The sequence below is a fragment of the Solanum lycopersicum genome, chromosome 8 (assembly GCF_036512215.1).
Source record: "Solanum lycopersicum chromosome 8, SLM_r2.1".
In the NCBI taxonomy this organism is placed as follows: domain Eukaryota; kingdom Viridiplantae; phylum Streptophyta; class Magnoliopsida; order Solanales; family Solanaceae; genus Solanum; species Solanum lycopersicum.
In genome coordinates, this window is record NC_090807.1 from 2,237,305 (window position 1) to 2,353,174 (window position 115,870).

The 115,870-nt window shown below is 31.7% G+C and overlaps 10 protein-coding genes across 21 annotated transcripts; 5 read left to right on the forward strand and 5 right to left on the reverse strand.

The window, feature by feature from the left end:
• The first annotated feature begins 918 nt into the window (after nt 1-918).
• On the forward strand, nt 919-3,961 carry LOC101254013 (tubulin alpha-3 chain). The gene is made up of 4 exons (XM_004244485.5): nt 919-1,211; nt 2,348-2,582; nt 2,662-3,032; nt 3,110-3,961. Exons 1-4 carry the CDS (start codon nt 1,119-1,121, stop codon nt 3,764-3,766), a joined length of 1,356 nt encoding a protein of 451 aa, XP_004244533.1. The 5' UTR covers nt 919-1,118; the 3' UTR covers nt 3,767-3,961.
• Nucleotides 3,962-5,244: 1,283 nt separating this feature from the next.
• On the reverse strand, nt 5,245-7,741 carry LOC101254318 (large ribosomal subunit protein eL32z). The gene is made up of 4 exons (XM_004244486.4): nt 7,497-7,741; nt 7,300-7,409; nt 5,650-5,831; nt 5,245-5,545 (listed from the first exon to the last, which is right to left on the reverse strand). The coding sequence occupies exons 2-4, from the start codon at nt 7,387-7,389 to the stop codon at nt 5,416-5,418; spliced, it is 402 nt and encodes a 133-aa protein (XP_004244534.1). The 5' UTR covers nt 7,390-7,409; nt 7,497-7,741; the 3' UTR covers nt 5,245-5,415.
• A 1,926-nt stretch (nt 7,742-9,667) lies between these two features.
• On the forward strand, nt 9,668-35,450 carry LOC101254616 (transcriptional corepressor LEUNIG_HOMOLOG). Of its 12 annotated transcripts, XM_069287704.1 has the most exons (18): nt 9,785-10,082; nt 16,792-16,896; nt 17,793-17,902; nt 18,585-18,640; nt 23,585-23,621; nt 23,790-23,880; nt 24,280-24,310; nt 24,396-24,498; nt 31,402-31,451; nt 32,205-32,293; nt 32,438-32,479; nt 32,706-32,841; nt 33,067-33,176; nt 33,254-33,400; nt 33,954-34,109; nt 34,468-34,584; nt 34,689-34,886; nt 35,036-35,450. In XM_069287704.1, the coding sequence occupies exons 9-18, from the start codon at nt 31,439-31,441 to the stop codon at nt 35,183-35,185; spliced, it is 1,158 nt and encodes a 385-aa protein (XP_069143805.1). In that variant the 5' UTR covers nt 9,785-10,082; nt 16,792-16,896; nt 17,793-17,902; nt 18,585-18,640; nt 23,585-23,621; nt 23,790-23,880; nt 24,280-24,310; nt 24,396-24,498; nt 31,402-31,438; the 3' UTR covers nt 35,186-35,450. The 12 variants fall into 12 exon arrangements, with proteins under 12 accessions (XP_069143807.1, XP_069143806.1, XP_069143805.1 ...); XM_069287699.1 differs by lacking the exon at nt 23,585-23,621 and having other exon boundaries at nt 32,160-32,293; XM_069287698.1 differs by lacking the exons at nt 23,585-23,621; nt 23,790-23,880 and having other exon boundaries at nt 32,160-32,293.
• A 5,050-nt stretch (nt 35,451-40,500) lies between these two features.
• On the reverse strand, nt 40,501-42,935 carry LOC101255222 (photosystem I reaction center subunit psaK, chloroplastic). The gene is made up of 3 exons (XM_004244489.5): nt 42,612-42,935; nt 41,467-41,547; nt 40,501-40,815 (listed from the first exon to the last, which is right to left on the reverse strand). Exons 1-3 carry the CDS (start codon nt 42,693-42,695, stop codon nt 40,588-40,590), a joined length of 393 nt encoding a protein of 130 aa, XP_004244537.1. The 5' UTR covers nt 42,696-42,935; the 3' UTR covers nt 40,501-40,587.
• Nucleotides 42,936-44,048: 1,113 nt separating this feature from the next.
• On the reverse strand, nt 44,049-47,220 carry LOC101254923 (F-box protein SKIP19-like). The gene is made up of 2 exons (XM_004244488.5): nt 46,847-47,220; nt 44,049-44,923 (listed from the first exon to the last, which is right to left on the reverse strand). Exons 1-2 carry the CDS (start codon nt 47,170-47,172, stop codon nt 44,314-44,316), a joined length of 936 nt encoding a protein of 311 aa, XP_004244536.1. The 5' UTR covers nt 47,173-47,220; the 3' UTR covers nt 44,049-44,313.
• An 8,152-nt stretch (nt 47,221-55,372) lies between these two features.
• Nucleotides 55,373-58,945, reverse strand: LOC101254508 (AT-hook motif nuclear-localized protein 10-like). Its single transcript, XM_004244652.5, has 5 exons — nt 58,189-58,945; nt 57,767-57,819; nt 56,501-56,632; nt 56,188-56,349; nt 55,373-55,896 (listed from the first exon to the last, which is right to left on the reverse strand). The coding sequence occupies exons 1-5, from the start codon at nt 58,727-58,729 to the stop codon at nt 55,609-55,611; spliced, it is 1,176 nt and encodes a 391-aa protein (XP_004244700.2). The 5' UTR covers nt 58,730-58,945; the 3' UTR covers nt 55,373-55,608.
• Nucleotides 58,946-81,184: 22,239 nt separating this feature from the next.
• CAC (AP-2 complex subunit mu) lies at nt 81,185-88,907 on the reverse strand. The gene is made up of 13 exons (NM_001324017.1): nt 88,524-88,907; nt 86,544-86,721; nt 86,022-86,112; nt 85,110-85,204; nt 84,861-84,950; nt 84,725-84,773; nt 84,510-84,648; nt 83,974-84,090; nt 83,036-83,126; nt 82,811-82,953; nt 82,000-82,114; nt 81,721-81,765; nt 81,185-81,640 (listed from the first exon to the last, which is right to left on the reverse strand). The coding sequence occupies exons 1-13, from the start codon at nt 88,604-88,606 to the stop codon at nt 81,560-81,562; spliced, it is 1,317 nt and encodes a 438-aa protein (NP_001310946.1). The 5' UTR covers nt 88,607-88,907; the 3' UTR covers nt 81,185-81,559.
• Nucleotides 88,908-91,464: 2,557 nt separating this feature from the next.
• On the forward strand, nt 91,465-94,970 carry LOC101256018 (plant intracellular Ras-group-related LRR protein 5). The gene is made up of 3 exons (XM_004244492.5): nt 91,465-92,113; nt 93,425-94,341; nt 94,553-94,970. Exons 1-3 carry the CDS (start codon nt 91,630-91,632, stop codon nt 94,676-94,678), a joined length of 1,527 nt encoding a protein of 508 aa, XP_004244540.1. The 5' UTR covers nt 91,465-91,629; the 3' UTR covers nt 94,679-94,970.
• Nucleotides 94,971-97,591: 2,621 nt separating this feature from the next.
• On the forward strand, nt 97,592-102,214 carry LOC101256309 (MND1-interacting protein 1-like). Its single transcript, XM_004244493.5, has 3 exons — nt 97,592-97,731; nt 97,858-99,563; nt 101,370-102,214. The coding sequence occupies exons 2-3, from the start codon at nt 97,896-97,898 to the stop codon at nt 101,874-101,876; spliced, it is 2,175 nt and encodes a 724-aa protein (XP_004244541.1). The 5' UTR covers nt 97,592-97,731; nt 97,858-97,895; the 3' UTR covers nt 101,877-102,214.
• A 943-nt stretch (nt 102,215-103,157) lies between these two features.
• LOC101254816 (aluminum-activated malate transporter 12) lies at nt 103,158-109,945 on the forward strand. Its single transcript, XM_004244653.5, has 6 exons — nt 103,158-105,800; nt 106,029-106,169; nt 107,064-107,336; nt 108,130-108,257; nt 108,485-108,628; nt 109,203-109,945. Exons 1-6 carry the CDS (start codon nt 105,512-105,514, stop codon nt 109,836-109,838), a joined length of 1,611 nt encoding a protein of 536 aa, XP_004244701.2. The 5' UTR covers nt 103,158-105,511; the 3' UTR covers nt 109,839-109,945.
• Nucleotides 109,946-115,870: the final 5,925 nt, after the last annotated feature.

Sequence of the window (115,870 nt, forward strand, 5' to 3'; positions counted from 1 at the left end):
AAATACGTAAGTTTGATACTTTTTTAATCAATTGTGTATGATAGCTCAATGGTCAAGTAGGCGCATTTGCTATATATCTAGCAATTTTGATGCTATATATAAGACCTTCAAATTCAAAAATTAAAATTGAAGTAATAAAATAACGCTTTTAATTGAAATCAATCTATGCCAGTTTCACTATATATATATATATATTTATGTTTTTTCTCGATGTCAACAGATACACATGCCCCCACCTACGCAATATAGATCCACCTTTGTGGGTCACTACTTAAGAATATCCTGTGCTAAGTCAGATTGTGTATCGATTATGTTGATTTATGGGATAGAGTTAGGGCCTGTTTGAATTGACTTATGACTTATGATTTATAAGCTAAAAGCCATAAGTTAGGATTTATAACTTACGACTTATTTTTGTTATTTTGTCACTTTTTAACTTTACCCAAAACACTTTAAAACTATTTAAAAACTATTTTGGCTTAAAAGCACATAAATAACAAGTCAATCCAAACGAATACGTAGTGTTACATTCGCTGACTCAAAAGTCAGAGTATGTACGAATTATGTCGAGTTATGAGATAGAGTTAACGTTACATTCATTGACTAGAATATCAAAAATCATACACGCAAGATAAATAGAGTAAATACAAAGAAATACACGAATTAAACGTAGAATATAAATAAAATAAACTCGATAACTTCTACCGATCAAATAATAGTAATTAATTATGTAATTACGTTTCTTCCGTAAAAAGTGTATTACTCCACAATTTTAATGAAAGGAAAAAACTTTTAATTCAAAATAATTCAAAAAAAAAACAAACAGCGCGGGCTACACCATTTAACTTAACCACGGTTAACATTAAACTCGTAATTTTCGGAGACAATATTAACCATAGTTAATGGCCCGAATTAATTAACCCGATATCCATTTTCCCATTTTTTTCCTATAAAAAAGGAGCTCTTCAGTTAATCAAAATCTCACAATTCGAAATTTCGAAACTTTCAATTTCTCCTTTTATTGTTTATAGAAACGGCGTCTTGATAAACGCCGTTCTTCTCTTCTTCTTCTTCGTTTGAATTTTAGGGTTTCGAATTTTTCAGTTTCTGTATCGAAAATGAGGGAGTGCATTTCAATCCACATTGGTCAGGCCGGTATTCAGGTCGGAAATGCTTGCTGGGAACTTTACTGCCTCGAGCACGGCATTCAGGTATAATTTTCTATTTTTTTTTGAATTTTTATCGGATTTCGTTGGAAATGTGAAGTATATTCCGGATCTGGTTGATTAATTTGTTTTTAGGTTATGTGTGTTTAGATTGAAGGAACATGTGCATTTTAGGTAGATCTGATTGATTATTTACGATTATGTGAGTGTTTTTCAGTAGATCTGATAGAATGTAGACTGTCCGATTGATATCAAATGTGAGAAAAATGCTACAGTTCTGGTTGATGATTTATGACTGGTAATGTATGTGTTTTCAGTAGATCTGGTAGATTATTTGGGATATAGATTGGATAGCTGTCCGGCTGAATTCAAATGTGAAAAAATGCTGTAGATCTGGTGAAGTACTGTAGATCTAGGTTTGGTAACTGTCCGGTTGATTAAAAATGTGATAGATCTGATTGACATATAGTATCTAAAGGTTGCCTGGTGTAGAAATGAACTTTTTTAAAATAGATCTGTAGGGATATACGGTGGTTAGATCTGTAGTGTGATTTAAAATTTGGAACTATTTTGGTAGATCTGATTGAATTATTTAATGGTTGAAATCATATGAATCCGATTGTTAAATAATTTGTTTGGAACTTGTTGATGTTTAGGTTAGATCTGTAGTGTGATTTAAAATGTGGAACTATTTTGGTAGATCTGATTGAATTATTCAATGGTTGAAATCATATGAATCAGATTATTAAATAATTTGTTTGGTCCTGGAATGTTCTAATGAGATATGTTATTGTATCAATTCAGTTTATATGCCTGTGTTGTACTTTAGATTGAGTGGGTTCTGATGTTGGATATATTATATCCTTGGTTAAATCTGTAGATGTATGATTGTGAATGTTCACATGATTAATTTTGAAGTAGGTGTATATTTGTATTATATTTTATTTGGCGTCTCTTGTGTTTGAGCTGATGTATGATGCTCCATTGGTGTTCCTTGGTTATATTTCTATGTGTTGATGGCTTATCCTGGGAACTTTCTTTTTCCAACTTGTCATCCTTGGAAACTAGTTTGGTTTATTGTGTTCTGTAACGAGCTTTAATTGTTTCCTCGTGGTTTAAATTTTATGGATCTGCAGCAGCTTGTTGTGATTTGCTAATATTCTTTCTTCTGTTTTCCAAAGCCTGATGGCCAGATGCCAGGTGACAAAACTGTTGGAGGGGGTGATGATGCATTCAACACCTTCTTCAGTGAAACTGGAGCTGGAAAGCATGTTCCTAGAGCTGTCTTTGTAGATCTTGAGCCCACTGTCATTGATGAAGTGAGGACAGGAACTTACCGTCAGCTCTTTCACCCTGAACAACTCATAAGTGGCAAAGAAGATGCAGCCAACAACTTTGCTCGTGGCCACTATACCAGTAAGCTAACCTCCTCACCAACTCTTACTCAAATCATTTGGTTTTAAAAGCTGATAGTTTTCTTTTTGTCTCCTTGTAGTTGGGAAAGAGATAGTTGATCTCTGCTTGGATCGCATCCGAAAGCTTGCAGACAACTGTACTGGTCTTCAGGGGTTCCTTGTCTTTAATGCTGTTGGTGGTGGTACCGGTTCAGGTCTTGGGTCACTTCTGCTGGAGCGTCTCTCAGTTGACTATGGAAAGAAATCCAAACTTGGTTTCACAATTTATCCCTCACCACAGGTCTCAACTTCTGTTGTTGAGCCTTACAACAGTGTCCTGTCAACTCATTCTCTACTTGAGCACACTGATGTGTCAATCCTTTTGGACAATGAAGCCATCTATGACATTTGCAGGCGCTCATTGGACATTGAGCGCCCTACCTACACCAATCTCAATCGCCTTATCTCACAGGTAATGTAGAAATCTATATTGGTTTTTGGAATCAATTAGCTCCAATTAGCTGGTACTAATGTTTTGCACCTGTGCAGGTTATATCTTCTCTGACAGCTTCTTTGAGGTTTGATGGAGCTCTGAATGTTGATGTGAATGAATTCCAGACCAATCTTGTCCCCTATCCCAGGATCCATTTTATGCTTTCCTCATATGCCCCCGTCATTTCTGCTGAGAAGGCCTACCATGAGCAGCTTTCAGTTGCAGAAATCACTAACAGTGCCTTTGAGCCATCTTCTATGATGGTTAAGTGTGACCCTCGTCATGGCAAGTACATGGCTTGCTGTCTCATGTTCCGTGGTGATGTGGTGCCAAAGGATGTTAATGCTGCTGTGGCCACCATCAAGACTAAGCGCACCATCCAATTCGTTGACTGGTGTCCCACAGGATTCAAGTGTGGTATCAACTATCAGCCACCAACTGTTGTTCCTGGTGGTGACCTTGCTAAGGTACAGAGGGCTGTGTGCATGATCTCCAACTCAACAAGTGTTGCTGAGGTCTTCTCACGCATTGACCACAAGTTTGATCTGATGTACGCCAAGCGTGCTTTTGTGCATTGGTATGTCGGTGAGGGTATGGAGGAAGGTGAATTCAGTGAAGCACGTGAAGATCTTGCTGCCCTCGAGAAGGATTATGAGGAGGTTGGTGCTGAAGGTGATGATGAAGCAGATGGTGAAGATGATGAGGAGTACTAAGCCATGATGTAGGCTGTAAAATGCCGGTCTGTTTTTATTTTCTTCAGTGTCTTTATGTTGCACTAGTAAAAACTTTTATGTGGGTTGAATTCTGTTGGTGTTAAAACATGTGTTTGCACTTCGTGCTATCTTCTTGGTTATGCTGTACTTTTCTTTGTACGACTTCTCATGGTATTTTTTCTACATTTCGTTGAATTACTCTATCATTTGTAGAACTAGCTGTTACCAATTTGTTTCGTCTGTCTGCTTAACCCCAGGTGTGACAACATCTGTTTTCTTACCACGCTTAAGTTATGCACCTAAGCCATTAAGTAATATATATATACACCTTTCTATCAGGTTAAAAACACACCCGGTTCCATTAATATACACAATATCTATGTTGCTCTATATTAACAGCTCAACAAAATACCATAGCCAGTAGAACAACTACTTATTAGAAGATTTAGACGCACTTATCTTCCCAAGTGATATGAAAATCCTTTTTTCAGCCAATTCTAACTGTTATAGTATTAACACAATCCTCCCCCGAAGAATTTTGACTATGAGAAACTCCTATTCTGTCTCTCTCACTCATTCTTTTGTTGCATTTTGTTCATTCACACATGGTATGGCTCTTTCCAACTTGTACCAATCCTTTAATTTTGGCTATCCATATCTTAGAAGTTTTTGAACACAATATCTCTCTTTTCGAAGGCGTGATTAGTAAATGATAAGCTAGCATGTTCCTTTCCCTGTAAATATGAGTTACCGTCACTGTTTTCCCCTCCAAGATTCTCCATCAAAAGTATAGTGATAGTCTGTGCTTGTGTGTTAGTGATTAGGGGATTCTTCATTGCTTTAGCTTCTGGTTGTAGTTTATCACCCTTTTCATCTCTCACACACAAACTCCAACAACTTATATCAGGATTCCACCGTGAAGCTCCATCTATGTTCACACTGTACACCTTCTTTGCTCAGTATGATAGTTGGACTACAGATAAAGTCTGTTGGAGTAATGTGGTATTAGGCCCTCAATTGTGTCCAGTTATTCAACGATAAGTAAGAGTTGCCTTGTTGAGCTTTGCACCAAATGTCTTGTTCTATTTTCTCTCTACATTTAATCATCTACTGATAAGAACTCTTTCCTACGTATCTGAGCAGCACTGAAAACTAGATTATTGATGTCCTGAGTAACTTGTTGATGCAATCCATTATGTCCGCTAAACATTTTTAACTTGTCAAAGAATCAAAAACCAACCTTATAGACTGTCCATTTTTGGCATCTCATAAACAACGTTTAAGCATTTGATCCTTAATTGGAGTAAAATATACATGCAATTTGGATATTTTCTCTTACCTATACAGGATGAGAGAAATATCAATCACTAACAAAAGGGATACAGATATCAAAAAAATGAACTTGTATAGCACAATATAAGATAATCTGTCGTAATCTGCAGATCAGCAGTAATGCAGCAAGTCATAAAAAAAAGATGTAGGAAAACCAATATCTGATGATTTAAATAATTGAAACCAATTGGGTTGTTCAAAACCGACATCTAAGAAAATAGAAAACTGGTTTGCAGTCAAACACAGGGAAAAAGTTCAAACACTGAATATATAGATCTCTTCTCAAGGGCAAAAATCTCTTCGCAAGCTCAAAATACTCATTCATCCTCCTGGCTGCGCAGCCTGGCGAGCTTGTTCGTTATAACCACATCAAGTTGGGCTGCTCGCTCCACAATTTCTTTCCTCTTCTTTGTGGACACATTGTGTGCAATCTCCGCACAGTAAGTTCTGTGACACAAGAAAATGTGATCACTTGACAGCAAAGATAAAAGACGAGAGAAATCTCTGTGTTCAAATGATTAGGAAGGAAAACACTTTACTTGTTGCATTACCTGTTGTGCATCATCAGAATCTCAAGCTCGCTTGCATTGTGCACAACAAACTTCTTGAATCCATTGGGAAGATAGTGACGGGTCTTCTTGTCGGACCCGTATCCAATGTTGGGCATCAAGACACATCCCTTGAACTTTCTTCTAACTCTAGAATCAATACCTTTTGGTCGGCGCCAGCTTGGCTGTATTGATAAATTCAATAGTTAGTTTCATTTGGTGAGCCATGTGGAGTTCAAATAGAGTAGATGAAAGGGAAATGCCTAACAGAGATTGCAAGCTACAAACCAAACCAATTAAACAGCATGATGCTATGAACAGCAAACTAATGACACAAAATATGCTATACATAAAGTTCAATGGTTCTCATTTCTCTAACAAAGTTCAGAGAGGATCAGAGAACGGAGTAATAGAAGTCATATTAACAGGAACTAAAACTGTTGCCGTACCTGTTCAATATTATAAATCTTCCTTGAGATGAAATGCATAGCAATGAGGTAGTTATGTTTCTTGGATACCAAAGGAAAAATAATAATCTTTCCCTGATCATCTTTTAGAATAAACTTCAAGACTCAATTCTAGAATTCCAAAGGCGCATTTTCATCTTTCAACGGGAAAGAGCAGAATTAATGGAAAAGTAAGTTTGAATTCTGAAGAGTAACATAAGAGTTGTTCTCATTTCTTCATCTGTTAAAGATCAGATTTACGCCCTCTAATCCCTGTTACTCCATTTAAATAGAATAGTCATTCCATCACCTAGAACAACTGTTTTCACTAGCCTGTTATTAGTCTTTATTCAGTTTTCTCCACGGCCACCCAGGAATTTAATGATTCTCAATCACATAATACACGATGAAGGAAGAGCAAATTCACAAATTATCACAAAAGTAGCCATAAAGATGCAATAGAAATCAGATGGTAGTGCATGTTCCGATACATCATTGAATACTACCAGTACAGGTGGATAAACATGATCACACCATTTTACATAAACAAATCACACAGATAAAACTACAGTACTTATAGTGTTACTGTTTGCATAAACAGAACGCCAGTAAGGAACAAAAATATAAACCATACCAAACTCACTCTACTCCTCACGTACATTATTTGAATCAGCTTACGAGCACCTCAACTAATCATTAGACAAACCTATCAACCAAAGTCTGGCAGATGAACTCAAATTGAACTTCATTGAGGTAAACTCCAAGCTACATCTCAGTAACTCACTTACTTCCCAATATTAAACTCATATGAACACTCATTTTACTAAATAAAACAAATCTAACAATCTTTTTCATATCACTCTTCACATAAACTGAATACCAGTACAAACAATAGAACATAAACATATCCAAATTCGATTCCTCCGTATTAATTTCAATTCTAAACACAACCGCAATTCAGATCAGCTTGATCACAAGTCAACTAGTAATTCAATAACCTACTAATTCGGTGAACCAAAACCTACAAAATAGATCAGATGAACTCACAATGAGCTTCATATAGACAAATTTCTCCAACATCTCAACAATTCAAACTAGTAACACTAAGGCGCAGAGCAATGTCATACAAACACGTGCGTTTCTCACTCAATAAAACGAAATATAAGCATGATTGAAAAAATCAGGAATACTGAAACAGAAAAAGTACCTTGACAGTGATTCTGCGGTCACATTGAGGCCTTTTGAACTGTTTAACCCTCTTCTTCACTACCTTTTTGGTCAACAGAGGTACCGCCATTGCTGATTTGCACCTAACTTCTGCACACAGTTATCGATGTATAGTATTATTATACACAAAATTCATTCATAGAGAGAAATATGCAGAAGCAGAGAGAGATTACTCACATGGAAGAGAAAACTAGGGTTTTCTGGTAAGCAGCTGCGGCCTTCGTTGTAGAGATGATGAATTTTAGTCTTATATACAGATGGAAATGTTGTTATTTAGGGTTTAGAGAAATGAAATTTCAAAATATAATTTTTTCTAAAAAAAAATAAGAATTACTTAATTATTATTTTTATTTTTTATATAGAAATAAACTACAATTACATATATGACGCAAAATCATTTTGCTCTAATGGTAAGCATCCATGAATAGTTACATAAACTAATACTTCTTCCTTTGTCATATATATATATATATATATATGATTCACGTGGTATAAATGTGATTCACTTCTAATAAACAATACACTAAAACAATTCTAAATACTGACAGAAATTTATTTTAGATATTGAGACTGCTTATGTGAAATTCCAATTAGTTGAGATTGAAAAGAAATCGATTTGTAATATATATTTTATTATATTAACGAACTCTATGCGTGTGTAATATATAGGTTTACATCATCTATATATAATTATACACGTTTTATACAATATCGTTTTTACATATACTTGTTGTTATTTTGGTGAAAATAACGGTTGTGGCTTGTACATATTGACAAAGTAAGCCTTGCATGTATGTATGGATTGTCCTTGACCCTACATCATAAAGAAAGAGAGTCGACTTCTTATAGAGCATTTGTTTGAAGTAAAAATTTACGATCAATTACCACGACACACATGCCTAATGAAAAACCACAAATGGGAACTAATGAGGCTATAATGTACACACACCTCATCACTATCTCGTGGAGTTAGAAAAGTTGTTTCGAAAAGACAGTTGGCTCGATTATAACAAATCATAGTAACTGTGAAAAATATCTCAGTTTTGAACTTGCATATATGTGCAACAATAGTTATCAGATGACTTCTTCATCCCAATTTCAAACTTACTTGTTAAGTTGCAACCATCAACCTCCACGATTAGTTCGAGCGAAGGCTCACACTATAAATAAAAATACAATTCATCAGTCCCAATGTCACATAACATACATTCTAGGTACCATGATTACTCCAATTCTCAAGTCCTTCAAATGTTGCTATCTTTGTTGAAGAGTTAGCCACATAATGAACTAATTAATCTCGAGGTAAAAAAAATCATGCCCTTAAGTTAGTTTCTTTCACTGAACTTCAGGATAAATAGATAAGAAAGTTATGAATTGCATCGCAAAAATACATGAATGTATTTATTATATTAAAATTTAATCATCTCCAAACTAAGTGTGTGCTTTAAGAATAAAGTTATCACCTCATATTTTAAACTTTGCACCTAACATATACATGACCAAAGAATATCTATTACCTACTAATCACAAAAGAAATTATAAAACGAAATAACAAAAAGATAATGTTTGGATTAATTATGTTAAGAATAAATATATAGAAAAATAATTATAATTTTTTAAGATATCAGAATGATAACTAAAACAAAAATATATCTTAAAAATTGTAGACAAGTCATTCGAACACATAATATTAGAATTGTCAAAATGGACTTGGCTCGCTAGGCCGGTCCATCTCAAACATTGAATTAAATGAAATTGAGTTTAATTTTTTCAATCCATTTAGAAACGAGATTTTTTAGCCCAACCTCATTTGGTGTGCTGTCTTCGTAGGCCCAACGCGCAAGCCTCATAGGACACCTAGCGGATTTTGAATTTTAAAAATATTTTTATAAGTAGTGTTTTACTTGTTAATATTTCATCAATAAATATTTTTAAAATATCAATATAAAATCAAAACTATATTTTTTAAACATCTATTACATTTTAGGATCATAAGCCTACTAAAAATTCTTGTTAACCCAAGTCCATTACAACTATGAATCTTTGATCTCTTTTACTTTTGTTTTTATGCCCGATTTTTCACTTAGCCTTTATTATCTTGTTTATGAAAAATAATAATCATGTAACCTTTTTTGCTTGAATGAAACTTAAGAATATTGTATCTTTGATATTATGTATTTGTTTTGTAAATATTAATTGAAATATATGTAATTGATTAATGTTCTTATTTTTTTAAATAAAAAAATGTTGTCCCTTTTTTTATTAGAGGGCCAATCCATCCCAATTTGTGGCCCACTTAGGGATGGATTAGACTACTATTTGTAGCCCATTTAGATAATCAAATCAATACATTTCAACCCATTTAACTCTTTAACCCATTAGGGCTCCGTTGAATTGAGTAGAGTCAATACATTTTGACAGCTCTACATAATATATATATATATATATATATAGAATAAATGTTAAAAATTTGCCCAAAAAGTACTTCTTATTCCCTCAGTTTCCATAATTACCCATCAAACAACTGAAACCCTAGAAGTTAACAATGAAAATGAAGGACAAAGGAAAAAGCAAGAAGCATTCCGCCATGGATGGAACTGCCAGAAATGTGTATGGGAATACATGTTGCAGATGCCACGATATGCCAATTGATATACCAGAGTCTACACAGAGAGTTTTGCCCTGGCGAATTTGCAGGGATACGTCATTGATATAGGGGATACTTGGATGGTTGTAGATATGCCTTTCGACTCAGAGAAAGAGGTAATTTTTGGCTCTTGTTTGTTTATCTTTGAATTTTTTTAATTTTCCATAAGAAAGCATGTTTTTTTTTGATAAAGCTAAAATATTTACTGCTAATGCAATAATGGAAGCGCAATAATATTTCTAGTGGTAGCTGATTGGTAGGCCTATAGTAAACATGCTAATGGGGGTTCGACTAGGAAATATCCATATAATGATCAGGTCCTGTGTAAGTAGAATCTACAAAGCGGGACAAGATAGATAGAGAGTAGAGAAGTGGCTGCTGCAGATAGGAGGAACAAGTTTGTGATAATTCTCAATTTCCAAGTAAAAAAGGAAATATGTATCTATTTCAATTAGTTATGAATGCATTCAGAGAACACAAGAGAGCAAGGAGGGAGTTGGATACTTTGAATATCAACAAGTTTCCTATATCAGTTTGTATAAATAAATGTGAGATTTTGATAGGCCATAGGGATTAAGAAAATTGTTTGTTCTGATGGTGCAGCAGGTGGAGGAGCATCCATATGAAGGTGTTTTACGGACGCCGATACGTGGTTTGTGCTACCTCTCACCCCTTCATCATCTACCTTCTCCCTACGGAAGTATCCACCACTATCTTTGCGCTTCCTGCATACTGAAATCCCATTCAAGTTCCTTCTGTTCCATTTGCTTTGCTGCCTTCCTCCACGATGCCTCCTCCCTTTCGGCAGCATCTCCTTTTGTTTAAAATTCCCCTCTATCTCACAACTCTCTTGCGTTGCTGATGCTGCTTCCTCCTCCCTTGGTTACTTGTGCCCTCTTTGTTGTAATCTTAATTTCACTTTCTTTTATGTTACTCCCAATGATGCTAAACAAATTACTTTGATTCAATCAAACATCTTGGAATCAACTATAACACCATTGAAATCAACCTCCATTTGGCTAAACAATTGTTTGTCGCTGTTACCATTGCTTTTAAGTCTTTCCAAAATGTTGCCATTATGGCCAGGATTAGCGCTGACATAAGGGTCAAGGAGGCTTTGTCAGCTAAGGCCTAAGGCCTAAGCTGCCCAAGTTTTGGACAGACTAAAGAATCTGCTGTTAAATCAAGATCATCAGCTTGCTTTCCAAAATCATGCCCACACTTGCTTATGATACTTCAACAGGAGCAAAAAGGATACATGAAGTGAAGGTTGCTCTTCTCAATCTTCAGACGCAGATGATTGTGATACCCTTGGCGTCTGATGATTAATTCAAGTAGTTGCGATTCTAATCATTCTATATAAATTTTTTCTTTTTCTGTTTTTTTTTGTGAATAGAGGAATCGAAATTATTCATTCAAACGTATCTATCTCATTGTTATATGTTAATTTCTCTCACAAAAAAATAAATTTTACAAATGAAACTATGATTGGTGTTGAAAGAATCCATCAGGAGTGAAATAGAAAGTGAAACCTTGAGCTCCCAAGCAGTGGAGGAACCAGGGTGAAGAATGTGTATTCATAGGAGAGTGATTGATATAGGCTGATAACAGCTTAATTTTACTGGTCGTACATGAGCAATTACAAATGATAAATGACCATTTTTTGTTAATTACTTGTATGCGTTCTTTTCTTTTGAAATAGATAAGTTTGTATCCATTCTTGCTATATTAAATTATGTTTTTTAAAGTTAACTGGTAGAAAATCTCATCAGTTAAAGTAAAGTGTGGTGCCACAATTTGTGGAAATTAACTAAATATTATACTTATATAAGTTTAGTACTATATAATCAAATTTCAACATTCAATATGCAATAATATCAGTATTACTCCAAATCCTCAATGTTAAAATTTAAAGAAGCAACCCGTGTCTCGTTGGGATCATTTGAGTGTCGCTATTTGAAGCACATATTTATTTGAAGTACATACTTTATCCACTAAGCCATGTTCCCTCATTTTACATCCATTTAAGCAACGAAGCAATGACATTTAATAACACTAACTAAACTCAAAGGAAGAATAATTGGAAGGACTGAGGACTTCCTAATTATTCTGTTTGTCATGTTTTGTACAAGACATTTGACTAAATTTTTTTTTTGAAGTATAGGCAAATATATTTCACAAAAGGCTTAATACATAGTTTACCCCGCGTGCTTTTATCCAAATCCCTGTTACATACCTCTCTTCAGGGAAAACCTTTTACAAGCAAACATTTTAGACAAACCATTGCTGGCATGTTGCACCTGCATAGTTTTACACTCAAAATAGGCGAGTGGAGAGCCAAAGAAGTTTCTAAACCTTCATCAGAATGCCGCCTGTCTACTTTTTAGTATCACCGTCTTTATTGTCAAGAGCATACGCGCAACAAAAACTATGAAAACTGACTTTTGACATCGACAAGAAATAAACTACAGCAACAACATTAAAATATTAATATTCTTAGTATGGTAGTAATATTCGTAATAGATGTTCCACTAACTCTATATGTGGGACTAATATAGACAGAGTTAATACTCATAATTATTTTGGAATTTATACCTTAAGCATCATAAGGAAAGATGGGGAGAGGAAGAAATAAAGGTTGTGTCTGCACAGTCTCTCAATTGTATATTATTCTTTCTCTTTTGTCTTTAAATACCCATCGAAATCGGAAGAACTTTTACTAGTAGGGTGAAGAAAAGATTTTTGGCGGATGGGAGATGGCCTATGGAGATTGGGGGATTTTGTTTATGTTGGAAGGAGGGATGGAGAAATGAAGATGATGGAGAGGTGGCAACCGGTGGATCTGTTTATTTTTTCTTCAAAAAAGATGAACTATTTTTTAATTTTTCCAATTTAATGACACATTTCATAGCGTGATATACACATGTTTTTGAAAACTGGTCAATCACAAAAATGGCATATCTTAGACACACTTGGAGAAATTTTTGGTGTGTAAGATTCCCCTGAAGGAAGGGTGTGTAGTATGAATAATGCCATAAGCTGAGGGCAACTGTGTTAATGGGTTTGCCTAGTGCGGGTTACCCCTCCTATGTGGTTTGTGAGCTATGCCATATGAGCGGAGGTTTCACCTTGGGTAGCGGCTGCGGGTTTCCTTTGTCATAAATAAAAACATCCCTATTATAGTCCCTCAAGTGGGGTTAAACAAATTTTACCCCTACCCTTGGAGGATAGAGAGGCTGTTTTAGATTCTTAATTCGAGAACATGTTTGAACACGGAGCAAGAGTACAAAGCAATGATGAAAATTATGAAAAAAAGGTACTGATAGTAAAATAATGTAATGTAGATAACAATGTAAATTAGACAACAGTGGTACTAAAAGAGTTAAATCAAGGGATAAGATCTAGCATAAAAATAATAACTGATAAGGAAACATACAGATGCTTCGGACTAGGACCCCGCTATATCACATGCAAGGGGGGAAACGCTCGACTACCCACTGGCCGTCTACCTTAATCCTTGCTATCCTCAAAACACCTAGGACTTTTTTCAACCCATTGTCCTCTTAGGGAAATGATCATCCAATTCTTCTTTTGCCTCCTCACTAGCTAACCCTTCAATATCCACAAGTCTTGGTTCACATTTGCAAGAATGTCCCAGTGTATACCATAAAAATTCAAAAATGTACACCATATTGCCAATAATACTTACAAAGATGGCACCAACACATACGCTAAGTCGTGCTTTTCAATTTTGTCCTGCATCAGCCATGCTTTGTGGGCTGCTATCCAACCAAAACATGCAATTTTGCTTGGAGCCCCAGTCTTTCGAATCATTTTCCAAGGCCTGTTACTATTATTACTAGTCAACTTCCTCAACAGTTGGTGCTAACATGATTTCACTGTGATTTATTTTTCCTTACTGCCTTCCCATCAAACAGAGTCTTTCGGTACGCTATTCAATGCAATTCCGTTAGTAATCTCTAGCACATTTAAACTCTTGTCATTTTCTAGTCAAGAAAATTCCTTCTAAACTCTTTCCATTTAGAAAATTCCTTCTAAACTGAAAATTGTAGCAATTACCATCCCAAGCATCAACAACCTCACAACTGTCGTTGATTACGCTGTACAAATCAGGAAAGGCATCAACTTGGAAAGTTGTTATCAATTTTAAATATTAGGAGCAAAACTTGTGGGACTTGTTGTGGGAATAATTGAAAAATATTATTGATTCATCTATAAGACAGCTAGCAACCAACTTCTACCTTATCTGAAAAAAAGAATCATTATCCTCCATAAGCTCCCATCTTGCGGATTTCAATAAAATGAGAGGGAATATACTTTTTAGGCCGCTGTATATTATTTTTGAAATAGTTATTTTGGCAACTTTTTACAATCCCTCTTTGTGTTACCTTAAAAATTTGTTCCCTAGCTTTCCTTCGTCCATGCTCCCCCGGAAAAATTAAAGGATACTCTCAAAACTTCTTTTTTCATATAACGATTTGCGAAGATAGCATATTGCATGTCTTATCTATTCTATTGGTTGATAGAGTAAGATAACATATTGTTTTTATCCTATTGTATATTTGCACTTATCATATAGGCCAAACAATTGTTCCTAAAAACTAGACTAATGAACATTTCTTAATACACAAGTTCTGTAAGGAACTCTTGAAATTTCATATTTCAGAAGGTTATAATTAAGAGCAACACACATATAGAGCAATAACATGAGTTTGATTGATTTTCTTTTTGTTGCCTTCGCAACTTAAGACAATTATATTATACCAATTAAGGAGCACAAAGTACACATCACATCAAGCGCTTAACCTCTACTTGTTGAAGTAACTATGCATACATTGTATTAAAATGTGGCTAAAATGATTAGTTCAACAATAAACATGACATGATATTACCCAAAATTTCTTGCAAACGGAAGAATGCCACCCATTTCACCCCCATCTCAAGAAACTTTAAGCCTGATGTCATGTCTCTTTGAGAAGACAAATCTAGTGATGCAAAATGGGTATCATAAGTTGACAACAAATTTAGAATTTGAGCATCCATAGCGTCAGGACCAATAGATTCCGTCACAATAGAGGATGTCATCGAAAGAGGCAACGATATCATATTAGAGATGTTTGCTTTTGTATAATCGATGACATAACATTGATGCAAACCGTTATCAGCCACAATGTTTCCACCATCTGTGATACCTTAAAATTTAGAAATCAGGTATTTAGTTAAGCAATTATTTCATATCAGTTAAACATGAACAAGGTACATGAAAGGTCCATAGTTTCACCTTATCAAAGGAATCAATAATCAATACAACATTGTTAGGAAACCTAGATTTGTATGCTTCATAAATTTACCCCACCAAACTTGCAGAAATGCTTTATGGGGAGAATTAATGGCTGAAATGAACCACAAAATAAAAAATCATTACTTTAAAACTCGATATCACATCACATTAGCTTAATCAAATATAACTCTCTAATATAGTAAAGGACAATTAATACAGTAAAAACATCCAACACTAGGTAACTAAGATGTATCACATTATTGAAAGAGAATGATCCTAATCTTCGTCTTTCGTAACTAAGATACATCTTTCATTGATGTGATACATCGTAGTTACCTAATATTGGATGCTTTTACTATATTAATTGTCCTTTACTATATTAGAGAGATATATTTGATTGAGTTAATGTGATGTGATATCAAGTTTTGAAGTAATGATTTTTGATTTTGTGGGTCGTTTTAGCCATTAATTCTCCCCATGAAGCATTTCTGCAAGTTCGGTGGGGTAAATTTTATGTAGTATACAAATCTAGGTTTTTTGACGATGCTGTATTGACTACTGATTCATTTGATAAGGTGTTACCTATGAACCTTTCCTGTGCCTTGTTCATGTTCAATTGATATAAAATAATTGCTCATCTAAATGCTTGATTTCTAAGATTTAAGGATCACAGGCGGTGGAAAATATTTTGGCTGATAGCGGTTTGCATCAATGTTATACCTCTGATCATACAAAAAACATCTCTAATATTATGTCATCACCTCTTTTGACGACATTCTCTCATGTGATGGAATCCATTGATTCTAATGTTATGAATGTTCAAATTCTAAATTTGTTGTCAGCTGATGATACCCATTTTGCGTCATTAGATTTATCTTCTGAAAGAGACATGACATCAACTTATTTCCTGAGATAGGTGAAATGGGCGGTATACTTCCTGGTTTGCAAGAAATTCTAGGTAATACCATGTTATGTTTGTTGTTAAACTGATCATTTTTGCCACATTTTAATACAATGTATGCGTAGTTACTTCAACAAGTAAACGTTGCGTGCTTGATGTGATGTGTACTTTGTTCTCCTTGATTGATATAATATAATTGTCTTAAGTCTTAAGCTGTTAAGACAACAACAAAAAAAATCGATCAAAGTCATGTGTTTATTCTATATGTGTGTATCTCTTTATTATGACCTTCTGAGATATGAAATTTCAGAAGTTCCTTGCAAAACTTATCTATTAAGAAATGTTCATTAGTTTAGTAATTAGAACCAATTGCCTGACTGCGATAAATTTTCCACGTTATCTAGATAGTTCAAACATGTTTTGTATATGAAACCACCATTACTTTGATCGTGGAGTTGTCGTATCAGAATCTTCTAATGTGTTTGTTGTATGTTCATGTCCATGAGTTATCAAATGTCTCCAAAGTGGAATGCAAAAGTATGTTTACATTTCCTCACACATTTGCAAACTCTTTTAATGAATAATTAGTTGAAAAGATTTAACAAGTTTTTATTTTTTCCAGATGACAGACCTGACATAGACTTGGGAGGACCTACTATGCTAATGGAACCAAGTATTCATGCCCCTGCAAACGCTTTGCCTGCTTCAGTGGAACTTTATGATTCAGGTCTGTTTGTAATTGAACATTAAATATTCCACCATTAGTTTTTAAATTTTTGTCTTTTGCTTGGGTCTGTTGGCTGTTTGAACATTAATATAGTCTGCCAATACTTAATATATATATTGAAGAGCGCTTATAATGTGTAGCACATTATAATTTTTTTTATAAAAGATTATTGTGTATCTCGACCATAAACATCAAAATAGTATTTCTGCTATGCATTTGATTCTCCAACTTAAAGGTATTATCTTGATATACTAAGACAGAGTCTGATCAGATACTGAATATCTTGTTTAAATGCCTTAGTTCTTAGCCTTGGTTGAGTTCTGGTTTTTTTATAAAGTATTTTCAGTCAAGGTAACTTATTTCATAGTTTATTCATATGTGAGTGGTCAATAATCATTTAATCTAGGTCCTTCTAATTTCACCAATGTCCACTTAAAAGCTCAAATTATGTCTATGAGTTAACTAGTTGTCAGTTTGGACGTCCAGTTAGGAATTCTTTCTCTTTCCCTTTCAACCATCTTAAAAAGTGTGAAGTTTTTCTTTGTGGGTAATTGCGTCTGTATCTGAATTAAACCAAAGGAGTGCATCGCTTGCACTGGAACTATATATAAAAGAGTATTCTATGATCTACTGTCTGTGACTAGAGAATCTAAAACATCCATGATAGAGACAATATCATTGGAATACAACTTGTTACCGCAAAAATACAACGGCAGAACACAATTCAGTTTGACTTTCTCCATATTATTCTCTATACTCTCATAGTATCTATGGTTCCTCTCCTTCCAAATTCTTTATCCTATTGTATATTTGCACTTATCTTCTGTATTAGAAATTTCATTTGGAAATCTTGCTCTAATGCTGCTATTAATTCAATTTCTGCTTTTATTCACCAGATCGATAAATCTGAAATGACTTAGTATTGCATTTTGCTGCTGTATGATATGTGACGGCTTGGCTGAAGCAGTTCAAAAGCTCCCATTGTTAGAAGAGTCGAGGCTGTCAGGTTGTAAATTTTTGTTTCTGTCTTTTAGGGAATGCAGTTGACGAATATAAAATGTCTTCTCATGACAACATGTTTGCTGGTTATTACTTTGGTTGTTGAAGAGATCTACTAGTGGTCATGTTTTCAGCATTAGCCTTATTTTTGAAATTGTTGGTTTTCTTCCGTTATCAAATTATGATCTGTTCTTCATGTGTTCACTGAATCAGTATTATCAAGTGTATCATATTGCCTTATCAGTATTAGTATTTCCCATCTAGAAAGAGCATAATGTGTTTTACTTATTCTTCATAACAAAAGTTTGATGAGCAAGATGCTCTATTATAATAGTACTTCATAGATCCTTAAGTCAAAGTAATTCCACGATTATGTGTCAATGAAAATGCACTAAAAGATACTCTTATTTTACGCCCAATTTTTGATATATAAGGTATAGGTGAAGAATAACATTATAAAAATAATATTTGTTATAGGAACTTGTAAAATTATTGTTATTGAACATTTCAATGATTTATTTTGCATCAATTGTGTTGAATATTATAAAAACGACTGAATTAATAGGATATTTAAATGAAAAGAATGTATTACACCATTTTTTCCTGAAACTCTAGCTCATTTGTTGTTTTCCCCCTTGTTGAGCTCTCTTTGGACTGAAGTCTTGTAACTTTGACTTTTTTTTACATAGGTAAAGGACAAAGGAAAATAGAACAAGAAGGGAAAATTTGGATGAAATCTTTTCAGGTGAGGATTTATTCAATCCATTACCTAGCAACCTTCAATTTACTGGCAGTTTATGATTTTGAACATCTCCTTCAAGCATGTGGTTTATTATCTGGAGTCGTCCATCTTTATTCATTTGTGAATTTAATTCTGATTTGGTTCTGGATCTCAAGATGCTTCCTGTTTCTTTTTTGTTCTTTTTTTCACCATCACTCCAGCAAGAGTGACATCAGGAAGGTTGATGGATATGTATGTATACAAAAACTCTGATTCCCTTGAAAATGTAGGGATCTGAGGAATTCTAGCAGGGTAGCTAGTCCTATACATTTAGCATGTTACACCAATAGGCCAAAAAGCACAAACACTTGTTTCTAAGTTCGCAAATAGGCTTAGCATTTCCCTCAAAAGATCTATGTTCTCTTTCAAGCCAAAGTACCAAAATTACATGCTGGAATAGTTGTTTCTTCTTTGTGCACCCAAGGGTATGGTTTAATGGTCATGATGTGATTTAAGAACCATGAGGTCTCAGGTTCAGTCTCTAGTAGAGAGGTAAAACACACTAGGTAATTTTTTTGTCATGAAGTGAGTTAAGAACCATGAGGTCTCTCGTTTAGTTCCCAACAGAGGCAAAAAACACTAGGTAATTTTTTTCCATGTGTCCAAACCTTGGTAGATTGTGGACAAAGTTAATTCGATTCCTATGCAGGTGGGAGATAGCCATGTCGAATTACTCGAGGTGTAAGCAAGCTAGCCTGGTTAAGAAAAAGCAAAAATAGTTGTCTTCACTGATTTAGGGGTGCGCACATGACATTATATCTGTCTTAAGTTGATAAACTATTGACTATGTTCTTTTTTGAGAATGGTGAACTTTACTTCTACATATCCACATGTATACTACATCAAAGTGTAGTCCCTCTTCATAAAATTTGTCACTTTACAAAAACCTAGTATCTTTTTTACAAATATATATTTACATACATTATTAATACATCAAAGTGTAGTCCCCTTTAACAAAAGTTGTCACTTTACAAAAACCTACTATTCACAAAAGGTTACGACATCGCATGCATCACAGTAGAGATGTTTGCTTTTGTATGATCAAAGGCATAAGATTGATGCAAACCGCTATTAATCACAATATTTTCTACAATATGTGATACTTGGTTAGAAATCAAGTATTTAGTTAGCAATTATTCCTTATTAGTTAAACATGAAGAAGACATAGAAAAGGTCCATAGGTGACACTTATCAAAGGAATCAATGATCAATACAACATTGTCAGGAACCTAGGTGTGTATGCTCCATAAAATTTACCCCACCAAACTTGCAGAAATGCTTTATGGGAGAATTAATGGCTGAAACGAGCCACAAAATAAAAAATCATTACTTCAAAGCTTGATACAACATCACTTTAACTCAATCAACCATATCTCTCTAATATAGTAAATGACAATTAATATAGTAAAAACATCGAACACTAGATAATTACGATGCATTGCATCAATGAAAGAGAATGATCTCGATTTATCAACCAAATTTCAACATGATCAACAGTGTACCATATGGTCATGTATAAGAATTACTAAACAGATTAAATATAAATTTTTTATAGAACTAAATCATCCAGTGAAGCAGACAAAGTGTTTGCAGGGGCATATGAATACTTGGTTCCATTAGCATAGGTCCTTCCAAGTCTATGACAGGTCTGTCAATCATGGAAGAATAAAAACTTGTCAAATCTTTTCAACTTTTTATTCATTAAAAAAGTTTGCAAATGTGTGATGACATGTAAATATATTCTTGCATTCCACTTCGGATGTGCAGTTGACATTTGATACTTGATGGACATGAACATACAACAAACAAAATTAGAAGATTTTGATACGTCAACTACACAGTCAAAGTAATGGTGGTTTCATATACATAATATGTTTGGACCATCTAGTTAATGTGAAAAATTTATCGCATCGTATAGGCCAACGTGTTGGTTCTAATTACTAGACTAATGAACATTTCTTAATAGACAAGTTTTGCAAGGAACTCTTGAAATTTCATATCTCAGAAGGTCATAATTAAGAGCAACATAGATATAGAATAAGAAAATCAGTTGGGTTTGATTTTCTTTAGCTTAAGACAATTATATTATACCAATTAAGGAGTACAAAGTACACATCACATCAAGCGCTCAACCTGTACGTGTTGAATTAACTACGCATATATTATATTAAAATGTGTCAAAAATGATCAGTTTAACAATAAACATAACATGATATTAACCAAAATTTCTGGCAAACGGAAGCATGACACCCATTTAACCCATCTCAAGAAACTTTAAGCCTGATGTCATGTCTCTTTGAGAAGACAAATCTAGTGACGCAAAATGGGTATCATAAGTTGACAACAAATTTAGAATTTGAGCATCCATAGAGTCAGGACCAATAGATTCCGTCACAATAGAGGATGTTATCGAAAGAGGCAACGATATCATATTAGAGATGTTTGCTTTTGTATGATCGATGACATAACATTGATGCAAACTGTTATCAGCCACGATGTTTCCACCATCTGTGATACCTTAAAATTTAGAAATTAGGCATTTAGTTAAGCAATTATTTCATATCAGTTAAACATGAACAAGGTACATGAAAGGTCCATAGTTTCACCTTATCAAAGGAATCAATAGTTAATACATCGTTAGGAAACCTAGATTTGTATGCTTCATAAAATTTACCCCACCAAACTTGTAGAAATGCTTCATGGGGAAATTTAATGGTTGAAATGAACCACAAAATAAAAAATCATTACTTTAAAGTTTGATATCACATCACATTAGCTCAATCAAATATAACTTTCTAATATAGTAAAAGACAATTAATGTAGTAAAAACATCCAACACTAGGTAACTACGATGTATCAAATTAATGAAAGAGAATGACCTGAATTTATCAATCAATTTTCTAACATGATCAATAGTCTTACCATATGGTCATATGACCTGAATTTACCAAACTAATTAAACATAAGAATTTTACGATGCTTTTGAGTAACAAGCACTACTAAAATCCCTCCTAATTTATTAAGTGATAATTTGTAGCAATTGATTAAAATAGGAGATTTATTAAAAAAGTTGTTTATCTTTACGATTTTAATTAGCCTGAATTGTATTGGAGAATGCCTTACCACCCCGATGAAAACCTCTATTAGACATGTAATCGAGAATTACACGGTCGAGTCTAAAAAAAACAAGAAACATGATTTAAAAAAATCAAACGAAAGAAAAAGTTACATACAACAAAAATCAAAAGAAAAATAGGCAAGCAGAGATTTTAAAAGCATATTTATCATTAAAAATGTAAACTAAAATAACACTGAGGGATAGTAGCTGTTGCTATAACATAAATGAAGTTCTATCATGTAAAAAATGTGCAATAGTTGAGTTGCCGAACTTATCATGATTACTAGAAGGCAAAAGCAAACCCTTAATTAACTACGAAAAAGAGAAAAAGAGATTTTGCCAAGAACAATTGGAAAAGACGAAGAATCTCAAGATCAAAATTCCACTTAGATTTCACATAAATAGTGCATATATATATATATATATATATATATATATATATATATTTAAAGCATGAAAGCTATTAACAAAATATCGTTCTTTTTTTTTACCCTTTTAAAATAGTGTTAACACTAGACAATAGTTAATTAATTATTTTATGATATTTATGCTTAATAATTTCCCTACTATCAAGAAATAGTCATTTAATAAAGGGTAACCTACTAGTTGTTCTACCTCATAACTAAAGAGTTAATTAAATGACAACTAGTAGATTACCCTTTATTAAATGACTATTTCTTGATAGTAGGGAAATTATTAAGCATAAATATCATAAAATAATTAATTAACTATTGTCTAGTGTTAACACTATTTTAAAAGGGTAAATAAGACAAATGACATTTTGTTAAGGGCTGTCATGCTATATATATTTGGTGTAATCTAAGTGAGTTTTTGGTTCTTGAGAATCTTCGTTTTTCCCAATTTGTTCTTGGCCAAAATCTTCTTACCTCCTTTTTCCCGTGTTTAACAAGGGTTTGCTTTTAGTAATTATGACAAGCTTAGCGACTCAACTTTCATAAGTTTTTTATATGATAGATCTTCATTTATTTTATAGCAAAAGCTATTAACCCTAAGTTTTATTTTTACTTACATTTTTAATGATTAATATTCTTTATAATCTCCATTTGTCTACTTTTCTTTTGATTTTTGTTGTATATGATTTTTCCCTTTGTTTGATTGTTTTTAATCATGTCTTTTGATTTCTTTGCTTGTGTTTTTTTAGACTTGACCGTGTAATTCTCGATTACATGTCTAGTAGAGGTTTCCATCAGGTTGGAGAGGCATTCTCCAATGCAATTAAGGCTAATCAAAATGGTAATGGTAAATAACTCTTTTTAATGAATTTCCTCTTTTAATCAATTGCGAGAAATTATTATTTTATGATTAAAGGGTCGTAAAATCTTATGTTTAATTTGTTTGGTAATGCTTACATACGGCCATATGGTAGAATGTTGATCATGTTGAAATTTGGTTAGTAAATTGAGGTCATTATCTTTTATTTATGTGATACATCATAGTTACCTAGTGTTGGACGCTTTTACTATGTTAATTGTCCTTTACTATATTAGAGAGATATATTTGATTGAGTTAATGTGATGTGATATCAAACTTTGATGTAATGATTTTTGATTTAATGGTACATTTCAGCAATTAGTTCTCCCCATGAAGCATTTTTGCAAGTTTGGTGGGGTAAATTTTATGAAGCATACAAATTTAGGTTTCCTAACGATGCTATATTGACCACCGATTCCTTTGATAAGGTGTTACCTATGGACCTTTCCTCTGCCTTGTTCATATTTAACTGATGTAAAATAATTGCTTATCTAAATGCTAGATTTATGAATTCTCAGGTATCACAAACGGTGGAAAACATTGTAGCTGATAACGGTTTGCATCAATCTTATACTTGTGATCATACAAAAAACATCTCTAATGTCATGTCGTCACCTCTTTTGAAGACATCCTCTCATGTGATGGAATCCATTGATCCTGATGTTATGGATGTTCATATTCAAAATTTGTTGTCAGCTTATGATACGCATTTTTTGTCACTAGATTTGTCTTCTCAGAGAGACATGTTATCAGACTTACAGTGTCCTGAGATGGGTGAAATGAGTGGCATGCTTCCTTTTGCAAGAAATTCTGGGTAATACCATGTTATGTTTATTGTTAAATTGATTATTTTTGCCACATTTTAATATAATGTATGCGTAGTTACTTCAACAAGTAAAGGCTGAGGCGCTTGATGTGATGTGTACAAAAGAAAATCAAGCGAAGTCATGTTCTTATTCTATATGTGTGTATCTCTTTATTATGACCTCTTGAGATATGAAATTTCAAGAGTTCCTTGCAAAACTTGTCTATTAAGAAATGTTCATTAGTCTAGTAATTAGAACCAACTGCCTGACCTTTACTATGCGATAAATTTTCCACGTTGTCTAGATGGTCCAAACATGTTTTGTATATGAAACCACTATTACTTTGATAGTGGAGTTGGCGTTTCAGAATTTTCTAATTTTGTTTGTTATATGTTCATGTCCATCAGCTATCAAATGACTCCGAAGGGGAATGCAAGAGTATGTTTACATTTTTCTCATACATTTGCAAACTTTTTTAACGAATAATTAGTTGAAAAGATTTAACAAGTTTTTATTCTTTCAGGGTGACAGACCTGACATAGACTTGGGAGGACCTATGCTAATGGAACCAAGTATTCATGCCCCTACAAATGCTTTGCCTGCTTCAGTAGAACTGTATGATTCAGGTGTGTTTGTAATTTAGCATTAAATATTTTGCATTTAGTTTGTAAATTGTTTTCTTTTGCTTGGGTTTGTTGGCTGTTTGAACATTAATATAGTCTGCAAATACTTAATATATATATTGAAGAGCTCTTATAATGTGTAGCACATTAAAGATTATTGTGTATCATGACCATAAACATCAAAATAGTATTTCTGCTTTGCATTTGATTCTCCAACTTAAAGGTATTATCTTTATATACCAAGACATTTGGTTGAAATCTGGATTTTTTCAAGTATTTTCAGTCAAATATGGGAGTGGTAAATAATCATTTAATCTATGTCCTTCTAATTTCACCAAATGTTCACTTAAAAGCTCAAATTATGTCTACAAGTCTACTAGTTGTCAGTTTGGACGTTCAGTTAGGAATTCTTTCTCTTTCCTTTTTAACCATCTTAAAAAGTGTGAAGTTATTTTTTAATGGTAATTGCGTCTGTATCTGAATTAAACCAAAAGATTGCATCGCTTGCACAGGAACTATATATTGAAGAGTATTCTATGATCTACTGTCTGTGACTAGAGAATCTAAAACATCCATGATAGAGACAATATCATTAGCATACAACTTGTTACCGCAAAAATATAACGGCAGAACACAGTTCAGTTTGTCTTTCTCTATATTATTCTCTGTACTCTCATAGCATATAAGGTTCCTCTCCTTCCAAATTGTCCACCAGACACTAGCCGGGACAATTATCTATCTTTTCCTATTCTTTGCCTGTTTAACTGCTTCCTTGCAGCTCAGAGGAGCTTCTGTGACTCTCCCAGGCATGGACCATGAGATTTCTGTAGCTGATCTAAAACCATTCTGTGCAGAAGAGATGGTTAACTGTCTCAGCAGTTTCACCTTAAAAAAACACTCAGGACAGCTGAATTCCCCTCTTCATTTTTTTTTGGAAATTCTCCTCTTCATTATATTATCTTGTCTAAGAACTGCTTTTGAGGCCAACAATCACACAGCACAGGCAACCTTAAGAGGTATCTGAACTTCTCAGATTTTCTTTCAGGGCTAGTTTCCTGGCATTCGAATGGGTTGATTTAGCTTTCTGTATTCAGCACCTACTTTGTAAGCTCCGTGTTTACTCTTTAGTACCTTGCCAGATTAGGATGTCTTGTCCAATGCCCAAACCTCCAACTGCTCAATTATGCTGAAAAAGTCCCACACACTCTGAATTGTCCACCAGCTACTAGCTGGGACAATTCTCCATATTTTCCTATCATTTGCCTGTGTTCCTGCTTCTTTCCAGCTCAGAGGAGCTTCTGTGACTCTCCCAGGCATGGACCAAGATATTTTCTTAAGATTAAAAGGAACAATCCCCGTAGCTTATTTATAACCATGCAGCGCAAGAAGAGATGGTTAACTTGCTCAGCAGTTTCACCTTAAAAGAAACACACTGGACAGCTGAATTCCCCTCTTCATTAAATTATCTTGTAAGAACTGCTTCTGTGTAATGAGATTAGGGAGACAAACAATCACTTCTTCCTACACTGCAAATTCACTGCCCAATTGTGGAACATGTTTTTCAGTCTCACAAAGACAGTGTGGACAATGCCGGAACATACATCTGATCTAATGAGTTATTGGATGAAAAGAGTGGAAAGTAAAAGTCAGAAAAATGGTGGAGGATAATACCCTCTTGCATATGGTGGTCAGTCTGGAGGGAGAAATGGAAGATGTTTTGAAGACAAAATCAGACCAGTCCATGATGTGAAATGGAACTACCAGGAGACTTTAATCTTTTGGTGTCAACATAACTGTATAGAGGAAATAGAGGAGTTAGTATAATTATTAGGAGCTTTGTAAAGCTAGAGTCTACTTGTTTTATAAGTTGTTTCTGATTGTGGCCAGCATTCCCAATGCTGAAGAATGCAACAGTACTAATTCTCAAAAGAACTGCTTCTGTAGCAAACAACCGCACAAAACGGGCAACCTTAAGAGGTATCTGAACTTTTCAGATGTTCTTTCAAGGCTAGTTTTTTGGATCTGAATGGGATGATTTAGCTTTCTTTATTCTGCACCTACTTTGTAAGCACCTTCTTTAGTACCTTGCCAGATTAGGATGTCTTGTCCAATCTCCATACCTCCAAGGGCTCAATTGTGCTAAAAAAGTCACATACTCTCTGAATTTTCCAGTCTTTTAGATGTCTTATAAAAGAACCTTGAGGGGATCATAACTCTGCAACTATTATGTGATTGAAGTACCAGGTTATGGATATCTGGTTATAAGAGTCCCATGATGCCAACCTCATGCCATTCATCCTTCCAAAATCTATTCGTCCACCATCTACCACTTTGATCTCAGTGTTTGGTTTCAATTCATTCCATAACACTATGGATCTCTACAAAATCACACCATAAGGTGTGGTGACCTCTTTAGTCATTCAGTTTTCTGTCTCGTCATATTTGGCTCTGATTACTTTCCTCCGTGAGTTTCTTCCAAGGTTGGTCCAAAGGGACCTGATGGTCCTCCATAGTCTTAACTCTGCAAGTGTCATTGGATTCATCAACGCATTGTCCATTTGGTCCTAACTTCTGCTGTATTATGTTCTTTCACAAGGATGATCTGTCCTCAGCATATCTCCACATCCATTTCTTGAGCAGGCTGCTATTTGTAGCTTTAGCTTTCAAAACCCCATACCTCTATGCTTCTTTCTCTGTTGCACTTTGTTCCGTTTCACCAGGTTGAAACCCTTATGCTCCTCGTTGCCATGCATAGGAAGTTTCTTCTTAATTTGTCTAGAACTTTGAGTACTTAGATGGCATAGCAAAGAGGGACATCACATAGGTTGGCAATGAATCTAGCACAAAGTTGATTAGAATTAGCCCGCCTCCTAAAGTGTACTGTAGTCACTTTTGAACTAACTGTAATTAAGTAAATAAAAATGTGTTCTCTCGCAATTTAAGCTTTTAGATGAGATAGTTACATACTTGAGCATAGTATTAGAGAGGTCCTGAGATCGAGTTTCACTGTAACCCATTATCAAAGAGAAATTTCACGTGTTTGGCTCATGAAAAAGAATTAGACCATAGGTGAGGGGTCGTGCTGAGAATGTAATTAAGCATATAAAGTGTGCTCTCATTGACAATTTAAACTTTTAAATGAGATGGTCACACTTCAACAAACTTGAATCGGCCTAAATTGCTTTTTCCTTCTCCAAGGAATTTTAACTTGGAATGCAAGCACAAGGAAGCGACTAATGTTATGAGAGCTTGGGGAATAGGGTTTTTGGAGGAGATCAAGTTTGTAGCTTTGAATTTTTGAGAACATGTAGATCTTAAAACATAGAATAAAAGGTCTTCACTCTTCATACTGACACCTTTGGTTAATTCTCTTTTCCTCGACTCATACCTATTCTAGAACTTAAACTTTCAATACGTAAGGCTAAGCAATGGACTTTGAAGTTACTATACTATTATAAGAAGAAGTATATTAAATAGACAACTTTAGGTTGATTCAATCAATGTGTCATGGTGTAGCTATTATTATATACAACTTTATGGAACATGGTGTTACTTTGTTTTTTGAGAAAATAAGGAGCACACTGTTACTCTAGAATGATAAATTGGTAAGGTGTCACTTAGAATGACTTATTGATGAGTCATGGGCTACCTTGATAGGAGTACTACAATATGTGGTAATATCTTATCATTTTCAATATATTTCTTACCAACCTGAGTTATCAAATTGAGTTTCTTAATTTTTTTTATGACAAGGAAACCCGCACCCGCACCCTTTGTGTGCATAGGGTAAAACCCCCACTCCTATGCAATAGCTCACAAACCACATAGGAGAGGTAATCCACACTAGGCAGGCCCGGTGCGACGAGGTCGATCCAGAATGCAAACCCTTTGCTTTCACTGTCAAGGGGTTTCAAACTTTGAGACCTCCAACATGGAAGTCCCAAGCTCAAACCATTGGGCCACCCCGAAGGGTAATTGAGTTCCGTAATCTTGATCACACAATTGGGCTTATTGCACACTAGCCCAATAAAATGAATCACTAGGTATGATGTTCATTGCAATTTTTTGAACAAATGCTCCTATAGCACATGTGCGCCACCTGCTTGCCCCATATGAAACATGTAAGGATGTTCAGCCTTAAAAAAATTGATGACCTTGGAACATCTTTGAATTACCATTGTTCAAGTTCACATAAAGGAAAGGAATGAAGATGATGGATTGATGAATTTTGTGCTTGATGCACTTCCAACATATATGATGTCATTATTTCCTGTCCGACCAGGAATCATCAATAGATTGGATAGCATTAGGAGAAAATTTTTGTGGCAAGGGAACAAGCAAGGGAGAGGATATCACTTAGTCAAATGGAAAACTTGATCACTGAAAAGAGAGTTGGGGGTCTGGGGATCAAGGACATGAAGAAGCAGGGCAAAGCTTTGAGGATGAAGTGGCTTTGGAAGTACTCAAATGATGATCAGAATTTGTGGGGCTCGGTTATAAAGGCAAAATATGAAGAGAGTGATAGTTGGATGACAAAGGAGGTTACCACCCCCTATGCTGTTAGCTTTTGGAAATCCATTAGAGAACTTTGGAATGAATTCAAACCTAACACCAAGATCAAAGTGGTAGATGGCAGATTTTGGAAGGATGATTGGCATGCGGAATGAAATATGGATACTCTCTTCCCTGACATCTACAGTTTAGTTCTTCAGCAGCAAAGTACTATAGCTGACTTATGGACTCCTCAAGGGTGGAATATTTTATTTAGAAGACACCTCAATGACAGGAAAATTCCAAGAGTAACAATTTTTTAGAAGCATTGATCGATTTAGTGGTCTGGAAATAGGGCGGGGCAGATTGCAATTGTTGGGAAACAGTAAAGGGATTTTCAAAGTAGGTGCAGTGTACAAGAAGTTGATCCATAAAAATTTGCAGTTACTCAAGTGGCCCTGTAGACATATATGGAAAGCCAAGATCCCCTACAAGGTGTCTTGCTTTGTGTGTGTATTGGCTAAAGAAGCAGTATTGGCACAGGAGAATTTAATGAAGAGTGGAATTACACTTCGCTCTAGATGTTTTTTCTGTGGAAAACTGCCGAAACAATCATTTGTTCATCCAATGCAAAGTCACTGGCCAGTTGTGGAATCTGTTCCTCAGACTCAAAAACATCTCCTGGTCAATGCCTGGGAGAATTTCAGAGGCTCTACATAGCTGGGAGAAGCAGGGACCCAAGTAAAAAACAGAAGTAACTGGAGAATTGTCCTTTCCACTATTTGGTGTACAATATGGTAAGAGAGAATCCTTAGAGTTTTTTAGAATAGGGGTAGTAGTATGTAACAAGATAAACTGAATTGCATTTTGACTGTGTTTTTGGTGTAATCAAAATTTACTCTAATGATACCGTCTCTATCATTGATGTCTTCGACTCATTATAGGGATAAGTCGGTATTATTAATGTTATGTAAATACAGGTTTCAGTACATAGTACTGTTCTACAGCAATAGAAACAATTACCATTTCCAAAAAATAAATAAATGTGGCTTGCATGGGTCTAAGGTTGCTCTTGTTCCTTATTTATCAGGTAATTACTTAGTTGTTCAACTAATTAGAGATATTAAGCGATCCAAATTTGTTTGTACATACAACTTGACTAATCCAACCTTAGCATGTTTATCAAATTTGGCATGTGTGACCTTAAGGGCCAACTAATGTTGTTGAAAGTATTATATTGACACAAGTATAAAGTGTATTAAGAGTTTATAGAGTATTGCGCTTATAGAAAACAAAAAAACATTATATATTTAATATAAAAATATTTAAGGTTTGTGTACACTACCCTTCCCAGAACCCACTTGTAGGATTTCACTGTGTATGTTGTTGTTTGTAATATAAATATACTTTTCGATTTGATTCTAAGATACAAATTTATTATACTAGTATATGTGTATTATACTCGATTTTAAGGTTGTAAATTTGCTTGTTACTATATTGATTTGTGTTTGATCTTGTGTACATATATTCGAATTGAGCTCTTCTCCAATTTGAAGCTAGTTTGATATATGAGCGCAACTTGATGCTATACATGTGATATCTATGTTGAACGACTCCCATTCTCTTGGTGATTATGCCAATGGCTAGTTAGAGATTACCTCTAGTTAAAAAATTACAAGTAAGATTGTATATGACACACTTTCCCATTTGGGTATAGATGCATGTTGTAGGTTGAAGTAAGAAAGGATGAACACATGACAACTTAGGAATAAGATCCACCAAAGCAAGTATGCAGCGGAGGCTTTTCTAAAATTGAACTTTGATACAATGCCTCTCCCTTCACATCTTTTTATCTTTTTAAGTTTTTGAAGATGAAACTCTGTGCAATTAATTTCCATTGAATTGCTGACCAAGATTTTATCACTGTGATTTCTTAGTTCTAGTTACAGTTTCATTTTGAAGTTCAATTCATTATCAATTGGCAATTGTCACTGCAAAATACACTAGAAAAACTAACATGGAAGGAAGTATGAAATGAAGAGACAATCTTTAAGACTTGGATTCAGCAAAATAATCAGTTTGATGAGTGCTATTCATTACATGTTCTCTTTAGAAAGAGCACCATGAGAAGTTCCTCTTGTGATCGGATAGATGAATTTCAAGTACTTTTTCCCATTAAATTTTACAATGTGCCCAAGTAGCTCGGAATTGAGGCCTATTTGTTTATTTTTATATATTGTACAATGTTCCATCAGGTTGTGTTAACATTTTATGTACTTTTGATCTCCTTACCTTTCTTTTTAAAATTTTAAATTCCTTTTGATCTTCTTATGCTTTGTACCTGTAGATCACCTTATCTTTCTTGTTAAATTTAGATTTCCTTCTGATCATCTTTTTGTGTTGTTGTTCCTGCAGGGAACAACGTATCTATCCAACAAGCATCTCATCAAGGATGGCCATCCGTTGTGAGTACCTTGAACTTTAGCGTTAAATAGAAATGCAAAGTCCATTATGGTGTTTAGGACCTCTAGGTTTATGTCAGCTTTTAATTAGTTCATTCCTTTCATATTCTACCCTGGAGTTGCTTCAATTCCCCGTCATTAGCCATCAAGTTGTACATCCCAATGTAATAGTGCCAACTAAAAAGGAACATCTTTTGAGAACTACACCCTTTCCACTATAGGATGTTCTACCAAATGTAGTTGTATGTAGTACATACATTGGATAAGCTCAAACTTCCTGCCCTTGCAAGTATTATTGATTTCTTCTGTATGTTCATTCGAGCTGACTCAAGTGGAATAGATGCAGGAGTACGTTGAATACTCAAGTAACTATTTCGCTCCTAAGGATTGTAGCATACTGCAATTATTTTAGCCATGGAAACCATGAGTTGGTTTTTAGAATTTTCTGGTTGTTGAAATCTCTTTGTAAAAACCTTGTACAACAAGTTATTAGTAGTAAAATAAGAACTGTAACTTAAGACTCAATTTTAAAAGGAGAAACCCATGTAGAAGAAAGAAAAAAAGAGAGAAATTTCAAAGTATATGCATAGTTCAGTAATCAACAGATTGAGGGACAAAATATAGGTTTACCCTACTACACTATTGTGATTGAGATTTTTTGTCCTGCCTTAACTTTTTCTTCTGGCATTTAAAAGATGTTAGTTGATACAGATCAAAGGGCCCCAGAGTTTTTACCAACTAACCAACAAAAATTAGTTCCTATAGGAGGACTTAAGGGAAGATCTGGAAAGCAACCTGCAGTGCAGGAGAATATAAACCAGCTGGGACTGCAGTTTTCAAATAAGGTATAGCTAATATCACAAAGGCTGTCGCTAGAAGCTGGTTATATTTGAATGTCGTCAAATTCCAGCAATATTTTAGCACTGCCAGAATTGAGGAAACATGTGTCCCTGTTTGGATTCTAATTTCTTATTTGTGTTTTGTATCAGAGTGGCATAAAGAGGAAAGCTCCATTGAGTTCTTTGGCATCCGTAAGATCATTTTTCTGCATCTACATTTTAAGCCCTTCATGTGCTGGTGATTCAGTTTCACTGTGTCGCTGATAAACATCATCATTTTTTTTTGGATTGGACTTCACTTTCCTAGTTTGTTCTCGTCTCTGTCACCATAATAGTCACTTGGACGAATGCATATGGAATGTCATTCTAATCTTCATCTACTTTATTCTTGCTCATTTAATATTTTCCTGAGTTGTAGGTTTGCATAAAAGCTACCATCTCTGGTGTTGCAAAGAAAAAGACTATAAGCTGCTATTCCCAAGGAGATGATGATCTGGTCAATGCAAGTAGTTCAATCGATGCATCGACGAAAAAATTTGCCACTCCGCAGGAAGGTAGGGGACAACAAGTTTAATGGTTCCTAAGAAATCTAATATTAAAAAATGATGCAATTTAAGATAATGGACTGTTGACAGAAATTGTTAATCCCCCCATAAGGACTGTACATAACTGGTGTCACCTGTTGTTTGGCTCTATAATCACCTTGTTAGGTTTGCATCTGATGTCATATTGAGAACCCAATTGGTCACAAAGGATAATTATTTTATATTGATTTGCAGAAACCTCTTTTAAAGAGATTAGTAACCTTGACACAAAAATGAGCAAGCTCCTATGTTGCCACTTCAATTCAAAAGGAGAGGTGTTGGCTACCGGTGGAGACAATGGGAAGGTTTGTCTTATTAATCTTCAACAGGAAGAGTGTCTCAACTTCTCCTGTTAACAAACTTGTACTGTGATCTATGTTAGGTTTTGATTTGGGAGTTAGGAAATAACAGAACTTGTAGTGTACAAGGTCATGCTCATCAAGTCACAGATGTCTGTTTTAGACCAAACTCAACAGCGTTTGCATCATCTTCGTTTGACAGAACTGTGAAGATGTGGGATGCAACAAAGGTACTACAACTAGTTTCCATTGCAGATCCTTTGTTGAATGAGTCTTTCAGTTACTTTTCTTTTAAGTTGTAACGACTCACAAGTAGCAGTCATTACAGATCAAATCACCAGGATATATATTCATTAGTTCTATGATTTTCTGTTCTTGGTCTACATTATTTCTTCTGATTTCTGTTCTAATATTATTCCGATTATTTTGCTTGTACTGCAATGAGAAACATTTATTATTAGCTGCTCATTGAATTTTCCATGTGACATTTATTGTCGCATTGTATTTTTCAGTAGTGAGAATACTTGGAACATTTGTCTCAATTATATCAAATATCAACACCATAATATTATGTTGTCTATAATACATTTCATTTGAGTCAATATTTGAGGAAAAACTTGCCTGTTACCAAAACATCTTTAGACCTTTAGAATCTTTTTAATTTTCTACTGATAATCAGGATTTCTAATAAGAATTACTGTATAATCACTTGAATTGCTTACTTTTGATCTGTCTATTATAACCATGATATGGTACATGTTTCACCATTTTGTCTTCGTCCAGCGAAACAATCCTTTCCAAAACCTTGTTGGCCATGATGGGCATGTGATGTCTATAGATTTTCATCCAACAAAGTTGAGTCTCCTCAGTTCTTGTGATAGCAATGGTGAGATTAGACTGTGGGATGTCAAGAGCGGTGATTGCAAGCTGAATTTTAAGGTTGGTGTCTCTATTTTCTTCTTTTTTTCTTTAGATGTTGATAAAAAGGCATCTCTATATGACATACGAAGGCTCCATACTTAGATAGTTAGCTGTTGTTTCTGTTTCTATTTCTATTTGGAGATTACTTAATTGTCCAATTCAAATCATTGTTGAATGTGTTTTTTCTTGAATCTTGCATTTGATTGTAGGAATTGTTTTTTCTTCGTAATTCCAATAAAATTTCAAGGTTTTCAAAAGAACATTTGTATCACATTCAACAATGCATTGTAAGGTGTCCTGAATAGAGTGGTTTATTGAGTATTAACTATAAAAATTCTTGAATAACTGTATTGATTAGCTCTTGGTACAAATGCAGGGAGGTATTAGTCAAGTTAGATTTCCACCTCAACTTGGGGACTTTTTGGCTAGTTCTACTGGAAATATTATAAATATTTTTGATGTAGAGACAAACAAGATCCAAAAAAAATTACAAGTAAGATGCTTATTCTTGGTCGTTTATCAAGCTTTTGTTTTATATATCTTCTTAGTTACCTAACTATATCATATCAATGTGGTTTCGTTTTCTTTGATTTATAGGGACACATCAAAGACATCCATTCAATCTGCTGGGAGACGAGTGGGAGCTACCTGGCATCTGTGAGTGAAGATAGTGCCCGGATATGGTCTGTTAGTGATGGGAAGTGTTTATATGAAGTGTACTCTAGCGGAAATAAGTTCCAGTCATGCACTTTCCGCTTTGGGCGCCCTCTAGAGTTGGTGATTGGTTCTGATAAGGTATGCTTACCACAATTTGGACATTTTCTGACAAGGGTTTGAGTTCATACACAAGTTATTTGTAGTCTTGACTCAGATCTGATGTTTATTCACGTGTAGCCCTCGATTATTTTTTCTCCTTTTACCTCACCTGTTAAATGTTGTTGCAGTTCTTGGAGGTGTGGAATCCATTCTTCCAGAGTAACATAACTAGACCATATATCGCACATTCAGGTACTATTAATTCATTAGTAGATTCACCTTCGAAAGGAATCGTAGCTTCAGTTAGTGATGATCAATGGATCAGGATATGGAAATGACACTTCTTTGAAGATCAAAAGATACAACAACCATTCTTCCTTGTTTCTTTTATCAATGAAACTACAACTGCATACGCCCTTCCGTATGCATTTTGGACCAAGAAAGGTGATGTTATTCTTGGCACATCACCAGTTGAATTAGTTTTTTGAAAGGTTGTTTCAGTTACAAACACTAACTATTGTTTCAAACTCCTCTATTTAATCTCTTTGAATTTGATTTCTTAAATTGGGAAGTTTGCAATAGTAATATTTTTGTTCTATAGTACTTGTATGTATTTCCTTGTTACCAACTTAAGTCAATATATTGTACTAGTTGTCTTCATATGATACACATTTAGAGGAAATTATAGAATAAGGATAAGTTAGAACATGATTCCCTGGATATTTAACTTACTGAAATTAGGATAACCAAAAAAGAATCAACAATGATATCCTTGGAAAACAACACTAACATAGTTGCAAGGAGATCTTCAACAAGAGGATGGGGACCTAAAAAGTCCAGAGCTTCACTAATCATCGGTCATGCTATCAGACAAATCCTCATCCCAACAAGCCTCGAATGAAAATTCAAGACCCTCGAGAGATTCATGAGGGAGCTTCCCAGAAATTCTACTACTGAAGACTTCGTTGGAGGTAACATATTTGCACAGACGCAAGTCTAGAGATACAAGAAGAGGACAACTATCAAGAATAGCTTGGAGGCCAATGAGATGAAGGTGGTGCAAGGTAGGTAGGTTTTTAGCAATAGCTAGAGCTTCTTCATTTCTTTCATCTTCGTTATCAGAGTCATCGACTGATCCCATATACAATGACTTGTTAAATTCAAATGACTTCAACCGCGGGCAACAGTGTCCAAGAGCTTCAATGCCTTGTATTGTGATAGCAGTGTGTATCAAACTCAACTCCTCCAACAATGGGAGCTTTTGAACTGCTTCAATCAAGCTTTCACATACCTTAAAATAGCAACAGGCAGTACTGAGCCTCTTCAGTTTTCCTGATCTGGTGTGAACAAAAGTAGAAATGAATCAATGAAAACAAATCACCAAACACAATCAGGCTTAGTCCAGAAGACTAGTAAAAGGTATACAGTACTCCCCCATATCAATTTAAGTGTCTACAATCCTTTCTAGTCTGTCCCAAAAAGAGTTTCTTCGTATATATATAGTAAGTTTTTCAAGTCCAACATCTTACACGGCAAGTTGATTACCTGTATAAGAGATGTACAAGACCATGGATGGCATGAAATACACTTCAGCGTAGCGGAGAAAGAAGATAAAGACAAAGCAACTTGATGCAAAAACCTAAACTTGGATACGAGCTCTGTTCAACTTCTCAGTAAATAAGATCAACATTTGAGAAGTTCATGATGAACCCTTACCTTAAACTTGTATTCTTCAAGAAAAACAAACCCTCTAATCTCTCTACATTGTTATGAAAGTGAATCATTACTAAGTTTATCAAAATGAGCACCACACAAACTGAAAAGCGCAAAAAAGCTAAGGTCCATTGGAGCTTTACACAAATATAATGTAGCCTTAAATCGAAAATAGCACAAATGGAGAAAAAAATGCAAATATAGTATATGCTTAGTATAGAACCAATAATAACAAGCATAAATAACAATATATATATATATATATATATATAGAACCCTAAGCTCGCCTACGTGGCGCCACCACAAACAAGGATTTCCCTTTAAATTTATCTATCATCAAAACTAGCCTTCCTCTTTCATGCAAAGTTGTGACTTTACGAAAAATTATGACCTTTAGGAAGAGTTATGATATAAAGAGTTGCGATTTTTATAAAAAGTTGTGACTTCTATGTAAGGTTGTGACCTTTTCGAAGAGTTGTAACTTTTCCAACGAGTTGTGACCTACACATTGTTTAATATAAATAGAGAGATTTTCTGTCACTATTATTTGTAGGTTTTTTTTTCGTTATAGGGTAGTCGAATTCAAATATATTAATTATGCTTCTTATGATGTTTGTTTCATTCCTTACCGTTTTCTTCCTCCTACTTCATGGAGATTTAATTATGCTTCTTATGATGTTTGTTTCATTCCTTACCATTTTCTTCCTCCTACTTCATGGAGATTAATCTTTACCGCAAGTCATAGTTATTCATGTAAATATAAAATTTAGTGTTTTTTTTATGAATATTTTTCATAATCTAAAACAATATTATGACCACTTTAGATTGTTTTTAAAATAATCATGACCAATTTAAACTATTTTAAAAATAAATATATAAAAAATATACTCCACAAGTAATGCAAACCTAAAGAGCTATTCAAAATCCAATGATAAAAGAAGAAAAAATATACACTACTTCAAAGGCTAAAACAAACTACTACATATATGTTTTCAAAAATCAAATCAACTATTCATCCAACATGTTACAATTAATCAAATTGTAAAACAAACCAAAGAGTCAAGAGGGTATTTCACATTCTTAATCTGTTGAGAAATTCTACCACTTAAGATTTTATCGAGACTAACACGAAAGCATCCTCTTAGATCAAGTGATTCGAGCTTAGGACATCCATCAAGAATAGCTTCAAGACCTTCATTCGTCACACTATTACAGATAAGCTTAAGGTGACGCAAAACAGACAGATTTTTAGAAATAGCTAGAGCTTCAACGTTTCTTTCTTTACCTAAACTCATATGACAAAAAATGTTGTTCAACTCAAATGACTTTAAGAGTGGACAAAAACGTCCAAGAGCTCTAATGCCTTCTTCTGTGATACCATTATATGTTAGACATAATTCTTCTAACATTGGTAGCTTTTTTACTACTTCAGTCAAGTCTTCAGGATCCAACTTTGAGTTGCACCATGCAATGCTAAGTCTTCTAAGTTTTGGTGATCTGATGAACAAAATATAAAAAAATAAATGAATTAATGACTAATATATTAAATAAAACACATATTTCTCAATAATTTGAACCCATAAAGGAGAGGAAAACTAGGATTTAGATATATTTCACTTTCATATATATTATCATTACCTATAATTTCAAAATATTATCTATCTTACGACTAATTAAGAGTTTCCAACGCGTCTTACACTTACTTATATACATGTATTTTGCTATTAGATACACAAAAGTAAAAAGAGAGCCAAGAGAGATTGGGGAGAGAGATACATACGAATCTCACTAGATATACATTAGATACAAGTATTTGTATGTATTGGAATGATTCGCACAACAAAAATAAATAAAGTGGGTTAAAGTCTTTACAAGGCATTAGTTAAGTGTCATTGTAGATTAAATATCGGATATACCAGGGCTATTGCCACTAAAAATACATATTTAGCGGCAACTGAATTATTGTCATTAATTAATTGACGTTAAAGATCATTTATGATGTAGTGACATGATACATGGAAGAGTGCGGCTAATATTGGATATCCAGAACAAATTACACTTAAACGTGACCTCATATATTATATCCGGATGTACCAAAATCTGGTAAAATAGTAATATTGCAAACTAAAGTGCATCCACGTAATTAATTAGATACTAAACTAGTGGTATTTACGTAAACGAAAAAAAAAGGCAATTGACTATAAATACAGTTTTTTTGCCAATCTTGGTTTGGAGTACTTGATCAAAATAGTTACGAAAATTAATTTAGATTATGAATTTGGGCACAAATTCTTTAAAATAATATTTAACATAATTGAAAATCTTATTAAAAAAATATTATAAATCAACACAAAAATATCAAAAAAAAAAACAGTGAACAGTGATCTATAAACACAAATAAAAATTTCGGAAGCGTCTTTTGATCATGAATTTAGCTATATATTCTTTAAAATATGTTAAATTAAAATTTAAAATAATTGAAAACCTTACGCAAAAAAAAAGTACAATCGAAATATAAACAAACATTTTAGGTGTCAAAAATTACCTTCAAGTAACTCTTTGGTGGCATAATAGGTCAATTTTATATCAACTAGTTCACCTTGACTTCGATTAACCGTGTCACAACACACGTATGGAAACACGTGTGAGTTAGTGAGGCTGCGACAATTAGACATGTCAATAACATGCCACATGAAAGATTGATCGAGAATTCGATTCCACGTAGTACACACTTTTTGTGCAATCAATAATCTCTCTGCCAACCTCATTAATATATTCTCCCATAATTCTTCTGGTAATTCTAACCACGATCTATTCGAGTTTTTGTTCTTGTTCTTGCTCTTGTTCTTATTTTTTCCTCTTATACCCATTGTTTTGCTAGGGTTTGAGTTGTATAAAAAAAAAGTATTAGGTAAGGATTTTAGGTTTATATAAATTTAAAATATATTTAAGATAGAGTTTTAATTATGTTAGTATTACTTTTAATAAATTTATTAGACTATATATAAATATTATATACGTAAAGTTTGTTCTTTTAAGTTAAGAAATAAAAGAAACATTTTCTTTTTGAAACCTTTTATGTTACACCCAAATGAAGTCCTATACATTTGAAACCTTTTAGGAGTAATTAAATGTATCTAATATTTTGAATTACAAATTATAAGGTATTAATGATTTTGAGTAGCAAATTATAAGTTATTAGATATCTTTTTTTTCGTATAATTTTTTTTAAAAATATTTATTTATATATGATAAATAGTAATTTTACACTTTACTTTCGTCATGTTAGGCGCAGTACTATTCGTCTATTCGTATGTTGTTTTGTGTTAGTTCGATTATAGGATTATTATCGTAGTACTATTCTGTTACTGTCTGTTATTTTATATTATCTCTTATACTTCAATCACGCCTTTTTTTAAGTTAATTTTTTTTTGTTTTGAGTCGAAAATTTAACATGAGCTGTCTCTCTATCTCACCTCTGAGGTAAATGTAAGGTCTCTGCATACACTCAATCCTACCAAACCTCACTCTGTGAGACTCCTAGTGTTATCGATTTTAGTAGATAGGAGTGTATTGTCTTGTTGTTGCCCTTACTATTTGTATAAGTTCTTGTTCTTCAATTGATGTTACCTATATCTGTTGTTTTGTGTTTGATCGATTATAGGGTTATCTTCGTAGTATTGTTATGCTACTATCCGTTGTTTCTGTTGTTTTATATTATCTCTTGTACTTCCATTACACCTTTTTCTAAATTGTTTTTTATCTTGAGCCGAAAATTTATCAAAAAAAAAAAACTATCTCTACTACCTAACCTCTGAGCTAAACGTAAGGACGTAAGGTCCGCATACACTTTATCCTCTCAAACCTCACTCCGTAAGACTACACTGAATATGTTATTGTTGTTGTAGTATCATCGAAATTTCCTTCCTTCGCAACCAAATTTAGGAAAAAGAAGTGTACATAGAAATATGAATAATTCACAAAAGATGATTTGTTTTTCTTATAAACATAAGGAGTAATACAAATTTTAGAGAGCACCAATGTTTTTGAGTCCAAGAACAACTCCAACACCAATAATATGACCCACAGTACCACAAGCCAAAGTATCAGCAAGTGTAAATCCAGCAGGGTCCCCTGTCTGTAACCCAGAGTCCCTCACTTCAAGTTTTAGCCCTGCAGTTGCCTTCCTGTTTGCTGATGGTGCTAGACCAAATCTACCAGCAAACAACATCAGGCTTGTTGATGTCACCATTATCTGTCAGATTACAACGTCACGTAAGATACATGTGTCAAGACACAGTTATCAACTGAAAATAAGTTAAGAAAAGACACGAAAATATATGGCGTGTTAACTAATATGATTATCTAATACATGTGTCAGACATAGTTATTAGCTGAAAACAAGTTAACAAAAGACACGAAACTATATGGTGTGTTAACTAATATGATTATCTCATACATGTGTCTGACATAGTTGTTAGCTGAAAACAAGTTAAGAAAAGACACGAAAATATATAATGTGTTAACTAATATGATTATCTCAATTGAAATTATCTAGTATTGTAAAAAGAATTTTTACGTTCAGAAATTGAACCCCCTTGAAAAAATACATTGTATAAATATGACAAAAAACATACAATTTTTTTTGGTTACATGTAAAACTATTGAATTCTTGAGAAAGCAACATGTCGATGTAGCTTCATAAGTAGGGTGAAAGTCTAGAAAGGGCAAGACATACGGAAACTTTACTGTTACTTTTGTAGGTGGAGAGACTAGAGAGATTGATTTTAATAGAAACTCGATTCAAAACAAATATAATCAGAATACGATGAAAAGAAATAAATCAACAATAAAATAGTAAGATAAACGAAAGAAAGTAACACATAATAATTGGTTAATATTTTACCAAATTAGTGGATGAGCCAATGAAATCACAACGAGCTCCCAAACCACCTTGTCCTTTGTTGCGTCTTGGTTGAATTGCCACCTGCAAATAAATATAAAAACAATATTTAGAGTTTTAACTTTGATCACATGTTAATTTTTTAATTTCATACTTAAATTATGAGTGGATCTTTTTTATATATACCAATCCTAATATATTAACCTACAAAATAAAATGTACTAACTTGATATATATATATATATATATATATATATATATATATATATATATATATATATATATATATATATATATATATATGTATGTATGTATGTATGTAGTGGTGGAGCTCAATTGAATCTTTTTCGTCAAAAAATTATATCGAGTACATAGGTAAAATTGTAGAATTTCTCTTTATATGTATTTAAAAAGAAAGATAGTGTTATCGTGCTGGTGTTGTTTTAAATTTCTTTATAAAAAAAAAGGAATTAGCTATGCACAAATCAGAGGTTTTGACCAAATTAAGTCATTATAAAAAGCAATTTACCAAAATAATACATTTTTCTAAAATGTTATCAAACTAATATAAACGTATTTCATAGTAACGTTTTAGGGTATATTTTTTTAAAAAGTTGACGGCGTTAGATTGATATATGTTACTCATAGTAACATTTTACTCCTAACACGTTACTCAAAATAACGTTTTAGGAATAAAATATTACTCACAGTAACGTATATCAACCTAACGCTGTTAGTTTTTTTTAAAAAACAAAAATATACCCTGAAACGTTACTGTGAAATACGTTTATACTAGTTTTGTAACATTTTAGAAAAATGTATTATTTTGGTAAATTGCTTTTTATAATGGTTTAGTTTGATAAAAAATTCCACAAATCATATAGCTAAACAACAAAATCTGTCGATAGTATTATTGAGCGCGGGGGATGGAGTTTCGAGGGGTATTAAGCGACACCTCTTGATGAAAAATGACACAAATTTTATTATCAATGTTGACAACTCTTGATACGAGTTTTTAAGGTTTAGCCCGGTGATTAAAGTATTGAATATGTTAGTAACGCCTTTTAATGAAAATCGACTAGTTAATATTATAGAATTTATTTAGCTACGAGCAATTTAGCGTAAAAAACATAAATAGGAGAACTAACCAAGCCTTGAATTGGAGAAGCTGAGAAAGGTTGGGGTTTGAGTCCATTGAACTGTGGTAGAGTAGTCATCATGGTGGAAGCCATTGTTGCAAAAAAAAAAAAACTCTAAGATTATTAAAGAATGAATATGTGTTTTATTTTTCAATCTCTTTGTGTTTTTGTATGTTTAAATTGTTATAAATCTAGTTGTGTGGAAAGAAGTTTATGAAGAGTTTGTGGCCACAAAATGAGGGCTATTATGGATACACTTAGATTACTTGTTTGATGAGGTGGCATTCATATATTGGCTTACTCAGAATGGATAAGATTTTATGATTTGTCTCCAAAAAAATTATATTGGAGAGAGTTTTTATTTAATCTTGTGTTCAGTATTAAATTTGAATCCACGTCGAGAAGTTTGTATAACGCTTACTTGATAAAAGCGATTTCGTACACGAGAGGATTGGAATTTGAGATTTTTAATTAAGGAAGAAAAAATATTTATCACTCTATCACAACCTTAGTTGATATTTTATTGGAAATTCGATGTTGTTATTGTGATGATGGAATCTTAAGTTGGCGTTTGACGATATCTTATTATGAAATTTGAAAAAAGAAGTTTTTATTTTCAACTTGAAAATTGGAGTTATATTTGGCGATGAATACAAATCGAAGTTAAATTTTTTTAAAATTTTATGGCCCGAAGTTTTTAAAAAGATTAGCAAAGACACGCTCCTTCAATAATATTATTTTTATTAAGAGTTTATTTTTACGTAAATTACCTTTGTTAATTGTTATTAAAGTTGCAACTCCAATAATACGAGGGTGCTTAATATAAATAGCAATATCAAAAGAAAACATTAAATGATTCTTAATTTTGATAAAATAAACAAGTAAACGTAAAAATATATACAAATATTGTCATTTCAACTATTTCTCAAAATATTTATTTAGAAACCATCGTCATTATGCAATTACTCACAAATTATATAGAAGGCCCAGTGCGGTATGACAGCTCACAAACCATATGGAAGAGGTAACCTGCACTAGGCAAGTCTGGTGTGACGAGCTCAACCCAGAAGGCATATACGTTACTTTCGCTGGCAAGAGGTATCAAACTTGTGACCTCCAACATTGAAGTCCCCAAGCTCAAACGTTCGGGTTGTAACTAAGATATCGCGATATATGCCAACTCTTTTTCCTTTTATAATACAAGCAGCTCAGCAGATACAAGAAAATATCTTAAAATGGGATAGGTTGTTATGCTATTACAAAGGCATAATACATAGATAGACGACACCTTGGCTTGGAGTCAGAACACTCCAACTTCGAGTATGCATATGTAAGCAAGTAGATAGTTCTACTCTATATGTATTCTCAAAATCGAAGTGTTTGGCCAAGTTAAGCTGTCTGTATTATCCCTGTAACAAAAAATTCCATAGAGACGAAGAAAAAAGATTCAAAGACCACAGGATTCGAATGTGTCTTTCATAAAACTGAGAAGTTGCACAATGACACAAAGGATGTTTAGTTTATCAACCACAAATCTACACATGTGCTAGGCACTTAATACGCTACAGTTACTTAGCAAATGCTGAAACAGATATCTTTATATTCTTAGGGCTAAACATTTAGAAAACTAAAGGATCCATAACAACAACATAAAGAGTACAAATGACATTAAAACTGAGAGACTAATGAGATCAACAGAATAGAGGGGACGTCAATAATCGAACATCTCATCATCATCATCGTCATCAGAATAGTTGCTGCCATAAGAAAACTCATAATCATCATCGTCGTCTGATATGAGGTCAATGTCAGAAAATCCAGATGGGTAGTCCTCATCAAAAGACTCAAAGTCGTGCATTTCTGTATCCAGCCCATAATCTTCTGTTGGGTCCTCAGGGTGTCTTAGAGACTTAATCTGACTAGAACATCGCTTCCCTAGTTCCCCTTCCAGCTGGACATTGAGACATCGCCGCAGATCAAGCGATTCAAGTCGAGGGCACCCATTGAGAATTGCTTCAAGTCCTTCATTCGTCATCTTATTCCCAAGGAGTTGAAGGTGGCGCAGTTCCGGCATGTTCTGCGCAATAGCAATTGCCTCGTCATCGTATTCAATGTACGGGTGTCTGCAGATTTGGTTGTTCAGCTTGAAAGACTTCAAACCCCGACAGGAACGCCCTATAGTTTCAATGGCTTCCTTGCTGATACCGACGTAGTAGAGATGCAGCTCCTCCAATAATGGGAACTTCTTCACCGCTGCACTGAACCCCACAGCTGAGACATTATAGGAACATACCAGTCGCAGACGTTTGAGCTGAGGTGATCTGTGATTCACAGTTAATCATTAGAGATAGATATGCAGCATTTCAAATATCCATGGGGATGTGAACATACACAAGCATCAATCATGCAAGGAAAGAAGCAGTCTCTATTGAGCAGTAACAGTTACATCAGTCGGCAAATTTACACGATCGTTTGTTTTACATAATTCAGATGCATGCTAGAATGAAGTTTCAGTAGTAGTAGTAGCCCTTTATGAGTACAAAAACTTGTGCTTGTTCAAACATTTCCATGAAAGTTTAGCCGGATCAAAACCAATATATTGTGAACATAAATTAGGTTGCTTTCTGTTTTTTCAACTATTAAATTGTACTTGTACAGAGACGTACGGACTAACTTCCAGAAAGTATTTCTACACTTATTCCATTATAATGGCCCACATCTACCATTCAATATTTGGAAGATCGCCTCACCACAAAGCTAATAGGTGATAAAGGGTCGCCTGGCCTCTCGCCATTGGCGATGAGGCGACCACCTTTAACTACACTGCTAAGGCCCCTTTGAGATTTGAAAAAATCCTTCCATTTTTCATTGACTAAAGATTGTTATGTGGGGATCGTCCTTACTACAAGGGTTCTTTTGTCTGTGCTCACTCTTATCCATAATCCATCTACAGCAAATACATGCACTCTCATATTTAAACACAGATTTCCACAGAACAAAACCGGATATTAGCAGGGCAGCGTTTGTTGAGGTCAAACAGTTAGTGTTAAATAGTTTGTAATATATATGATGTATCATTGTCCCAGAACAGAAGGCAAAGTAAGTCTGAAGGTTTTATATAAAACCCTTGGTAAATTAGGCCTTCCTGGGTAAAGTGACTAAGAACTCTGCAAGTATCAAACTAGTGGCTTGCTGTATCATGAAGATTATCTACGTTTTCCCCAAACTCTTTAAGTATCAAACTAGTGGCTTGCTGTATCATGAAGATTATCTATGTTTTTCCCAAACTCTGCAAGTATCAACCAAGTGGCTTGTTGTATCATGAAGAGTATCTATGGTTTCCCCAAACTCTGCAAGTATCAACCAAGTGGCTTGTTGTCAGTTGTATCATGAAGAGTATCTATGGTTTCTCCAAATTCTGCAAGTATCAAACTAGTGGCTTGTTGTCTCATTTAGATTATCTATGTTTTCCCAAACTATACAAGTATCAACCTAGTCGCCTGTTGAATCATGAAGATTATCTATGTTTTCCCCATACTCTGCAAGTATCAACCAAGTGGCTTGTTGTCTCATGAAGATTATCTATGTTTTCCTTAAACTCTGCAAGTATCAACCAAGTGGTTTGTTAATATCATGACGAGTATCTATGGTTTCCCCAAATTCTGCAAGTATCAAACTAGTGGCTTGTTGTCTCAAGAAAATTATCTATGTTTTCCCCAAACTCTACAAGTATCAACCTAGTGGCTTGTTGAATCATGAAGATTATCTATGTTTTCCCCAAACTCTCCAAGTATCAACCTAGTGGCTTTTTGTATCATGAAGATTATCTATGTTTTCCCCAAACTCTCCAAGTATCAACCTAGTGGCTTGTTGTATCATGAAGATTATCTATGTTTTCTCCAAAATCTCCAGGTATCAACCTAGTGGTTCTTTGTATCATGAAGATTATCTATGTTTTCCCCAATTCAGTAATACAGCCTTTTCCTTTTCCAATTTCATTTCAGTTCATTAATTTGTCTAAACAGTTATGTTTGCAATTATTCTTTTTCTTGTTTGGCTTACCAAACATTGTATTTCTTACGCAGGATTTCAAGCTGAGATTGCTGTTCCTAAACCTTACACCAAAAAACCCTAATAATTAGCAAAATGAACAGATAAACTCACATCCTTATTTGATAGCACACAAAAGTATGAAATTAGGGTTTAACAGCAGAAAAGCAGGAAACTAGGGTTGAAAATCGAACCTTCCAGCGATATAGCTGAGCAAATTATCGCTGCCAAAATACTCAAGGCTGAGATCAACTAATTCCCCGTTGCTACATTCCACAGCTCGACCGCAAATCTTCTCCAAATCATCCTCCCTGTCCCAGAAATCGGCACCGGCATTCTGCATTTTCACAACTCGCCACATAGCTGGTTCATGGCACAACCGACGCCAATATGAACAGACTTTATCGGCGCTCTTCAACATCTCAATCGGCCCAACCTTTTGAAGGATCGACGACGTAATCTCCGGCGGCAATTCCAACCACGGCGGAGCAATTGAATTTTCCATATCTTCTGCCTCCATTTTGGAATGAACAGTCTGATTTCTATTTTGAGTTAATTTACCCTAATTTAAATAACTCCATTTTGGACAAAATCGTCTTTTTAATCATTTTTCTAAAATTGTGAGTAATTATTTATTTATTTATTTAATTGAAGTTCATAAAATTGTAATTATAAATTAGTTAGTCATTAAATACATTTTTTCTTGTTTAGGTTTAATTTAGGTTTATGATTCACATTAGGCTTAAAGAATACTTTTGGAAAAATAACTATGACATTATTATGCAAAATAATTTTTTTTTTGAGAAGGCCTTTTACCGACTTTTTGTATTGTTGATTTACATTATTGACTTTTACCTATCTAAAAAGTTACATGTAAATGTATAAGATATGTATAATTAGTAAATAATATATATATGTGTATATTTTGGAGAGTAGTTATAAATATTTTGTGATCAAGTTAGAAGATGTATAATATAATATCTGTATAATGCCTATTAGTTATAAATATTTTTGATCGAACATTCAGATATATGAATTTCTCCTTAATTTAACTATAAAAGTTAATGACAGATTGTAAGTATTTTTTCATTCTTAATTATATATTTTAAATTTCGATATTAGAAAATGAAGTCCACGTTGATATCTAAATTGTTGTTGTAGTTATTGTCAACAACATGTAATAGGTAGTTATTTTAATTAAAAGAGATTTAGTTTTCAAAGTGACATACATATAAAAATCTTTATCTTGAAATTGTTCTAGGATGTAAGGAAAAAAAAAGCAATGTTCAATTAGAAACTTGTATTTTAATTTAAGTTGATAAAATTGTAATTATAAACTCTAATACTAGTTAATCATTAAATATATCTTTTCTTTGTTTAGGTTTAATTTAGGTTTTAGGATTTATATTAGTCTTAAAGGTTACTTTTACTCTTTTAGACACATGTGAAAAATAAATATAGCATTATTACGTAAAGTGATTTCTATTTCGATTATTTCTTCTTCTTTTTTCTTTCTAAGAAGGTTTTTTATCGACTTTTATAATATTGATTTACATTATTGACTTTTACCCATTTAAAAAGTGACATGTAAATGTCTAAGATATGTATAATAAGTAATTAATATATGTATATTTTGAATAGTAGTTATAAATATATTTCGACCAAGTTAAAAGATGTATAATATATGTATAACTAATACTCTTATGTAGTGTTTATATATTTTCTAGCAGTTATAAGTGTTTTTGGCGGAACATCTAAATATCTGAATTTCTCCTTAGTTTAACCATTAAAGTCAATGACAAATTGTAAGTATTTTTCCATTCTTAATTATATATTTTAGATTCCAACATTAGAAAATGAAATCTACTTTAGTATCAAAATTATCATTGTAGTTATTGTTAGCAACATGTTTGGAAGTCATTTTGATTAAACAAATTTTTTTTTATCAAAGTGACACATACATATAAAAATCTTTATCTTTGAAATGATTTAGTAAGTAAGAAAAAAATTAAAAATAAGCAATGTTCAATTAGAAACTTGTATTTTTAATTTAAGTTGATAAAATTGTAATTATAAACACTAATATTAGTTAATCATTAGATACACTTTTTCTTTGTTTAGGTGTAATTTAGGTTTTAGGATTCACTTTAGGCTTAAAGTTTACTTTTACTCTTTTAGATATCAACCAAAAATAAATATAGCATTATTACACAAAGTGATCCCTGTTGATTTAGTTATTTTCTTTTTTTTTTCTCTAAAAGGTTTTTTACCGACTTTTATATTGTTAATTTATATTATTGACTTTTACCTATCTAAAAGTTATATACTTTTACCTATCTAAAAGTTACGGATAAATGTATAAGATAGATATATAAGATTCAACTTTTCTTGAAGATGTTGAACTTGGTTATATAATTGTTTATTTGAGTTGGTTGCTAGATGATGAAAGAGTTTTATATATATATATATATATATATATATATATATATATATATATATATATATATATATATATGCGAACAAAATGAAATGAAGTAATATGTCTGGTAGGGATTAACTAGAAATGATATTTTATGTAGATTACTTTTAATGCTAAAATTTTGATTGAAATTGAACGGACTATATATATATGTATGCATACATACATACATATATATATATATATATATATATATATATATATATATATATATATATATATATGCAAACAGAATGAAATGAAGTAACACGTCTGGTAGGGATTAACTAGAAATGATATTTTATGTAGATTACTTTCAATGCTAAAATTTTGATTGAAATTGAACGGTTTTGGGCGAAAAGATGCGCTAGGATTATGAAAATGTAACAAACAATTTGGAAAATAGTAAAATTTATGGAGTAAGTCTTTTTCGTGAGTAAAACACGTATAAATATAATGACAAGTTTATAACATAATTTACGAGTTTATGTATAGGGAATAATAATATTTGCCTATTCAGATCGTATATGTTTAATAAGAAATTCACTAAATAATGGGTAAAAATAAATTTAAACAGTGAAAAATGTCACATTGCATTATGTGAGACCGTCTTTACCTAAAATTTAGATTGTCAAAACTGACACATTTCTACTTAATTATGTCTTCATCGTTAATTTTTTTTAAGTTCTTTTAGTGATATGTAACATCCACCCACCCCCACTCCCACCCCCACCCCCAACAAACACAAAGAAAGGTGAAAAATTTGGTTGAAATTGCATTAAGTAAATTTGAGTGTAACGCATAGGGTAAATATTAAACTATCCAGAAAGTACAATATATTACAATTTTTTTACATATTAAAATTTATTGTGAATTTTTAGTCAAGTTTTTTTTTTATAGTTTAACTCTAAAGGGGAAATAACAACAATTAAAATGGACAAATATAATAATTTTCTACCCCTCTAACTGTTTTCTTTATCTTCTCGAGACACTTTGACCGTTTTTGAAAAGTTTGTTTTTTTGTTTGTTTTTTATAATTATGATGTTTGAATTAGTTTTGGGTGACTTGGTTAACTTCATTAATTTTCTTTAACTGAATTTAGAAAACATACATAGATATCTCATTAAAGTATGACCTATTTAAAATTTTAATCTTTATTTTTATTTGCTAATTTTAGCTTTAGGGTGTTTTCAATAAATATATGTTTAATTATGTTTGACTATATATTTCCTGCATTCCCTTTTATTTGTCATGTTAAAAAAAGTCGTTTTGATTAAAAGGGATTTTTGTTTTCAAAGTGACATACATATAAGAATCTTTATCTTTGAAATGATCTAGGAAGTAAGAAAAAATAAAAATAAGCAATGGTCTATCAGAAACTTGTACTTTTAGTTTAAGTTGATAAATTTGTAATTATAAACACTAATACTAGTTAATCATTATATACATCTTTTCTTTATTTAGGTTTAGTTTAGGTTTTAGGATTCCCATTAGGCATAAAGTGTTACTTTACTCTTTTAGATATCAACCAAAAATAAATTTAGCATTATTACATAAAGTGATTCATGTTTCGATTATTTCTTCTTTCTTTTTTCTTTCTGAGAAGTTCTTTTACCGACTTTTGTATTATTAATTTACATTATTAATTTTTATCTATCTAAAAAGTTACATATAAATGTATAAGATATGTATAATAAGTAAATAATACATGTAAATTTTGAATAGTAATTATAAATATATTTCGATCAAGTTAGAAAATGTATAATATAGATATAACTAATACTCTTATATAATATTTGTATATTGCCTAGCGACTATAAGTATTTTTGGATAGATATTCAAATATGTAAATTTCTCCTTAATTTAATCGTAAAAACTAATGTCAAATTATAAATATTTTTCTTTTCTTAATTATATATTTTAGATTGCAACGTTAGAAAAAATGAAGTTCACTTTGGTATCTAAATTATTGTTGTAGTTATTGTTAGCAACATGTAAAAGAAAGTCATTTTGATTAAATGGGATTTTGTTTCCCAAAGTAACATACATATAAAAATCTTTATTTTTGAAATGATCTAGAATGTATGAAAAAAAAATAAAATAAGCAATGTTCAATTAGAAACTCGTATTTTAACAAATATATTGCTCGCACTCTTAAAAATACAATTACATTCGTATTTAAATATTTTAATAATATACTATTTTTAAAAAAAAATAATATTTAAGTAATCTAAACAACATAATATTTAACTATCTTGATCATAAAAGTTGATGATCTCTTTGAGATTGAGTTAAAACAAAAAAAAGAACAATAATTTTGCATCAACCACAACATATGCTCAAACAATATAGCATCCACATCAATAAAAATCACTTTTATTTTCCTTATTCTCATTCACTTCCCTTCTATCTTCTTTCTTTCTCACTATTTCAAATTCTGGGAAGAACCAAAATTCCAGATTCAATATGGGACGATTAAATATTTAACAAATAGTAAGATTTATGGAGTAAGTCTTTTTCGTAAGTAAAACACGTATGAATATAATAACAAATTTATAGCATAATTTACGAATTTATATAGGGAAATAATAATATTTTTCTATTCAGATCGTATATGCTTATTAAGAAATTCACTTAATAATGGATAACAATAAAACTTAAACATTGAACAATATCACGTTGCATTATGTGAGATCGTCTTTACCTAAAATTTAGGTCGTCAAAACTGATACATTTCTACTTAATTATATATGTCTTCATCATTAATATTTTACAAGCTCTTTTAGTGATATGTCACCTCCATCTTCCACCCCCACCCCCACCCCCAAAACACACACAAAAAGGTGAAAAGTTTGGTTAAAATTGCTTTAAACAAACTTGAGTGTAACGTATAAAGTAAATATTAAACTATCCCGAAAGTATAATAAATTATAAAAATTTTACATATTAAAATGCATAGCGAATTTTTAGTCAAATTTTTAATAGTTTAACTCTAAAAGAGATATAACAACAATCAAAATGGACAAATATAATAATTTTCTACCCCTTTAACTGTTTTCTTTATCTTCCCGAGACACTTTGACTGTTTTTGAAAAGTTTGTTTTTTTATAATGATGATGTTTGAATGAGTTTTATGTAACTTGATTAACTTCATCAATTTCTTTAACTAAACACATACTTATCTCATTAAGAAATATGCAATTCATAACGTGTCTTTTTGACTATGAACTCAATAAATAATATATTTAGCTAACTTCTTATTTTATGAGGTTAAACTTTTCTTGAAGGTGTTAGAACTTGGTTATATAATTGTTCATTTGATGATGAAAGAGTTATATATATATATATATATATATATATGCAAACAAAAAAATGAAGTAATATGTTTGGTAGGAACTAACTAGGAATGATAATCTATGTAGATTAATTTCAATTGTACTTTGATGGAGATTGAACCGTTCAAGTGAAAAGATGGTAGGATTATGAAAATGTAACAAACAATTTCACAAATAGTAAGGTTCATGGAGTGAAACATGTATAAATATAATAACGAGTTTATATATAGGGGAGTAATAATATTTACCTATTCAGATCATATATCTTTATTAATAAATTCACTTAATAATAGATAAAAATAAAACTTAAACATTGAACAATGTCACGTTGCATTACGTAACCGTCTTTACCTAAAATTTGGATTGTCAAAGATAACACATTTCTACTTAATTATGTCTTGAAGTTTAATATTTTACAAGCTCTTTTTGTGATAGAACACCTTCATCCCCACCCCACCCCCAAAACACACACAAAAAGGTGAAAAGTTTGGTTAAAATTGTTTTAAATAAATTTGAGTGTAACACATTTGGTAAATATTAAACTATCCTGAAAGTACAATATATTATAAAAATTTTACATATTAAAATGTATAGCGAATTTTTAGTCAAATTTTTAATAGTTTAACTCTAAAAGGGATATAACAACAATTAAAATGGACAAATATAATAATTTTCTACCCCTTTAACTGTTTTCTTTATCTTCCCGAGACACTTTGACAGTTTTTGAAAAGTTTTTTTTTGGGGGTTTATTTTTTGTAATTATGATGCTTGAATGAGTTTTATATAACTTGATTAACTTCATCAATTTCTTTAACTAAATTTAGAGAAAACACATATTTATCTCATTAAAGTATGACCTGTTTAAAATTTTAGTCTTTATTTTTATTTGCTAATTTTAGCTTTAGGGTGTTTTCATTAAATATAAGTTGAATTATGTTTGACTATATATTTCTTCGTCCTCTTTTATTTGTCATGTTATACTGTTTGAAAGTTAATTTGATTAATTATTAAAGTTAAATTAGATTATGTTAATTCGTTATTTTACACCAAAAATATTGATATTAAATATAAATTATTGTGGTAGTTATTGTTAGCAACATGTAAAAGGAAGTCATTTTGATTAAAATAGATTTTTCTTTCCAAAGTGGTATATATAAGAATCTTTATCTTTGAAATAATCTAGGATGTAAGGAAAAAAATAAAATTAAGCAATTGTCAATCAGAAATTCATATTTTTAACTATATATTTCACACTCTTCCAAAATACAATTGCACGTGTATTAAAATCTTTTAATATTTAGCTAACTTCTTTGTGTTATGAGGTTATACTTTTGTTGAAGGTGTTGACCTTGGTTATATAATTGTTTATTTGACTTGTTGTTAGATGATGAAAGAGTTATCGTGAGGTATATATATTTATTGAACCGTTCAAGTGAAAAGATGGTAGTATTATGAAAATGTAACAAATAATTTCTTAAATAGTAAGGTTCATGGAGTAAAACACCTATAAATATAATAAAGATTTCATATATAGGGAAGTAATAATATTTTACCTATTCATATCTTACATGTTTATTAAGAAATTCACTTAATAATAGATAAAAATAAAACTTAAACATTAAATAATGTTACGTTGCATTATGTGACCGTTTTTACCTAAAATTTGGGTTGTCAAAGGTGACAGATTTATACTTAATTATGTCTTCAACGTTAATATTTTACGAGCTCTTTTAGTGATAGAACCTCCACCCCACCCCAAACACACAAAAATGTGAAGTTTGGTTAAAATTGCTTTAGAAAAACTTGAGTGTAACGCATTATTACACACAAAGAAAGAAGTGGATATATATACTTTGGAGGGTAAAGTTTCATAAACTTTTTAATTTATTAGTTTCTTATAATCTAACTTATTAATTTTAGGCCAATTAGCGATTGCAAAGAGTTGAATTTCAACCAAATTAAACACTTCAATTAATTAATTTGTGAACGTAGTTCTAAAGAAAGGAATTTGACCAAAAATATTGTGTTTCACATAATAGTTGTTGACTTGACGATTCAAATTTTAGAGGTAAAAAACTTCATGATAACGTAGTAGTATTTCAAATTTGACAAATAAAAACTACAAATATATCATCTTAAAATTTCATTTCAAATGTTAGACGTGAAATTTTAGAGGTAAAAAACTTTATGATAACGTAGTAGTATTTCAAATTTCACAAATAAAAACTACAAAGACATCATCTTAAAATTTCTTTTCAAATTTTAGACGTGAAATTTTAGAGGTAAAAAACTTCATGATAACGTAGTAGTATTTCAAATTTCACAAATAAAAACTACAAAGATATCATCTTAAAATTTCTTTTCAAATTTTAGACGTGAAATTTTAGAGGTAAAAAACTTCATGATAACGTAGTAGTATTTCAAATTTCACAAATAAAACTACAAAGACATCATCTTAAAATTCCATTTCAAATTTTAGACATGAAATTCCTTAGATAATATAGAGCTTCAAATTCCACAAGTGAAACTCTAAAATATCATCATGAAATTTCATGTGTTTGTCACTTAAAACGGGTGCATAGGGATCACGGGGACTGACTTTATAATCAGAGAAAGATAAGGGGCGTGGCTAGTGTGTCACTGGGTTGGTGGGGAACCTGTAGAAAGGGGGACGCGACTAACATGGTAAAATCACCATCATGAGCCTCCGTTACCCTTTGGGAGGCCTACGTCCCTCCTTTGGGAGGCCTACGTCCCATAGAAACTGTCTACTTGAGACGACTGTCTCTTAGGGTAACTTTGCCTTCTCAGCAAGTCTGACATGATACGTGCTCTATAAACGATTCGTATCAATGCAGACTTAGCTAAAGAAACGGTACAATGTAGAAGACAGACTCATCATAAGAAAGAAAGAAAGAAAGCATGATTATAGCATAGCAAAGACTAATTGCATTAACAGTTAACAGCTAATGTAGCAGAAAGTTTGGAAATCCAGTTGGATTGTCGATTTGAAAATAAACAACTACTCAACCACAGCCCCCCCCCCCCCCCTTAACATAGATTAAGTCTATAATTATAAGCAAGTTGAAGTCAAGAACTAGAGCTAACACCTAAAATCTGCCAGTCCAGATTTGTATCAGTCACGGCGAATCAAGAAGTTTTTCACATTTCATGGCCCCAGTATGTTGACATACCGTGCATTGGCTGAGGATCATTATGGATGGTTTGAGCAGCATTATGCATGGTTTGGGCAGCATCACCAAACAGTCCTGCTTCATTGATGAGAGGGCTACCAACGTTCTCATCGACTGACTTGCTTGAGGCACCCGGAGAAGGAGCATTCGTCTCAGCAACAGGAGCACCAACATTTACCACATTGGTAGGTGGAGTTGAGCATGGTGCCTCAAACACACGATTTTCCTTTTCAGGGGTGAAGGTACCCAAAACCAGCTGGTAGAGAAATGAAAATCGTTAGCAACTGTACAATTTGAACTCAAACATCATGGAAAGGATGGACCAAGGCTTTGGTCTAGTGAATAGAAAGCAACACACGATATGAAAGTTACACACTCATCACAGTTCGAGGTTTGAACCCAATCGCAAACAAAAGCCTGCTACTTAAGTGAAGGATAGAGAGGTGGGCTTATTTATACATCAAGTATCGAGCCATGCGTTACTGGTTTATTCAAAAGGAAAAGGAAAAAAAAATAAATGCAAGGACAGACGTAGTTAGAACAGCACCTGTCCTGGAGTGGCAGCAATGAGCATTCCAGAAATTATTCCACCCAAAACCCTACCATCTGGCCCAGACAGTGCCACGCCAATACCACCTGTTCTAGTACGGTTGCCATTAATTTCTGATAGAGAGAAAGACCCCCCTAATGAGATGATGTTAAATCGACCCTGCATATAAAGAATAACACCATGCTTAATGACCAATGCCAAATAGGTATGCTGGAAAATGACATTCAGTGTACATGCATTGATTATCTAAAAGGATATACTATACTGATTTTTTTCTCTTATGTCAAAAGCGCATAAAACTCATACAAACCTCGTAAGTCACAGTGTCACCACCTTGTACAGCCTGCTTGAGGGTGACACTGGATACGACTCCAGTTGCAGTTAGAATACAAACTACCGGTGGTCCTTGCAGTGAGAAATTCACTATCTTACTTGCAATGTCCTGCAGCCAAGGTAACAAATTTGCATCATTTAGTTAAGTCAACCAAAAAAATCACAAGAATGGTACTTCAATTCAAGTAAGCGTTGAACAAGAATTTTGACGATGGATAAGATAAAAACATTACATATAGTTACATTAGACTTCTCATTTATAATAAATGAGGCCGTGAGCCCCACAAAATTTATGTCATGATTCACTGCTCTTTCTCCACCTTCCTCCTCCAGTAATCTTACATCAACCTCCCACCCCCACCCTCCCCTCACCACTAAATCCCATAACGCCACAGTGGCAGACTCGAAATTTGCACTTTTTTAAAAACTCAACCCTTTATCGGACCAACCAATCAAATCTTAATTCTACGGGGATTAGGCGCAGGAAGTTACAGGAGGAAAAGCAAACAAAAAACTTGTGGAGGAAATTTGTAGGAAACACAACTCTACCCGTAAAAAATGACGATACTTGCACAGATAAAGACAGAAAAAGAAAGCCTTCATAATGCAGATATTGAAGATAATAAATAACAACCAGATGCAACAAAATACGCTTAGAATCTTTTGTAAGCACAAAACTAGGGGCACATTTTGTTTTACGAAAAAACTTTTCACAGATAAAAGACAATGCCGTAGCCCACTTTATGTTTAACCAAGCACAACTCAATCACAAAGATACTACACCACCTTCGACAACATCTGATAAAAAATGCTGAAAAGTACATCCTCCAAGTAATTCATTAAAATGTTTGAGATCAAAAAAAAAGAAAGAAAGTAGTTTTATTAAAACATAAGTAGGATAAGGAAAAACAAAAATCAAATGCAACTAGAAAGAAAGATTAAGATGGAAGGATCAGGATGTAACGTATGATGATAAAAGGGAAAAAAATAAAGATGCTTGGAAAGAACACAAAAACCGAAACCCTGATGCTGTCACATGAACTCACAACTGTAGTTATTGGATGTACCAACAAAGACAAAAAAAAAAAAGAATCCGACAAAAAAGAAAAAAAAATACAGACGTAAGCTAGTTTTTCCGTTTCCTCTCTGAATGAACTCGAAACTCAAGCATTTTGCAGAACAAGAATATACAGCATTTGTAAAATACACAAGTTAATCACAGAGTAATCGAAAGATGTCTTACATCCCCGGTGTGCACAGGCATCACATACGGTGTAAATCCATATCCAACTGTACCTGCCAACCAAATTAAGTGAACTTTGGATTAGAAGCTAGATTCATAATCCCAAATTAGAACCTAGATACATAATTGAAACAGTAATGAAACACATATACCTAAACCTTCTACTTGTTTACATCATCAATGTATACAAGTTAAACTCTTTACTTTATGAATGTATACAAGTTAACTCCTTCCCCAAACTAGACGATGGATACATGATCATATATACAAGTTAAATTCTTTAATTTATGAATGTATACAAGTTAACTCCATTCCCAAACTAGACGATGGATACATGATCATATATACCTAAAGCTTCAACAAGTTAAATTTATGGATGTATATAAGAAAACAAACAAATATATATATATATATATATATACCTAAAGCTTCTTTCTTTGTCTTCTTTCCAGGTGGCCTTCCACGGACCTTCTTAGAAGAGGGTTTTCCAGAAGAAGAACCAGCCTCGTTAACACCGCCAACGCCAGAATTAGCCTGATTCACCGGAATTTGAGTAGCAGAAACACCGGAAACATTGTTACCATCAGTTTTATTCTTCCTGGGACGACCCCTCTTCTTCTTAGCCCCAGCAACAGCCCCAGAAACAGCCCCAGCAGCAAGCCCAGCCCCAGCCCCAGCAGCAGCAGATGATGATCCATCATCAACAAAAATGGGATTTGGGTTTTGATCAGGAACTGAATTGAAGGGGAATTGAAAGCTAAGCTGATGTTCCGGTGGAAGAGGAACCACAGTTAAAGGCATAACGAACTGATTGAGCTGGTCTTGTTGGATGGGTTGGAACTGGGGTGGTGGTGGTGGTGGGGTTGGTGGTTCCACCCCCATTGTTCCATGGCTAAGTGGAGGTAAGGGTGGTAGTTGAAATTGGGAAGGGTGGTGTGCAAATGGGGATTCTTCAGAATCCATTGAAGAGAAAAAGAGTTACACTGAACAAAAAAAGAAAACAGGGAAGAAGAAGAAGCTAATTTTTCACTATTCTAAACCAAAAAAGGAGAAAGGGGGAAAACATGACTTATATTTGCTATTTTTTAGTTTTTTCATTAAATATAATGTTTGACTATCCATTTTATTTTTAATTTGATTAATTTTTAAAATTAAAATTAGATTGTGTTAAAATATAGATATTCAAAATTATTAATTTTTGTATATATTTAAAATGGACAGATATAATAAAACATTTTTCTTATCTTCCCGAGACATGTTGACTGCTTTTGAAAAGTTTGTTTTTTTTTTGTTTTTTATAATTATGATTTTTGAAATAATTTTTTATATATATTAATATGATTAAAAATGTATTATGAATTGTTAGTCAAAATTTTTATAATTTAACTCTAAAACAGAAATAACAACAATTAAAATGGACAGATATAATAATTTTCTCCCCTTCTTACTGTTTTCTTTATCTTTTCGAGACACATTGACCGTTTTTGAAAAGTTTTTTTTTTTAATAATTATGATGTTTGAGTAATTTTTTATATATATTAATATGATTAAAAAAATGTATTGTGAATTGTTAGTCAAAAATTTTATAATTTAATACTAAAAGAGAAATAACAACAATTAAAATGGACAGATAGAATAATTTTCTACTCCTCTAACTGTTTTCTTTATCTTTCCGAGACATGTTGACTGTTAATTGAAAAGTTTATTTTTTTTGTTTTTTTATAATTATGATGTTTAAAATAATTTTTTTATATATATTAATATGATTAAAAATGAATTGGGAATTGTTAGTCAAATTTTTATGGATCAACTCTAAAAGAGAAATAACAACGATTAAAATGGATAAATATAATAATTTTCTACCCTTCTTACTGTTTTCTTTATTTTTCCGAGACACATTGACTGATTTTGAAAAGTTTTTTTCTTATAATTATGACGTAAGAAATTATTTTTTTTATATACTAGTATGTTACAAATGTATTGTAAATTGTTAGTCAAATTTTTATAATTTAACTCTAAAAAAAAACAATAATTAAAATAGATAAATATAATAATTTTCTACCATTCTTACTGTTTTCTTTATGTCCTGAGATACATTGATCGTTTTTGAAAAAAAATAAAAATAAATATGACGTTAAAAATTATTTTTTTATATACTAATATGACTAAAAATGTATTGTGAATTGTTAGTCAATTTTGTATAGATTAACTCTAAAAGAGAAATACAATTAAAATGGACAGATATAATAATTTTTTACCCCTCTAACTATTTTCTTTATCTTCCCGAGGCACATTGGCCGTTTTTGAAAAGTTTTTTGTTTTTGTTTTTTATAATTATGATGTTTGAAATAATTTTTTTATATATTAATATGATTAAAAAATGAATTGTGAATTGTTCATCAATTTTTTTTATAATTTAACACTAAAAGAGAAATAACACCAATTAAAATGGACAGATATAATAATTTTCTACCCCCCCCCCCTAACTGTTTTCTTTGTATTACCGAGGCACATTGACCGTTTTTGAAAAGTTTATTTATTAGTTTTTGTTTTTTATAATTATGATGTTTGAAATAATTTTTTATATATTAATATGATTTAAAAATGTATTATGAATTGTTAGTCAAAATTTTTATATTTTAACACTTAAAGAGAGATAACAATAATTAAAATGGACAGATATAATAATTTTCTACCCCTCTAACTGTTTTCTTTATATTCCCGAGACACATTGACCGTTTTTGAAAAGTTTATTTTTTTTTGTTTTTTATAATTATGATATTTGAAATAATTTTTTATATATTAAATATATGATTAAAAAATGTATTTTGAATTGTTAGTTAAAAATTTTATAGTTTAACTCTAAAAGACAAATAACAACAATTAAAATGGACAAATATAATTATTTTTTACCCTTTTTTAAATTTATAATTATGATGTTTGAATAATTTTGCGTGACTTGATTAAATTCACTAATTTCTTTAACTAAATTTAGAGAAAATACATAGGTATCTCATTAAAGTAAGATCTGTTTAAATTGTTATCTTTATTTCGATTTGATAATTTTAGCTTTAGGGTGTTTCATTAAATATATGTTTGACTATATATTTCGTCTCATCTCCTTTTATTTGTCATGTTACACTATTTAAAAGTTAATTTGATTTATTTTTAAAGTTAAATTAGATTATGTTAATTCGTTAATTTAAACAAAAAAATATAGATATTCAAAAATATCCAGAAAAGTACAATAAATTGCAAATTTTTTGCATATCAATGTGATAAAAAAATGCATTGTAAATTGTTAATCAAATTTTATATAATTTAACAATTAAAAGAAAATTATGACAAATAAAATGGACAAATATAGACATTTTCTACTACTCTAACTATTTTTTTAATCTTCCGTAGACAATTTGACCATCTTTGAAAAGTTTGTTATTTTTTATTTTTTATAATTAAGGTGTTTGAATGAGTTTTATTTGTTAATTTTAGCTTTAGGATGTTTTCATTAAATATAAGTTTTGATTATGTTTGACTATATATTTCCTCCCATTTCCATTTATTTGTCATGTTGCACTATTTGAAAGTTAATTTGATTAATTTTAAAAGTTAAATTAGATTGTGTTAATTAGTTATTTTAAACAAAAAAATATATATATTCAAAAACTATCTAGAAAATACAATAAATTGTAAATCTTTTTTACATATTAACATGATGAAAAAATGTATTGTAAATTGTTAGTCAATTTTTTATAGTTTGACTCTAAAAAAGAAAATTATATCAATTAAAATAGACAACTATAGTAATTTTCTAACCCTTTAATTTTCCCTAAGACACTTTGACTATTTTTGAATTTTTATTTTTTATTTATAATTATGATGTTTGAATGAGTTTTGCATGACTTGATTAACTTTATAAATATCTTTAATCAAATTTAGAGAAAATGCATAGTTACCTCATTAAAGTAAGACCTGTTTTTTAAAACAGAAAATATATTTGGCAAAACACTATTTTGGCATGAAATGACACGAGCAACAAATTTGAGGTATTTTCATAATTTCTCTGAAACGGTAAGAGTGATTGGATAAGTTCATTAATTTGTTGTACCCAAATTATCCTCAAAAGTAAAATCATTACACTTTAAAAATAATACAACTTCTGAAAAATGCAACCTACAATTATTACTTTTCAGTTCATATTACCCAAGAAGTGACTGACAATACTTATATGAGGCTTCATTTATATTGTGATGTGCAAAGTATTGTTTTTCTCTCTCTTCTTTAACAAATTTTCTCTTTCTTACTTCTTTTTCTTTGACTTTTCATATCAGTTCACACTGGTCAAAAGGTAGCTGACAATATTTATATGAGGCTCCATTTATATATGCATGATCAAGTTATAATTGTGTAACACATTAGTTATGGTACATGTCAATTTTTGATCAATTTATCTTCACATTTTAAGGGTAAACTATATTTATTTATTCTATTTCATTTTAAATTTCCTTGTGATATTCATTAAACAATTGATATAGCGAGACTAAATAAATTTTCTTTCATAATTGTGACTGAATGCTATTGCAGCGCGAATGGTTATGGTTTAAACGAATAGTCAATAGGTCATGAGTTCGAATCTAGACGTGGTCCCAATTTTAAGTATATTTTTAAAAAAATTAGACTTTTTGAAACTTTTAAGATTTAAATAATTTTTAATTTCTTACTTTTTTTTGGTAAATAAGATATTAAAGTATATATTTGGACCCTCTTCACAAAAGTTAAATTTTATTTATTATTATAAATCGAATCATTGTGATGAAAACAAATAAAAAGGATATAATATTATATGAGTCATGCTCCCTCACAAATACAAGTAAATTGAATGTGATTATATATACATGATCAAGTTATAATTGTGTAATATAATTAGTTATGATACATGTCAACCTTTGATCAATTTATGTTCATATTTTAGGGTTATTAGACTATATTTATTGATAATATCTCATATTAAATTCTCTAGTGATGTTATCAAACAATTTATATAAAGAGATTAAATAAATTTTCTTTTGTAGTTATGATTGAATGCTATTGCAGCGCGAGTGGTTAGAACTTAATTGAATAGTTAATAGATCACAAGTTCAAATCTAGGTTAGGTCCCAATTTTAGGTATTTTTATAGAAAAATTAGACTCTTTGAAACTTTTAGGATTTAAATAATTTTTAATTTTATATTTTTTTTGGCAAATATGATTGTAAAAGTTTATATTTGAATTGTTTCACAAAAATTAATGATTTTTCATTATTATAAGTCGAATCACTATGATGAAAATAAATGTAATGGGTATAGTATTATATGAATTGTGCTCTCTCATAAATACAAGTCAATTGAATGTGATTATACATGCATGATCAAGTTATAATCGGATATAACATAATTAGTTATGGTACATGTCACCTTTTGATCAATTTATCTTCACATTTAGGGGTTATAGACTATATTTTTTGATAATATCTCATTTAAAGTCCTTGTGATATATAAAGAGATTAAATAAATTTTCATTGGTAATTATGAACGAATGTTATTGCAGCGCCAATGGTTAAAGATTAAACGAATAGCTACAGATCACGAGTTCGAATCTAGGCTAGGTTCTGATTTTAGGTATTTTTTAAAATAAATTAAAATCTTTGAAGATATTAGTATTTAAATAATTTTTAATTTTATATTACTTTGGTAAATATAATTGTAAAAGTTTATATTTGGATTGTTTCACGAAAAATAAAAAAATTTCACTATTATAAGTCAAATAATTATGATGAAAATGAATACAATAGATATAGTATTATATGAGTTATGTTCTCTCAAAAATATAAATTAGATCAATTGAATGTGATTATATATGCATGATCAAGTTATAATCGGATAATACAATTAGTTATGGTACATGTCAATCTATAATCAGTTTATCTTCATATATTAGGGGTTATGAGACTATATTTATTGATGATATTATATTTAAAATTTTCTAGTGATATTCATTAAACAACTAATATGAAAGAGAGTAAATATATTTTCTTTCGTAATTATGAATGAATGATATTGCAACGCGAATGGTTAAAGCTTAAACGAATAGTCTATAGCTCACGAATTCGAATCTAGTTTATGTCCCAATTTTAGGTCTTTTTTTTTAAAAAAAAAACAGACTCTTTGAAACTTTTAGAATTATTATAATTTTTAAATTCATTTTTTTTTGTAAATAAGATTGTAAAAGTTTATATTTGCATTATTTCACGAAAATTGAAGATTTTTCATTATTATAAGTCGAATCATTACGATGAAAATAAATTTAATGAATATAGTATTATATGAGTCATGCTCCCTCACAAAACAAGTTAATTGAATATGATTATATATGTGTGATCAAGTTTTAATTGGGTAATACAATTAATTATGGTACATGTCAACCTTTGATCAATTTATCTTCACATTTTAGTAGTTATTAGACCATATTTAATGATAGTATATCACTTTAAATTTACTAGTGATATCTAATAAATAACTAATATGAAAGAGAATGAATACATTTTCTTTCGTAATTATGAATAAATTTTATTGCAGCGCAAATTGGTAAAGGTTAAACGAATAGCGTATAGATCAGGAGTTCGAATCTAAGTTTAGGTCCCTAATTTCAGGTATTTTTTTAATTTTTTTTAAGTCTATAGGTCACGAATTTTTTTTTCCCCAGGCGTATCGTATGCACCATCAGAATCTTCATGATTTTGGGACAACAAACTATCATCCTCATCTAACCCCAAAACATATTCAATACTTCATTTAATTGACTATACTGATATTCGGAACCATATTGTTAAAATTATATAAATCTAACAATAAAATAATTTTTTTTAAAAAAAATGAATCAACAAAATAAAATCAAACTGATGAGTGAAGTAAAGAAGAAAAAGTAAAGTAAAAGACAAGGTAAATAAATTAAGAAAAAGTCAAGAGTTATTTTCTTTTTTTGCGGGGGAAAACAAGCGATTTTGGGGCCAAAGGGCTATTTGATCATTTACCCCTATCTTGTCAATTCATGCCAAAAAAATGTCTTGCCGTTTAGCAATACTTTTTTTTAAAAAAGATACTTTATGGGTTCCTAGTATCCCCTTAAACAATTTTAAAGTGTTGTAAATAACTCTTTTTTCCAGTCACCCTCAATTTCTAGAAAAGAAGTGCAATCATACACCAAATTTTATCTGACACGTGTTAAATTGAAACTTTTAATCTTTATTTTTATTTGCTAAGTTTAGCTTTAGGTTCTTTTCATTAAATTCAGATTTAATTATGTTTGAGTGTGTGTGTGTGTGTATGTATATATATATATATATATATATATATATATATATATATATATATATAAAGTTACAAAGGTTTTGCTAGAATTGTTTTTGTTTTGAGTGATACATATTTTCTCCGTCTATTTTTTTTATCATGTTACGTTTTTAAAAGTTAATTTGACTAATTATTGAAGTTATAATTTTAAATTACATTAATTCGTTCTTTTAAACAAAAAATGTAGATATTAAAAAACTATCCAAAATCTACAATAAATTGTAATTCTTTTACATATAAATATAATAATGCATTGTAGATTTTCAGTCAAAGTTTTTATAGTTTGACTCTAAAAATAAAATTATGACAACTAAAATGGACAAATATAGTAATTTTTACCCCTCTAATTGTTTTTTATCTTCCCTAGACAATTTGACCTTTTTCTTAAAATTCTGTTTTTTTTTAATAATTATGATGTTTGAATGAGTTTTGCGTGACTTGATTAAGTTCATGAATATCTTTAATTGAATTTAGAGAAAATGTATAGTTACCTCATTAAAGTAAGACCTGTTTTTTAAAACTGATACTTTAACTTTGTGGGGTCCTAGTATTCCCTGAAATAATTTTAAAGTGTTGTAAATATCTCTTTTTTCAATCACCCTCAATTGCAAGAAAAGAAGTGTAATCAAACATCAATTTTTATCTGACACGTGTTAAATTTTATTTTTTAATCTTTATTTTTATCTGCTAAGTTTAGCTTTAAGTTTTTTCATTAAATTTAGGTTTAATTATGTTTTGAGTATATATATATTTTTTTAAAAAAAGTTACAAAGTTTTTGCAAGAATTGTTTTTGTTTTAAGTAATACATATTTCCTCCGTCCATTTTTTGTCATATTATATTTTTCAAAAGTTAATAGGAATATATTTTTAAAGTTAAATTAAATTAAATTAATTCATTATTTAAATAAGAAATGTAGATATCAAAAGAATTCCAAAAGTACAATAAATTGCACCCTTATTTACATATCAATATAATGCATTGTAGATTGTTAGTCAAAATTTTCATTGTTTGACTCTAAAAAAGAAAATTATGCTAATTAAAATGGACAAATGTAGTAATTTTTACCCCACTAATTATTTTTTATTTTCCGTAGACAATTTGATCATTTTTTAAAACTCTATTTTTAGTTTACTATTATAATTATGATATTTGAATGAATTTTGCGTGATTTGGCTAACTTCATGAATTATCTTCATTTAAATTAGAGAAAATGAATAGGTTATTTGTCACGACCCAAAACCGAGCCGCGACTGGCACCCACACTTACCCTCCTATGTGGGCGAACCAACCAATCTAAACCTTAACATTTCAATGTAATATCATCATAAAATAATGCGGAAGACTTAAACTCATTAATAAAAACCAATTCAATAACTATTATTTCCCAAAATCTGGAAGTCATCATCACAAGAACATCTACTTCAAATTACTAAATCTAAGAGTATTCTAAAAGCTAAAAAAAATACATAAGAAGCTAGTCCATGCCGGAAGTTCAAGGCATCAAGACTTGAAGAAGAAGATCCAGTCCAAGCTAGAAGCATTAGCTCATCCTGAATTTCCGATGTAGTAAGACTGGCTTGAATTACTGTTGAGTCGAAGACGACGGCACGTTTGCTGCACTCCACAAATAAACAAGAAGAAAACATAAAAGTAGGGGTCAGTACAAAACACGGGTACTGAGTAGATATCATCGGCCAACTCAAAATAGAAAACAATATATATCGAGTAATATCATAAAATCAACTATGATACTCAACATGTAGCAACAGCAAGTACTATATCATTAACAATTACCGTCAAGTTCACACATGAGGACTCAAGCCTCAATACCATACTCATTTGGGAATCATGTTCATTAGATTGAGTATATTAACATCTTTCAAGATTCATTATCTTTATTTCTCTTGTGTCGGTACGTGACACTCCGCTCCCTCATATTCATTAATCCTCTTGTGTCGGTACGTGACACTTCGATCCCCTAAATCTACGTGTCAGTTCGTGACACCCAATCCCCTAAATCTACGTGTCGGTTCGTGACACCCGATCCCCTAATTCTACGTGTCGGTTCGTGACACCCGATCCCCTAATTCTACGTGTCGGTTCGTGACACCCGATCCCCTAATTCTATGTGTCGGTTCGTGACACCCGATCCCCTAATTCTACGTGTCGGTTCGTGACACCCGATCCCCTAAATCTACGTGTCGGTTCGTGACACCCGATCCCCTAAATCTACGTGTCGGTTCGTGACACCCGATCCCCTAATTCTACGTGTCGGTTCGTGACATCCGATCCCCTAATCTCATTCTATCAACTCATCAAGCCTTCTCCCTTACCAAGGCATCATCAATTTCATTACTTTAGTTCATCAAGCCTTCTCCCTTACCAAGACATCATCATTAAAAAGAGATTAGGTTTTTATCAAGATTTGAGATTCAATAACTTCATCATGCTTAATATAATCACAATTATATAATCACGTTCATGCATGCATACAATTAAGCACATAGCAGGGTTTACAATACTATCAATACATATCATTCTCTATTAAGAGTTTACTATGAAAGCATGAAAACCATAACCTACCTCCACCGAAGATTCGTGATCAAGCAAGCAAATTTTCCCAAAGCTTTGTGTTTTTCCCCTTCTCGATCGTCTCTCTCTCTATCGATTCCCTTCTCTCTCTTTCTCTTGTTCTTTCTATTTTCTTTATTCAAACCCTCTTTCTTTTACCCTAATTAGTATATAATTAAGAATAAAAGATGGAAATAATAACCCACTAATTAACTTAAGGTTACCTCTTTTATCCCCCAAGAAATTGAGTTATTAATATAAACCCACGAAATATATAATTATCGCAGGAATAGTCCAAAACGCCCCTTTAAATCGTGTAAAGAAATCCGACCCAGACTGGGATTACGCAACCTGCGACGGCCCGTCGTGCCTGCGACGGTCCGTCCTGCAGGTCGTCGCAAAGTTCAGAGAATGGATTTTTATTGAAGGCTCTGTGACGGTCCGTCCTGCCATTCCGTCACGAAGTTCAGAGAGTCGATTTTCAGTACCCAATTTCAGAATTTCTAAGTGTTTTGAAACAAGACCCTGCGACGGTCCGTCGTGCCCATGAAGGTCCGTCGTGGGGTCCGTCTCTTCTGCCAGTTTATTCAGAATTGAAATCTGCTACTCAAAATGACTAAACAGGTCGTTACAATATTAAAGTAATATCTGTTTTTCTTAAAAGACACTTCAACTTTGTGAAGGTCCTAGTATCCCTTGAAACAATTTTAAAGTGTTTTGAATATTATTTTTTTTAGTCACCCTTAATTGCAAGAAAAGAAGTGCAATCGGGTAACAGATTCTATCTGACACGTATGTGCGTGAGTGCATGTGTATGTGCGTGAGTATGCGTGCCTGTGCGTGTGTGCGCGTAAGAGTGTGCGTTTGCAAAATTGCTTTTGTTTTGAGTGATACTAATTTTCTTCGTCCATTTTTTTGTCATGTAAGTTTTTTAAAAGTCAATTTTACTAATGTTTAAAGTTAAATTAAATTACTTTAATTTGTTATTTTAAACAAAAAAATGTAGATATTCAAAAACTATCCAAAAAGTACAATAAAGTACACTTTTTTTTCATATCAATATAATGTATTGTAGATTTTTAGTCAAAGTTTTTATAATTTGATTCTAAAAAGTAAATTATGATGATGAAAATGGACATATGTAGTAAATTTTAACCGACTAATTGTTTTTTATCTTCCTTAGACAATTTTACGATTTATGAAAATTTTATTTTTTAAAATTGATTTTTATAATTATGATGTTTGAATTAGTTTTGTGTGATTTGACTAACTTCATAAATATCTTTCAGTGAATTTAGAGAAAATGCATTCAACTTTGTGAAAGCCCTACTATCCCTTCAAACAATTTTAAAGTATTTAAAAAATTGCATTTTTCAACCACCCATAATTGTAAGAAAAGAAATATAATCATGTGTCAGTTTCTATATGACACATATGTGTATATGCACGCGTGTGCATGTGTGTGTGCGTGCGTTCATGTGTCTGCGCGTATGTGTGCGCGCTCGTGTGTCTATGTGTGTCGGAAGGGTGTTTCCATTGAAGAGAAAAAGAGTTCACTGAAGAAAAAAAAAGAAGAAAGAAAACAGGGAAGAAGAAGAAAAGCTAATTTTCGCTATTCTAAACAAAAAAGGAGAAAGGGGAAAAACATGAGTTTTTTTTTGCTATATCTTTAGTTTTTCATTAAAGATAATATTTGACTATATATTTTCTCCCGTGTCCATTTTATTTATCATGGTACACTATTTAAAAGTGAATTTGATTAATTTTTAAAGTTAATATTAGATTGTGTTAAAATTAATAAATATATATAATAAAAAATTTTTTTATATAAATAAAATAAGACGAATAAACGAATTCTTTTTAATTCTGCATCTTCACGTGACTTAATAGGAGAGAAAGATTCAGCTTCTAAGGAATGATTTAAACTATTTCTCTTTCGAAATTTCGAATCAATTTCGAAAGTTCCCCTCTCGACATCATTATTCCAAGAAAATTTGATAGTTAAAAATAACTTTTGATCATCTTAGGAAAAAAGATAAGTCTTTTTTTTTTTTTTCATCTGATTAATAAAATCCAAAGAATGGGGAGGGTTTCGTATCTATCAATTCGATCAAATAGACTGAGCAATTGTCACCGTTTATAGATATTGAAATGAACTAGATATTCAAAAAATTTAATAAATTACTAATTTTTTTTATATATTTACAAAAATGCATTGTGAATTGTTAGCCAGATTTTTTATAGTTTCACTCTAAAACAGAAATAACAACAATTAAAATGGACAAATATAATAATTTTCTACCTCTCTAACTGTTTTCTTTATATTTTCGAGTCATGTTGACTGTTATTTGAAAAGTTTTTTGTTTTTTTTGTTTTTTATAATTATGATGTTTGAAATAATTTATTTTTATATATTAATATGATTAAAAATGTATTGTGAATTGTTAGTCAAATTTTTTTATAGTTTAACTCTAATAGAGAAATAACAACAATTAAAATGGACAGATTTAATAATTTTCTACCCCTCTTACTGTTTTCTTTATCTATCCGAGACATGTTGACTGTTTTTTGAAAAGTTTTTTATTTTTTATAATTTTATTTTTTATATACTAATATGATTAAAAATGTATTGTGAATTGTTAGTCAAATTTTTATAGATTAACACTAAAAGAGAAATAACAACAATTAAAATAAACAAATATAATAAGTTTCTACCCTTCTTACTGTTTTCTTTATTTTCCCGGGACACATTGACCATTTTTGAAAAGTTTGTTTTTTTTGTTTTTTATAATAATGATGTTTGAAATAATTTGTTTATATATTAATATGATTAAAAAAATGTATTGTGAATTGTTAGTCAAAATTTTTATAGTTTAACACTAAAAGAGAAATAAAAACAATTAAAATAGACAGATATAATAATTTTCTAGCCCTCTAACTGTTTTCTTTATCTTCCCGAGACATATTGACCGTTTTTGAAAAGTTTTTTTTTTGTTTTTTATAATTATGATATTTGAAATAATTTGTTTATATATTAATATGATTAAAAAATGTATTGTGAATTGTTAGTCAAATTTTTTATAGTTTAACACTAAAAGAGAAATAACAACAATTAAAATGGACAGATATAATAATTTTCTACCCCTCTAACTGTTTTCTTTATCTTCTCGAGACACATTGACCGTTTCTGAAAAGTTTTTTTTTGTTTTTTATAACTATGATGTTTGAAATAACTTTTTTTATATATTAATATGATTAAAAAATGTATTGTGTTATAAAATATTTGTATTATAGTGAATTGTCTATCCTGTGGAGTCCTTTTTAGGATATGGTTAAAGAGTCTTACTTGGAGACCAAGTTAGATTTCTCCTATACATAGAGTGCTCCTCTTCATTGTAGATTGAATTCATCAAGAGAAATAACAAGTCTTCTCTTCTTTTCTCTCTAGTTTCTTCTTCTTATTCTTAGTTTTATAACACGTTATCAGCACGAGACTCTAATTTCTCAAAAGTGAAGGTTAGATTTGAAGAAATAATAAAGATATGGATAATTCTAAGAACATATTACCGAAATATGAAGATATTTGTTTTATTCATTCTGTTACAACACATACGATATTCAAAAATAAGAAATATTTTTCTCATTTAAGTATGGGTAAAATAAATGTTACTACAATTTTTGGTAGTTCTAATATGATAGAGGGTTTTGGAAGAGCCATTGTAATTTTGCCCAAGGGAACTAAACTCATCATTAATAATGCTATGTTTTCTCCAAAATCTAAGAGAAACTTGTTGAGTTTTAAAGATATTCGTGAAAATGGTTATCATATCTAATCAATGGATGAAATAAATCTTGAATATCTTGGTATCACCACGAATGTCTCTGGGCAGACATGTGTTATAGAAAAGTTCCATGCTTTATCTTCTGGCTTGTATTTGACAAAAATTAGTGCAATTGAGGCACATTTTATAGTAAATAAGAAGTTTACTGATTCCAATACATTTGTACTTTGGCATGATCGTCTACGACATCCTGAGTCAATAATGATGAGACGAATTATAGAAAATTCGAATGGACATCTACTAAAAGACCTAAAAGTTTTTTTAAACGGTGAATTTTCTTGTACTGCTTGTTGTCAAGACAAGTTAATTGTAAGACCATCACCAATGAAAGTTAAGATTGAGTCTCCTGCGTTCTTGGAACGTATACATGGGGATATTTGTGGACCTATTCACCCAACTAGTGGGTCATTTAGATATTTTATGGTTCTGATAGATACTTCTTCTAGATGGTCTCATGTGTGCCTATTGTCATCTCGTAACTTGGCATTTGCAAAATTATTGACAAAAATAATAAGGTTAAAGGAAGACTTTCCTGATAATCGGATTAAGTCCATTAGTCTTGATAATGCTGCAAAGTTTTCATCCCAATTATTTAATGATTATTGTTTAGAAATTGGGATAAGAGTTGAACACTTCGTTGCTCATGTTCATACTCAGAATGGTCTCGCTGAGTCATTAATTAAATGTTTGCAATTAATAGCAAGACTATTGCTTAAGAAAACTAAGTTGCCCACTTTTGTGTGGGGGCATGCAATTTTGCATGCTGCAACACTTATTCGTCTCAGACCGACAAGTTATCATAAGATTTTTCCATTGCAATTGGTTATGGTCAAGAACCTAATATATCACATCTAAGAATTTTTGGAAGTGTTGTACACGTGCATGTGGCACCACCAAACCGCACTAAGATGGGCCCTCAAAGAAGGTTAGGATTATATGTTGGGTTTGAGTCACCCTCCATTATTCGCTATCTTGAACCATTGACTGGAGACATGTTTACTGTTAGATTTGCAGATTGACGGTTTGATGAGACAGTTTTTCCAAAATTAAGGGGAGAGAATAGTGAAATAAAACGAGAAATTTTGTGGAAAAATTTATCATTGTCTCATCTTGATCCATATTCTTCTACTTGCAAACAAGAAGTACAAAAGATTATTCATCTGCAGAAAATTACAAATCAAATGCCAGACGCATTTACAAATTTGAAAAGGATTACTAAATCACATATTCCTGCAGAGAATGTCCCAATTTGAATTGATGTCCCTAAAGGACCATCCACTAGTGTCATAGCTAATGATTCAAAAACACACCTAAAGTGTGGTAGACCATTAGGGTCTAAGGATCAAAATCCTAGAAAAAAAAAAGATTAAATGTCAAGATGACACTATGAAAGAATCTCATATGGAAGTTCAAAATTTGAATAAGTCTAATATTCATGAAAGAATCAATGAACTTGTCTCAAGGAAATAATGAACTATCCATAAATTTAAGAGATGTTGAAACTAATATGAATCGATCAGAAATAGTGGTTGATTATGTCTTTGCATATAATGTTGCAACAAATATCATGCAAGATAATGAGGATCATGAACTTCAATCTGTTATAGAATGTTGGCAACGAAATGAATGGCCAAAATGGCAAGAAGCAATTCAATCATAGTTGAATTCACTTGTCAAGCGTGAAGTTTTTGGACCTATAGTTCAAACACCTAATGGTATTAAACTTGTTGGTTACAAATGGATTTTTGTGCGAAAAAGAAATGAGAAAAATAAAATACAAAGGTATAAAGCACGCCTTGTGGCACAAGAATTTTCTAAAAGGTCTGGCGCCGACTATGAAGAGACATAATCACCCCTTATGGATGCAATAACATTGTGTTATCTCATTAGTTTCGCAGTCCATGAGCAACTTGAAATGCATTTGAAGGATGTGGTTACAGCCTACCTTTATGGATCACTTGATAATGAGATATACATGAACATTCCTGAAGAATTTACGATACCTAAATCATGTAATTCAAAATCTCGAGAAATGTATTCAATTAAATTGCAAAGATCATTATATTGTTTGAAGCAATCTGGGCGCATGTGGTATAACCGTCTTAGTGAGTATTTAATTAAGAAAAGATATAAAAATGATGAAATTTGTCCATGTGTCTTTATAAAGAAAACAATATTGGAATTTGTTGTACTTGCTGTTTATGTTGATGACATAAATCTTACTGGAACTCCAATAGAGCTTCAAAAGGCAATTGATTGTTTAAAGAACGAATTTGAGATGAAAGATCTTAGGAAGGACAAAATTATGTCTTGGTTTGCAAATTGAGCATTTGACAAATGGTATTTTTGTTCATCAATCTGCCTACACAGAAAAAGTGTTGAAAAGATTATGTATGGATGAAGCGCATCCATTAAGTACTCCGATGGTTGTTCGTTCACTTGATGTGAATGAAGATCCATTCTGACCTCAAGAAAAGGATGAAGAAATTCTTGGTTCTGAAGTACCATATCTTAGTGCAATTGGTGCACTAATGTATCTTGCTAATACTATAAAGCCTGATATAGCTTTTGCTGTTAACTTGTTAGCAAGGTATAGTTCTGCTCCTACTAGGAGACATTGGAATGGGATCAAACACATTTTGCGATATCTTAAAGGGACAACTGATATGGGCTTATTTTATTCTATTAATTGTAGCACACATCTTGTTGATTATGCTGATGCAGGATATTTATCTGATCCACACAAAGCTCGATCCCAAACAGGCTATGTGTTTATATGTGGGGGGGACTGCCATATCTTGGAGATCTACAAAGCAGTCCATTGTAGCCACTTCATCTAATCATGCTGAAATAATAGTTATTCATGAAGAAAATAGAGAATGTGTGCGGTTAAGGTCTATGATACTTCTCATTCGAGAGAAATGTGGTTTGGAATGTGATAAAGTACCCACCACTTTATATGAAGATAATGCAACATGCATAGCACAACATAAGGGAGGATTCATAAAATGATATAGAACAAAGCATATTTCACCGAAGCTTTTCTATACACATGAACTTCAAAAGAATGGTGATATAAATGTGCAACGATTTCGTTCAAGTGACAATTTAGATGATCTATTCAACAAGTCTCTACCAACTGCAACTTTTAAGAAGATGGTACACAAGCTTGAAATGCGAAGATTCAAGTCTCTGGATTGATGTTCTCATTAGGGGGAGTTAATACGCGTTGTACTCTTTTTTCCTTACGAGGTTTTGTCCCACTGGGTTTTCCTTGTAAGGTTTTTAATGAGGCAACCTAGATGCGTATTAATAGATATGTGTACTATTTTCCTTTACTAGAGTTTTTCTTTTCTTAAAGTTTTTTTTAGTAAGGTTTTTGATGAGGCACATCATCTATGAATTAGACATTCAGGAGGAGTGTTATAAAGTATTTGTATTACAGTGAATGTCTATCATGTGGAGTCCTTTTTAGGATATGGTTAAAGAGTCCTACTTGGAGACCAAGTTAGATTTCTCCTATAAATAGAGTGCTTCTCTTCATTGTAAATTGAATTCATCAAGAGAAATAACAAGTCTTGTTTTCTTTTCTCTCTAGTTTCTTCTTCTTATTCTATAGTTTTATAACATGTTGTGAATTGTTAGTCAAATTTTTATAGTTTAACTCTAAAAGAGAAATAACAACGATTAAAATGGATAGATAATTTTCTACCCCTCTTACTGTTTTCTTTATCTTTCCGAGACATGTTGACTGTTTTTTGAAAAGTTCTTTTTATATATAATTATGATGTTTGAAATAATTTATTTATATATTAATATGCTTAAAAAATGTATGTGAATTGTTAGTTAAAATTTTTTATAGTTTAACACTAAAAGAGAAATAACAACAATTAAAATTAAAATGGACAGATATAATAATTTTCTACCCCTCTAATTGTTTTCTTTGTCTTCCCGAAACACATTAACCGTTTTTGAAATTTTTTTTTTATAATTATGATGTTTGAAATAATTTTTTTTATATATAAATATGATTAAAAAATGTATTGTGAATTGTTAGTCAAAGTTTTTATAGTTTAACACTTATAGAGAAATAACAACAATTATAATGGACAGATTTAACAATTTTCTACCCCTCTAACTGTTTTCTTTATCTTCCCGAGACACATTGACCGTTTTTGATTTATTTATTTTTATATATAATTATGATGTTTGAAATAATTTTTTTATATATTAATATGGTTAAAAAATGTATTGTGAATTATTAGTCAAAAATTTTATAGGTTAACTCTAAAAGAGAAATAACAATTATTAAAATGGACAATTATAATAATTTTCTACCCTTGTTACTGTTTTCTTTATCTTCCCGAGACACATTGACCGTTTTGGAATTTTTTTTTTTATAATTATGATGTTTGAAATAATATTTTTACATATTAATATGATTTAAAAATGTATTGTGAATTGTTAGTCAAAATTTTTATAGTTTAACTCTAAAAGAGAAATAGCAACAATTAAAATGGACAAACACTACCTTTTTTTTAAATTTATAATTATGATGTTTGAAATAATTTTACGTGACTTGACTAACTTCACTAATTTCTTTAACTGAATTTAGAGAAAATACATAGTCATCTCATTAAAGTAAGACCTGTTTAAATTGTTATCTTTATTTTTATTTGATAATTTTAGCTTTAGGGTGTTTCATTAAATATATGTTTAATTATGTTTGACTATATATTTCCTCTTGTTTCCATTTATTTGTCATGTTACACTATTTGAAAGTTAATTTGATTAATTTTTAAAGTTAAATTAGATTATGTTAATTAGTTATTTCAAATAAAAAAATATAGATATTCAAAAACTATCCAGAAAATACAATAAATTGTAAATTTTTGTACATATTAATATGATGAAAAAAAGTATTGTAAATTGTTAGTCAATTTTTTATAGTTTGACTCTAAAAAAAATATTATGTCAATTAAAATAGACAACTATAGTAATTTTCTACCCCTTTAATTATTTCCTTTAATTTTCCCTAAGACAATTTGACTATTTTTAAATTTTTATTTTTATTTTATAATTATGATGTTTGAATGAGTTTTGCTGACTTGATTAACTTCATAAATATCTTTAATTGAATTTAGAGAAAATGCATAGTTACCTCATCAAAGTAAGACCTGTTTTTTAAAACAGAAAATATATTTGGCAAAACACTATTTTGGCATGAAATGACACGAGGAACAAATTTGAGGTATTTCATAATTTCTCTAAAAAGCTAAGAGTGATTGGATAAGTTCATTAATTTCTTGTACCCAAATTATCCTCAAAAATAAAATCATTACACTTTAAAAATAAAACAACTTCTGAAAAATCCAACCTACAATTATTACTTTTCAGTTCACATTGCCCAAGAAGTGACTGACAATACTTGTATGAGGCTCCATTTATATTGTGATGTGCAAAGTATTATTTTTCTCTCTTCTTTAACAATTTTTCTCTTTCGTACTTCTTTTCTTTGACTGTTCATTTCAGTTCACACTGGCCAAAAGATAGCTAACAATACTTATATGAGGCTCCATTTATATATGCATGATCAAGTTATAATTGTGTAACACATTAGTTATGGTACATGTCACTTTGATCAATTTATCTTCACATTTTAAGGGTAAACTATATTTATTTATACTATCTCATTTTAAATTTTCTTGTGATATTCATTAAACAATTGATATGGCGAGACTAAATAAAGTACATTTTTTTTTGCATATAAATATAATGTATTGTAGATTTTTAGTCAAAGTTTTTATAGTTTGACTCTAAAAAGTAAATTATGATGATAGAAAATGGACATATGTAGTAAATTTTACCCCTCTAATTGTTTTTTTATCTTCCTTAGACAATTTGACGATTTTTGAAAATTTATTTTTTAAAATATATTTTTATAATTATGATGTTTGAATGAGTTTTGTGTGATTTGACTAACTTCATAAATATCTTTCAGTGAATTTAGAGAAAATGCATTCAACTTTGTGAAAACCGTAGTATCCCTTCAAACAATTTTAAAGTATTTAAAAAATTGCATTTTTCAACCACACAAATTGTAAGAAAATAAATTAATCAGGTGTCAGTTTCTATATGACACATATGTGTATATGCGCGCGCATGTGCATGTGTGTGTGCGTGCGTGCGTGCGTGTGTCTGCGCGTGTGTGTGCGCGCTCGTGTGTCTATGTGTTTCGAAGGGGTGTTTCCTTATATGTGGGTATGGGTGCATGTGTGAGTGTCTGCGTGCGTGTGTGTTTGGTTTTTTAACTATATATTTGTATGTTGAACAATTTACGAAATTGCGTACATACTTTATTAAAACTATAACTTGCAGTTTTTACGTGCAAATATACATGATTTATTTAATTTTATTATTATAATTAGAAAACCTCTAACTATTTTTTTTATCTTCCCTACACTATTTGACCATTTTTTAAATTTATTTTTTTATTTTTTATAATTATGATGTTTGATGAGTTTTGTGTGACTTGATTAACTTCATAAATTTCTTTAATTAAATCTAGAGAAAATGCATGGTTGCCTCATTAAAGTAAGATATGTTTTTCTTAAAAGACACTTCGACTTTGTGAAGATCCTTGTATCCCCTCAAACAATTTTAAAGTGTTGTAAATATTGTATTTTTGTCACCCTAAATTGCAAGAAAAGAAGTGCAATCAAGTATCAGTTTCTATCTGACACGTACGTGTGTGCGCACGCGTGTGTTTGTGCGCACGCGTGTGTGTGTGCGCCATCTGAGTGTATGTGCCTGCGTGTGTACGTATGTATGTGCGCGTGTGTGGGCGTGCGTGTGTGCTTGTGCGTGCACGTGTGTGCTTGTGTTGGAGGGGTGTGTCAGTATGTGTGTGGGTGCGTACATATGTGCGTGTGTGGTTTTCTAATTATAATTGTATGTTGAACAATTTATAAAATTGCATACATACTTTATTAAAACTATAACTTGCAGTTTTTATGTGCAAATGTATATAATTTATTTAATTTTACTGTTATAATTAGAAAACCTCTAACGGTTTTCTTTATCTTCCCTAGATAATTTGACCATTTTTAAATCTTTTTTTTTTAATTTTTTATTTCTATAATTATGATGTCTGATTGAGTTTTGTGTAGCTTGATTAACTTCATAAAAATCTTTAATTGAATTTAGAGAAAAATAAATAAATACCTCATTATACAAAGACCTGTTTTTAAAAAAAGATATTTTGACTATGCGGGGTCCTAGCATCTCCTGAAGTAATTTTAAAGTGTTGTAAATATCTCTTTTTCAGTAACCCTCGATTGTAAAAAAGAATTGCAATCAGATAATAATTTTTATCTAACATGTGTTAAATTTAAAATTTTAATCTTTATTTCTATTTGCTAATTTTAGCTTTAGGGTTTTTTCATTAAGTTTAGGTTCAATTATGTTTAGACTTTATATTTTTTTTTAAAAAAAAAAGGTTACAAAGTTTTTGCTAGAATTGCTTTTGTTTTGAGTGATACATATTTACTCCGTTCATTTTTTTCGTCATGTTACGATTTTCAAAAGTCAATTTGACTAATTTTTAAAGTTAAATTAAATACTTTAATTCGTTATTTTAAACAAAAAATATAGATATTCGAAAACTATCCAAAAAGTACAATAAATTATAATTTTCTTTTGCATATTAATATAATGTATTGTAGATTGTAAGTCAAAGTTTTTATAGTTTGACTCTAAAAAATATATTATGATGATTAAAATGGACAAATATAGTAAATTTTACCCCTCTTATTGTTTTTTATCTTCCTTAGACAATTTGAGCATTTCTGAAATTTTTATTTTTTTTAATTTATTTTTATTATTATGATGTTTGAATGAGTTTTGCATAACTTAACTAACTTCATAAATATTTTTCATTGAATTTAAAAAACATGCATAGGTCATTAAACTAATATCTGTTTTTCTTAAAAGAAACTTCAACTTTGTGAAGGTCCTATTATTCCCTCAAACAATTTCAAAATGTTTTAAACATTGCATCTTTAAGTCACCCTCAATTGCGAGAAAAGAAGTGCAATTAGGTACCAAATTATATCTGACACGTACGTGTATGTGTGTGTGTGTGTGTGTACGCATGTGTGCGTGCATTTGTGTGTGTGAGAGAGTGCGTGCGTGCATGCGTGTGACTGCGTGATAATGTGCGTGTGTATGTGCGCGCGTGTGCGAATGTCTGCGTGCGTGGGAGGGGTGTGTTTGTATGTGTGGGTGCGTGGGTGTTTGCGTGTGTGTGATTTTCTAATTATAATTATATGTTGAACAATTTTTAAAATTGCATACATAGTTTATTAAAACTACAACTTCAAGTTTTTATGTATAAATGTACATGATTTATTTAATTTTAATATTATAATCAGAAAACTTCTAACTGTATTTTTTTATCTTCCCTAGACAATTTGACTGTTTTTAAAGTTTTGTGTTTTTTTATATATAATTATGATGTATGAATGAGTTTTGTGCAATTTGATTAACTTCATAAATATCTTTTATTGAAGTTAGAGAAAATGCATAGGTCATTAAAGTAATTCTTCCTAAAAGACACTTCAACTATGTGAAGGTCCTAGTATCCCCTCAAATAATATTAAAGTGTTGTAAATATTACATTTTTCATCCACCCTCAATTGCTAGAAAAGAAGTGCAATCAGGTACCAATTTCTATCTGACACGTACATGTGTATACACGCGCGCGTGTGCATGTGCGAGCGTGTATGTGTGTGTGAACATGCGTATGTGTGTTCGTGTGTGCATCGTGCGTGTGCACGAATGTGTGTGCGCGTGTGGGGGGGGGGTGTATGCGCATGTGTGTGGATGCGTGCGTATGTGAATTTCTAATTATAATTATATGTTCAACAATTTATAAAATTGCATACGTACTATATTAATATTACAACTTGCACTTTTTATGTGTAAATGCATATAATTAATTTAATTTTACTATTGTCACCGTCCTTTTGATTTTCAAAGTAGATGATTAATCTTTTTTCAAATAGAAAACTGACATTTTGTGAGGATTCTTTTGGCAGGTGATATTAATTAGAATAGTCCCTAAATTAAAATTTAATCCATCTATAATGTACAAGATAGATATCAATGATAAACCCTTACTACTATGGAAGGTTAAAGTGGATGAATTTATTTATTTTTAAAAAAAAATTATTATAGATTAAAATAATTTCCATAGCAATATCTTATTACATATTAAAATAACCTCTGCAAATTATTATTACTAGTTAAATTCTTCATTATATCGAAGTATACAAGTTAAATCTTTTTTCTTTCTTTTTTTTTTGATTAGAAGTTAGATATATAATTGAAGCAGTAGTGAAGACATATATACCTAAAGCTTCATATTGTTTCTTATTTATTTAAATATATGTGTATACAAGTTAAACTCGTTACGTGATCAAGTACTCCTATATAAGTTAAAATCCTCCCCAAATTCGAACAAATCATTTAAACAGACATCGAAGAAGAATTTACTTTCTTAAACTCCAGGTAACTAGATCGAAATTTATCTAGTAGATGAATTTTGAAGCACAATCTTTTGTGAAAAAAATCTAATTCATTTCCAGGAACCAGACAAGATACAATAATTTTTTTGGTAAAATATATGAAACAAACTAGCATTAGCAGAATGCCTTTTCTTAGTCCTCACAAAGAACTCAGCACAACAACAAAGGATTTTAAAAAGGAAAACAAAAAAGACAATCAAGCTCTTCCTCAATTCGAAACCAGGTGGTGTCAACACAAGACGAAACATGAGAAATCTATAGGGGGGTCGTCCATCCTAGTACTATACTCGTCCAAGCACATTTAAAGTCATGACTAGATCCGATGTATAAGTGCTGGTGTGATTGCATCCCTCAAATAGGGCTATTGTTCAACGACAACATCAAACTCACGTAAGTTGTTTCATCTTAGCACCTAATCTCATAAGAACCAGCTTTGGTGATGTAACGAACCCATTCAACTGTGTTGTAGCCACTCTTCTCCCACACCTGCACAAAACTAACTATATGAAGCTGGATATCATACCAAAAGAACAAACACTATTGAATTGTAAGTTTGGCAAACATACCTTGAGAAACCGAACACGCAATCCAGATGCTGTAAACATGGGAACCTGCAAAGAATAAGGAACTGGTCATAAACTCTAGAGTCAATAGAATATACAAGGAAACGCCACAAATGTGATAAAACACAGTTGAATGGGCTCTTTTAAACCGTAATCCCCCAATGACTCAATACCCACCTACCCCGACCCACTCCTACCAAAAGATCCATTCAAGGGATAAAGAAGATAGTCAACGGAACAAGGTTATAACTTATCAGGTCTCTCAGGAAGGAAAATATTTACCTGAAATTCCATTTGAATTGGCGGACGAGTCAAGGACTTTTTCTCTGTAATTGTCGAAATTAACTCAACCTCAGCACTCAATGTTGATTCAGTTTGCCCTGGAAATTTTCGTATCCTGCACCAAATAGTCCATATTGAAGATTCTATGTTTAGAAACTAGCCTTATTGCAGAAGAATGTACAAATACAGCTACATGCCTACTGGCAAGAATAGGACATTGGTTATTACACTATTCAATTGTATTAACAATAAGCTATTAAAATCTTTAGCAAAATAAAAGTAACCACACTTCTTTATGCTCCACTACTATGACCCAGAAACTTTTAGATAGATTCAAATTTAAACATGAAGAGTTGTCTCTGTGTGACCTATATTGGTCACGGGTTTAAGCTGTGGAATTAGCCACTAATGCTTACATTGAGGTAGGCTATCTACATCACAACCCTTGGGATGTGGCCATCCCCTGACCCTGCATGAACGCAGGATGTTTTGTGCACCGGGATGTCCCTTTTTTAACACAAAAAAGAGAAACAATTGGGAAAATATAAACACATAGGATTCAGTATAAAAGCAAAACCTAGTGAAACTATCCTCCTCCATCTTGATTATTTTATATTACACTCAGCTCGCCCCAAGTAAATTTAACTCCTCCAATTAGCCACAATAGAGGAGGAGAACTATTAACATTGAATTATACTCTTATTCTACTGTCCAGGTAAACTAATAGACAAACAAAACTAAGAAGGTTCCACTATCCTTGACCACATCTTCAAGAAATACGCCAATTGTGATTAAGCAATAGATTACTCACTTCCAAACCAAACAGTCAATGGCTGCATTATACTTTGCTCTCCCTGACGTCACCTGGAAGTTTGTTTTAGCAGTTTGCTTTGGCACTGGAATTTTAATAACTACTCCAAGAGCAAACATTTTTGCACCAAACACACTCTTAACCTGAAAAACAATCAAAGTTAGCAACAGTAAATCATATAAGCACAAATTGATGTTTACAATCAAAATTCATTCAATACCAAACCTTAACATTCACTTCCATACGTGTACGGCCTAATTCTTTGATAGTTGGTAATACACGGAAAGGAAGATTTACTCCTTCAGTGATGCGGTACCTGAAGATAAACAGTTAAACAAAATCAGGCACTATCATACAAAGTATGTTCATGATCTGAACATGTTACCAGTTTCGGAAAAAAAATAAGTAGATATAATCTTAACCTCTTACAAATCAAGGGGCTTACGTATTTTGAGCTTAAAAGTCAAGATACAATCTCTATACTCTGGTCATCATCACTTTCCAAGTAAACAACAACATACCCAGGGACCAATGTAGTCCCACAAAGAGGTATCTGGGAAAGGTAGAATGTACACCAGACTTACCCTTGCCTCAGAGTTGACACTTGCTCCATCACTTCAAAGGTTACACTATTTCAATTTATATTGCACAGAGAAATTCTAGATTTTTTTCCAGTACTTCTTTCGCATTGAGTATCTTGATAGATTTCTCAAGCAGTTCCATTAATACTGCAACTTTTCGACAACTTACTAAGTAAGAGTTTGGAACACACGTTATGACTTATGAGTGGGAACATGCACAAATTGATTCATCAGGATGCTGGAATATCCAATATAAAATTCTTGAATGCATAAAACATGAGGTAAATATTCCATAAGGAAAGCAGACGTTAATTTGACATTACCAATATTAAACAAAAAGATTCAGTTTTAAACTAAATCAAGGAGTTTGAGTTTCACATTATGTCACTATTAGCAAAAGAAGATACTAAATGGGGTTGCAGCTGGGAGACACTCTTAGCCTGTTTTTATCGTCATTGGCTATGGACGTGCTGACACATCATGTTCAAGGATAGGTACTTTGGTGCATGATATTTGCGGATGACATAGTTCTGATTGACAAGCCCAGAAAACAAAGATGTATAGACAGAAGTATGAACTTACTTCATTAATTCAAATTCACCATCAGGCGGGACAAAACTGACGGTCTTCTCTGAGTTGAATCTCGTCAAATTTACACATTGGTGGAAAGTAACATCATCGAGCTCAATAGTTTTACCGCTGGACCAGGCAGCAGCGAAATATAATAGGTTAGTAAACATAAATAATCGACAAAACATGTAGCATCTGAAACTAATTGGAGCCTAAACAGCGACATGTTTGAGGATGAAAAGCTGCAGATAAGGCGAACCAACTGAAAGAAGCAGAATCATGATAAAGTGGGATTATCATCTTTACTTGTCATGGTAAATTAACTGAGGAGATGAATGACAGGGAAAATGATTACTTTCTTTTTTCCTTTATGAGATCAAATTAGGAGTTAGAAAGAACTAGATCATTCAACTTTCTCCAGAAAACAAATGGTATAGATGAAACACAGAAGTCACTAACATTCAAGTGACGTTTCCTTAAACAACTAGCACAAGAAGCACTGTCGCAAACAATCATATGACTGAAACAGACAATTATTCAGACACTACCTCTTAGTCGGACGGGACTTGAGTTGTGACTCTTTCTCAAGACCAATTTTATCATTTAAGCCCAACTTCAGATCAGGCATTCCAGAAAGGAAGCATTTCATGAGAACTTTTCCAGTTACATCACAACGGAGGACGCTACCTGCAAGTATAATATATTAAATGAGAACCAAAAACTGGTAGGAAAAAGGTCACCTACCAAACTACAAAATTTCTACCTTTTGACGACATAAGGAGATTAACACTCTCCACAATATCCAGAAATACCTGTTGATATACAAACCTTCATCAGAAGCTGGTATACTATGGGAAGATAAAAGATCGTAAATTTTAAGAAAGACAGCCAAAAACAACCTCGTTCTTCTTATAAACAAGACCCTCCCTGCGCCAACCGACCGCACCAGTTACTTGCAATGTTGCATTTGGAACTGGCTTATCTACATGCTGCAGAATTATGTTGCATTGTGAAGGGAAACCCAGATTGATATTACACTCAAAATTCATATTTATTTTATTAAGTAGATCAAACAGGTAGATAATATAAATCTATAATTCAACAATTTCGGCCATACTATGAAAGCAAGCACAGAAAAAATAACTAACCTTGGATGAAAAGGATGACCGGACACCTTCCTGGGTAATGTAGAGTTTCAAGATTTCAGGTGAAAGATTTTGAGGGTAACCAAAGTCCATAATTTCTGCAATTTTAGATAAAAAGGAAAAAATGATTACTCTTTTTGACATAAAAGCATGTAGCACATACACATTGCACTAAACTTCTTGTTGGGCGATAAGTGAATAGACAGACTAAAAAAGCAACCAAAATTGTCAATAGTGGGGTCTAACTGTCACACTACATGAAACTGAAATGTTAGTAAACTGTCACACTACATGAATACATTCTATATTGACTCTGTGCACCCCAGCATATTGTCTTAAATAGGGATATCCTAAAGAAATATTTTAATATCAGCAACTAGAAGGTATGTCCAGAGAGGAACTATGGGCCTGTCTCAGTGCATTGAGCAGCAATTCTTTGAAGGACAAATTAATGATACAAAAATAGGGTCTCACTAGAAAAAACCAAAGTTGCTGTCCACGTACTTCTCCTTTCAATTATAAAAGAGGCTTCAAAAGTTTCTTAAGCAAGACCTAAATATCCTAATGCATCTCTATAGACACGGTTTAGGCTCATAAAGCATCTCTCAACATTAGTTATCTTATACGCGCACAATCCCATGTAAATCCACACTCCCTAGACCCCAGTTGTGAGACTATACTGGTATGTTGTTGCCGTTTTGCATTATCCACATTGATATACTCTATCCAAGTATCAACATTTTATATTGCTCAGCTCCAGATTGAGAAGGAAGACGGAGCAGGGAGCAATCACAAAAATTAACATTACTACCGCAATGATGAAGCAAAATAACCAAAAGAAGTTATTTCATAGAAAGGCTTCCCTTGTCAAACCCTGACAAAATGTCAGCAATTAAATATCTCGGCAAAGCTTACCATCCAATAGCTCGTAAATCAGAACAAAGTTATTGCGGATGGCATCTTCATCAAAGGCGCCACCAAAATAAGATTTGAATAGTGTAACAGCCTGCATGCGTATGGGGGATTGCAGTTTTATTATTCTGGTGGTAAAAAGAAAATACTGGCAGAACACATTTAAGCAATTAGTCATGGTCATGACATTATTTTTCTCACCTCCACTTCTTAAGAAGTACCAGGATTTCTTGTTTAGAAGAAAGAATGTAGTAAATTTGGGAAGGCGCAGAAATTCAATAAAACTAAAGCATTGAAAACTACGATACTGGTTCTGAAATGCTTCCAATTCATAAGATTATTACACAAAACTGAAGCTAAGAGAGCAAAAAGCAACATTTCCACTTACTCCACACAGAGAGAGGGGGCGAAAGAGAGTGAGAGACACATGAAAGCTCTCGTTACTAAAAAATAAAAAAAAATTGGTTGAGACCAAATTCATCAGTCATAGTGCGATAATGATTCTAATAAGAAATAGAGTTTTACCTCAACAACAAACTTGAATGCACATGCAACATTTGCATTGCTGCTAACAACAATCACAATATAGACATTGCTAATTCTCATGTACAAGAAAGAACAGCCTCCAATCTGCCGTACGGGACATGTACCAAGTTCTTTTGACTGCATTATATGCATCCGGAAGGCATCTACCATATTACCCCTGATAAAATTTAAAATGATTCATAGCTAAATGAGAAATATAGCAAAGTAATGTAATAACCGGCTTCTTTATTCTGACAGGTGACACAATGATTGATTCACATGCATTTTATTTGAAAGACGAACTTAGTTTGCTTCATACAAACACAAGCACTTATAACATGACAACTAAAAAGAAGAGTAAGTAGAAGCTATTTTAAAGTGTTTATAGTGATGATATTGGTTGTCAAAGACTCAAAGCAAGGACAAGACAGATAGAAGCTACAAAATTTCTGAATTAGCAGGCTAAGAACCAGTTATTCTCGCATGTGAACATTTTCGTATTAGATACAAATTGATATACAAGGGACTGAGGTGCCAGTTAGACATGTGTTTGACTGAAGATAAATCATGATGAGCTAAACACATTTTCTCCACTTCCTGAAGAGGTAAGATTAAAAGAAATTCCAATGTTTTGAACAAGTCATCTTGAGAAACAAGAAACAGAGAAGAATATCCATCCTCCAACATGGTACTTAGTTAGTATGACAAAGTTCACATAAAAATGCAAATATCCACACAGGAAATCAACCTTCCAATTAGCTAGGCAAAATTTTAAACCAAGATTTCCTTTTTCTTATACAGCAAGACAAACGATCTACTATTTTTAACGACTTCAACAACTAAACCATAGCCTAACTATGGCAATAAGATAAAATAGAAGGTTCCAACTTTGAGCTTTCAATACTACACATTACGAAAACTTCCTAGCAGCAGATTACAATTCATTCATCAAACTTCAAAAGATAAATCAACATTTTATCTCTTAAAGTAAGTCCCTAAATCAAAATCAAGTAAGAGCGAGCAAGGAAATCAAATGTAAGTCCCTAAATCAAAATCAAGTAAAAGCAAGCAAGGAAATCAAACTTCTAATTTAGTTAGGCAAAACTTTGTACACCAAAACTTAGTTTGTGGACTACAACACTATAAACAATCTGTTATGTTTAACAATTTCAACAGCTAAACTTTAACCTAACTAACCAGTATCTCCTGATCTTAATGCCATAAAACTAAAAAAGTTTCCAACTTTGAACTAACAAACCACACATTAGGAAAAAATTCTGGCAGCAGACTACAATTAATTCATCAACATTCAACTCAACAATTATTTCTCTCAAATTAAGTACCAAAATCAAAACCAAGTAAACGTCAGCAAGGAAATCAAACTTTTAACTTTACACAGCAAAACTTTACACCAAGACTTAGTTTGTCTCATACAGTACTACAAGCAATCTGTTACGTTCATCAACTTAAACAACTAAACCTTAACCTAACTAACCGGTCACAGTATCACCTGATCTAATGACATGACATAAAAAAAGGTTCCAACTTTAAGCTCACCACACACACAAGTGGAGATAGGGGGCACAACGAGTTCACCCCACCCCTACCCGCCCGCAAAATTACATTTCAAAAAAAAAAATTATGTATACATAATTATGTTCCCTTAGCTTCTTCACATGTTTACTTATTTATACTTGAAATCCAAAAAACAACAACAACATATATAAAACCACAAAAGAGGCCTGCAGAGGGTAGAGTGCATGCAATGTTATTTTTAACAGATCCTCGGCTCAAGGAAAGTACCCATGGTGAAAATACTGGCTCCGTCACTCATCACACATTACACCAAAAACTTTCTAGCATAATATTAGAACTCATTCATCAAAATTTTACAACAACAAGTACCCAAAATCAAAATCAAAGTAAAAAAATTGAGCAAAATATAAGAAATTAAGTATAAATTCAAAAATGAGAAAATACCCAACATCGTCCCTGTAGAGACGGTTGATAAGGACATCGCCCCGGAGATTCAAAAAGTATATTGCTGAAGCCGCCACTGGCATGGCTGCTAATCAAACAGGTGATCCAATTATACAATAAAATACCTATAAAATCCAAAAAAAATAGAAAATTGATGGACTAAATCAGATCAAATTGAGATTTTTGATCAAAAAAATCAATGAGATTTCTAGGGTTTTTCATGTGATTTTGGGGAGAAAAAAGGTAACTGTTTTGAACTGAAGAAATGAAATGAAAATGGTGAGATCTTTATTTTGTGCTTTTTTTGAATTTGTTTATTAAAGAAAAAAAATTCAAAAGGCACTCATTGCCTTATTTTCATAGTTCGTTCTTAATCAGAGATTTCAATTCGTGTATTAAAATTAAATTTTTAATTTTTTTTTTATAATTTATGTGAACTTATTTGATCAGAAACGAAATTACCTAGTTTCCAAGATGGTGCTATCCATTTCGAATTACACTCGTGTGAATGTGTTGTTGTTGTTACTAGTGTTAAAATTTCACAATTGAATTTATCATGATCTTTATAATATCGTTTTAATTCTCACATGATAATTTTACTTGTAGTTTATTATCTTCTTCTTCTTTTTTTATTAAATTGCGAATTTATTGAAAATAATTTATTTATCTTAAAAAGAGATAATATGCACATCTTCCGCAAACCCTATTTGTGGTAATATGTTGGATGTGTTGTGTGGTGTTTTTTACTTTTCATAATTTAAGTTTTCAATTAATACCCTTATTTACGACTTTCTCATTTTAGATTTTTTAAGAGTGTTTAAACTACTACATATAGACATAGGATCGATGGATCAGTTATAATAATATCAAATAGTATCATATATAATATAAGAATTATTTCGCCTAATTTCAACTAAGGGTGCTAAGTGGACGGATTGAGTTCAAATTAAAGATATTAAAATGAGTAAATTTTAGGTTTAACAGACATAAAAAATCATATTTGTATGTTATAGCTATATTTTGTATACTTGTGCTTCATAACAAACTTTATGTTTGCTATGGATTAGTGGATTTGTATAAATCATCAGCAACCTCTCATTTGTATAAATCGTTGGAAGCCCCTCGTTTATATAAATCGTTGGCAATTTCTCGTTTGTATAAATCGCTGACAAGCCTCTCAATTCAATTGTATGTATATATATGTATCAATGTTTGTGATTGTCTATATACATAAACTTTGAATTTGTATACAATTGAATCGAAATAAAATATTTCTATATCAAATCTCTCTCTCGCTTATTACAACACAAATTATACATTGTGATTTGTATAATTTGTGGTTGTATAAAGTGAGAAAGAGAGAAAATGTAAAAGAGAACTGGTAAGGGAAGCTATATGGTGAAAATATATGTATTTGTATATATAGTTTTCTCTTTCTTTATACAAACACAAACACAATTTATACATTTGTCTTGGTATAAAGTGAGAAAGGTGAGGGAGAGTGACAAGCGAGATCTAGAAGAGTGGCAAGCGAGATTCGCAAGGGAGAGAGGCGAATGACAACTGTTTGCTACGACTTACAATTAGATGAAATTGTGGTTATGACATTTAATATGAATTATTAGTTTGTTATTTTATACAATTTTCTCTATTAAAATTGATTGAAATGAAAATTGGGTTGGGTCCTGATTGACCCAAGTTTACTTTTGGCTCAAATGAACTTAAAATGGGTTGGGTCTTGACTTGTTCAATTTGACCCGCTTAATCTCAATGATTTTAATATATATATATTATTATTTTTTAAGCTTTATTCAAAAACTTTTTTAAAAAAATTACAAATAGATAGATAAATCCTAAAAGATGTAAAATATATATTAATTTCTACCTTCAACATAACATATATTATATCAATACAAATAGAAAATCTTAAAATAGGTTGAAACTAGAGATATTGAGATCAATTTAATTCTCTTAAAAGGAATTGAGATTTGAATGATTTGAAATTGAACTCAATTTAAATTATTTTAGGTTCAATCCTTAAAATTTTGATCGAATTATCTATTATTAAACTCATTTTTGACCCCCCTACTCTTGACCAAACGAACCTTTAATGTCATAATCATAAAAATAAATATATAAATAAGCCAGCAACAAAAATTCAAATGCAAAATACAACATTATTCTCATGTGAATATTGTAATAAACAATTTTTTCAAGAAAGATTACTAGCAAATCCATTATTCACACTTGGAACATATTAATATTAAATATTAACAAAATTAATAATTTATTTAAATAACATCAAATAAAACCTGTCCCAAAACATTTTTCAAAATAAGAATGTTGTTTACTATTAAAGAAAATATATTTGATTCATAAAGCATTTTGTTTTCCACTTTCACAAAATATTTGAAGAAGAATTACACTTTCAAAAAGTAAGATGTATACAATCTATTATAACATAAATATTAGTGACCAATTATATAAAGAGGCTATTATAAAATTAAAATTCATGATTAATAATTTATATAATATAATTTTACTCTGAATTTAAGACTTTAGTAGATCAGTAAAAATTATATTTTTATTAAAAATAAATAAGCTCATCGAGAACGATTTTGATTTAAATATTATATAAATTATTAATAAAAAATAATAAACTAAATAAATCAAATATGATTGGTCAAGAATTCATATGGGTCAAACTTAAATTATTAACTAAAGATTCTTCATACTATTATTTTATTTTAACCTTTTTAATACTCTAATTTACCTACTTTAATTTTGTTTTATACTTATGATTATTCTTTTGGCTTCCTATGAAGATAATTTAATTTAATAGTCATGATATAAAATAAGGATTTAATTAAAAAATTTATTAGTCTAATATTTAATTATTAATTTACAATACATAAAAATAGAAAAATTTAATACGTCAATAACTTTTTAGTTTTATTGAACATTCAAATATAGATACTTGACTTAATTTAGCTTATGAATTAAGACTCGAGATGCTCAACCATTTGAACTCGGAGATAATAGTTACAAGCATAATAAATACATAATCCAAACAATTAATTTCTCCATCATTTCTTCTTTGTTCACCATGGCTACTCCAATCACAAAACCCCCATCACCTGCTTGTACCAAAATCATAGAAGAAATCACAAGGATTTACAAATCACTACCACCAAGACCATCCATTTTAGAGATTGAAGCTTCAATTTCTGTTGTAAAATCAGTAGAAACAGAAGAAAAAATAGAACTTGATGAAATTTCAAAGAGAAGAGTTGAGATAGAAGAAAGTGTTCCAGCTGAGCTTTACTCTGTGTTAGAAAAAGTGAGAAAAGCTATGGTTCTGTTCCAAAGCAAAGAACAGAAGAAAGAGGCTGTTGAGTTGATTGAGCTTGATAAGACTTATCAAGATTTTGATGAGTTGATTCAGGAAGCTACAGAGTTGGTTTGTGAAGATACCCAAATGGGAAAAATCAATTCTTTTGAGGACCCAATGGTTGAAATTGGAAAAAAGGATGAGGTTTTGAAGAAGGGTTTGGTTACAAGTGGTGAATTGATTAATGTTTCTTCTTCAGGTATGGATATTTGCTTCTCTTTTTTTGCTTTTTTTTGTGTCCAAGATTTCAACTTTTTGCTTGTTTGTGAGTTGTGGTGGTAGTGTGTTGTCTTTCGATTTATTGTTCCTTGTACTTCTATTATTTTATTATATTCTTTTAGCTAATGTTGAGAATGCTTTGTTATGCTTTTACTTCGGTTTATTCTTTTTTTTTGTGTATCCAAGATTTCTACTTTTTGCTTGCTTGTGAGTTGTGGAGAGCATGAATTAGGCTAGAGGTTTAGTAGGTACTAGTGGTCCTAGTATTGCTTATTTGGTTTCTTTGTCCTTCTGTTAGTGTGTGTAGTTGTATGTAGTTTGATTATCACGTTATTTTATTGGAAATCTTAGAATAAAATATATATCCAAACACAACTTAAAAAATCGTTCAAGTTTCTAACTTCAAAATTTATGGCTAAACGCTAGCTTAGATTGATTGAGAAACATCATTTATAGTTTCTCCTTTTGGTCTTTCTTGGAACTTGATTCCTAGCTTGCATGACTCTCTTTCCTTTTTAGTGATGGCCCTAGCTTGCTATGTATGTCGACTAATCTACCAGGTTTTCAGATATAGGTGAGTACGAGTGGCGGCGGCGGAGCTATTGATACCTTTTTGTTTGGGACTGGGGCGTAGTTGTTGTTGGACGTCATTGTTTAGATTGATGAGAAAACATCATTTAGAGTTTTTCTTTCTGGTGTCTCTCTTGAACTTGAATTTTAGTTCGCGAGATTCTTTTTCCTTTTTAGTGATGGCGCTAGCTTGCTACGTATGACAACTAATCTACTAGCTTTCCAGCTGTAGCTCAGTATGTGTGGCAGTGGCGGAGCTATTGATACCCCTTTGTTTGGGACTGGGGCGTAGTTGTTGGACGTCAATGTTTAGATTGATGGAAAACTTCATTTGAAGGTTTTTCTTTCGGGTGTCTCTCTTGGAACTTAAATCGTAGTTTGCATTATTCTTTTCCTTTTTAGTGATGGCGCTAGCTTGCTATGTACGTCAACTAATCTACTAGGTTTACAGGATTCGTTTAGTATGTGTGGCAGTGACGAAGCTATTGATATCCCTTCGTTGGAAAATTAGAATGTGCAAATAGGTCAATTTCTTTTTACGTATAAATACTATATATGTTGTTTGGGCCCGAGGCATAGTTGTTATCGTTGTATACTATACGTTAAATCCTCTTGCCTTCTTCATGTGTTACTTCTTTATATTGTGAATCCTCTTAGTAAAAATCCTGGCTCGTTACTGATATGGCATTCAACTATACTATGTCTGTGTAATTGCCTTTAGGGATCAAGCACAAAGAGAAGTACAGCTTGATGAAAGTAGCTGCCCTAATTGAAAATGCCGCCAAAACTCGAGCAAGAGTTGTTGATCTTCAGAACAAGTTAATGGACAAGATTGAATGGCTTCCATTGTCACTTGGGAAATTGGTGAATGTCACTGAGCTAAACGTTGCCGATAACCAGATCATGGCTCTTCCAACTACCATTGGTAGCCTTAATGGCTTAACGAAGCTCGATCTTCACTCCAACCAAATTATAAACCTTCCTGATTCATTTGGTGAGCTAATCAATTTGACTGATCTTGACCTCCACGCGAACAGGTTGAAATCGCTGCCAGCTTCTTTCAGGAACTTAGTAAATCTGATCGATCTTGATTTGGGTTCGAACAGGTTCACTCATTTGCCTGATTTCGTTGGGAACTTAACCTCCTTGAAGAGACTAAACGTGGAAACAAATCAGCTCGAGGAACTTCCTTACACTATAGGATTTTGTTCTTCCCTTGTAGAACTGAGATTGGATTTTAATCAGCTTAAAGCTCTCCCCGAGGCAATGGGAATGCTCGAACACTTGGAGATTCTTACGCTACACATTAACAGAATCAAAGGATTACCAACAACAATGGGGAATCTTTCTCGCCTAAGGGAACTTGATGTTAGCTTCAACGAAGTTGAGAACATACCCGAAACATTCTGTTTTGCTGTCAGCTTGGAAAAGCTTAATCTTGCAAACAACTTTGCGGACTTGAAAACTTTACCAAGATCAATCGGAAACCTTGAGAATCTTGAAGAGCTTGATATTAGCAACAGTCAAATAAGAACGTTGCCCGACTCCTTCAGGCTCTTGTCAAAGTTGAAAACTTTTCGAGCTGATGAGACTCCGCTAGAAGTACCACCAAGGCAAATTATAAAGCTCGGGGCTCAGGTGATTTTTATGCTTACTGCTGTGTTTCCTGTCAATCAATCTTAGACTTTACGGTAGTAATACATGAACTATAGCCTTTTCACGAGTTTCACACTCAACACTATCAACTCTTCCCTTTTCCTAGATGAACTATCGCCATCTATGTATTAAAAACACACCTCAACGAGATGTTCCAACTTGTTTCGTTTTCTTCTTTTTTTCCTGCCATCAGGTTGTTGTAGAGTACATGGCTGAATTCGTAACTAAGAACGAGCTTCAATTGCAGCGGCCTAAGAGGAGACCTTTCTTTTGTCCAAGTTGCCTGTTTCCTAAAACCGAGGGGAAGAGGCGGATCTAGAGGAGGTACTGTTGGTTGAACTGAACCTAATGATTGCGGATCGAACTATTTGTACATCCTGTACAAAACATTTGAAAACTTATACAATTAATAAGACCCCCTCATTCTGAATCCGCTGACTCTAGATCTTGGATTCGTCTCAGCGAGAGGTGTCAGATACCAATTATATAAAAGTTGCTTATAACTGTAATGATATGGCTAGCTAGAGTACTGCATTTATCTGACAGTATAACTATTGGTTCTTATAAGACTTGAACTGAGTGAAGAAATGTTTCTCATTTCTAATTGTGAAGTACAACTGTCTCCGTGTGCCGGGTTTGAACGGTGAAAAATCAATCACTAATGCTTTGCACTAAGGTAGTCTGACTACAACACACGTGGACCCTAGTGAACTCGTTATGCTTCTTAAACACCATAAAAGTCTCATCAAATTCAAAAAAATACATCTCTCTGTGTGTGACATATAGGTCACGGATTTGAAAGGTGAAACCAATTGCACTAGGATGGTCTGACTATAACACACGTGAATCCTAGTGAACTCGTTATGCTTTGTGCAAAGGATGCACTTCTTTAAATACCATAAAAGTCTCATCAAATCCAAAAAAACGGCGACACAAAACATTTTGCTAAAAAGGGCAATCTAATAGAATTTGCATATCTATTATTATAATTATTATTATTATTATTTACGAACTAATTTTGTGTGATTTCTTTTTTTTCTAATTTTGTGAAATATCGCATTTAGAAATTCATTTACTTCACATTTTGAATTAAAATAAATTATAATGCTGATATATTAGGTAGGTATATGTGATATTTGAATAGGTAAATTAATTCATATGACCTTTTTAACCCTAAAATAAAACGAGTTATACATAAAAGTATCAAACAATATTGTTAACAAGAGCTTATTTAATTTTTGACGTACCTTTGATTTGTTGAACGAGAGTCCTATAATTAATTTTCATCTATATTCGACTAATTTGATTAGAGTGTGAAGGTATTTCAATTTTATATTATTATTTAGAATTCATATATCATAATTTTCATTTTGTTCACCATTTTAATATGTCATTAATAAATATGTAATAGGCTTTTTACTTAATTGATTGAGTCATCAAAACGTGTCAAATAACATATTGAGATACTAATACAAATACTCAAATGATATAAATCTTAATTGAAGTGTATAAATAAAAATTACGCTAAACTTTAGATGTTTGTTTAATTTTTTTATTTTTATTATTAAAAGAAACACTTCATGAGAAGTGCAAATTTTCTTGAACATGTACATTTTCATTTTTTAGAAACTCCGAGTCAAGTTGATTTTTGAGTGATCAAAAGTTAAAATTCAATATCAAACCTTTGAAATTATACAAATAGACAATTATTTATAATGTTAACGTAAAGTTTGATCGCCATTGAAAAGGTTGTGAGATCAAAGTTAGAATTTAATATCGTTAACTATGAGATTTACATAAATAGACAATTATTTATAGAGTTATGGTTAAGTTTGATTATCTATATATAAAAATATTGCATGAAATAGTTTTAACGCTAAAAGCTACAATCTAATATCAGACAGATCATAACAAGAGTTGTCTTATCACAACTTATCATAAATCATTAGTATTAAGATTTTTAAAAAATCTTGACGAAATATTTGAAGGTCTAGCATAAGAATTTATTGTAAATTCTGGTGAATAACTAGAAATTTAGTGCAAATTATATTGTACTGCATTATCAATAGTTTCTAATAGATATATTGTGTCGTATTGTAAGAAAAACTATTCATAAATTTTGAATTGCTCACCAACAATTTTCGATGGATAGATTTGCCACAAGTTTTGAAGAATCACCTAAATTTTAATACATAGTGTTACACAAATGGCTATTTATATAAATTAATTAAATGGTGAAATTTTTTTTAATCTAACAATGTATTGTGTCATATTTTGGAATAACTTTACAAATTTCAATTGATCAACAACAGTTTTCAATGGATATAGATTTGCCACAACTCTCAACCAATCACTACAATTTTAATATGTATTGTTTCCTTTTGCAGACAGTTGTTTATGTTAATTTTTTAATTGTAAAAATTTCTTGAATTTGAGCGATCAAGATATTATATTACATTGTAGAATAAACCATTCATCAGTCTCGAATAATCACCAACAATTTCTGATAGATAGATTTGCTAACTTTCAATGAATCACCAAAACTTTGATAAGTATAGTATCCTTTTACACATGCAGCCATTTATGTTATTCTCAAATGGTGAAATTTAAATCCAACCCATTAATATATTGTATCGCATTATACAAAAAAGATATTTATGAAAAATTTTCGACTAATCACCAACAATTTTTAATGAATAGATTTATCATAATCTTAACGTATTAAAAAATTCTAAATTCGTATGATATCATTTTAAAGCAAATCAATTTTATGATAACTTATCAAATGAAATTTCTTAAAACACTGAATTCATTAATACGATATCGCACTACAAAATAAACTCATGAATGTTTGCAGATCACCAACAGTTTTAATAGATAGATTTTCCACAACTCCCAATGAACCGCTGGAACTTTAATACCTATTATATCACCAGACACTTCTATTGAGAAGTTTTTTTTGAATCTAACACATTAATATATTGTATCGTATCGTAAAGTAAAGTATTCATAAATTTCGATTGATCACTAGCCGTTTTGATGAGTACATTTTACCATCACAAGTCTCAGTGACTCACGAAAACCTTGACGTACACATTATATTCTTTTACGCGAAAAACTATACTCTTAATTTCTCAAAATGATGAGATTTCTCGAACCAATAATAATATATTCAGTGAAATATCACGAACGGAGAGTCCATCAAATATCATCTCCCTCTAGCCCATATAACAATACCAAGCCCATAGAAGCTATGTAGAAGCTTCCACACACATATATATATATGTCCAATTCTGTGTGTTGTCATTTGTAAACCTTCACTACGCAATTCTCTATGTGTGTGTAACCGAAGAAGGCGATAATCTCAAAGCTGTAAGTCTATTTTCTTCATCTAAAATCATGTATATGTTCATCAATTCTTGATCAAAAGAATGATTTTTTGGGGAAAAAAAATTCAATTTTTAGTTCTGTTGGTTTTGTGTTTTCCCCCTTTTGCAGGTTTGTTTTGATGTTTTAGTGAAAATTGAATTTCCCAAATGAGTTCTAAGGAGAAGTATATGAGGAACAATCGAAGATCAAGATCGGGTAGAACCGATCATGATTATAATAGCCAAAGCAGTAGTAACCGTAACCGTAACCGTAGTTCTTTAGATTTTTCTGGAATTTCTGAATCTGGGGTTCGTCAATTGAATGCTGAGAGTGAAACAGCTCAACAGTCCAACCCGATTAATGTTGGGTCGGATGGGGATTCGGGGTCAGGTTCTGGGGTTGATGAGGGTGGGTTGAATATATGTACTGAGGATCAATTGGAAGCTATCTTGTTGCAAAAATTGGAGGTTTTGTATGGTGAGGCTATTGCTAAGATTACGAAGTTGGGTTATGGTGAGGAGGGTGTTATGAAAGCTATGTTGAAAAATGGTCATTGTTATGGTGGGATGGATGTTTTGACTAATATTTTACATAACGCGCTGTCGTATTTGAATAATGGGTATGTAAATAGCGGGAGTTCTTCGAGTGGGGATGAATCAGACCAATCTTTTGTTGATTTAAGACAGTTAGTGGAGTATTCGTTAGCGGGTCTGATTTGCTTGTTGCAACAAATGAAACCACATTTAAGTAAAGCGGATGCGATGTGGTGCTTGTTGGTTAGTGATCTTCATGTGGGTAGGGCGAGTGTGATGGAAATTCCTGATGGGAGTGGTCGTACTACTGGGTCGCTGAGTGGTGGTGGTACTAGTACTAATGTGGAGGGTGTTGCTACTGGTCCTATTGGGGTTGTGCCTGCGATGTGTAGGTTTCATGGGGGCTGGGGTTTTGGGAATAGCACTGGTAATGCATATCCGTTAAATAAGTCTTCTGCAATTACCTCTGATTCTACTCCATATAAAGAGATTGATTGTCCTAAGAGGTTTAACCTTACTCCGTCAATGAGAACCTTGCTAAAGAGGAATGTAGCTGCGTTTACGGCTGGACTTAGGTCAAACCCTAAGTATATGCAGAGCCAGTCCCGGGTTTCCTCTAGTTCCCTGACTGATGGGGATCAATCAAGTGGGCTTGCTCAGTCGGGTGTCTCACAAACTTCGAAAAGCCAAGATGTTAACTGTGTGGTAGGTAAATTTCAAGATTTGAATCTTGATGAAAATACACAGCAGCAGAGCAAGGGCAATGAAGATCTGGACCAGAAAGATGAGATGCTACTAAGTCTGCTCGATCAGATAAAGGATCTTGAGAAACAGGTCAAGGAAAGGAAAGATTGGGCGCACCAAAAAGCTATGCAGGCTGCTAGGAAGCTTAGCAATGACTTGACAGAGCTGAAAATGTTGAGGATGGAGAAGGAGGATATCCAGAGAATGAAGAAAGGCAAACCTGCTGTAGAAGATGCTACCATGAAGAAATTATCAGAAATGGAGACTAGTTTAAGAACAGCAAGCGCGAATGTTGATCGGTCAAACATGTTTGTGAAAAAACTTCAGGAGGATAACGCAGAAATGAAGGCGGAGCTGGAGGCCCAGAAGCTAAGCGCTTCGGAATCTGCGAAAAAATGCGCGGAAGCTGCAAAAAGGGAGAAAAAGTGCTTGAAGAAGCTTGCTGTTTGGGACAAAAAGAAAAAGAAGCTTCAGGAGGAAATTGCAGCTGAGAAACAAAATATTTCAGACATGCAAAACCAGCTGGCTCAGTCAGAGGTAGCTATAAAAGATGCTGAGGTGTGATCTTTCTTCTCTTTTTCTCCTTGATGCTTACTTGTTATTGTTAATCTTGCTGTGGAAATGCTAACAACATTATACATCACTGTCTGAGAACCGGTTTAAGATTCTCGTGTCCTCGTATTACGTGGAATAGCTCTGGTGCTTCATAAAGGCTCGTCCTTAATGGAAGCATTTTTGTTCTAGCCTCAGATACTTGCCTCTTTTTTTTTTGGTATCATGAGTTATTCAGAGCCACTAACAAAATCTTTTAGGGAAGATGTGTCATGTACTAAGTTTTTATCTTTTGATCATATGTCTCTTCTCTCCCTGTATGACCTTTGCAAACCATAGCCAGTCCTACGTCCGAGTAATTGTGTTCTTACAAAGAGAAAAAGATGTTAAGTTATGTGAGGAATAGGATCCTACCAGCTCATGTCATCAAGAATTCCAAACTTAACCAGTGGTCCGCTGGGAAGTCTTTGTGTTGTATCCCTGACCAACTCAACTAGTTGAGCGAGAGTCATGAGAACTCCGCAGCTAAGTATGCTTGACAAGATCACTACTATAATTGGTGATCTCCTGTTCAGTCATGTTGTTGTATTCCTCGCCGGTTCCAACTAGTTGGAGAATATTGTAAACTATTTAGACATTTAATTATAATAAAGCTATTCAATGAGTTGATGAACCAATTTTGCAGGTAATCAAAACCCTATGTTTTTCTTCTTTTTTTCCCACTGTAAATTGTAAGCTATATCTATTTATCACATTTAAACTGGAGGTTGTAAATATGGTGTTGTATGTCAGAAAGCTGCAAATTTTTGGACCAAGTAAGAAGCGGGGAAATACAGTATACACCCCTATACTGTTTAAGATTTGGACACATGTCTCTAACTTCACAAGGTAGGGGTAGGACACTTGCATACACACCAGTCACCACCCTCCCAGACCCCACTTGCAGGTCACACTGGGTATGTTGTTGACATGCCCTCCTTTACCAAAGACATGCCTGGACGATATGCGACTTTTTTTCTCAAAATTGTGACCCTTTCAGATTTCACTTGAGTAGTTCGAAAATGCAGTTTAAAATTCATAAACCTTTTCTTTCGATATGATGAGGCAACTCAGCTTGACCCATCTTAAAAGAATAACCTAAATTTGCACCATTTGTGCCTTCTATCAGCCAATAGACATGTTCCAGTTTCTTTCAATGCCACCAACAGTCGAACTCAATTTTGTTTTGTGGTGGATATCTTTTTTTCTTTTTGAAAACCTCTTCCATTCATGTTCAAGAACATTCGAAAGCATAGTTCACTCTTATCTGAAAAGGGGAAAAAGGTTGAAAGAAATGTACTTCAATTCATGTTCCATCTTTTTCATGAATGGCTAATATTTTGTCCTTTTCTTCTTTTCTCTTCTTTCCTGATAAGTGTCTAAAAAATGGGTGATCATTACAAAATTTTATTTTGTTTTCTTAATTAAAATTATGAAATCTTACATGAGCTTTGTTGCACAATTTTTAGTAGAAAAACGTGTCCTACATGTTGTGTTATGCTATATGTAGGATTACTTGATCCTGTTGCATTATTCCGTTCAACATGTGTTTTACTTGAAAAACAAAGGTATTTGTGAACAATAGCAAGTCTCTTTGGCAGATCCTCACAAAGCGTGATTCAATGTGTCTAGGCTTATCGATGCGTTGTTTTATTTCCTACTCTAGTCTATCCTTTCCTGGAGGTTACATAATTTGAACTGTGATATTTCCTGCGCCGAACTGAACACCACATGATGAACTTGTCAATGCATAATGTTGCTAATTTTTGACAGGTCAAATGGAGGCTGGAACAGAAGGCTAGGCAGCAAGCATCTGCACTAGTGGATGAAGAACGACGTTTGAAAGAAGCAGTCGAGGCTAACAACAAAAGGAAGCTTGAGGAATTGCGCTCAAAGGCAGAAATAGACTTCCAGCGGCACAAGGATGACTTGCAAAGGCTTGAACAGGATCTTTCTCGGCTTAAAGCATCTACTGAGCTGCAGAATCAGTCAGCTAATGTAGTAACAGGTTCTAACGTGGAACAGCACCCGCATGGAGATATTGCAAGGATGTTACGTGAGTTAGATAATTCCCAGGAGTATTCTCCCGTGAAGGAAGACTCTAGGGAGTGTATCATATGCATGAAGCATGAAGTTTCAGTTGTTTTCCTACCTTGTGCTCATCAGGTTCTGTGTTCCAGCTGCAACGACAACTTTGGAAAGAAGGGAAGAGTTTCTAAATGTCCATGCTGCAGGGCTCCAATTGAACGGAGGATCCGTGTCTTTGGTGCAACATCCTAAGCCTTCATCCCAGCTTTTATCATGGCATGCTCGTAAACTGTCGGTTAGACTATAAAACAATGTTTTATTTCCTGCATTATCTTAAAACTTATGCTAGTAGACTATGCTATCTTCAAACTTATGCTCATAGAAGATATACTAAGTAAGCAGCTCATTGTGTTGTAATGGGTACTCTTTAAACAGGCTTTTCTGAAAATGTTTTTTCCCATCGTAGATGGGGGCAAACAAAAAAAAAAACTCTCTTTGATATATTTTGCAGGTTCTTATCTTGACATGTGTGTTTGAAAATGTTCTCTTAGAGAATGTTTTTTTAGAAAAATAAGTGAATATTTTATTTATTTTCTTGTGTTTGGTATGCGAGTCAAAAATATCGTCTTTGAAATGTAGTTCTTATTTCTAAAAATGTTTCTCTTTTAATTGTTAGGGTTGATATGTTTCCTTTTTAACCTTTAGGATGTGTTCGTACTTCGAACTATGAAAATGTTTAAGTGAATTTCTTACTTATTTTTTATTTTGAAAAATGTTTCTCTTTTTAACTTTTAGGGTTGAGATGTTTCCTTTTTAAACCTTTAGGGTTTTTCGCTACAATGAAGGATGTTTTTTTACTTATTTTCTTGTGTTAAGTACGCAAATAAAAATATTTTCTCTGAAAGTAACCATTTTTATCTTGAAATGTTTTTTTTTTCCTCGGAAAGTAAGTGAATTTCTTATTTATTTTTATGTGTTTGGTATGTAAAGTTAAAAATATTATCTTTGAAATATAGCCGCTCTTATTCTGAAAAATGTTTTTCTTTTAACCTTTAGGGTTTGAGATGTTTCCCTTTTAAACCTTTAGGGTTGTTCGCTACAATGAAAGATGTTTTTTTTACTTATTTTTTTGTGTTAAAGTATACAAATAAAAATATTTTCTCTGAAATATAGTCGTTCTTATCTTGAAATGTTTCTTTTTTAACCTTAAGATGTGCTTCGTATAGTAAAAGTGTTTTTCTTTTTAAAATAAAAACCTTAGGGTGAGTCCTTTTAAATCCTTAAGTGAATTTTTTCTGAAAAATAAGTGTATTTCGTACTTATTTTCTTCTATTAGGCCGAAAACAAAAAATATTTTCTTTGAAATGTATTGATTCTTAATTTTTTATCTTGAAATGTTCCAATTTTTTCTTTAGTGTGTGTTACCTAACATAAACAATTTTTTTTTTTTTTTTTAAAACTAAACATATGTGAGTTTCTTAATTACTTATTTTCTTCTACATTTGGTACGTAAGTATTCTTTATTTTACTTTTTAAAATATAGCAATTCTTATCTTGAAATGTTTCTTTTCAGATTTAGGTACAATGAAAAATGTTTTTTTTTTTTTAGAAAAAAAAAAGGTTCATTAGAAAAATAAGTAAGTCTTTTACTTATTATCTTGGGTGTGTTCAATATGATGTGAAAATGTTCACTTAGAATTTTTCTTTTAGTAAAATAAATAATTTTTACTTATTTTATTGTGTTTGATGTGTAGCAAAACATTATTCTATAAATCTTTATATATAATTTAGACAAACACAATGAAATGTGAAGTTGTAGAGTAATAGAGATACAATGAAGGTGAAGATGAAGTATATGAGATAAGTTATTCCATCACTACATTATAAGTGGTGAGATAAATTATTCCAAACATATCAACCAAATAAGACATCTAAATTTTATCGCAGAATAGGTCCATAAATGTTAATTACTTACTCTTTCTAACTCATTTGACACGCTTTTCATTTTAGTCTGTATGAAAAGATTGATAGTACTTTTAACTTTCTCTTTTCACCCCAATGAAATTGGATCAATTAATATAATCACACAAATATTTAGTGACTCGTTTTAGGTCATAAATATTACTCCTTTCATTTCAAAAAGATTAATGTCCTAATTTGACTTAGAACGAAGTTTAAGAAAAAGAAATAAGACTTTAATTTTGTGGTTCTAAATTAAAGTTATGTCAAATTTATCAAAATACCTTTTAATCTTGTGGTCTTAAACATGTCACGTGAAAAGTAAAAGTTAAAGCATTGTCAAAAAAGAAAATGAGTCATTCTTTTTAAAAACAGGCTAGAAAAAAACTGTCATTCTTTTTAAAACGAAGGAAGTAGAAGTTTTATTCTTTCTTAAACTTAAAACCGATGCACATCATATAAATTGAAACCGATGAAAATCATATATATGTCTCGATTATGATGTGACACGTGTCACAAATGAGTGGTCTGACACATGGCACAATTTGGACGGATGGTTTATAAGAGGGGAAGTTGAGGTGCACGAGAAAGAATCAAAAGTCAAGTGTTTATAACAGCCCAGCTGTTTTGAGAACAACATCACACATGATACCTTTTTTCTCTAACTCGATATTCGATAGTTGCATTAAAGTCTCAATTTTTTAATTCATATTACGTAAAATTTATATTAAAAAAAAATTCAATTCTTAATACTATTCTGTCATACTCAAAGCTCGAACGTGAATCCTTTAAATTGAAGTAAGAAATTCATTTCACCACAATCTTTATTATAAGTACATATGATTGTTGCAACCCTAATAAAACACACACAATATTCATTACTATGAGCTTAACAAATAACTTTTTATTAATTTAGCTTTTGATATTCATATTAAGGTCTGACTGATTCGTTATCTGAAACCTATTTAAATGAAGAAAAAATACTCCCCGCGCGTTAAGATTTTCTTTTTTGTATATTCAGAACTCGAAGTCGATCTCAAATCTTAATCATCGTACCCCTAACTATTTTTTCCATTAGTAGGTAATTAGTTAAAATCAACTACATTTTTTCCACCATTTACAGCTTATAACCCGTGATATATATCTAACTGCAATAATTTTTTACCATTTGAAAGGGTATACACAATAATTCCGCGAAGAGTTTATGTTTTATGTATTGACGGTATAATAATTTTAATAACTCTAGATATCATACTTGTGCTTGACTACTTATAATATAGTAATAATATATTATAATCGGTTAAATTATGTGAACACAACTTTCTAAAAAACATTATCAGTGTATGTAATTTAAATTCTTTTTCTGTCAAATAATGTTGAAAATTAGTCTTTGTTATGTATTTGTGGGTGTCTATTGAATTTTTTTTATTTATTTCCTTAACATATATATATTTAAAAAAAAAATCTTAAGAGTTTGATCGAGTAACTAGGGTTAGGTATGAGGGGTCTCTTAATGCATGAACGTTATCGATTATTATAGAAATCACAATATCAACAATATATTCAGTATAAAATAATTTTTTTTCTTATCTCGTAAAAATAGAGTGACGATTTCTAATAATAACTTTCTTTAACCTAAATATTTTTCCGCACACACTTTCTTCTCTATTTTTGACTTTATTTTGTCCATATATTAAAAGGCTAGTGAACATATTTAATATCTCAAACTAACTTTATTAGGAAACATGTGAAGATACCAAACATCACACTTCTCTTTTTTTAAATATAATAAATTTAAAGCAATGAATTCCATCCTCTATAAATCCCAATAATTTTTTCAAGAAACAATAACCTCTCATTTATACATATTTTTTTGCATGGCCTAACCATTTTATAACTCAAAAAAAAAAGTACAAAAAATACTCAATATGGTAGTGGAAATGGAGGTGAATAATGGAGAAAATACTAATAATAATTGGGTACCAATTATGAAGAAATTACACATAAATGTTATTGGTGAAAAGATGAAAAAATTCCCAAGAACAATTTGGAGAATTGGAAAAGAAGATCCAAGAAGGGTAATTCACTCACTAAAAGTTGGAATTTCATTAACATTGGTTTCATTGTTGTATTTGATGGAGCCATTGTTCAAAGGATTTGGAAGTAACGCTATTTGGGCTGTCATGACTGTGGTTGTTGTTCTCGAATTCACCGCAGGTAATAACAATCTTTTTATACTATCAATATAGTTTAACGTGTTATCACTAAGTTTTTTATCAACTCGTATATATATATATTCCTAAACGTGTAAATATGTAAGTCTTTTGAATAAATTTACTTGTTATCACGTTATACGTAACTTGATTATACCAGTATATATATATTTTTCATACTATCAGTATATAAAAGTTAAATTCGCGTATTTTATTTTTGTTTTGATAATAGGGGCAACATTGTGTAAAGGGCTAAATAGAGGATTGGGAACACTATTAGCAGGATCATTGGCATTTTTGATTGAATATGTTGCCACAAAAACTGGCCATGTATTTAGAGCTATATTTATTGGAGCTGCACTTTTTTTTATTGGTAAGATTTTATTTTATTTTATTAGTTTATGCAAATGAAGATTTTTTTTTTTCAAAAATTGAAGAAAAATATTATTTATCAATCATTAGAATAACACACACACAAAAAAAAAAAAAAGAGAAGGAAAAATTGATTTGTTTTGTTAAATTATATGATCGTTTCATTTTCTAGACGTGAAATATTTACTTAATTATACGTTTTTAAAATGTCTCTACAAGTATTGGGATAAAAAAATTTCATATGTTTAAATACGTGAAAATGTACAAGCACTTTTCTAGATTATGATCGAAATTCAGCGATATACCTTAGCTAAACTAAGGTCCTATTAGTCCGTTACCCCCACTTAACCAGTGGCGTAGCCATATAGTGGTAAACACCCTTCGTCAGAAAAAGATACCATATATATAAGTAAAATGATTTACGAAATGATTAAATAACATATTTTGCACACCCTTAACATAACGAGTTGTTATTTTTGGACACCCTTTGTTAAATTCCTGACTCCGCAACTGCCCCTAACCCCCCCTTTTTTTTTTATAATTTTGTGCAACTTTTTAGCTTACGTGACATCCAAATATATCCCACACGCCTCAATTGTGTGAAGTCACAGAGTGTGCCACGTAAGACAAAAGTGTACAAAATTACTAAAGTCTCGGGGGGAGGAATAGACTAATAGGACTTTAGTTTAGTTAATGTGTTGTCTCTGGGATTCCGATCATAGTCTAGGAGGTACTTATGTATTTTCTAGTTTGTGATTATTTAAAAAGAAAATAATTGTTGGTGATGTAAAATTTGAATGTGATCGTGTGATTGTCTCATATAAAAGCGGTAATTATCTTTTCAATATACTGGTTGATTTTTATTTATTTATTTATTATATTTCTTATTTGACAGGTGCTACAGCAACGTATATGAGATTTATTCCTTACATAAAGAAAAACTATGATTATGGCGTAGTGATATTTCTCTTGACTTTCAACTTGATTACAGTATCAAGCTATCGTGTTGATAACGTGTTAAAAATCGCGCACGAACGTTTTTATACCATAGCTATTGGTTGTGGTATTTGTCTCCTCATGAGTCTATTGATATTTCCAAATTGGTCAGGTGAAGACCTTCATAATTTCACTGCTGCTAAGTTTGAAGGCTTAGCAAAATCCATTGAAGGTAAAGACGATATTTTGTAAATACGTAATTATCTTATATATAATACACACATAAATGTGTACATTCTAACTGATTTAAGGTTAAATGTATTTAGTCAAATATTATAAAAATCGATCAAAATCATAATTGTTTACCCATAATCAACTGATCAAAAGTGATTATTAATGATCTATTGTAGCAGATAATCTGTTTTATTTTTTCGAATTTATTAATTCTACTTACTAAGATTATTTTATCTTCTATATACTATAATTATCTTTTAGGTGATCTGAGCATTGCTATACTATAAGTCATGTAAACTATGACTTAATTATTTGATCCTGACTAAATAGTATGTATAGTTTTATTTGATGCTACATAATTCAATCGTATATATTAGGAAAAAAGGATAAATATACCTCTGAACTATCATAAATTGTATGCAGATACTCTCCGTCATATTTTGGAGATATTGGTTTCCATGCCGTCCAAAACTAGAGCATATATGTCCTTCACTCTAACGGAAGACTAAATAAGGACACGTGACACAATTTTATCCGTCGATAAAATTCGGATCGATGGATGAGATTATGACATGCGCATGTCCGTTAGTACTAAGGGTATATATGCTCTGGTATTTGAACAGTAGGGGCATCAATGTCCCAAAAATATGACAGAAGATATTTACATACCATTTACGATAGTTCAGGGGTATAATTGTCCTTTTCCCTTATATATTATTATATCAATGAATTATACTTTAAACTTATATATATAAATACTTTAAACTTATATATATAAACTATATATGCAGCTTGTGTTAATGAGTATTTTAGTGATGAGGAACAACAAAAAGCCAGAGAAAATTCTTCAGATTTGGAGGATCCTATTTACAATGGTTACAAGACTGTATTGGATTCAAAATCATTTGATGAGACCTTGGTAAGTTCTTAATTTTTTTTAGCGGCAATCAATTAACAACAATAGCTTAGCTGTCGTTAAATATGTAATTTTAGCAGCAATTAACACTCTTTGTATATATCCCTAAAGTCTTTAGCGACACTGGATCTAATTATGACACTTAGCTAATGTCGGTAAAGACTTTAACACTCTTTATTAATTATCGTCTGCACTACCAAAATTAAACAATTGAAATATGATTGGAGCAGGCATTATATGCAAGTTGGGAGCCAAGACATTCAAGACATTGTTATAGGTTTCCATGGCAACAGTATGTTAAATTGGGAAATGTTCTACGCCATTTTGGATATACAATTGTGGCTCTTCATGGTTGTCTTCAAACTGAAATTCAGGTACATGTTTATCTATTTTTCGCGCGAGGACGAGAGGGAGAATATAGGACCTAGGATATATGTGTTTGGTACGAAGAAAAATGTTTACTTCAATATAATTGATTTTCTTACTTATTTCCTGGGTTGAAAATTAAATATTATCTCAAGAACATTTACGTATATCTAGACAAACTCTATATATGGGTTGGTGTGGGCCCGGAAGGCTAGGGTTAAGCAAGAGTACAACCTAGGGTAAGTTTGGTAGGGAAAAAAATGTTTTCTTACTTATTTTCTCGTATTTGAAAAGTTAAGCAATAAATATTATATCAAGATCGATCATTTATATATAATCTAGCTAGGTAAACACTATGTGGATGATCGAGGGTCGGGATAGGGTGGTCGAGATCAAGGGGTTTGTAGGAAGGAGACAATTAACGTGGAATGTTACTTAGGAAAACTTGTTATAAAATGAATACATGAAAGTTGTTGATGATCATCATTTAAGTTTCATATATTGATCACTCATGTCCAAAGTTTTGATTTACGTATAATTATGTCATAAGTGATCTGATTATGTAAATATTTTTTTATTCAGACTCCTCGATCGGTTCGTGCAATGTTCAAAGATCCATGCATAAGACTCTCAGGAGAAGTAGCAAAAGCACTAAAGGAATTAGGAGATAGCATAAGATATCGTAGACATTGTTCACCTGAAATTCTATCTGATCATCTTCATGAAGCATTACAAGACCTAAACAAAGCAATAAAATCCCAACCAAAACTCTTCATTGGTTCAAAAAACAACACAAACAAGCTAACCCTAGCGACTGTCGTTTCAAAAGGACAGTCTGGTGCACTAAACTCTCGTAGGGTTTCCTTATCAAGTGTCAAGACGGACACGTCCGCGTTGCTTGATTGGAAATCCAAATTAAGAGGTGGTAGTAGTACTACTACTAATGAAAATTCAAAATTGAGGCCAACATTGAGTAAAATTGCTATAACAAGTCTTGAATTTTCAGAGGCATTGCCATTTGCTGCTTTTGCTTCTTTGTTAGTTGAAATTGTGGCAAGACTTGATCTTGTTATTGAACAAGTTGAAGAATTGGGAAGAATTGCACATTTCAAAGAGTATAATGATGATGATAATGTTGAACTTGTTGTTGTGGAAATTGATAAAAAAAATTCAAGGACTTTACCAAATCAATTGCCAACTCAAGATGCAGGAGATTAATTAATTAATTGCCATAATTAGGAAAAAAAATTGTAATGTTCATGGTTGATCTATTGATTAGTGAAATGTACTAATTATTATTATAATATACTTGTATGATTGATGACTATTTTTTTTTCTAATTTGGGTTTGAAATGGTATTTTTCGATGCAACGTCTTAAAGAATGACCGCGATATATTATTTTTCAGCTTGAATGATGACATTTTGAGTTAAATAGTATGTAGTTGGGGAAATCCGTAATGAGTTGGAAAAACATTACATATAGTTTCATCATTTTAAGATATATTTTTTGCTTTTATGAGTAAACCTTTGGAAATTACACGACTTTCTTATTTTTTTTCGTATGTATTATCTCATTGATCTTACGCCTTAAAGAACCCAAAAAGAAATTCTGAAAAAACTTTATGATGAACTTCATAATGGGTTGAGGAAACATTATATATAGTCCCACCAATTTTAAACCATATTTTCGTATTTACGAGACAACATTTAGGAATGACGCGACTTTCTTTGTTTTCTTGGAATGCATGGAACTAGCGCCTTGGACCAACCAAATTTTATTTCTAAAAAAAAATATGTGGACTTCCGTAATGAGTTGGGAAAACACCACTTATCGTCCCACCATTTTTATGGCATATTTTCGTATTTACGAGTTAACTTTTAGGAATTACGCGATTTTCTTATTTTTTTCGTGTGTATTAGCATATGAATCTGGCGCCTTAGAGCATCCACATTTAAAAAATAAATAAATTATGTTTGGGAAGCATTACAGATAGTTCCACTATTTCAAGACATATTTTTGCATTTACAAGTCAACTCTCATGAATTATGCGATTTTCTTGGTTTTCTTATGTATTAGTCCGGATCTAACATCTTGGAGCACCTCAAAAGATATTTTCTGAAAAAACTTTTTAGGGACCTGCATAATGAGTTGGACAAGCTTTACACATATATAGTCCCATAATTTTTTAAGGCGTATTTTGCATTTATGAGTCAACTTTGAGGAATTACGCGTCTTTCTTAGTTTTTTTCGTATGTATTAGCCCATGAATCAGATATCCTGAAGCACCCAATTTTATTTTTTTTAAAAAAAGCTGCATGACCTTTGTAATGAATTCAGGAAGCATTACATATAGTCCTACATTTTTTACAACATATTTTTGCATTTACGAAAAATGTCATAGTCTTTAGATAATAGAACTTAGAATCACTAGGGTTTAGTTGTTATGAAATTGAGATAAGATTCTCTCATTCTTAATTATATGATTCGTATTTAAGGGTATATTATAAAAAATCTGAATTAATCAAGGCTTCAATTTAAAGTCCGAGAAAAAAAAAGAAGATAAACTTTAAATTTGGGATCAATCATTTGAGCATCCTCTTGGAGACAACAAAAGTTAATTCATCAACTTATAGAAGAGGGCATGTGGCACTATAGACTTTAGTAATTTCATTGTCAAAAACACTGTGAAGACAGTGATGGATTGATCAAATGTTTGATTTTTGGTTCTATTCATTTTTATTTTTTTGGTTAAAAATTGAAAAATTATTTTATGAATTGATAGCATATAGTATATACTTCTAAGTCAAAATTTTGCATTTAATTATGTGTTGAAAGTATGTGGGCTACTACTCTTGGGGTTTTTTGTTAGGTCAACAAATAGGACAATAGGTTCAAATTGTGCAAGCTTCAAGCATTTTTTTGAAAAAAAAATTTCATTCAATATTTGATACACACTTTGAAGCTTGAACAACTGATCTCTTATCAATTTTTTTTTTTAAATTCTAGTCAATGTCCTCTTGAATTTGAGACCTCCCATTAAAAATGGAACCAAGAGTGGCTATCACGAGATACTACTTCATCGAATGTTTTTACTAAACATTAAAAAAAATGACACTTGATCTTATGATTATAGTTTACTTATTAATTTGTTTCCCCTACTTGAGAGTTACACTAACACATATAGATTTGGATGGTCCATTGACACCCGTGATCAATAAAATTTATGACTTCGACAATTCAAATGTCCATATATATATATATATATATATATATATATATATATATATATATATATCTACTTGAGAGTTACACTAACACATATAGATTTGGATGGTCCATTGACACCCGTGATCAAAATTTATTTGAATTTGACACCCGTGATCAAAATTTATTTGAATATTCTTAATTAATAAATTTTATGACTTCGACAATTCAAATGTCCATATATATATATATATATATATATATATATATATATATGATAGTTGACCTTGTGAGAACATATGCTTAAATTTTCAACTCTAATCAAACAAATATTCTCTCTTTTAGTCACCTTTTTAAGATTGATTGCTCTTTTTTTTCTTCCCAAGCAACTAGACTTGCCAAAAACTTCCACTTGATATTATTTCTTTTTAGAAAGGAAGGTATATTTTAAAGAAAAAAAAGAATAATTTTGTACCTTATTCTTGTTTTTTTTTTTAAAAAAAGTACTTCATCCCAAGGAGTATAAAATGAGAGAGAGATGATTGTTAAAGTTTTGAGACTCTAAAGATAAATAACAAGAGATATTCACAAAGTTATTTTTTTCTATTTAATTTATAAAAGGTTATATCCAGTCATTTTCTCTAATAAATGGCAAATCAGGTTTATATCGAAACCTCTGATTAGGTCTGAGTTCGATTGAACCTAGCAGACCACTTTCGAAAACTAGCTCAATCAAGCTTATTATAATATCGAGTCAAATCGAATCAAATTTGAATAGAGTATAGACAAGCTTGTGTAGTATTGAACAAACCTTATTAGAGTTAGTTACAACATCGAGTTGAGCTCACAATTCTCAACCCCCTAAGGATGATTCGTTTCCAATAAGATTTAGGGTTTAGGGTTTACAATAAGATTTCCAAGAAAAAACTATTTAAGGAAACTATTTACATACAAATTTGGTTCCTGAGGCGGTGGCGACTTACTCAACAAAATTTGAATGTAAAAGCGTGTTTTCTTATTTAAGAAAAATTGTGTTCATCCAAGTTATAGTGTAACAAGGATTTCAACATTAACAAGGTTTTGTTAAAGCCAAGTTGAAGTTGACGTGTTGTAAAGAGGAGAAACGAAGTTCAAGTAGAAGTCAACAAGGATTAGTAGAAAGCAAATACAAGTTGAGTTATACAAGGAGTTGTTGAAGTTCTGATTTATAAATAGAAAGCTATTTGCATCAGAAAAAGATTGCACACTTACACAGAGAGAAGATCACGATCAAGAGGTTTGAGAGAGTTTTGAGATTTATTGGGAGCGTTGTAATTTGTGAGAAAAAATTATAAGATTGTAATTAAGAGTTTTGACTACAATCGAGTCTGTGTGTAGGATTCTCTAACAAGTTTGAGAAACTTGATAGACGGTAGAAGATATAAAATCGGGGTTTTTTTGTGTCTTTGGGTAGCTAAGAAATTATAGTTTATAATTTTTTAGCTAGAAATTTGAGTTTATAATTTCTTAGGTAACATAACTTTGTAATCGTTATACTGTTTGAAGTTTATAAATAATACAAAGTATTGCTCGAATTATTTATCGTTAAATTTCAAACAAACAGAAACACGTTGTCTGTACGTGTTCCTTTGAAGAAATCAAGAGGGTAGAATTCCAACACTGGTGAAATGCGCACAAGTTAATTCACACAATAATTATTATCAACAACAAAAAAATAATTTTAGTTCTTTTTTTAAAAGAAAATAATTATCTCTTACTCCACAAATAAAACAACCCATTAAAAATACATTTAAGTTTTACCTACTCAAATTCTCAACTACTTATTTTCTTAAATATTTTCTGCATTTAATTGTCTACAAAACTAACTCCTCATTGCCTCAATCATTTGAATATACAATTAGATCATGTGCTTTTTTGCCTTATTTAGTTCATCATTTTAACATAATTTTTTAATAATTCATTGTCATGAATCCGTTGTTAATAAAATTAATTATAATTTTTTTTGTTATTTAGCTATAAAAATGGTCCATCACTAATTTTTCTTTTATTATTATTGTTGTATCCTTTTTGATAGGCAAATACATTATTGCTATTAAATTCTAATGTCCATTTATAGCCCAATATTTTTTAATTATGTGTGTTTGGTTGGCAAAAGAATGTCTGCTGGCAAAGCCTTACTTGTGAATTCTCATTCTTAGTATTAATTAAATTAATAAATGGATTAATTATTTAAATGAGATTATAATATGGAGATTCATGATTATTGCATCAACGAAAAAACTAAACATAACGCGATCGAGTTTTAAAGCGTGGTTATGACGAAATGAAATATGCCCTATCCTGCGAAGATAACGATTCAAAATTTAAAGATTATAAGTACAAATTTTAAAATTTTACTAAAATATATTTTATTTATTAGATTGATATTTAAAGTATTGAACAGGAATTGGATATATATGAATTATGAATTTTAGCCTTCAAAATTATTAGATTTTAAATTAATGTTTTCTTTTAAATATAATTTAACCTAAAATCATTGAGTTCTCTAAAATTTATCCATCATTAGCATCTATTGCTCATTGACCAACTCGATTATTCTTGTGTTTTCGAATTCAAATCATAATTAAAATACTAATTATATAAGATTAGTGCGATAAACTCGAGTTAAAAGATATTAAAGAGTTTTTCACGCGAATATTAACAAAAAAATATGTCACTTACCCACTTTATAATAAAAAAAGATAAATTACTACTCTCAACACTTTGCCAATTAATTTACAAAAATATACTCTCTCTCTCTTTCTCGATAATGAACAACTACCCTCTCAATCTATGTTCGAAATCTCAGAGACACACATATACTATATTAAGGTCTTATTACCCCATGAACTTATTTTATTAATAATTTTTTATCCCTTTTCGACCTACATGACACTATCTTATGGGCCCAACGATGGTTGACTTTTTTTTCAAGCTAGTGACACGTAAGCCGAAAAGGAATAGAAAATTGCTTATAAAATAATTTCAGGGGTAATAAGACCTTAGTATTGTATAAATGTGTCTCTGAAATTTCGAGCATTGATTGAGAAGAAACTCGTAATTTTTTTTTATATATATATATATTGGACCCCACAATTTTAGATTTCATCAATTGGTTGACCAATTGATACACTATATGGACCCAATATTCCAAATTAGCCGAAATATTGTTATTCTCTTCTTTTCAACAAAACTTTATCTACTTTCACTATCAAAAATTATATAAATTATTATTTAAAAAAAAAAAAGATTAAGAGGTTTTTATTTTACTTTATTTTTCATTAAAAATAAATAATAATCTTTAAATAAAGACCTTTGGTCTTTTTCTTTTACTATTTTTTCTATGAATCAAAAGTTAATTAAGTAGAAAGTTATAAATCAATATAAATTTATTTTTTTAATATATGTATCGAATAATTTTAATCAAATCTTGAACCGATAAAAATAAAATTACACACTATTCATTGCTCAATCTAAAAATATTTATCACGTGTTATAAAAAAATTTCATATAGTTTACTATTTAAATAATTAGCTTAGATTTGTCAAACAAAAAATCTAGAATTGTAGTGCCATATTATATGGTTAGGACAAATATAGGTAAGCTAATTTTCGTTTGAAGTCTACATATTTAAAAGTCTTAAAATTTTAGGTTTTTAAATTTAATTTATAAAATATTTTGAAAAAAAAAATCTCTAGAAAAGTAAATTCATTAAAAGCTAAGAAATAATTTATCGTAGAAAATTAAAAGTAAAAACTTTCTATATATAAATTGATATTTTCATGCGATTACTAGGGTATCATAAAATAACTCATGAAAGTCGCGTGATTTTAACACGATTAACAGTGACATAGTCAGAATTATCACTAAATAAGTTCAAAATATATATAAAAAATAAACTTACGAAATTGAAACGACATCTATATATACATTAAAAAAAAGCAAATTAAACTCGAATGTGATTCTTTATTATCTATCTCCACTTAGCTCCGCCCCTGAATCGGA

Excerpts from the sequence above, each read along its gene's own strand:
- LOC101254013 (XM_004244485.5), top strand. The coding sequence starts at position 1,119 with ATGAGGGAGTGCATTTCAATCCACATTGGTCAGGCCGGTATTCAGGTC. Across the intron at positions 2,583-2,661 it reads TGCTCGTGGCCACTATACCA|TTGGGAAAGAGATAGTTGAT; the intron begins GTAAGCTAACCT and ends GTCTCCTTGTAG. Across the intron at positions 3,033-3,109 it reads TCAATCGCCTTATCTCACAG|GTTATATCTTCTCTGACAGC; the intron begins GTAATGTAGAAA and ends GCACCTGTGCAG.
- LOC101254318 (XM_004244486.4), bottom strand. The coding sequence starts at position 7,389 with ATGGCGGTACCTCTGTTGACCAAAAAGGTAGTGAAGAAGAGGGTTAAA. Across the intron at positions 5,832-7,299 it reads ACCGCAGAATCACTGTCAAG|CCAAGCTGGCGCCGACCAAA; the intron begins GTACTTTTTCTG and ends TTATCAATACAG. Across the intron at positions 5,546-5,649 it reads ATTCTGATGATGCACAACAG|AACTTACTGTGCGGAGATTG; the intron begins GTAATGCAACAA and ends CTTGTGTCACAG.
- LOC101254616 (XM_069287699.1), top strand. Across the intron at positions 32,294-32,437 it reads GACTGCAGTTTTCAAATAAG|AGTGGCATAAAGAGGAAAGC; the intron begins GTATAGCTAATA and ends GTTTTGTATCAG. Across the intron at positions 34,585-34,688 it reads AGATCCAAAAAAAATTACAA|GGACACATCAAAGACATCCA; the intron begins GTAAGATGCTTA and ends TTTGATTTATAG.
- LOC101255222 (XM_004244489.5), bottom strand. The coding sequence starts at position 42,695 with ATGGCTTCCACCATGATGACTACTCTACCACAGTTCAATGGACTCAAA. Across the intron at positions 41,548-42,611 it reads CTTCTCCAATTCAAGGCTTG|GTGGCAATTCAACCAAGACG; the intron begins GTTAGTTCTCCT and ends ATTTATTTGCAG. Across the intron at positions 40,816-41,466 it reads TTGGCTCATCCACTAATTTG|ATAATGGTGACATCAACAAG; the intron begins GTAAAATATTAA and ends GTAATCTGACAG.
- LOC101254923 (XM_004244488.5), bottom strand. The coding sequence starts at position 47,172 with ATGGAGGCAGAAGATATGGAAAATTCAATTGCTCCGCCGTGGTTGGAA. Across the intron at positions 44,924-46,846 it reads CTCAGCTATATCGCTGGAAG|ATCACCTCAGCTCAAACGTC; the intron begins GTTCGATTTTCA and ends TGTGAATCACAG.
- LOC101254508 (XM_004244652.5), bottom strand. The coding sequence starts at position 58,729 with ATGGATTCTGAAGAATCCCCATTTGCACACCACCCTTCCCAATTTCAA. Across the intron at positions 56,633-57,766 it reads TGCCTGTGCACACCGGGGAT|GACATTGCAAGTAAGATAGT; the intron begins GTAAGACATCTT and ends CCTTGGCTGCAG. Across the intron at positions 55,897-56,187 it reads TTGCTGCCACTCCAGGACAG|CTGGTTTTGGGTACCTTCAC; the intron begins GTGCTGTTCTAA and ends TTTCTCTACCAG.
- CAC (NM_001324017.1), bottom strand. The coding sequence starts at position 88,606 with ATGCCAGTGGCGGCTTCAGCAATATACTTTTTGAATCTCCGGGGCGAT. Across the intron at positions 85,205-86,021 it reads GATTTACGAGCTATTGGATG|AAATTATGGACTTTGGTTAC; the intron begins GTAAGCTTTGCC and ends CTAAAATTGCAG. Across the intron at positions 82,115-82,810 it reads ATTGACTGTTTGGTTTGGAA|GATACGAAAATTTCCAGGGC; the intron begins GTGAGTAATCTA and ends TATTTGGTGCAG.
- LOC101256018 (XM_004244492.5), top strand. The coding sequence starts at position 91,630 with ATGGCTACTCCAATCACAAAACCCCCATCACCTGCTTGTACCAAAATC. Across the intron at positions 92,114-93,424 it reads GATTAATGTTTCTTCTTCAG|GGATCAAGCACAAAGAGAAG; the intron begins GTATGGATATTT and ends AATTGCCTTTAG. Across the intron at positions 94,342-94,552 it reads TTATAAAGCTCGGGGCTCAG|GTTGTTGTAGAGTACATGGC; the intron begins GTGATTTTTATG and ends TCCTGCCATCAG.
- LOC101256309 (XM_004244493.5), top strand. The coding sequence starts at position 97,896 with ATGAGTTCTAAGGAGAAGTATATGAGGAACAATCGAAGATCAAGATCG. Across the intron at positions 99,564-101,369 it reads TAGCTATAAAAGATGCTGAG|GTCAAATGGAGGCTGGAACA; the intron begins GTGTGATCTTTC and ends AATTTTTGACAG.
- LOC101254816 (XM_004244653.5), top strand. The coding sequence starts at position 105,512 with ATGGTAGTGGAAATGGAGGTGAATAATGGAGAAAATACTAATAATAAT. Across the intron at positions 105,801-106,028 it reads TGTTCTCGAATTCACCGCAG|GGGCAACATTGTGTAAAGGG; the intron begins GTAATAACAATC and ends TTTTGATAATAG. Across the intron at positions 108,629-109,202 it reads GTCTTCAAACTGAAATTCAG|ACTCCTCGATCGGTTCGTGC; the intron begins GTACATGTTTAT and ends TTTTTTATTCAG.